The 144,179-nt window shown below is 45.4% G+C and overlaps 2 protein-coding genes across 2 annotated transcripts; both read left to right on the forward strand.

Annotated features, from left to right (window-relative positions):
* Positions 1 to 456: 456 nt before the first annotated feature.
* Positions 457 to 93,094, forward strand: NID1 (nidogen 1). Its single transcript, XM_070471050.1, has 20 exons — positions 457 to 816; positions 28,304 to 28,603; positions 30,875 to 31,101; positions 33,624 to 33,997; positions 38,521 to 38,670; positions 43,101 to 43,352; positions 44,935 to 45,135; positions 47,571 to 47,816; positions 49,704 to 49,847; positions 57,081 to 57,206; positions 61,854 to 62,003; positions 63,139 to 63,261; positions 72,047 to 72,265; positions 74,647 to 74,819; positions 80,490 to 80,616; positions 85,857 to 86,028; positions 87,212 to 87,369; positions 88,562 to 88,685; positions 89,934 to 90,046; positions 91,014 to 93,094. The coding sequence occupies exons 1-20, from the start codon at positions 592 to 594 to the stop codon at positions 91,133 to 91,135; spliced, it is 3,726 nt and encodes a 1,241-aa protein (XP_070327151.1). The 5' UTR covers positions 457 to 591; the 3' UTR covers positions 91,136 to 93,094.
* A 41,423-nt stretch (positions 93,095 to 134,517) lies between these two features.
* LOC139035936 (large ribosomal subunit protein eL39-like) lies at positions 134,518 to 134,723 on the forward strand. Its single transcript, XM_070469865.1, has one exon. The coding sequence runs from the start codon at positions 134,553 to 134,555 to the stop codon at positions 134,706 to 134,708; it is 156 nt and encodes a 51-aa protein (XP_070325966.1). The 5' UTR covers positions 134,518 to 134,552; the 3' UTR covers positions 134,709 to 134,723.
* Positions 134,724 to 144,179: the final 9,456 nt, after the last annotated feature.

The following is a 144,179-nucleotide window of genomic DNA, read 5'->3' on the forward strand; positions in this document are numbered from 1 at the left end:
GATCCCACACTCAATGTTAAGTTGAAAGAATGGATGTTTGAGTAAATAGCCGTGGTCCTGGCCGGATCCCTTCTTGTTAATCCTCAGCATCTACCCCCTCTTCCTACCAGTCTGACCATGTGAGTCCGACCTCCGGACGCCACCAAACAGCTTTGGGGTGGACTGTGTCCGCCTGCGGGGCATTCCACGTCGCCGGATCTCCACGACTTAGCCCTGGGCCAAGGACGACGGTGCAGAGCCCGGCGTTCTATTCTCACCTCCCGCAGGGGCCGTTCCGGAGGAACTGGGTTGGTTTGGGGAATCGCGGCCTCTAGCGCCCACTACCCGGCGGGGAACGAGGGCGACCGGCCCCGGACGGCTGGGGGATGCGGTGTCGCCCCTCGCCCTCCCCCTCGCGGCCATTGGGCAGCCTCCGCGGACGGGGCGGGGCCCTCCCCATCTCCCCTCGGCTCCCCTCCCCTATTTCCCGGTGTGGGAACCGCGCGAGGAGGGAGGCGCGGAGGGGCTGCCGAGGGGCGTCCGGTTACATCTCCGCCTTCCTCAGCCTCCGGCCGCAGAGCCCCTCGGTTTGCGGGACGGCGCTCCGGGAACATGTTGGCCACAGTCCGCCGGAGCGGAGCTGCGTGGACGCGGGCGCTGCTGCTGCAGCTGCTGTTAGCGGGGCCTGGGGGCTGCCTGAGCCGCCAGGAGCTCTTTCCTTTCGGCCCCGAACATGGGGACCTGGAGCTGGAGGCCGGAGACGACCTCGTCTCTCCAGCCCTGAAGCTGAGCACCGCGCTCCACTTCTTCGACAGATCCGACATCCACTCGGTCTACGTGAGTGCGACCCGGGGCGGGAGGTGGGGGCACTTGGGCGGGAGGCCGCGAGGGGCTGAGGCGGCGTCTGAAGGAAGGCCCGGGCGGGCCGGGGGCGCCCGCGGAGCCGGACGGACCTGAGCGTCGTGGGCGGGCACCCGCACCCGGTGGCCGCCGGGGCGCGGGGTGCGGCGCTCCGTCTCCAAGCCCAAGTGGGCTCCCACCTCTGCCCCGCCAGCCGCCGCCTGCCCGCCGCCTGGTCACGGTCGCTCGAGGAGGGGCAGTGGGTTCTGGGGAGCTCGCCCCGTCTGCGCCGCCCCGCGCGCGCACTGCCAGACTCCAGGACTCTGTGACCCCGGACCCAGGGACCCGGGCGGAGTTTCCTCTCCCGCGGCAGTGGGCCGGGAAGTCTGTGCGCGTCTCGCCATTGTCCCCTGCTTTGGGGGGACAGGACCCGGTCCGCTTGGGACCAGGCGCCGGACGAAGGCCAGAGCTGGGTCGCTGCCGGCGCGCGGGCCCCGGGACTCCCGTAGGTGCCGGGGTTAGGAAAAAACCGCCAAGCCCAGCTCTCCTCCCCGGGAATGCAGTCGACAGCCCCTGCATTTGTGTGTGCGGACTCCGGATATGTCTTGGCAACGATTCTGCTCTGTGTCCAGAGTTCAGGGCTGGGAAAGCAGGGCGCCCCGGTGATCCAATTTCCTGTAGCTGACCATTGTCACCATGGGGGGGTGGGGGGCCAGATGGCGAGAGGGACAGGGAGGGACCTTTCGCTCTCTGGAGCTTCTCCGGACTGGCTGGGCGCGGGGACGCTGTCAACTTGGTAAAGTCCTTTCGTGCCGCCTCCTGTCGCTGCCGCGCACCATGTGGATTTCATATAAAGCTGTGTGCATTCCAGAAGAGGGGCGGGGGAACAGCTCCAACAGCGGCTGGAGCCTGTCCTGCCCCTGAAATGGCTCTGCTGGTCTGATCCTGGCAGACTGCGCCCGGGACAACACCCACGTGGAGCTTGTCGGCTTTGCAGAAAAAGAATGAGTCCTTGAAGTCTTCACCCACAGAGGGTGTCCCCTTGCTATCCCCACCGCCCTGACTTCCTTGGGCAGTCTGCTGTAGCCTAGAAAACTCCCTCTTAGGTTTTTAAATGTGCAAGATAAAATCCATAGGATTGCCAAGGAAATCAATTCTGTTGAAATACGAGTTAAAATATTTTTTAAAAGTTGTTTGAAGTCATACATGTCATTAAAAAAAAAAAGCATATTAAATAACAAGGTGAAGCAGTGGCTCCAGTGTATGGTCAGCTAATGACTGAACTTTCAAGGTCATGGGACTGTAAACAGTATTCAGGACACCTATTAAAATGACTATATAGTGACTATAATGTGATAGGAGCATATCTGTGACTTCTGGTAGTGGCAAAGTCATTAAGCTCTAATACAATTGCTGCCTACACTTACAATGGAAGGAAATGCTAAATTTGGGTTATGGGCTACTGAAAATTAAGATTAAGTTTATTTTTCTAAGTTAACAGACCCATGAATTCTATTGGGGAAGGGGTGGGAATCATTGGATTCTAAGCTCAGAACCTCTGTGTTAAATTAGGGCTCTCCTCCTCTCCTTTACTTGTAACATCAGACTAAACACATTACATTCTACAGACTTAGAAAATCTATTGTTGAAAAATGATTCCTGTCAATCCACACCTTCTGAGCCTATTTGTTTATAAAAATGTTTATATATTTGGCTGCACCGGGCCTTGATTGTGGCATGCAGAGTCTTTAGTTGCAGCCTGAAGTATCTTTTTTTTTTTTTTAAGTTGTGACTTTGGAACCCGTAGTTGTGGCATATGGGATATAGTTCTCTGACCAGGGATGGAACCCTAGCCCTCTGCATTGGGAGGGTGGAGTATTAGCCCCTGGACCACGAGGGAAGTCCCCTGAGCCTACTTGGGGTTTTAATCTACAAATCAAGGAGAAAGACTCCCAGAGCTCTCTTCACATTTTAACTTCTGTGCTACAGGATCAGTTCCCAGGAAGGACCCCGAGATAGAGATTGTAAGTGAAAGTGTTAGTCACTTAGTCATGTTGGACTCTTTGCATCCCCATGGACTGTATCTGGCCAGGCTCCTCTGTCCGTGGGACTCTCCAGGAAGAATATTAGAGTGGGTTGCCACTCCCTTCTCCAGGGGATCTTTCCAACCCCGGGATCAAACCCAGGTCTCCCAAATTGCACGCAGATTCTTTACTGTCTGAGCCACCATGGGAGCCCTGAGACAGAGATTAGCAGGCAGGACATTTCACCAGCGGGAGCGCCTCAGATCCACCCCTGTGGAAGGGAGGGCAGTGAAGAAGGATTGAGTGGAGGGGGTAGCTGAGCTGCAGTGCAAGTCAGCAGGATGCCTGCTGCCCTTCTGGGAGCTCTGGAGGGGGGATAAGCCCTTCAGAACTCTCTCAAGTCTCCTGAGAAGGTGATCAGTGATTAGATTAGGGCTGCCCTGGAAGGAGGCATGACCCTTGGGTGAGGCAGATATCAAAGAGGAGGGCTGAGTGCTGCATTCCCAGGAGCTGAAGGGGGATCTGGGGCCATGCCACAGCGTCCACCACTGTCTGTGGTGTAGATGCTCTTTTAGCTGGTAGAAACCCTTACAGGGCTCCGAATGAAAAAGTGAATTGACAGGGAGTGAGTATGAACTCGATGGTCTGTACTGTTCTGGGCACTAGGTTAGGAAAAAGAAAGGAAATCCATTGAAATGGAAAACAGTTACTGGGTGAGTATATCTACATGTGTCAGGGTCTGGCTAGTCTTACATTATTTAATCCTCACGGCAACTTGCCCCTCTTTTTTTAGATGAAGGAATAATAATTAGTAATTACTCAAGGCCATAGCATCAATTAAAAATGCCCAAGCTAGGATATCAGCCCAAGTCTGTGTCTGACTCATGATGCTTTCAACATCAACCCTAAAACATGTGATGGACCACAGGGATTGCTGTGAATTGGAGTAGTGAGGGAATATTTTACAGAGAAGATTACATATAAGATTTGAAAGACGGGTCCGATTTCAGTAGACAGAGGCAGAAATGGAGAGGCCAGAAATAGAAGATACTGCTGGGGCAAGTGCATGATGGTAGAACAAGCTTGGCAGGTGCTGGGAAAGTGAGGAATATGATCCCACTGGAACAGAGTGTTTTTATTGGAATAGGAGGATTCTTCCTGAGATAGGCAGATGGGAGTCAGAAAATAAATGTATCAGCTAGCTCTTGCTGTGTAACAAACAACCACAAAACCTCAGTGGCATGTAACAATAAGCATTTGTTGCTTATGTGTCTGGAATTAGTAGATGGTGGGTTAATATAGGGTGGCTTCAGCAGGAGCAACTGGGATGATCTGGTTCTACGCTAGGCAGGGAGGTGGGAAGTGTCTATCATGTATCATAGCTGTTTTGCCTAATATGGTAGCCATTTAGCTACATATAGCTATTTTAAATTAAATTAATTAAAATGAAATAATATTAAAATTTCAGCTTTTGAATCATAATAGCTGACATTGCTGCTATTGAATGTATGCATTACCACTAAAAATTCTATTAGATGGTGATGTTTCAGGGGGCCAGCTGAAGCATGTTCTTTTTTCATGGGGTTGTCAAAAATGTAAGAGTGTAAGTGGAAATGCATAGTGCTTTTTCAAGTCTTCTCTTTTGGGTCATGTTTCCTAACATCTCATGGACTGAAGCAAGTCTCATGACTGAGCCAAGGTGGGGCGAGGGGCCATCTTGGTTGCCCAACTTGCTCTTGTGGGCCGTTGCATGGTCTGTTTCCCCTTGTGGAATGACCTCTTATTTTTGAAGTGGCACAGTCCCAGTGATGAAGCCAGTCATTCTTTGGACCCTATCCTGGATAATGAGTGGGGACTGGGCCAGTCTATAAATCTGCTTAGCCAGCTCACTGAGCAAACGAGCATTTTCCATGAGTTCTCCTGCTTTGGCCAATGCTGTGAATTCCACCAGGCAAGAGTTCTTCAAAAACACGATGCAGTTGTACAGAACAATCAAGAAATTTACTTCTTTTGTTTGGAATCTTATTACCTTGATTTACTTAGGGTGGTTATCTCATGCTGATTGAAAACTCTAATTGCCTGTAGGCCAATAGAAGAAATTCTAGAACATGATTCAATTGCATATGATATTCTTTATGTCTTGATTCATACACATGGTGAAATGAATTAATTATTATTTAATACGTTCACTTGGTGTGGGGAACAAAATTCTTCCTGTGATGGGAAAACAGTAAAAGGATATCCTTGGAAGAAAAAAGATTGTATCCTGACTCTCCGGACTCATCTCCTCATCTTCCTTCCTTGTGTCTGTACGACTGTCTGTCTGTATCTGTCACACACACACCGCATCTTCCACAAATTGATTTTCATTGTACTACTTACAGATAGGAATCTTTCCTTAGGTAGGGTAAATTTAACTCTCCTTTTAAGATCTTCCAATATTCTTCCAACTTTTACCCTACCTTCTATGCCAATATAGGTTGCTCATTTTCTTCAAAACTTGCTTCATTCCCACCAAGGGATTACCAAGGGATTCTTGTGTGTTGTGTGGGACTGTGCTGGGCACTGGGGCTCTAAACCACGTGAAATGCAGCTTCTGAATATGACCAGGTCCGTGCCCTCAAGGAAGTCCCAGTGTCAGGAGGGAGCCACAGAGGAACTAGTGGTCCGAGTGCCCTGCACTGTGAATCATGATGGAGGAACAACACCCAACCCATGAGGAGCTCAGAGTCTCCAGACCAGCTCCACTCAACCGGGTTCAGTCCCTGAGCCCAGTAGGTTTGAGCTAAGTCTTTGAGCACATTGTACTGTGATCATTGCTGCTCTCATCCTCTATTCTGTCTGTCCACAAAGAGACGACAGCGCCCCTGAAGTTGTAGAGCATGGTGCATTTCCTTTGTTCAGTTTTTCCTTTCTTTGGGGATTGTAACCAAACTCTGTGGCTTCATCTGCACAGAGCTGCTCCATGGAAGCAGCTCTGGGCTGTCTTTAAACACTGTCCTGAGGCAATGTGCTCTAAAACTGGGCTTTCTTCTCCACTGAGAGCAGAGATCGCATCTTAAAAAAAAAAACCCAAACCTTTTCTTCTATACTTCACTCTTGGTATTAGAGTTTTTAATATTTATTTTTATTTATTCATTTGACTGAGCCGGATCTTAGTTTCTGCATGCAGGATCTTTAGTTGTGGCATGCAAATGCTTAGTTGCAGCATGTGGGATCTAGTTCCCTGACCAAGGGTCAAACTTGGGCCCCCTACGTTGGGAGTGAGGAGTCTTAGCCACTGGACCACCAGGGAAGTCTGTGATGTTCAATTTTTTGATGTAACTTTTGAGAAACATGTTTCATGCCCAACAAACTAATGCTACTCTTTCAAAGTCATCAACAAAAAGATGTCCCTCATGCACGTAATATACAGAACCATAAAATATGTCAAAGTGGAAACTCCCTGCAATTTCTTAATGTACTAGGAAGTATAGCAAAGCAAAAGAAAGCATTACAGACAAATAGTGTTTAGACATTCTGGCATATATAGTGTTCTTAGTGTAATTGGAGTGGAACTCTTCTGTGTATACATACAAAATATTTTAGAAGCCAGTAAAGTAAACAGAAGCAGCAGTTCTGTAAATTATTCTTGATCATGCAGGCAAGCAAGTCTCTTATATAGTTCATGGTGTTTCATCGAAGCAACACTTGTGCCCACAGAACCTACTGACTCTGTGGCAGTTGCATTTGAGATCAAGACCAGCTTCATCTGCCATTTCCTTTTTTTCTATTATTTATTTAAAATTTTTTTATTCGGGTCTAGTTCTTTTACAATGTGGTTTTCATTTCTACTGTACAGCAAAGTGAATTAGCTGTAAGTATACATATATCCCCTCTTTTGGATTCCCTGCATTTAGGTCACCACAGAACGTTGAGTGGCGTTCCCTGTGCCATGCAGTAGGTTCTCATTAGGTATCTGTTTCGTACCTAGTATCAGTAGTGTCATCTGCCGTTTCCTGCAGCAGCACACCCACTTGGCTTTGTGGTGGTGTTAGGGTGTGGGACTGCTCGTTGCGTCCTCCTTTTGTTCTGTTTGAACCTTCTGCATTTCCAGTTGGTGTTCTCATGGACCCATCAGGGCAGAATCTTTTCAAGGTTCATATTCCTCAGTGTAGCATCTGCGGACCCAACCAGCAGCTGTGAACCTTGTCAATTTGCTGGTAGTTTGAACTTCCCGCTACCACAGCAGGAAGCCCAGCGTTCATGCTCAGGAAATTAACTGCTTGCTTGTGTACCTATGGCTGATTCATGTTGCTGTATGGCAGAAACCAACATAGTACTGTAAAGCAATCCTTCAATTAAAAATAAATAAATTAAAAACAACAAAAAAGAAATTAATTGTTTGGCTCTTCTGGTAGATTGCATTTTCAACATGTGTTCTTGTAATGTCTGGATTGCGCTTCTGACTTGGCTTTTTAACCTTGGCCTTTCCAACCTTTTATAATTTCTCATATGTCTTGGCATTCCAATTAAATTCTTTTATAGCAGACTACAAGCTGAATAGATGTTTCTCCATATTCAACATGTTCCACTGACTTTTTTGGGGAGGCTAGAGTCTGGGCTTGTTGGGAGGTTGCATGCAACTCCATCCTAGTTTTGAGTGGCTTGCGGGCCAGCCTGGCTCCCTGAGATTGTCATCACTCATGGACCTGACGCACTTAACTGGCACAAAGGAAGTTTCTGGTTAATTCCAAGATCACCACCCATGGTTATGCAAGTGGTTTGCAGCACAGGGCTCTGACTGAGCGGACAGACTGGCTAAAGTCCAGCCCACAGGCCACTCACCAAGCCCTAAACCTCAGCATGGGCCTTTCCATTCAGAGAAAAGAGTACCTGCTTCTATTTTGCCTAAAGGCCTCCTATGGTCTAACAGTGGCCCTGGCTGAGTCACAGAATACTTAATAGAGTATTAATTTCCATCAGAAGTGAAAAGGAAATTGATGATTCATGTTGATTAACTGATTTATAATTGAGGTCCAGTCACTTCATATATCACCCTTTTACTATTCCAGACCTCTTTTATTATTAAATGAAGGAGTTTAACAAGATTATCTCTAAGGTTCATTTTATCGTGGATCTTTGATGTTCTCTGATCAAGTGACCAGATGTTGAATAGATACCTTCACTTGCTCAGTCGCATCTGACTCTTTCAGACCCCTTGGACTGTAGCCCGCCAGGCTCCTCTGTCCATGAAATTTTCCAGGCAAGAGTACTGGAGTGGGTTACTGTTTCCTACTCCAGGGGATCTTCTTGACCCAAGGATCAAACCCATGTCTCTTGAGTCTCCTGCACTGGCAGGCGGGTTCTTTCCCACTCTACCACCTGGGAAGCCCTATTTCAGGACACTGGTTATTTCTTATAAAATGCAGTGCAGTGTTGAAATACATCGTCTAGTCATTCAACAAATATTTAATTTGTTGCCTAACATGCCAGGACCAGTGCTAACCTTTGGAGCTAGAGATTGAACGAGACCAGTGTTGTTTTTGCCCTTCATAGTCTAGTGAGGAAGACAGACATTAAATCAGTAATGATACAGATCACTGACCAATTGCCGCTCTGATAAGTGCTATGTAGAAGATGTATTGTGGTGAAACTGAGGTAGATGGAAGGTCAGGAGGACCTTCTCAACCTGAAACTGAAGCCTGGAAAAAGGGGGTTAGCCATGTGAAAAAGGGGAAGGTCAGGATGGTGGCTCATCCTATAAGACCAGGAGCATGTAGAGAGGAAGAGCTTGGCATGTCTTTGGGATGGGATGAGAGCCAATGTGAGTGAGAGTGCTGGGGCAAGAACTGCAGGAGCTAAGTCAGACTTGGACACGCCGGCTCAAAGCCCTTTGCGCTTGACATCCAGCTTCTCACCACGTGCCTGCAACTTACATGGTGCGGCCGCGCTGGCTATCCGCCCTCATCCTATTACCCTGCTCTTCTCTCATGCCAGGCTACTGCCTCACCAGCCACTGTTTCTTCCTTGAGTACAGCCAGCTTGTCCCACCCTGGTGTAGGCTCTTCTCTCTGATCTCCATGTGTCTGCACCTTCCCGTCACGCAGGTCTCTGCTTAGACACAGACCCCCGTGTGTGATGTTTTGTTGCCTTGTCTTAATTTCATCCCAGCATGTATAGTCACCTAAAACTAGTTTGCTTATTTGTTCCCTTGTTGGTTACATGTCTTTTTCATTAGATTCTGAGCCCTTTGAGGGTGGGGTAGTCTGACCTGCCTTATTCACCGCTCTCTGCCTGGCACCGGGAGTAGCGCCTGGGGGACACAGTGGGTGCTCCGTTATGGTTTGTGGAATGAATGAAGGAAGGAATGACTCCTAGGTATTTCTTTATTCTATAAAGCAGTGGGATGCCATTAGAGATTCTGAGTCGATGAGTGACTTGAGTTTTAAAGATTTTTGTTTTATGTTGGAATGTGTGTGTGTGCTCATTGCTCAGTTGTGTCAGCCCTTGGCGACCCTGTGGACTGTAGCCTGCCAGGTTCCTCTGTCCATGGACTTCTCCAGGCAGGAATGCTGGAGCGGGCTGCCATTTCCGTCCCCAGCATTGGAGTGTAGTTGATTGACAGTGTTGCATTAGTTTCAGGCGTGCAGCAAAGTGATTCAGTTATACATACATTACTGCATATATTTATTTTTCAAACTTAGTTTCCCATTTAGGTTATTATAGAATATTGAGTAGACTTCCCTGTGTTATACGGTATCCTTGTTGGTTATCTGTTTTAAATATAGCAGTGTGTAATGTCAACCCCATGATCCTAATTTATCCCCATCCCCTCCTGACATGATTTATTTTTAAAAGATTTCCATTTCCTCAACAAAAAAATGGTGTTAGAGAAAAAGGAAGGAGAACTGCCTAGATTAAAAGGGTTTTAGAAACAGTCAAATGCAAAGTGAGGACTTTGTTGGATCCTGATGGAGACAAAGTGTTCAGAAAAAACATTTTTGAGACAAACTGCTTTTCTAGAAGAGCTACGTACGGAGTTACTGATAGGTGAAATAATTGGATGCCTTGGATTTCATTTAAAATCCTTCAAAAGAGGAAACCAAATAATGCACATGTGTGGAGAGAATAGATAAATGAGAACTGGAGCGTGTGGATGCTTTTGGTGGTTCTTCCCTGGTGTGTTTGAAATTTTTCCCTTATAAGTTATCTTATCATAAGAAGCTTTTAAAAAATTATGCTGCCTCTGGATAGAGGACTTTTGGGGGAAGTGTGGCGGAGGAAGAGTAAAGTCCACACCTGTTGCCAGCGTCCAGGGGAGGGTGTGACGGTGTCTGGATAGGGGTTGTGTGTGTAAGGAGGCTTGCTCGCGTGTTATCACATCTGAGACATGCAGCTGCCTTGTGAGGTCATTCGGGCAGGTGATAGGACCAGCCCCCTACTATAGACAAGAAAACGGACCCCTGCAGCTTGTCAAATACCTTGTCAAAATGCACTCAGCTGGTGCCGAGGTGGACCTTGAACTCAGATCTTACCATTCCTAGTTCCATGGTCTTTGTACTGTGCCGCCTTGGACACTGATTTCTCCCCTTCCTTCACTGATTTATTCGTTTCACAGTCTCTTACCAGCGCTGTAGTGTACAGAGTTGGGGCCAGGTGTGTGGGGCTACATCACATGATGAGTGGCACCCCATACGGTCCCTGCTGGCATGGAACCCGCTCCTTCACGCTGCGCCATGGCGTACACTGCCTCACGGCACTCGCCGTTGCATTGCTTGAGGAAAAAGTTGGCTCCTCGTCCTTGAGGAACAGGCTTATTAACTGCTTTTCCCTCAGGCAAATTTTTTCTTTCTTTTTTTTTTTTTTTTTCTGGCTGTGACATGGGGCATATGGGATCTTAGTTTCCCAACCAGGGGTTGAACCTATGCCCCCTGCAGTGGAAGTGCAGTCTTAACTGCTTGACTGCTAGAGAAGTCCCTTTAATTTTCACTTAGAAGTGTTTTCATACACATACAAAAAAGGAGAGAAATATTAATATCATGAACACCCATGGACACATTTCGTAAACGTAACCTTTGTTAAGATTTTCCCTATTTAATTAATTCTTCTTTACTCATGTATCCAAAGTAAATTAAAGTCAGTATGACATTTCCTCACTAAATATTTTATGTGCATTTCTAAAACAATAAGAGCATTTCCCCAACTAGCCAGCATACTGTTATCACACTAAACAAAACCAACGTGTGTGTGTGTTAGTCACGCAGTCGTGTCCGACTCTTTGTGATCCCATGGACTGCAGCCTGCCAGGCTTCTCTTTCCGTGGAATTCTCCAGGCAAGAATATTGGAGTGGGTTGCCATTTCCTCCTCCAGTGGATTTTCCCAATCCAGGGATCAAACCTGGGTCTCCTGCATTACAGGCAAATTCTTTACTGCCTGAGTTACCAGGGAAGCCCTAACAAAATCAATAACAACAAAAACCAATAATAATTTCATATATTCAGTTTATGCCTTGTCCGTATCAAATCTCTGATATCCCCAAAGCTGTCTTTATAAGCTAGAATTATTCGGACTGGGGACCAAAGAATGACAAGTGCTGCATTTGACTCTTTAGTCTCTTTTAATTTTACCGATCCTCTCCCCACTTTTAATTTATCAAGTTATTTAAGTGTCACTGCTTATTGTCGTATATAATGCCCTATTTTTTGCATTTGACTATTTTTTGTAATGTAGTCTAGGCTGTTATTGCATCTCTGTAATTTCTGAAAACTGGTAATTTTGGAAATATGCAGGTTCTTGTTTTTGTTAAAAAAGGTAGAATTTTATTTTTAAATTAACTTGGGGAATAGTAAGACAGTGCAAATGGTTAAAAAAAACTCGCAAAAACAGTGTTAAGTTTTCTTACTAGCCTGGCCTTCAGCCCCATTGTTCTCTCCCCAGAGACAATTATTATTCATAAATTTTTTATCTCCTCGCAGAGAGATTCTCAAATGTACAAACATATGTATGTACACATTCCCTCTTGTTTTGTACACTTCCTTGATTTTCTAAATAACAGCCTTGGGAGATATAATTTACGTACTATAAAATTCGCCCCTTTACAGTGTACAATTCAATGGTTTTGCATATCCCAGGGAATTGTGCAACCATCATCATGGTCTAACTCTGGAATATTTTGCTCACACCTCCACCCAAACAAGCCCAGTAACCTTTAGCAATCATTCCCATCTCTCCCCACCTCCCCCAGCCCCTGGGAACCACTATCTATTGTCCGTCTCTACGGACGTGTCTGCTCTGGACTTTTCACATAAATAGAATCATACAACATGTGATCTTTTGTGATAGGCTTCTCTTGCCCAGCATAACATTTTCAAGGCTTGTCCACTTGGCAGTACATATCAGTTCCCGGTTCTATGACTGAATAATATTCTGTTGTTTAATTTGTCCATCCATAGGCTCATGGATATTCAGCTTGTTTCTCCTTTCTGGCTGCTAGGAATAATGCTGCTATGAACGTCGTGTCCAGGTTTTGTGTGGACATCTGCTTTCAGGTCTCTTAGATAAACCTAGGAGTAGAATTGCTAGATCTTATGATAACTCTATGTTTAACATTTTGAGGAACTGTCAAACCAGTTTTAAAAGAAGCTGTAACATTTAACATTCCCATCAACAATGTATGAGGGTTCAGTTTCTCCATATCATCCTCAACACTTGTTGTTATCTGACTTTATGATTTTAGCCATTCTAGTGGGTATAATGTGGTATCTCATTGTGCTTTTGATTTGCATGTCCCTGATGCTAATGAGGAAAAGGAGTATGTCAAGGCTGTATATTGTCACCCTACTTATTTAACTTATATGCAGAGTACATCATGAGAAACGCTGGGCTGGAAGAAGCACATGCTGGAATCAAGGTTGCCAGGAGAAATACCAATAATCTCAGATATGCAGATGACACCATCCTTATGGCAGAGAGTGAAGAGGAACTAAAAAGCCTCTTGATGAAAGTGAAAGAGGAGAGTGAAAAAGTTGGCTTAAAGCTCAACATTAAGAAAACTAAGAACATGGCATCCGGTCCCATCACTTCATGGCAAATAGATGGGGAAACAGTGGAAACAGTATCAGACTTTATTTTTTTTGGGCTCCAAAGTCACTGCAAATGGTGATTGCAGCCATGAAATTAAAAGACACTTACTCCTTGGAAGGAAGGTTATGACCAACCTAGATACCATATTAAAAAGCAGAGACATTACTTTGCCAACAAAGATCCATCTAGTCAAGGCTATGGTTTTTCCAGTGGTCATGTATGGATGTGAGAGTTGGACTGTGAAGAAAGCTGAGCACTGAAGAATTGATGCTTTTGAACTGTGGTGTTGGAGAAGAGTCTTGAGAGTCCCTTGGACTGCAAGGAGATCCAACCAGTCCATCCTAAAGGAGATCAGTCCTGGGTGATCATTAGAAGGACTGATGCTGAAGCTAAAACTCCAATACTTTGGCCACCTTGTGCAAAGAGTTGACCCTTTGGAAAAGACCCTGATGCTGGGAGGGATTGGGGGCAGGAGGAGAAGGGGACAACAGAGGATGAGATGGTTGGATGGCATCACTGACTCGATGGACATGAGTTTGAGTAAACTCTGGGAGTTGGTGATGGACAGGGAGGCCTGGTGTGCTGCAGTTCATGGGGTTGCAAAGAGTTGGACATGACTGAGCGACTGAACTGAACTGAACCGAACCGATGCTAATAATGTTGAGCATCTTTTCATGTCCTTATTGGCTATTTGTATATCTGCTTTGGAGAAACATCTGTTCATATCCCTTGCTCATTTTTAATTGGGTTCGTATTTTCATTGGTAAGTTAAACATTTAACAAGAATATTTCATAAATGAAGCTGTGTATGTCACACTGTATAACATCAGGAGATAAGTGATGTCTGCTTACTCTGTTAGCTGCTTGTGTTAAGGTGATGACAGCTTAGATCATGTCTGTTGGGTTACATTTTCCCCCTTGTGAGCAGAGGGCCAGCAATGGGGTGATACTTTGACTTTACACAGCTGTCCTCTTGCCCACCAACTTTTCACTTAATGTCTTTAGCAACTATTGATAATCTTTGCCTATATCAATTACTAAATTAAGGGTTGCAAAATGGTGTTCTATTTTGTCTTGCTGTTGGCTTGTTGCCTTTGCTTGTTGGTTTCTAGCATTCTTTCAGTTAATACATTATTAGCTGACTTCATGTGTAAAGTGAGTGAAGTGAAAGTCCTTCATCAAATGGGGCTTTGGGGTTTTACTGACATGGTTCTGTTAGGTAGTTAGAATAGAAAATAGGAGTCCAAAATGGCAGTGGCTAAAAGACAAGGAAGGGAAAAGCCCATGAAAATAGAACAAAGAAAGGTCCGAGGACCAGAGTGAGGACTTCAGTTAGAACAAACAGCACTCCTGGCTAAGCCAATTTACATAGGGCAGGCCGGGGGTGGGGGTGGGGGTGGGAAGGGGAAACGTGTAAAAAGAGGAGCCAAAGGGCTGGGGGTCTCTCTCTCTCCCGAGCGCTGGGGCGCTCTTCTCTTTGTGTCTTTGGGTTGACATGCCCTCACGCCTCAAGGATGGAGTTTCCTGCTATTATCTAAATAAAATAGAGCTGTAACACGGAGCTGTAACACTGATTTGTCTAAGAGCTATAACACGGTCCATTCGAGACCTGAGAGCTATAACACGGTCTGTCCAAGACCCGAGAGCTGTGACCCGCCGAGGGGGCTTTAATGTCCGTCACTCCAAATCTTTGTTGTGACGAGACAGAACCAAGGAGAATACACTCACCTGACCGTTCATTCTGGAAAGGCAGATGAGTGCTTAATTCTTTCTTTGTAATATTTGATGTTCAAATTAGGGGTTGATATAATCCAAGTTCAGGGAGTCCTGGTGCCCTAGTCAGCACAGGTAAACTTCTGATTTCTCCATCGGAGGTGTTAGAGAGGCAGGCTTCTCCCCAGAGACTGCCGGTTTGGACAAGGTCCTTCTCTTCCCTTCCCTGATCACCTACTGTTCTGGAATGCTGAAGGACACTTCTACCTCTTCTGTGATAGACACATCAGAAGTTAAAATTTAAAGATTCCCAGCCACTTTGCAATGTCTCAATAGTAATTCCCTGCAGAAGAAATGGCTAACTGATCCAGAGCCTCTCATCAGGCATTAGCTGGATTAAGTTTAAAACATTGGCTCATCTTTTAACTATTACCCCTCGGTTGCCCCTTGTTTTTAATCTGCTAATCCTTTTGTTTCTGTTTGAATTCAAGCCAGAGTCGTTTCCCTGGCTCGGTGGGGTTAAGAGAAAACATTTGCAGTTTAGACTCAAGAGTTTTGTTCTGGCACTTCTAGTGTATGATCTTAGGCAAGTCTTATAAACGGAAATTCATTTTTTTCTCAAGTGAAAGATGAATATGATATTGAATCTGCCTGCCAATGCAGTGAGACACAAGAGACGCAGTTTTGATCCCTGGGTCGGGAAGATCCCCCGGAGTAGGAAATGACAACCCACTCTGGTATTCTTGCTGGGAAAATTCCATGGACAGAGGAGCCTGGCAGGCTACAGTCCATGCGGCTGCAGAGAGTTGGACACGACTGAGCAACTGAGCACTTATTAGATCCACTGTGATAGCTGGAGTTGAAATGCTTTGTAAACTGTCAGATACCACAAAAGTGGGTCAGGGGTTTCCTGGTGGCCCAGTGTCTAAGACTCCCACGTTACCACACGTTCTGGGAAACAAACTCACTCAGAAGGACAATGCAGCTAGTGGAGTGCAGTTTATTACACCGGAGGGCCCAAGGCAGCGTCTCCTCTTAGCCAAGGACCCTGACCAGTTTTTCTGAAAATCCTATATACCCTAAGTGTACATGCCCAAACCCACCTCCCCAGATTCCCTGAAACTAGTCTGAACAAAGGAAAAGAAACATACAATCAAAGTTAACCCATGATTCGTGTGCCTTAAGCCTAGGTAGTTAACAATGGACAGTTATCAATAGGCCTATGGTCATACCCCAATAAGCATAATAGAATTTATGATTCTATTTGGTTACACAGATAATTAGGGTATTCTTTTAGGCAACAGAGTCTAGGTACGCGCCCTAGGGCTCTTCCATCCGGGGGGCCTGGTTTTCCAGTAGGTATGTCGTTTCCATAGATACTGGGCATGTAGCTCAAAGGCCACAGTCCGGCCCAAGATGGAGTCCTGCTTTCAAGATGGAGCCTGTTCTGTCTGTTTCCTCCTTCATTCCCCCCTCCTGATGCTCTTACCTCATAGTATGAGCATCATTCATAGGGATATATTGCACCCTGACTCTTCGACCTTCAATTTGGGAGAACGACATCAACCTTTGGGTTACAGAGTTCACAATACATTGTGAAATGAAGGGTCCACAAAGCAGAACTATCAAGGCGACAAGTGAGTGAAGTTGCTCAGTCGTGTCCGACTCTTTGCGACCCCATGGACTAATGTGGCCTCCCAGGCTCCTCCGTCCATGGGATTCTCCAGGCAAGAATACTGGAGTGGGTTGCCATTGCCTTTTCCAGGGGATCTTCCCGACCCAGGAATCGAACCTAGGTCTCCTGCACTGCAGGCAGACGCTTTAACCTCTCAGCCACAGTGGTAAATACAGTTTTCCACCAATCACCCTTCACCCAAGATAGGACTGAAGTTCAAAAAGGAAGACCATCATCAGAGATAACTTTTACCTGACCTTTCATGTCGTTTAGGGAGGCTGATATATAGCCAGATAAATCAGGAATATATACACAACAGTCAACTTTAATTATAGCACAGGTCCTTCCTTGTGCTAAACTATGGTTAGTCTCAAGATGATACCAGCAGGTCCTTGCAGCAGCAGTTGATTGTAGCGCTTCATCTCTTTTTCTTCTTTAAGATGATCTTGGTTTCCCGGGGATCAGTGGGGTCCTTTGTGTAGTCCCCTCAGCGTCCTCCAGGTCTGCATGGTATGCACTCTTCACCCTCACATGGTGGATCCAGGGGGTGACACGTGCAGCTTTAACCGCAGTAGGGCTGCTTAGAACAACAGTACGTGGACCCTTCCAGTGTGGGGCCAAGGAGTCATGTGTCCAGTCCTTGACCACACCTGATCCCCGGGCACAAATTCGCGAGTCTGCTCCCCAAGGGGGAATGGCAGACTCTTTCTTGTACGAACTTAGTTACCTGATTTATTACCTTACCCAATTCCACCTGCAGTGAAATCTCATCTCCCCTTACCTGAGGCAAATTTGTTGACACCTGTTTTATTATGGGAGGGGGCCTCCCATACTCAACTTTTTATGGAGAAGAACTGTGGGGCTGGGGTCATCCTGAGTCTGAGCAGAGCCGTTGGCAGCAAGCCCACCCAGGAGCAGTCAGTCTCTAAGATCCACTTGGAGAGTGTCTCTTTAAGTGTCCGGTTGGTTCCTTCCACCATCCCAGAACTCTGGAGCCTATATCCTGTATGTAATTTCGACTTGATGTTTTAAGTTTTGCTTACTTGTTATATTAAATCAGTTACGAAAACCAGGCCATTGTCTGATCCAGTGCTGGTAGGAAATCCAAATCTGGGAACTATTTCCCTAAGCAGGCAACTGGCTACTTTTGATGCTCTTTCAGTCTGGGTAGGAAAGGCTTCTGCCCATCCCGAGAACATACATACTATGACCAGCAGGTAATGGTAGTGTTGGTGAGGTTTCATTTCAGTGAAGTCCACTTCCAGATGTTCAAAGGGCAGCGTACCTTTTACCTGAATCCCTGGAGGTTTCTATCTGTGCCAAGAGGCAGCACTGACCTGTGAGCAGGCAGTGCAGTTCTGAGATTTTATCCTGCAGAGGGAAGAGAGGCAGGGAACCAAGAAATATTTTCGAATTAGCTCTTCCAGTTTATCATGGCCTAGGTGGGATGCTTGGTGTGTTTGGCTTACCAGAGTGGGTGCCAGCTCCTCTGGTACCAATAATTTGCCACTTGGCAATTCCCACCATCCCTTTTCAGTCTTGATGGCCCCTTCTGCTTCGGCTAGTTGGTTTGGGGTTTCAGTGTATTTTGGAGACTCCAGCGTTAGCTCAGGCAGCTCCGCCAATATGAGAGGTTTAATAGGGGCTTCACTTATCACCCCCAAGCCCTCGGCTGCTTGTTTAGCGGTCTTATCTGCCAGTCTGTTCCCTGAGCCCAGGGGGCATCCTCTTTTTGATGTCCTCAGCAGTGTAAGACTGCAACCCTTTCTGGTTCCCAGGCAGCATCTAACAGGGTCTTAATTTCTTCCTTATTTTTAATATCTTTTCCACTAGCTGTCAAATGCCTCTTTCCTTATACAGAGCCCTGTAGTGTGGCAGAAGCATGCCTGGAGTCTGTGTAAATGTTTGTCTTCTTACCTTTTGGCAGCTGGAGGGCCTGGATTAGAGCATGTAGTTCGGCCCGTTGAGTGGACCAGTGTGATGGCAGAGAGCTAGCCTCAGCGATGGTTTCTTCCATGACTACTGCATATCCCGACAGTCATTGTCTTCATTTCACCAGCCTGGCACCACTGGTGTGCAGGACCAAATCTGGGTCCGGGGTTGTCTGGTCTCTCAAGTCAGGTCTGCTGGCATATTCCCTCACATGAGGGCCCACCTTCTCCCACAAGAAAGAGAGTGGCCAGATTCAGGGCCTGACAAGGCTCAGTAGTAACCTGGGGTTCTCACACAACAGTCCCTGGTATTGAGTGATCCGGGATGTTGACAGCCATTTATGGGGGTCCCCTCGCAGGAGAGTGTTGACCTCATGCGGGACTTTTACGATCAAATCTTGGCCCAAAGTCAGCTTGGTTGCCTCCCAGACCAGTAAGGCAGCTGCAGCGACTGCCCATAACCCTGTAAGCGTCCCAGCCACCCAGTGGAGTTTGCTTTTGCAACTCCTACCAATTTCATTGTCTTCCCAGTAAGGCTATTTGCATTTCTAAAAGGGGCCCATTTGTTTCTTATTTGTGCCCACCTCAAGGATTCTTAACCACATCTGTTCTAAAGAAGGCTTTCCCTCAGTGTTGCAGGCTGCTTTCTGCCCTGAGGTTCTGCTACTAGGCTCATTGAAGCCAAAAAAGATGGATGTTGTTTCACTGCCTCAGTGTGCACTTAAATGTGAGCAATCTAACACATAATTTTAATGTTTGGAGTATCTGCCTTTGACTTTCTCCTAGGCTTCACGTGTCTCTAAGCTCACTTTAAAGATGCATGGAGATTGGAAGTGCTTTTTAAAATGGGGACCACTGCTCCACTGTGAGTTTGTGCTCTGCCCCACGTCTTCTTACTGTCAACAGACTTGAAAGGATGGTAAGTGGATCCAGCTGTTAGCTGCATGGTGCTTGCATTTTCACCAGGGGCGTTTTGTGATGTAATTGACGGTGCAGCTGGATGAAGAGCCTAGTGTTTGGTGTGTCCTTGGGGTGAATGAATAGGCGTGTTCTATACAGGGGTGTTAAGTTGTGCTAGTAACACGTTAGGCTGAACATTGCCTTTGCTGAAGGAACTTCTTTTTTCGCAGTGTAAACTGTCAGCAAGATTCAGGGATGTATTTACATTGGTCAATGTGCTGGATGTGGCTGTTTTTCAATAAAGAAGCAATGTATTATTTACTCTGCCAAAAAACCTCAGCTAGGCAGTATTTGGTGAGAGTTACCCTAAGACAATAATATTATTACTACTTTAGCCGTCAGTGATCCAGACAGACTTTCTCAGGAATGCATTCAATTTACAATAGTTTTGACAATTCCCTGGCAGTGCACTGGTTAGGACTCTGAGCTTCCACTGCAAGGGGCATAGGTTCAATCCCTGGCCAGGGAACTAAGATTCCACAAGCCACATGGCACAGCCCCCCCCCCCCCCCCCAAATTCACAAGAGTTTTGCCATGTAACAGTTATCAAGTCCAAGCTCATACTGCTCACCTCATGACAAGCCAATAAATGAGAGTGGTTGGGGCAAGGAGTAGTGGCTTTTTCAGAAAGGCAGCAGACCAAGGAGATGGTGGACTTGTGTCCCAGAAAACCATCTTCCCCAAGTTACCAGTCAGGTTGTTTTTTATACCAAACAGGAAGGGGTGTTGGTTGCCACAAACTTTTTGGTGTGAGAATCCTTTGTTCTTAAAGTCCTCCATGTAGGTTTGGTGACAATGTCCCTATAAACTTCCAACAAGACAATTGTTATTCTCTGTCTTGCAACTTTTTATCTCTAGTGAATGGAAAATGTTATACCTTTAAAGGTCAGAGCCTTGAAAATGCCTGTATATTTCAGGCCATAGGCAACATGCTTGTAGCAAAAGCAATAGGATACAAAGGATAAAGGAAAAGAAAGATCCAATATGGAGTCAGATTTGCTCTCCCCTGTTACATAATCTACAGCAAGGAATGTGCTGGTGCCATTGCCACTCAGGGAGCCTGAGTCAGGATTCCAAGGTGCTAATTTGCAAACTGTTAAAAGATAAACTGAGGCATATATCTTAAAAAATTAAGAGTTTATTTGAGCAAAAATTGATTTGAATTGGGCAGCATCCAATCTAGCGAATAGAAAGAAGCTCTGAGGAGCTGTATGAAATGAAAGAATTTATTAGGCAGAAGGGAGTGGAAGAGGAAAGTTATCTGGCAGAAGGAAAAAGTAGGTTGTATTATTGCAAAGTTATTTTTCTTTAGGGTAGCAGGAGTCTACCCAGAAGATTACCTCACTGCTGCTAATCAGATGGTTCCTGATTTAACATTCCGTATAGTGGAAACTATAATTAAGCCTCAGTTTGGTAATGTGGGGCTTAGCATAAGTGACTCCACTTTGGACCTGTTGTCTTTTTCTTTGTTTGTTTTTTCCTTTTTTGTTTTTGTTGCTTGTTCCTTTTTTTTCTGTTTGTTTTTTTTTTTTTCTTTTTTCTGTTTTTTAACAAAAGAGAGAGAGGTGCGGATGTGCAGGAGCTGGTGGTAAACCCTACTTGGAGAGGGCAGGAGGGCTTCACAGGGAGAAATGAGACTTTGCCAAGGATGGAAGCTGAGCAAGGATCTTTGAGGCTGAGGGAACCATAGATGCAAAAACTTTTATGCAGCTAAGTAGGTGAAACACCATGGTGAGTTTGGAGAAGTGAAAGCAATTAAACAAATTTTTCTAGCACATGTATTTCTGCTTTAGCTTTCTCCTTACCGCCCGTTTCTCCTCACCCCCTCCACCCTGTCTGCCACCCTGCCCCTCTAGGCTGTCCCAGAGCACCAGGCTGGGCCCCCTGTGTTATATAGCCGCTCCCCACTGGTTATCTGTTTTACAGGTGGTAGTGTATGTATGTCAGTAGTACTTTCTCAATGTGTCACATCCTCTACATCCCCCGCTGTGTCCACAAGTCCATTCTCCACATCTCTCTCCATTCCTTCCCTGCAAACAGGCTCATCAGTATCATTTTTCTAGATTCCATATATATGCATTAACATACAATATTTGCTTTTCTCTTTCTGTCTTACTTCACTCTGTATTAATAGGCTCTAGGTTCATACACTTCACTGCAACTTATTCAAATTTGTTCTTTTTTATGGCTGAGTAATATTCCTTTGTATATATGTAAAATAACTTCTTATCCATTCATCTGTTAAAGGACATTCAGGTTGCTTTCATGTCCTGGCTATTGTAAATAGCGTTGCAATGAATATCGGGGCACTGCTGCTGCTGCTAAGTTGCTTCAGTCGTGTCCGACTCTTTGCAACCCCATGGACTGTAGTCCACCAGACTCCTCTGTCCACGGGATTCTCCAGGCAAGAATACTGGAGTGGGTTGCCGTTACCTTCTCCAGAGGATCTTCCCAACCTAGGGACCAAACCCAATTCTCTACATCTCCTGTATTGGCAGGCAGGTTCTTTCCCACTAGTGCCACCTGGGAAGCCTAAATGTACACAAGGGGTACCTGTGTCTTTTAGAATTGTGGTTTTCTCAGGGTATATGCCCAATAGTGGGATTGCTGGGTCATATGGTAGCTTTATTCCTAGTTTTTTGAAGAATCTCCATACTGTTCTCCATAGTGGTTGTATCAATTTACATACCCACCAACAGTGCAAGAAGGTTTCCTTTTCTCCACATCCTCTCTAGCATTTATAGTTCATACATTTTTTTTTAATTAGTTGGAGGCTAATTACTTTACAATTTTGTAGTGGTTTTTGTCATACATTGACATGAATTAGCCATGGATTTACATGTATTCCCCATCCCGATCCCCCCCCCACCTCCCTCTCCACCCGATTCCTCTGGGTCTTCCCAGTGCACCAGGCCCGAGCACTTGTCTCATGCATCCAACCTGGGCTGGTGATCTGTTTCACCATAGATAATGTACATGTTTCAATGCTTTTTCTTGAAACATCCCACCCTCGCCTTCTCCCACAGAGTCCAAAAGTCTGTTCTATACATCTGTGTCTCTTTTTCTGTTTTGCATATAGGGTTACCATTACCATCTTTCTAAATTCCATACATATGTGTTAGTATACTGTAATGGTCTTTATCTTTCTGGCTTACTTCACTCTGTATAATGGGCTCCATTTTCATCCATCTCATTAGAATTGATTCAAATGAATTCTTTTTAATGGCTGAGTAATATTCCATGGTGGTTCATAGATTTTTTGATGATAGCTATTCTGACTGGTGTGAGGTGGTACCTCATTGTAGTTTTGATTTGCATTTCTCTAATAATGAGCGGTATTGAGTATCTTTTCATGTGTTTATTGGCCATCTGTATGGCTTTGGAGAAGTGTCTGCTTAGGTCTTCTGCCCATTTTTTAAATTGGATTGCTTGTTTTTCTAGTATTGAATTGCATGAGCTGCTTATATATATTGGAAATTAATCCTTTGTTGATTGTTTAATTTGCAATTATTTTCTCCTGTTCTAAGGGTTGTCTTTTCATCTTGTTTATAGTTTCCTTTGCTGTGCAAAAGTTTGTAAATTTAATTAGATCCCATTTGTTTATTTTTGTTTTTATTTCCGTTAAACTAGGAGGTGGATCAAAGAGCATATTGCTTTGATTTATGTCAGAGTGTTCTACCTATGTTTTCCTCTAAGAGTTTTATAGTTTCTGGCCTTACATTTAAGTCTGTAATCCATTTTGAATTTATATTTGTGTATTGTGTTAGGAAGTGTTCTAATTCAGTCTTTTACATGTAGCTGTCCAGTTGTCCTAGCACCACTTATTGAAGGGGTTGTCTTTTCTCCATTGTATATTCTTTCCTCCTTTGTCAAAGATAAGGTACCCATTGGTGCATGGTTTATCCCTTGGCTTTCTATTTTGTTCCATTGGTCTATATTTCTGTTTTTTTGTGCCAGTACCATACTCTCTTGATGACTGTGACTTTGTAGTATAGTCTGAAGTCGAGGAGATTGATTCCACCAGTTCCATTTTTCTTTCCCAAGATTCCTTTGGCTACTCAGGGTCTTTTGTGTTTCCATACAAATTGTGAAATTTTTTGGCTTAGTTCTTTGGAAAAATACCCAGAAATAAACCTACCTAAAGGGATTAAAGACCTGTATGCAGAAAATTATTAGACACTGATGAAAGAAATCAAAGATGACACAAACAGATGGAGAGATATACCATGTTCTTGGAAGAATCAGTATTGTGAAAATGACTGTACTACCTAAAGAAATCTCAGAAGGTGTTATTTCAGTGGAGCCCTGGAGGATGTGAGAAACAGCCCATCATGTGGATGCAAGAGGTGGGGAACAGGGTGCTGGTGGTCTCAGGGATGGAGAAAGTGCTGCATACTTCGGAGACAGGACACACGGTACATGGGATGAGAGAGAGGAAGGAATCAGGCCGAATGCCAGGTTTCTTGGCTTTAGCAGCTGGGTCAGTGGCGGTGATGGGCACAGCCCTGGGCAGCTGGACAGGGGGACTGCATGACTCTCTGTGGTCTGCAGTCTAGTCCCCTTGGAGATGGTGTTACGCACCTGGTTCTTGGGACTCTAATCAATAGAAATTGATAAGAAGCCAGACAAGAAACTCAGGCAAGGCTCTACGGGGACTCACGCTGTAGCACGAGGGGGCAAAAACAAGAAACAGGTGCCCTTGCTCGCTCTCCTAGAGAGAAGTGAGCTGGTCCCCTAAATGTGGTGAGGGCGGAGGCAGATCGGTGAGCGTGGCCGGCCCGCCCCCTTGGTGGTGCTGTGTGCGGGGATCATGTGCCGTTACCTGCTTTTGCTCCAGGCTCCTCAGAAGTGGCGCTTGGTTTGTGGCCTTTTTGGATCTTATTGTTCACAATGTGTCTCAACTGCCCTTGCGTGTGGTTATTTTTGGTACTTTATAGTTCCCTTGTATTCTGTTGCTGGGGGAGGCATTTGTCCAGGTCCAAGTGCAGGCGCTCAAGTAGAGGGTCCCAGGTCCAGCCTGACTCAGTTGTACTCAGTCTCTCCTCCTGGTCCACTAGGGGCCTCTGAGGCCCTTCTTTTTGTGCGCCTGCCCTTCTATTGAATTGCTCAACTTTAAAAAGATTGAGAAAAGGAACCAGTCCAGTAGGAGCATTACAAGCCGGATGGATTTGTGAAATGAGACTGGCACCCAAATGTAAGAGAACGTTGTTCATCAAGTCTGCCATTAATTGTTACATCTGGAGAAAACAAAATCAAAAATGTTTACTGAGACGTTTAAGAATCGAAACTTCAGGATGTTCTGTATATGACATCTTTTTTTCATTATCACAGAGAAGTGAGTTGAAGGTGCCATAAAACTGGCTGAAAAGTAATTTTCCTAATAGTGCGAATATTAATGACGGTTATCTGGTCTTTGTCCAAAGTATTTGCAGGCAGGGATTCATGATACTTGTCTAAAACCTCAATTCCTAAAGCATTTCTTGTGAAAATAGGAACATTCCTGTGCCCAGATTCTCAACAATAAAAGACACCAGGAACGTTTTCAAAACTGTTGGCCTGATTTAAATTTCACTGGAAAACAGCTTTTTAAAACCAAGTTGTCTGTATGTGGTCTCCGTGTGATCACTTCCCACTGGCAGCTGGTAACTGCCAGCTTCTGGTGGCTTGAGAAAGTGAGCTGTTTCCCACGCTCCCACACGGCAACCCAATCAGGATGTTTGTGCTGGGAGATGTTTGGATGGGGTTGGGGCAAAAAGGGCGAGAGACCAGCTGGACGAGGCTCCTTCCCCAACTCCCGTCTCTACAGCCTGTCCATGCATTCCAGAAAATCATTGCTGGTGCCAGGTGGTGATGGAAATTATGTCACCTGAATACTTAACAGCCCATGAACTTTGGTAAAATGGGAGGGTTTTGCTAAGTCTACAGTAACTCCCAAACCTGTTGCTCTTCTCCCTTCCCGGGGCCCAGATTGGCTCCATCAACGCTGAACCTTTTACCTGGTTCTTGGCAGTTTGTAGAGTTTCTTGTCAGCCTCTGCCCCCTCCTCTAGGAATGAGGTCTGAAGTGACTGAATGATGAGGCCACAGGCAGAGGAGGGAGGGAAGTAAGTCAGCTGGAAAACTCACAGGACTTCTAATCAACTGAACAACTGCAACTCCCTTCGATGCATTCCTGTTCTTCCAGTCTGTAGCTTCTTGAAGTGCAAACTAGGGTGCCACATGCGAAGTTGCTCCCATTGAATTCAGGATTTTTTAAAAAATTCATGAACTCCAGAAGTAAAAAGACCACTTGTGTGGTGTTCTTTGCCCCCAGTGGACTGTGTGTTAAGAAGGATATGTGTGTGTTAATCACTCAGTCATGTTCGACTCATTGTGATCCCATGAACGGTAGCCTACCAGATTCCTCTGTCCTTGGAATTCTCCAGGCCAGAATACTGGAGTGGGTTGCCATTTTCTTCTCCAGGGGATCTTCCCAACCCAGGGATCAAACCTGGATCTCCTACATTGCGGGCAGATTCTTTACCACTGAGTCACCAGGGAAGCCCTGGAAAGATATGGGAGAGGCTCAAAGCCTCATCCTAAGCCCGGTTTTGCAAGGAGGCCCAAGCATGCCCACCACCAGGGGGGCTATGGTCCCTTCCCCATTTTCCCAGGGAATGTGGATTTTAGTTGGATAAGAACACAGCAGTATTTTCATAGGCTTTAGACTGGTTTCAAGAAGTGTTAACTGGACTTCCCCGGTGGTCCAGTGGTTAAGAATTTGCCTGCCAACGCAGGAGACATGGGTTTGATCCCTGGTCCTGGAGGACCCCACATGCCACGGGGAAACTGAGCCCATATGCCACAACTACTGAGCCTGCACTCTAGAGCCCATGCTCTGCAACGAGAAAAGCCACCACAGTGAGAAACCAGGCACTGCAACTAGAAAGTAGCCTTGCTTGCTACAACTAGAGAAAGCCCTCATGCAGCAACGAAGATCCAGTGCAGATTAAAAAAAAAAAAAAAACATGATAATTGACTTCAAGAAGTGGTAACTGATAACTGGTTTCAAGAAGGCTGAATTAAGTGACTAACTGAACACAGTGAACTAAGTGAATTAAGTGAACATAGTGATTAAGAAGGGTCGATTTGGAGTTGGTCTCCCTAGGTTCAAATCCTGGTGCTGCCACTTATTGGTAACTTTGGACAAATTGATTCACTTATTAATACCTTGTTTTCCACCTCAGAAAAATGTGGATAATAGTAACAGCTATTCTTGGGTCTGTCCTCCATGATAAATAGTGAAAGTTCTGTTTGACAACTTCATTGGCAAAAGACAGGGTTAATCTATGTTTGATTCATTATCATAGTCATTTTTCTTATTTTAAAAGAAATTCAATTGCAGACATCTTTGGGAGCCCAGACACTGTGCCTGCTATCTGCCTGGCGGGGCTGTTAAAAATACTCTCAGCTGAGAGTAGCACCTTATTGCTTTTCTTGGCACCTTTTGATACCTGGTGAGGTTGAAATGGAACATGTTCCTCTTATTGGTCTTTCTTCTTGAAAACTGTTTGAAATACCCTTTGGCCTGCTTCCCATTGGAATCTTGATATTCTTTTATTTACATATAAACTTTGTTTTCTGATCATGCACATAATACATTTATCTTGAAAATTTGGGGGAAAAAGCAAATTTATTAGAATAAAAATGACCCTCAGAATTAAAAAAAAATGGTAATAGCTATTCCTATGGGGTTCTTTTGAGGATTAGATATTAATAAGAGGTCTGGAACTTGGTAAGCATCCAGTAATGTTAGCTATTGATGTAGGTCATTAATCTGCTCAAAATAACAACACCCTTGCGGCCCATTCACATTTACTTCTTGACTCTCATTTGCTTATTGTCTCATCATCTGTTTGTGTTAATCCTCCACATCCTTCTGGATTGGGGGTGCCTTGAAAGCAGAGTCTGGGTTGTGCCCATTTGTGGACCCATAGCTCTAGCACAGCCCTGGTTTGTCATGATTAGTTCATCTGTTGAGTAAATTAAGGCAGGCTTTGATGATGACTTATGTTTGAATGGTGTTTTTTGTGCCACGAAGCACACACATGGGAAGCCTAAGACTCAAAGTTTAGGACCCTTGCTGAAGTCATATGACAGAGCCAGGTCCTGTGATTCTTTTATTTATGTATTTATTTAGTTGGGTCAGGTCTTTTTTTTTTTTTTCCTTTATTTTTGTTAGTTGGAGGCTAATTACTTTACATCATTGCAGTGGTTTTTGTCATACATTGAAATGAATTAGCCATGGATTTACATGTATTCCCCATCCCGGTCCCCCCTCCCACCTCCCTCTCCACCCGATCCCTCTGGGTCTTCCCAGTGCACCAGGCCCGAGCCTGGTATTATGTATTTATTTAGTTGGGTCAGGTCTTAGTTGCAGCTCCTGGGCTCTCTAGTTGCTGTGTTAGGGCTTAGTTGCTCCGAGGCATGTGGGATCTTAGCTCCCCCAGCTGAATCAAACCTGTGTTGCCTGCATTGCGAGCAGATTCTTAGCCACTGGATTACTATGGAAGGCCCAAGATCTGTGATTCTTGCCCTTGCTCCTTCCAGTAGGCTGTCCTCTCTAGGAAGAGAATGCCAACTTCTGTAAGTCCAGATCATGTCTTTTGCCAGTTCTATTGTATCCGAATCTCACATAAGTGAAATTTTATAGCATGTACTACAGTTGTGTTTGGATTCTTTTGCTCAGCTTAATACTTGCGAGATTCACTCATGTTGTTTTGTGTATTTTAAAAAATCACTGTATAGTATTCCACTGTATGCTAAGACCAACATTTATTTACCTGTTCTCTTGTTGATGGGTATCTGGGTGGTTCCCAATATTTGGTTGGGCTTCCCCGGTGGCTCAGTGGTAAAGAATCCCTCTGCCAGTGCAGGAGATGCAGGAGACGTGGGTTTGATCCCTGGGTCAGGAAATGGCAACCCACTCCAGTATTCTTGCCTGGAGAATCCCATGGACAGAGGAGCCTGGTGGGCTATAGTCCCATAGGGTCATAAAGAATTGGACATGACTGAGCATGCACAAAATTTGGTTCTAAGTCTCTGCACTCCTTTTAATGATGCTTGGTTTTTTACAGGTCACCACAAATGGCATCATTGCCATGAGTGAACCCCCAGCCAAAGAAACCCACCCTGGGCCCTTCCCACCAACCTTTGGAGCAGTCGCCCCTTTCCTGGCGGACTTGGATACAACAGATGGCCTGGGGAAGGTCTACTATCGGGAAGACTTGTCTCCCTCTGTCACTCAGCTGGCTGCGGAGTGTGTCCAGAGAGGGTTCCCAGAAGTCTCTTTCAAGCCCAGTAGTGCGGTGGTTGTCACTTGGGAATCCGTTGCTCCCTATCAAGGGCCTAGCAAGGACCCCGCCCTGGAAGGCAAGGTAAGCACCCGTCCAGGCACAGGGACAAATAGTCTAATACGTTGGCTTTGCACACTTTGGTCTTCTGGTTTGTGCTACTCTGATGTACACCACGTCCATGCGATTGATAAAGATAGGACATCCAAAGCAAAATCTAACAAGCTATTTATTGCAGGTCTGAAATGTCCAAAATCGTATCCACAGGGCTACCTAAATCTGTGTTGTAATGATGATCCAATGTAAAGAAAGCCAAGATCCCTGAGATAACTAGCCACATGGCAAGAAGAGTTGATAAATTACAGCCCTAGCTGCTCTTACTTTGGGTGGTAGATGATGGGAGGTGGTTTCTAGACAGAGAATTTATTACGAGTTTATGAATATGCAGTGATAAAATAATAACGCAGTCCCAAGGGGTGTGAAGAACTAAAGACAAGACCCAAGTTCTATTTGGGGGGACAAACCCCCCACCATCTATTTGTACCATGTGAATGGTTCAGGACACAGGTTTCTTTACAACCAGGGCTGCAGTTTCTGTAGATTCAGTGGTTGGGAAAGATGTTAGGCTGTGCAGAGCTTGGACCTGCACTTAGATGGGGAATATTTGAGCAGGTCAAGAAGCCCATCTCTAGATCTGAAGTGAGCCTTTAGGACATGCTTCAGTTTCTCCTTGGAAAAATAAATTCACTCCACCATTATTTAACTTTTATAGCATGACAGGGTAGAGTACAACTTGAAAGGTCCCAAAGCATCTTTAAATGGAGGAAATGTTCCAGGCTGGTGGTTCCCAAAGTGTGTACCACAGAATACTGGTCGTAGAGACAGTCCTTGAGGAAAAAGACTCCTTGGGCCAGATGAGTTTGGGAAATGCTAAAACTATAGGTCCCTCTTGGTGTCTCAGTCTGGAAAGCCCTACAGTATGGAAACCTGCTTACCTTGGTTTAATTTAGTCAGCCCTAAACCTCTTGGCTGTACCGTTTTCCCTCCCAAATAAGACATTGCATCCCATAGAGCACACTTTGGAGAAATCGGACACATTTTGCTTTGTCACCTGTATCCGCCTGAGTGGCATGCTTGAAAACAGTTTAAAATCTTCAGTTTCTTGGGACTTCCCTCATGGTCCAGTGGTTGAGACTCCATGCGTCCATGACAGGGGCATGGATTCCTTCCCTGGTGGGGGAACTAAGATCCCACATGCCACATGGCGTGGCAAAAAATAAATCACTAAAATAAAACCTTAAATTTCTCAAGTGTGCATCCTCTTCACTTGAGTAATAACTGCCCGACCCATTGTACAGAGCTCTTGCCTGCCTCAAGGGTCCGGCCTCCTCTCATCCTGACTTCTCCAGTCCCCCCTGTAGCAGCTGGACCAGACTATTTGCAGTTCCCTGATGAGGCTCTTTGCTTGTTTGTTTTAGCCACAGTCTCATGCACTGGCTGTGCTCTGCTTGTGATGGCCTCTCCCTGACCCTCGCTGCTCGTGTTGAGCGCCTGCTTGTTCACTCGGCCTCCTCTGCCCCCGCCCCTTCCAGCCCTGGGCACTCTGCCTGCACGCAGCTCGGTTACAGAATCCATGCTTTAGTTTGGGAATGTTTTGTTCAGATGTCAGTCTTCCCACCTAAACTGTTAAATTCTCAAGTGCCAGGATCATGTATTTTTATCCTTCGTCTTCACAGTGCTTGGGGCCATGTCTTGCACCCAGGAAAGGTATTAACATGAAGGAATACGTTCTCTGCCCGATTCTCATATGCTGGCTCACATAGTCCTCCTAACATTTCTGTGGAGTAGGTGATTTTCTCTCCATTTTACAGATTCAAAAATCAAGGTTCAGAGAGGTTAGGTAACATGCCCAAGGTCACTCAGCCAATGATGAGGGCAAGGAGTTGGATTCAGATCTGTTTTCTCCCAAAGCTCATGTTCTTTCTTACTGAACAGTGCTTGGGCTCAATAAACTAAATAATAAATGTGGTTGAATATGTTTAATGGCTGTGTAAACAATTTCTGGGGATAAGAATTTGCAAATTTGCTTGAGAGATAGAGGTACCATATCTATAATTTTTGGTTAACCCTAGGGTCACAGGTATGCAGAAGGTATTCATTGGCTAATTAGAAAATTTCATGTTGACATAGCCTTAGAGATATTTAAGTCTAATTATCCTGGAATACTGTCCTTGCTACAAAAATATTTCTTTAGAATAAGGTGCAAATAGTGCCATCTCTGTATTTTTTATATGTAGTCTGGTGAATAGCGCAGTTTAAGATCCTGAGTAACTGAATCTTAACTCATCTCTACAGAGAAACACATTCCAGTCCATTCTGGCCTCCTCTGATTCCAGCACCTATGCCATTTTCCTTTATCCTGAGGATGGTCTGCAGTTCTACACGACGTTCTCAAAGAAGGAGGAGAACCAGGTTCCTGCGGTGGTTGCTTTCAGCCAAGGTTTAGCAGGATTAATATGGAAGAGTGACGGAGCTTATAATATATTTGCTAATGACAGAGAATCAATTGGAAATCTGGCCAAGTATGCTTTTTTATTCTTCAGTAGATTCTTCCTTTAATAAGATTCTCAACTGACTGTTTTATAAGAATAATGTAATGGGCTTTATAGAGTATCACCTAAAAATGTGGATTTAAATTCTGTAGGGGACTTTGCTGGAAGTTCAGTGGTTAGGACTCTGCGTTCTCACTGCCAACAGCCCAGGTTCAATCCCTGGTTGGGGAATTAAAATCCTTTAAGCCATGCAGTGTGACCAAAAACAAACAAAAAGTTTAAATTTTGTATATAGTTTTTATATTATGTAGTACTTTTTTCCTGATGAATTCAGGGAATATACTCTTAGAATGAAAGGCATTCAAGTTTTTAGATATCATTTTCATTTGAAACAGTTTTATCATGTCTTCTATAAAGTTAGAAATACAAATTATTCAAAACTATCTCTTGCTATGAATCCATGGCTGAGAGGGTTTTTCCCTACACTGACTGGGGGTGGGAATGTTGTTATATAGAAACAGTGCTCTCTTGGCCTATTTTGTAGAATTTGGCAAAAGGAGGGAAAGCTCAGACTTCTTTTTCTAATAATTAAACTTAATTATTCTTTAAAAAAGGAAGCACCTCCGCCTCCCAATTTCATTTTGTCAGTGGAGTCTGAAACTCCTCTACCCTTTGATAGTGTACTGGTAAATATTTAACAACTGAGTTTATGCAGGTTGGGGAAGCCCTCACTCATTTTTAGCATTTGCCTATTTCCGTGGTATAAATATGTCTAGGATGGCCGGTTTTCAGCTGTTACATCATGTAAGTCACCCGGAGGTTGAGAAAAGGTGAACCATTGTATAGTATTCTCACCCTAGAGGTGCAGTAGATTCAGATAACTTCAAGAACATAGCTAATAGGAACATAATTCATATGGGATGACTTTTTAATATGGTTTATTTAATTGTAAGTTTATATAATTTTATTTTTTGTAAACTGGTTCAAGCACGCTCCTGTACATCACTGCCTTTACTCAAGTCCCAGGTAGACAGACTGGTTAGACATCCAATTTCTGCAAGACTTCCTTGATTTCTCATTCCCTGTCCCAGTCCAGTCTTTTGCTCAATGTTCTCCATTGAATAATGTATGTCCCTTCTATCTATCATATAATCTGGTCACTTTGTACAATTTCTGATAGTAAAACAGTATCAGAACAGTGAAAATGGTAGTGTAAGAAGTAGAGATTAGGGTTATTGTATTGTATTTTATAACTATAAAATGCCCTTAGATTCTGAATATCATTTGCATTTTACTATACCCTCTGAGCATAAAAAGGTTAACTGAGACCTGTCCAAGGTTCCACAGCTAACAGTGTTAGGATTTCTAATAAACCAAGTCCTGTTTTCACTCATAACTTTTGACACTAAATACATGTTTTTTCCCCTCTTATCAACTCTTCAGATACCAACTGGGTATCCTGTGACTTAATTCAGATCTGACACTAACTGCTTAGAATCAGCACAGACCTCACAGCTTAAGGGCTCACTCCTACAAGGCTGCCCCCCCTTCAGACATCCCTTGAAAGTCCCAAGTTGCTGCCTACACTTCCTATCAACCAGCTATAAATTGGGGTCTCCATGACTCCCTGCTCAGGTTTGATAATTTGCTAGAAAGGCTCACAGAATTCAGGGAAGTACTTCACTGACTATTACTAGTTTGTTATAAAGGATACAACTCACAACAGCCAAATAGAAGAGATACATAGGGCAAGGGGCAAGGTATGAGGGGAAGAGGAGGTGAGGGGCTTCCATGCCCTCGCTGGGCACACCGCCCTCCTAGCACACCTCAACTGTGTCCACCAGTCCAAGAGCTCTATCAACCTGATAACTTAGGAATTTTTATTGCATAGGCATGATTGATTAAATCATTGGCCCTTGGTGATTAACTAATCTCCAACCCCACTTCCCCACCCCCTTCCTGGAAGTCAGGGTGTGGGGCTGAAAATTCCAACCCTATAATCACGCCTTGGTCTTCCTAGTGAGCAACCGCCTTTCTGAAGCTACCCAGGGTCCCCAGCCACTAGTCATCTCATCAGCATACAAAAAGGCATTCTTATCACTCCAGAGATTACAAGGACCTTAGGGGTTATATGCCAGAACCAGAGACAAAGACCAAATACTCTCATATCACAGCATGTCCCCAGAAAGAGCATAATGGGAAAAAAATGCACACAAATCCAGTCAACAGGTTGCTCATGCCGACGAGCAATTTGTATAAACACATTTTAAGGTCTGAAAATATCCCTGAGCATGCCTCTGGAATGGCTGAGAAGAAGCCTTTGCTGGGGTTGGGCCCACTGGATACGGCTTCACCATATGCTGCTGGATGTTCTCAGCTCTGTGAGGACCAGACAGGACCACATCTGCTCACCTATCCTCCACCAAGGCTGTGGGCAGTAGCAGGCCATGGGGTTTGAATTGACATGGATCTCCGGGGCTCCTTCTGCTTGGTTGGTGGGGGCTGTTTGTAGGTTGCTGGCCTGTTTCCAAGAAGCCTGTCCTTCCTTCTAGGAGCAGCAACTCTGGGCAACAGGGCATCTGGGTGTTTGAGATTGGGAGTCCGGCCACGGCCAGTGGCGTGGTCCCCGCGGACGTGAACCTGGGACTGGATGATGGAGCAGAGTATGATGATGAGGATTATGACTCAGTGACGCGTCTGGGCCTGGAGGACGTGGTTGCTACATCCTTCCCTCATGAGGCCCCAAGAGGGGGAGACGGTGGCATATACAACACGCCCAGTGACCTCTCCCCCCGCCGCGTGGCTACCGAGAGACCCCTCACACCTCCCACGGAGAGGACCAGATCTTTCCAGCTGCCCGGGGAGAGGTTTCCCCAGCAGCAGCCACAAGTCATAGATGTGGATGAAGTCGAGGAAACAGGAATTGGTAAGGCCATTTGTGTGGCAGGTGGTATGTTGTTGGATACTTGGGTTTCCACACAGGGGAGCGTTGCTGGGGGTTGTCAGCTGTGTGCATTGTTTGGAGGTTTGTAAAGGATGAGAGCCTGGAAAGGGAGGGGTGGAGCTTACGGCTACAGAGCATGAGTGAAGTGAAAAGTGGAAGTGTTAGCTGCTCAGTCGTGTCCGACTCTTTGCGACCCCATGGACTGTGGCCTGCCAGGTTCCTCTGTCCATGGGATTCTCCAGGCAAGAATGCTGAAGTGGGTAGCCATACCCTTCTCTAGGGGATCCTCCTGACCCAGGGATTGAACCCAGGTCTCCCACGTTGAAGGCATATTCTTTACCCCTGGAGCCACCAGAACACGGGTGAAGGGACCCACAGGCTGCAAAGACCGAGGGATCCAGAGTCAGGGCCGGGGTCAGGGGTCCAGAGACAGGGCCGGGGTCAGGGGTCCAGAGTCAGGGCCGGGGTCAGGGGTCCAGAGTCAGGGCCGGGGTCAGGGGTCCAGAGTCAGGGCCGGGGTCAGGGGTCCAGAGTCAGGGCCGGGGCTAGGGGTCCAGAGTCAGGGCCGGGGTCAGGGGTCCAGAGTCAGGGCCGGGGCTAGGGGTCCAGAGTCAGGGCCGGGGTCAGGGGTCCAGAGTCAGGGCCGGGGTCAGGGGTCCAGAGTCAGGGCCGGGGCTAGGGGTCCAGAGTCAGGGATCCAGAGTTAGGGATCCAGAGTTAGGGCCGGGGTTAGGGGTCCAGAGTTAGGGATCCAGAGTTAGGGCCGGGGCTAGGGATCCAGAGTTAGGGCTGGGGTTAGGGGTCCAGAGTTAGGGCTGGGGTTAGGGATCCAGAGTTAGGGCTGGGGTTATGGAGACTGTAGAATGCGTCCTCTTTCAACTTTCCTATTGTTCTTTTTGTGTGTGTTTTAAAGAGAAAAGTGCTTTAGAATTATTTTGAAAGTCAGATTTCCTTCCTTATTTGTGATTTCTGAGATCAGCAATATACTCACCCACCTGAAAAAACATTTTAGAAGTTCCTCTGTTGACATGGTTTATCTTTGACATTTATTTCCTCTTGGTTTATGGAAGGAGGATGGTTGATTATTTTTCCTCCAGGCTCCAGTCAGTTTCAGAGTTAGTTTGTGAACATTAAAAATACAAAATAACCGGATCCATTTTTCGAGGATGGTTTTAAAGTATAATGTCTGTTTTTTTCCATAAGATGTTATGGAAAAACCCAAACAAACTTAACTTTTTGGCCAAATCAATATATCAGACCATCACTTCATGGCAAATAGATGGGGAAACAATGGAAACAGTGACAGACTTTATCTTCTTTGGCTCCAAAATCACTTCAGATGGTGATTGCAGCCTTGAAATTAAAAGATGCTTGCTCCTTGGAAGAAAAGCTATGACCAACCTAGACAGCATACTAAAAAGCAGAGACATTACTTTGCCAACAAAGGTCCGTCTAGTCAAAGCTATGGTTTTTCCAGTAGTCATGTACAAATGTGAGAGTTGGACTATAAAGAAAGCCGAGCACCAAAGAATTGATGCTTTTGAACTGTGGTGTTGGAGAAGAGTCTTGAGAGTCCTTTGGACAGCAAGCAGATCCAACCGGTCCATCCTAAAGGAGATCAGTCCTGAATATTCATTGGAAGGACTGATGCTAAAGCTGAAGCTCCAATACTTTGGCCACCTGATGTGAAGAAGTGACTCATTTGAAAAGACCCTGATGCTGGGAAAGATTAAAGGCAGGAGGAGAAGGGAACGACAGAGGATGAGATGGTTGGCATTGCTGACTCGATGGACATGAGTTTGAGCAAGCTCTGGGAGTTGTTGATAGACCAGGAAGCCTGGCGTGTTGCAGTCCATGGGGTTGCAAAGAGTCAGACAGAACTGAGATACTGAAGTGAACTGAACTGAATGTATCATATTTTTGCTAGTTTCAGAGGAAAATGTAGCATTTTCAAGTGTACCATTTGAATTCCAGCATACTTTGAATTGTCTTATAAAAGACATTGGAACTAGACTGTGTTCTTTTTTTATTTTTGCCCTTCAGGTTGACCAGTAATATTCCTATCAAGGGGCTGGCCCAAGCCTTTAAATGATACTTAACTATGATTGTTTCTACTATGAAGTTATCATAAGGCCCTCAAAAAACCTACTCTTAAAAAAAAAAAAGAAAAAAAAAACCTACTCTTCCCCCCCCCAAAAAGAATTTAAGATAAACAAAGTCAGATTTCAAGGTTTCTTGAAAACCTTGAAGAAATGTAGTAGAAGCTAATAATAAATAATCACACTCAAAAAAAGAAAAATCTACCCCATTCCACGTTATTCACCCATTTTTATTTCTCCTTACTTGTTGTGGTTTGTCTCATAGCAATAGCCATAAATGTTTATTCTTATTGAGTATCCCAAAGCATGGGCAGGATCTGGTGGCCAGAGAAGTGTGCTTACTTCCTTCTGAGGCACAGAGATGGAGAGGTGACGTTTAGTGACATGATGAGGACATGGGTTCATGTCTCAGGAGGGCTCCTCTTACACACATGGCACCCTGGATTTCCCGGGGTGATGCTGACATCTAGCATGTGGCACCCTGCTCTTACAGCTGGATCTCAGAGTGATCTCCCCAGGATAGGTCATGTGCATGTTTATTTGCATATGTTGAGTTTTGAGGGCTTCTCAGGTGGTGCCAGTGGTAAGGAAAGTGTTAATCGCTCAGTCGTGTCCAACTCTTTGCGACCCCCTGGACTATAGGCTGCCAGGCTCCTCTGTCCATGAAATTCTCCAGGCAAGAATACTGGAGTGGGTTGCCATGCCCTCCTCCAGGTGATCTTCCCGACTCAGGGATTGAACCCAGGTTTCCTGCATTGCAGACAGACTCTTTACTGTCAGATCCACCAGGGAAACTCCAGAGTGGTAAAGAACCCACCTGCCAATGCAGGAGATGTAAGAGAGGCAGGTTTGATCCCTGGGTTGGGAAGATCCCCTGGAAAAGGGCATGGCAACCCACTCCAGTATTCTTGTCTAGAGAATCCCATGGACAGAGCCTGGTGAGCTATAGTCAGAGTCAGCAAAAATTCAGACACAACTGAAGTGACTTAGCATGTGTGCATGCATGTTGAGTTTTGAGTCTCATCCTGCTTTCACACCACATAGGTGTCTCTGAAATTCTCATTTGTGAAGCCATCACTTTGAAATGAGAGCATAGCTAGTCCCAGCAACTCATGGTAATACATTACTTGGTACTGGTAACAGCAACAACAAAAAGCCTAGATCTGAACCCCAACTGTGTTTAAAAGAGACCTTTCTCTGCCCTTAATCCCAGTTATTTACTGTTTTTATTAGAAAGGTTGGTCTTCTGTAGCCAGCAGTGTGTTCCTGGTGTTATTTGAATAGTCATCCACGGATACATCAGCCGTAACAGACCCACTGGGAGCTGAGCTTAAGCAATCAGTAGCATCACATGCGTTCAGCTCAGTGCCCAAGTGTCCCTGACTCCAAATGCCATGTATACATCCAGGAAATTCCCTTCTGGGTGTGTAGCACTCCTGGAATCTACCTGGGGTCAAACTTTACTTTTATTTTCACTCATAACAATTATAAATTGGGTCATTATCCCCTCCAAAAGTTCATCCCTTCTTGTGCTTTTGAATTCATTCCAAATTAGTGTGCTTTGGATTTTTAAGTTTAATGAGCTCGCTCATCATTCTAATAAAATCAACCTGGGAGGGAGAGCCATTTGCACTAGGGAGAAATTCATGTTTCTTGGGCCAAAGGCTGTTAGAGCAGGTATGACTGAGGAATTATTTCTACCAGCTTTTAACTCTAAGAGCTTATTTACCCCCTGGTGAGAACAAAGGGGCCAAAAAGTTTAAAATACTTTAAGCTCATTAAAATGGCACATTTTGTGTTATATGTATTTTACCATGATAAAAAAAATTTTTTAATATTTTAACGTCTGCACCCAAATTTGATGCTGTTTTTATTAGAAAGGTCAGTCTGATGCATATCTGATGATGTTTGATGGATGCCATATTAAGATTGACATTGGACAGCTATCACCCAATATTGATTCATTGATACTAAGGACATTGGATTATAGCATTTAAAAAAAATTCACCCTTGCGACTTCCCTGGCAGTCCAGTGGTTAAGACTCCATGCATCCATCTCGAGGGGAGCAGGTTCAATCCCTAGTCAGGAAACTAAAATCCCACATCCCTCATGGCACAGCCAAAAGGTAAAAATTAAAATAGTAATAATTCACCCATGTGATTTCTCAAACTCGTTTTAGACCTACATGCCTCAGTGATTTGAGTGATGGAACCACTGTACTAGTTAAGTGGTTACAGGTAGAGAGCCCTGTGTCTGAAGGGCCTGAGCCGACGTCTCTGCAGGTAGAGAGCCCTGTGTCTGAAGGGCCTGTGCAGTCTTGCACACTCTCGGGTGCAGGGGTCTAAAGCCTCCTCGTCCAGAGCCCGGCGAAGCGCTCACTGGTGTGCTGTGTTCTCTCCGAGCAGTGTTCAGCTACAACACGGACTCCCGGCAGACGTGCACCAACAACAGACACCAGTGCTCTGTACACGCGCAGTGCAGGGACTTTGCCACCGGCTTCTGTTGCCACTGTGTTGCTGGCTACACGGGGAACGGCCGGCAGTGTGTTGCAGAAGGTACTGTGCCTTTCTCTGATCCTTTTTAAGGGGGAGAAAAGGGAGGAGTGGAGATTGTGTTTGGGTGCTTGTTTTGAAATCTTGCCTTTACCCAGATCTCTAAAGGTCGGTGGTGGTTTCAGCTGGGCAGTGATATTTCATCTCTCACTCCTCGTTCTTGCTCTGTTTCTCTATGGGGGTGGGGAGCGGTCCTGGGGAATGCCCTTTTTACTAATAAGGGGAGGTCTCTTTCCTTCCTGTGGTGTTTCTCCATCTCTGAAATGATGGCCGTTGAGAACCCATCTTCAGGCTGAAATGTTGAAATTATGCAACCTGGACCATGAATTGTCAGCCTCCCTCGTTTTCCTCCATTTCTTTCAAACCTCTTCTTTTGGCATCACTCAGACTTATGTTGATGGTGGTTCAACTCCAGCACGGCCATGGTGGGCTGGCCAACCCAAAATGTTGGGTTGGCCCAAAAGTTTGTTCAATAAGTACTTTATTCAGTAAAGGCCTTGGTGAAAATGAAGAATGGGTCTTTTATTTGTACTTTAAACCAAACTAACTTTCTGGCCAGTGCAATATGTAGGGGGTAAGGACTATTCCAGTCCCCCTTCTCTCTGGTATTCCTCTCCTTGTGTCCCTGGAACCCCAGCATGGTGATGGAGGAGCAGAAGGGGCGCCTCACAGCTAACTTTGGAGACCAGACCCATTGTGCTGTCAACTCCAAAACAGATTTGGCTGTGGGCTGGCTTTAGTCCTGAGCTCTGCACCCCCAAAAAAGGATCAACCAGTTTTGATGTTCTCAGATGTTCCGAAAAATCTCTGTAAAAGTCTAGAGGGTCCAAATAGCACTTTACTTAGAGAGGTAGACTTATGGGAACCCAAGACCATAAATTAGAATGAAAGCAAAAATAAAACAAACTCTACTGAACACCTGTCTCTGCAGATGCCAAATCACTCCACTTGTCACCCGTCATTTTCCTTGTGTGTTTAAGGAGGAACATCAGTTGCTTGGCAAAATATGGCTAAATAAAACTCAGTTGGAGGAATACTTTTCTGTTTTTCAGATTTCCTGCCATAGCTAAAGTTAAATCAGTTATTTTAATTTGCTTGAAAAAAAGAAAGGTTCCAAAAAAAAAAAAGTTCCTTCTAGGTCACAATCAGTCTTGTAAATACTGTCTTTAGCAAGGACAGAAAATTCTGTATGCTTTGCATGTTAATTTGGGGGGATGTTTTAAACATCTATATGTTTAAACATCTATGTGTTATCTCTTTTCTTTCCCATTGACCCAGGAATGACATGCTTTTGCTGCTTTGTTTTAGGCTTGGCTTTTATATTTCGCTTGCCCTGGGAAGAACTTCCACAATTTACAATGAACCCTTCTTCTCAAAGACCAATCTCATGAGCTCTTTCTATGCCAAATGTCAGAGCTGGAAATGCTGACAGGTTGCATTTGGCAGGAAGCTTGGATGTGAAAGATTGCTCAGCTGCATTTTTTGACATTCTAAACATGCCCTGTCATAGTTTTGTGGTTTAAATATTTGTTGGAATCTTACTACTTTTGAAATATTTTTCTAGCTCCAAGTTTGATGGAAAAAATTTGGTTTTCTTCCCTGGCTTTCCTGCTTGTTTCTGTAATTGTTTGGGGGAGGCATTTTTTCGATGTTAGTCTTCTAACTTTGTAGCATTCCCCCAGTGTAATGACACAGTTTATGTGCAGAAACACTCTGTGTGTCGAATCTGCCTTGGCTTGTCACTGACCTTGTTTTGGGGGGTTTCGTTGCTTTGGGGGCCATACCGTGTGGCGTGAGGGCCCAACCAGGGGTTGAACCCATGCCCCCTCAGTGAAAGTGTGGCATCTTAACTGCTGGACTGCCAGGGAGGGCCCTCAGAGACTGTTTAGCAGCTTTGCTGTACTTAGTCGCTCAGTCATGTCTGACTCTTTGCCACCCCATGGACTGTAACTCACCAGGCTCCTCTGTCCATGGGGATTCACCAGGCAAGAATACTGGAGTGGGTTGCCATGTCCTCCTCCAGGGGATCTCCCCAACCCAGGGATCGAACTCAGGTCTCTCACATTGCAGGTGGATTCCTTACCGTCTGAATCACCAGGGAAGCCCTGCTGCTGCTAAGTCGCTTCAGTCGTGTCCGACTCTGTGCGACCCCATAGACGGCAGCCCACCAGGCTCCCCCGTCCCTGGGATTCTCCAGGCAAGAACACTGGAGTGGGTTGCCATTTTCTTCTCCAATGCAGGAAAGAGAAAAGTTAAAGTGAAGTCGTTCAGTCTTGCCCGACTCTTAGCAACCCCATGGACTGCAGCCTACCAGGCTCCTCCGTCCATGGGATTTTCCAGGCAAGAGTACTGGAGTGGGCTGCCATTGCCTTCTCCGAGGGAAGCCCTCGGGTATATTAAATACAGCAGAAAGTCTTCAGAACACAGGCAGTGGTGCTCGGATGAGAGCTCGTTTGTCTAAGGTTAGTCTACAAACTTTACTGAGAACTTACCATGTACAGAAAGCTCTGCTATGATGGAACCAGGGAATTGGGTGTGAAGATCCTGTCTCTAGTCATTTACAATCTAGGAAGAGAAACATGATATGTACAATCAATAAGTGGTAGAATTTAATTCTACATCAAACCTGATGTACTTACCTCTTCCTTCAGCTTTTTATTTTTTTAAGATGTCAGTAACACAGTCAAAGTATACCATTTGGTGATTTTTAGTATATTCACTAAGTTTTTCAGCCGTTACCTCTAATTTTAGAGCATTTTCATCATACCAGAAGGAAACCTGGATCTTTTAGCTGCCATCTTCAATTCATCCTCATTCCTAGGCTCTGTCAACACCTAATCTGCTGTCTGTCCATGTGGGTTTTCCTGTTCTGGACATTCTATATAAATGGAATCATATATCATAGGACTTTTGTGTTTGGCTTCTTTTACTTAGCATAATGGTTTCAGGGTGTATCCATGTTTTAGGATATATCAGTACCTTATTCCTTTTTCCTAGCTAGATAATATTCTACTGTATGGATTTTCCACATTTCATTTATCTGTGCATCAGTTGATGGACATTTGAGTGCTTTCCCATTTTGGCTATTGATGAATAACGCTGCTAAGAACATTCATGTACAAGTTTTCAGGTGAACAAATGTTTTCTGTTTTCTTGGGTATATATATACTCAGGAGTTGGGATTGCTGGGTCATGTGCCAACCTTCCATTTTCTTATTCAAATATAAGAACAACTTAATTTCTTGAGATTTTTTTCTTTTCCTGATTAAGCAGTAATAAATACATGCAAGTTATTAATATCTCAACATTATAGAGATATATAGTATAGAAAATGAAAGTTCACCATATCACCCTGAATTAACCTCTGTTAGCAATTTTATATACCTCTCTTCAGACATTTTTCCTCTATGAGTATGCTAGCATTTATCATTAATGCAATTTTTAAAAATGGTGTCCTACATATACTATTTGGTAATATATGAAGAAAGCTTTTAAATATGCCATAGTAAGTATGCCACCTTTCCCAGTTATCTAAAAGAAATGATCAACAACAAACACACCCTAGCCCACAGGCTGGTTCTGGGTCAGAGGGCATATTTGTGTGACCTGCAGTACCCACTGTGGCTACTTCCATCTGGCTTGGTTGAGTGAGGGTCTGGGACTCAGACTGGCCAACTTATATTTGAGCCAGAGATGCTCTTTGAGAGAAGTCCCTGAGAGTCTAGGGCCTTCCCTGGTGGCCCAGTAGGTGAGAATCCACGTGCAGGGGACACGGGTTTGATCCCTGGTCCAAGAAGGTTCCACATGCTGTGGAGCAACTAAACCTGGGCACCACAACTACTGAAGCCCGGGCGCCTAGAGCCCGTGCTCCGAAACAAGAGAAGCCCCTGCAATGAGAATCCCGCACATCGCAATGAAGAGAAGCTCCTCCAGCCCCTGCTTACTGCATCTTAAGCCCATGCACAGCAACAAAGACCTAGCTCAGCCAAAAATATTAAAAAAAAAAAAAGATATGTTAAAAATCAGACAACCTAATGTCCCATCCAGTTTAGTCCCAATGAAATGACTAATTCTGTCCCTGATATTCTCAAAAGTAATCAGTTAGTTATATATCACCATAGTTCTGGATCACCCATGATGCTGTTCTCCTGAATTGTTTTATTTGCCTCTGATGTTCCTTCATCATACAATGGGTCCCACTTTTCTGCTATCCATTATCCATCAGTATGGAAGAGAGAAAGAAAGTTGGGATTTCTACAACTTACAGACACAGCTGCGGGGACTGCCTTCGTCTTGGGAAGAATGACTTCTTTCACTTTCCCCAAAAGCCCTTTATCCCAGCACTGTTGGGCTCTTTGCTTTACAGGTATAGAGTCCACCAGACACAATATTCTATTCTGAAGGGCTGGCTTCTTTCTTTGTTTCTCATTCAGGTTCCCCCCAGCGAGTTAACGGCAAGGTGAAAGGGAGGATCTTTGTGGGGGCCAGCCAGGTTCCCATTGTCTTTGAGAATACTGACCTCCATTCTTACGTGGTCATGAACCACGGGCGGTCCTACACGGCCATCAGCACCATTCCTGAGACTGTCGGGTACTCTCTGCTTCCTCTGGCCCCTATTGGAGGCATCATTGGATGGATGTTTGCAGTGGAGCAAGATGGATTCAAGAATGGCTTCAGCATCACAGGTAATTGACCTTAAAATTAATGGGCTGGGTTGAATGGAAAGGGAACTCTATGTGTCTGCAAATAAGTTACAGATAAGTATTTTGTGGCTCTGGAAATAAGGTGTTGGGGTAAAATCATCAAGTTTTTCATTAGTATACAAAGAGATCAGACCAGTCAATCTTAAAGGAAATCAACCCTGAATATTCATTGGGAGGACTGATGCTGAAGTTCCATTACTTTGGCCACTTAAAGCAAAGAACCGACTCATTGGAAAAGAATCTGATGCTGGGAAAGATTGAGGGCAAGAGGAGAAGGGGGCGAGAGATGATGAGATGGCTAGATGACATCAATGGACATAAGTCTGAGCAAACTCCAGGAGATAGTGAAGGACTGGGAAGCCAGGCATGCTGCAGTTCATGGGGTCGCAGAGGGTCGGACACGACTGAGCCACTGAACAACAACAACAATACGTTAACTCAGACTATCTAGAATTGCATTTTGATCGGGGAGCAATTTCATATTGGTGATGCTTTGTATATGGGTTGATTTAAATTGAAGATACTTTGTAACTTACATCAACATCAGGGAGGCAGAGGTAATCTTTACAAATTCCCTACAACAGCAAATATTTGTTTCTACAATGGTCCTTCTTAACTGCCCCAGAACATGTGTTGTCAGCAGGATATCTGCCTGGACCTGGGGACTGTAAAGCAGAAGTTGTCAGACTTTTTCTGCAAAGGGCCAGAGAATAAATATTTTAAGCTTTGCCTAAACATTTTAGGCTATTTGTTCTCTCTTGCAGCTATTCAGCTCTTGTTATCAGTTGAAAGTAGGCATAGATAATATATAAATGAATGAGCATGACTGTGTTCCAATGAAATTATTCATGGGCACTGAAATGTAAATTTCATATAATTTTCACATATCATGAAATAGCTGCCAGCCATGGTAACAGGGGAGACTGAAAACGTGGAGAAGGGAGGAAGCTGGAAGAAGGTAGAGTATTTTTTTCCTGCTTGTCTGGGGCTGCTGCCCGGCATAGACCAAGAGGAGGTCCTGAGCCAGCACCCATGATATGTACTCCTAGGATGGTATCTGGACTTGGTGATGGTTTGCCCTGAACAACTCACCCATTCTGGCAGGGGCTTAGCTGTGAACAATAGTCATCCCCCTAACTGATGTCTTAGAGCCCTTGATGTTTGGCAGAGCACTTTTTAACATACTTATCTAATTTCCGCAAGATAGATATTGTACACCTTTCATCATCAGGAAATGGAGGCTCAGTGGGTTTAAGTAACGCATTCAAGTTCACGCAACCAGTACTGAGCACAAACCCCGATACCCTGCTTTTTCCAGCACAAATCCTGAGCCCACCCATCTCAGATGCTGGTTTTCAGATGGGAAATGGCCTTTGTTTCTTGTGCGTGACTGAGTTGGGCTGCAAGTAAGGCCCAGCTCTTTCCTTGACATCACCGGCCCTGTTTCTACTCCCGAGACTAAAGCATCTGTAGAGGAGGTGTGAGCCTGTCCCCGCCGTGAGTCGGGGCAGGCGTGAGTGCGACTTCTCTGACAGCAAAGTGACAGACTGACCTTGCTTTGCAGGCGGGGAGTTCACCCGCCGGGCTGAGGTGGCTTTCGTGGGGCACCCGGACAAGCTGATCATCAAGCAGCAGTTCAGTGGCATCGATGAGCACGGACACCTGACCATCAGCACGGAGCTGGAGGGCCGCGTGCCGCAGGTTGCCTTCGGCTCCGTGGTGCACATCGAGCCCTACACAGAGCTCTACCACTACTCACGGCAGGGTGAGCTGCGCCCCGCGCCCCGCGCCCCGCGCCCCGCGCCCCGCGTCCCAGGGCAGTGCTACACGTGGGCTCCAGCCTGAGCTCATGCTGGCCCCGGTCCAGAAGGGGAAACGCAGGGCTTACCTTACTCAGACCCCCTTCCCTTAACGCAGACATTGAGCATGCTCACTGGAGAGGCTCTAGTGCGGAAAAGAAAATAAGCATAACTTACAGACCTGAAACCAGGACATGACTATTAAATTAAGTATTTCTTTTCAGCCTTTTCCTTATATACAAAATATATCTCAATGTATATATATCTCACATATAATAATTTATATATCAACATGTATTCTATCCTTATATATAAAAAATCATGTACTTCTCTTTATATACAAAAAATATCCAAACATATATATATATTACACATGTATTCACATATATATCAACATGTATACTAGCCTAACATAAATAGCTCATCATATTATATAATGTCAGAATAAAATAATTTTATTACATGTCTGTATGTAGTTTTTAAACTTTTTATTTCAAATTTACACAAAGTTGAAAATAGCATAATATCCACATATCATTTCCCCAGCTTCACCAGTTGTTAACATTTTGCTACATTCTCTTTATTGTTCTCTCCCTTCCTTATATATAAGAGAGAGTTAAGTTGTAGACTCTGTGATCCTGCATCTCCTAAATATTTTACAATATTTCACATGTTTTTTCTAATGACAAGAATATTCTCTCATGGTCCCAGTACAGTCATCAAAATCAGGAAGTTTAACATTGATGCAATACTTTTAAATTGCAATCATACCACATTATTGTACATTTACTTTTCCAGTTAGGTCAAATCACGACTGCTGGATAGTTCCATTAAATAGGCGTTGCAAACACTTTTTAATGACTCTATACCATTTTATTGTATGGCTGTCAATTTAAACCATTCTCTTTTCTAAAGCTTACATTATTTCCAATTTTTCCTTGTCTCCATGAGTTGCAATGATCATCTTCATCATAAACCTTGACCAAATTTCTGATTCTTTTCTGACCGAATTCCTAGAAACAGAAGCGATGAGTCAAAGGAAACTCTTTAAAGTCTCTTATTAAATTGCCATCTAGAAAGGTTGTACCAATTACCATGACTTCATGGCCTGCTCAGGCTCTCCTGGGGAAAATGAGAGGGTGGATAGGAGGTGGGAGGGGTAGCAGGACCCCACCTGCACGTCCGGCTGTGACCAGATGGTGTTTCTGGCAGCCCAGCACATGGCGGCTGGACAAGAGGCAGCTTACATCAATCTTTTATTTATCCTCTGGCTTTTATTACCAACTACAGCAGAGCACACAACATAAAGAGCCTTTTGTGCTTCTTTTTTTTAAATAGGAAGTCAAGATTTTTCACTGCATGGGCCAAAAGTAAACTAGCTCTCTTCTGAGTAGGGAAGACTGTCTCTCTTCTCTGTTGAGATTTGCTCACAGCTCTGTAGTAATTTATAGAAATTGGCTACTGAAACCTATTAGTATCTCATTTTTATATATCAGAGAACCATTTAATCAAGGGTTATTTATAGCAGCCACTATTTATTGAATCCTAAGTGAGATAACCCATAGAAAGCAGTTAGCACTCTGCTCGTCACGTGGTCAATGCCCCATAAATGGTAGTTTGTCTTATAGAGTATTAGCCTGCTTGATTCCAGAAATTTTATATACATTACCTCATCCTTACCCCAGTCCATGTTGTAAAGGAAACAGGGTAAAGAAGTTAGTAACTGGTCTGTGATCATGCTCCTTGTGAATGAAGGTGCAAGTTGTGAATTCTCTTTTCAAGCTGGTGCTCTTTCATCAGGCCTTATCCCTGGGTTGACTAAGGAACTTACAGAGAAACACTTGACGAGAAAAAGCAGTAAATATTCCTAATGCAAATAACAGCAGTAATAGAAAATCTACGTAGTGGAATGAATCTCAACACTGAAATAAATGGTTTTATTTATCCTGTTCCATCTGACCTCTCATCTGGTCGCATTATGAGCAGAGAATACTGCTGATGATTTTATTTATTTTGGGTCTTGGCTGGGTCTTCATTTCTCATCAGGCTTTTCCTCTAATTTCTGCTAGTGGGGGCTACTCTCTAGTTGTGGTGGGCAGGCTTCTCATCACAGTGGCTTCACTTGTTATAGAACACCAACCAGCTCTAGGGTCCCAGGGCTTCAGGAGTTGCAGCTCCTGGGCTCTAGAGCACCAGCTCAATAGTTTTGGCACAGGGGTTTAGTTGCTCCACAGCATGTGGTATCTTTCCGGACTAGGGATTGAACCCGTGTCCCCTGCATTGGCAGGCAGATTCTTTACCACTGAGCCACCAGGGAAGCCCTGCTGATGATTTTCATGTCCTAAGCCTCTTGCATCCTCAAACTCTCTCCTCTGTCTCCCTGCTTGCCGCCCGAATCCAGTGATCACATCATCTTCCACCCGGGAGTACACGGTGACGGAGCCCGAACGAGATGGCACTGCCCCTTCGCACGTCCACACTTACCAGTGGCGCCAGACCATCACCTTCCAGGAGTGTGTCCACGACGACTCCCGGCCGGTCCTGCCCAGCACCCAGCAGCTCTCCGTGGACAGCGTGTTTGTCCTGTACAACCAGGAGGAGAGGATCCTGCGCTACGCTCTCAGCAACTCCATTGGCCCCGTGAGGGGTAAGAGGCGGCTCGGACTCGGCATGTGTGTATGTATGTGTGTGTGCGCGCGCGTGTGTACGTGTGTGTGCATGTGCGTGTGTGTGCGTGCGCGTGTACGTGTGTGTGCGCATGTGTGTGTGTGCGTGCACATGCATGCGTGTGTGCATGTGCGCGTGTGCGTGTCCACCTGCATGGCCCCCTCTGTGCTTTTGACGTGTTGTTTTTCGTCTCTTGTTCTCGGTAAGAAGAAAGTCATGCTAAAATAGCTCCTGACAGAAATAAACAGCTTCTCACCTATGATTCTTAGAAAACTTAAGGTAAAGAGTAGACCATTCAAGGGCTGCACCTGCCTGCAGCTGGGCATTTATTTTTATTTATGTATTTATTTTCTCCTCTTTTCTGTTATGATTTATTACAGGATATTGAATATAGTTCCCTGTGCTATATAGTAGGACCTTGTTCTTTATCCAGTCAATACCATTTTATATGTAATAGTGTGTATCTGCTAATCCCAAACTCCCCAGTCCAACCCTCCCTTGCTCCCCAACTTGACAACACAGGTCTGTTGTCTATATCTGTGAGTCTGTTTCTGTTTTGTAAATAAGTTCATTTGTGTCATATTTTAGGTCACACATACAAATGATAACATTTATTTGTCTTTCTGACTTCTTTACTTAGTGTGGTAGTCTCTAGGTTCATCCATGTACCTGCAAAATGACATTATTTCATTCCTTTTTCCCTTTTATGGCTGAGTAATATTCTGTTGTATATATGTACCACATCTTTATCCATTCATCTGTCAATGGGCATTTAGGTTCTTCCCTGTCTTGGCTATTGTGAATAGTGCTGCTGTGAACATAGGGGCACATGTATCTTTTTGTAGTTTTGTCTGGATATATGCCCAGGAGTGGGATTGCTGGATCATATTGCAACACTGGTTTTAGCTTTTTGAGGAACCTCCATACTGTTTTCCATAGTAGCTACACAAATTTACATTCCCGCCACAGTGCAGGAGGTTCCATTTTCTCCACACCCTCCCCAACATTTGTTATGTGTAGACTTTTTAATGATGACCATTCTGACTGGTGAAAGGTAGTACCCCTTCTAGTTTTTATTTGCATTTACCTAATAATTAGTGATATTGAGCATCTTTTCGTGTGCCTATTGATGGCAGGTATTTAAAAAACTCTGACACTCACTGTGAAAGGAGTGTGTGCTCAGGGCTTGGGGAAATCCAAGTCAAATCTGCTAAGTCAGGCACAGAACCTACATTGAGCTCTCTGCCCTGGGACAGCACAGTGTGGAGCTGGGGTCTGGTCTGGGGTGCTTCTGGTTGTGGAAGAAGCTGGAACCAGTGTAACAGCCCAGCCTCAAGGTCTCACATAGTCCAAATCTTGAAGCCCTAGAGGTTCTCATATTTGGTGCCCGGGTGTGGCATTTCTCTATCTCAGTTGTTTTTGGTTCTCCCTCCAAACCCAGGCCACTTCTCCAGCTGGTCATATTGGCCCTTGGCTGTCCATAAACCAGAAGAGGGCGGGTGTTTCTCTCCCTCCTTTGACCGCTGTAGCTCCAGGCATCAGGGGCTGGCATATTTTTTCTTAAAAGGGCAAACAGTAGATACTTGAGGCTTTGCTAGTCATGCAGTCCCTGTCATGAGTGCAGTTCTACAACTGTAGCACAAAAACAGCCATAGACCACTTGCCTGTGAATGCATGTGGCCGGTTTCCAATAAAACTTTATGAAAATAGACATGAGTCCAAAGGGATGTAGTTTGCTGATCCCACTCCAAGTAAGCAGGAGTCCGCAGGTTTCCTGGTCGTCAGTCCTGTCCTACTTTCTGGGGGAGGAGGTGACCTGTAAGCGTTTCTGAATCCTCATGGGGTTTCAATGTCTCCGCCTTCACAGACGGCTCCCCTGACGCCCTTCAGAACCCTTGCTACATCGGCAGTCATGGGTGTGACGCCAACGCGGCCTGTCGCCCCGGCCCAGGGACCCAGTTCACCTGTGAGTGCTCCATCGGCTTCCGAGGAGACGGACGGACCTGCTACGGTACAGCCATTCACTCTGACGTGTGTGGGGAGGTTTGCAGGGGGCAAACAGATACTGTAAAGCAGAGAGCTGGGAGAGGCGAGGAAACACAGGGGAGATAAACACTGATGGGCATGCCGAGTTGTTTAAGCCCCACACTCGGTGTTTCCCCACGATATTAAGGGTCCTGGCCCTTTCATCTTCTGATCAGATGCCCCGACTCTAAGCAGCAGAGCAGAATTTATAAGGCCATACACCACTTCATCTTGAGAATACGCAGGTTTAAAGGAAAGAGAGAGTCAGGGCTGCTTGTAACACACATAATATGACCATATGGAGTAGGAAATGGCAACCCACTCCAATATGCTTGTCTGGAAAATTCCAGGGACAGAGGAGCCTGGTGGGCTACAGTCCATGGGGTCACAAAGAGTGACTGAAGTGACTTAGCATGTGACCATAACTGTTAGAAACATTGTTGTGTTAGGTGCTTCATAAACATCATCTCATCTAATTCAGCAACTCTGATGAAATAGATGTTTTCATTTCTGTCTTTTAAAAATTACTTTTTAAAAGACAATTATTTTTAATTGTGGTAAAGTGCACGTGATATAAAATTGATCCTTCTAACCATTTTTAAGTGTACAGTTCAGTGGCATTAAGTACTTTCACATTGTGTGACCATCACCACGGTCCATGTCCAGATCTTTCATTTGCAAAACTGAAAGTCTGTTGCCATTAAATAATGACTTTCCATAGCCCCTGGCCCCAGCCCCTGGCAACCACCATTCTACTTTCTGCAAATTCCAGGACTCTAGGTAACTCATGTAAGTGGAATCATGCACTATTTGTCCTTTTGTGACTGGCTTATTTCACATAGCATCATATCCTCAAGGTTCGTACATATTGTAGCCTGTGTCACAATTTCCTTACTTAAAAAAAAATTTTATTGGACTATAGTCAATTTACAATGTGGTAGTAGTTTCAGCTGTACAGCAAAGTGAACATGTTATACGTATGCATATATCTACAGTTTTTAGATTCTTTTCCCTTACAGGCCATTACAGAGTGTTGAGTAGAGTTCCGTGTGTGAAACAGTAGGTCCTTGTTAGTTATGCATTTTATATACAGTAGTGTGTTTGTGTTATCCCAATCTTCCCGTTTGTCCCTTCCCCCTTCCCTCCTTTTAGAAAATGAGAAATATTCCATGGTGTGCATATATTCCTTTTTTTTTTTACAAAAAAAAACCCATTCATTTGTCTATGGACAGTTGGGTTGCTTCATTGCTTGGGCTCTTGTGAATATTTCTGCTGTGAACGTGGGGGTACAAATATCTGTTTAAGACTCTGCTTTAGACTCTTTTGGGGATATACCCAGAAGTAGAATTGCTGGATCGCATCAATTCTGTGTTTGGCTTTTTTGAAGAACTGTCACGTTGTTTTCCACAGCAGCTGCATCATTTTATATCCCACCACCAGTACACAAGGGCTGCATTTCTCCACATCCTTGCCAACACTTGTTGTTTTTTTGATAGCGGCCACCCTAATGGGTGGGAAGTTTATTCCTGTTTTTACAGATGAGAAACGTGAACTAAGGGTATTAGAATGTTGGACCTTGAGTACCTGACTCAAGTGCCTATATTCCACTGTCCTCATTGTATAATACTTATTACTTATAATTTCACTTTGAATATTTTTGCATAAACAGCTTGATATTTATGTTTGTTACTAAATTTTAATTCACCACCGAAACACAGTTAGTTGACGCCTATCTCGATGGAAAATCCACACAGATGCAACTAGTGGAAGAACATCAAATGCTAGGAATGCCCTGGTGGTCCAGTGGTGAGGACTCTGAGCTCCTACTGCAAGGGGCACAGGTTTGATCCCTGACTGGGGGACTAAGATCCCACAAGCTGAGCTTTGTGGCCAAAAACCAAAACAAAAACCCACAATGTCGAATGCTTCCTTAACCTGCCACGGTAGGCTCACCAACAAATGTAAACGATGCTAGAGGTAAGCTTCCCTAGTGAAATGGGTAGTGTGCACGTGTCTGTTTAGTTAGAATGATGAGCAGCCCCCTTGAATGACTGCAGCCAAAATAATCTGGGGAGCCCAGCAGAATTTGGAGTATGGGAATGATGCCTCTGGTCTGGAATCCACTGAACTGAATCCAATGAATGCCTCCAATTAATGGCAGCTTTCATGTGCTGATTTAATGTGAGGGTTAACTGATCAGGCTGCATTGGCTTCAGAGGGAAATTTCTGAATGGTGCTCACTGGAACATCTGAAAGGATGAAGAACAGAAGCTAGGCTTATGGGAGCAGCTTGTACGATTGTTCAGCCAGCTTGCTGATAACTTTGTCCGTGTGATAGAATTCAGTCTGAGCCTTGTTTCCCTTGTGACATACCACTGCGTAGGGGACATAGTTCCTACTCATCTCTGATCTTCAGTTTCCCAGTGTTTCTCCGGAGAGCCCACCAGTCTTGAATGGCTGAATTGGCTCAGGCTGGTTTAGAGCAGCAGGATCCCGTGTGTATGTGAGCAGAGCCCTGCCAGACAACACACAGAGATGGGGTGACCCCATCTCTCCAGCAGAAGCCTCCAACTCTGTAGTCTTTATGCAGCCCAGCTTCAGCTTCCTAAGCAAACTGAACATTAATAAAACGTGGAGTCATCTTCTCCAACTGCTGAAGCCTCACGTGCATGAGTGCACAGTCGCTCCAGTCGTGTCCAGCTCTTTGCGACCCCACGGACTGTAGCCCACCAGGCTTCTCTGTCCAAGGGAGTCTCCAGGCAGGAGTACTGGAGTGGGTCGCCGTGCCTGCGTCACTGAAGCCATAACCTTTGGCTGATTCTGCTTTGGCTGGCTGCTTCATCTCCCGAGGCACAACCAGCCGTGCTTTATGGATTGATGTGTTGCTGCCCTGGAAACCCTTCTTACATCCTCGCCCATGAAGACACGTTCATGTGTCCTTGGTTTTGCCCTGTGATTAGCCCTCAACGTGGCAGATTTGCACCATGGAATGCGAGTCTGTTCCCAGTCCTGCCACTTTTTGTTCTGGGTCATGAGAATAAGCCTCATAGTATTAATGCATTGAGACACCAGGCTGTTGGTAGGAAATTGCATTAAGCAGATCACTTCACATGTTATTTTGACCCGGAAAGTGCCCCAGAAGAGAAGAATGAGGATAGACTTTTGTCATTCAGTGTGTGTAGCATTGACATAATGATAGATGACGTCCAGAACAAGGATGGGGTTGGTTGGACACTGCAGGGTGACCATCCAAGGTAATTTGGAGAAGATTTCCAGTTGCATCAGAGCTCTGATGCCTGGTAGGACGACTTCCCTGTATTTCTCAGTTGGGAGGCTGTAAGAGAGAGTTTTGGACAATCTCTCATTGAGTAATTTTGAGTGCACTCAAGGCATTTAACAAATCTGTCCTGAGACTGTTCTCCTCCCAGAGCCTGGCATTTATGAGGAGGACACACTGGAGAAACTTTTATTTGTTGGAGTTTTTGAAAATATGTGAAAAGTAGCCACTCAGAAAAAAAAGTCAAAACGGAAGCAGTGATTATAAGAATAATTCAGGATCTTCCTGTTGGGTTAGGGAATGATTTATTTGAGAGGAAATCTCCTTCTAGAGAAAATGTTGTCCAGATATTGACCAGTAAGAACAGTAATGGACTGCCCAGGTGGCTCAGTGGTGAGGAACCTGCCTGCCGATGCAGGAGACGGAAGAGACGCAGGTTCCAGTCGTGAGTCAGGAAGATCCCTGGAGGAGGAAATGGCAACCCACTCCAGTATTCTTGCCTGGAGAATTCCATGGACGGAGGAACCTGGAGGACTATAGTTCACAGGGTTGCAAAGAGTTGGACACAACTGAGAGCATATGCATGCACACACACACACACAAGAACAATCATCTTCAAGGAGATATTGTGATATATTCCACAAGGAACAGTTATCACTAGTTCATTGTTTCTGCTGAAGAATAGATTAGAGTCCTAGCCTCCACTTATAGGAGAGAGGGTTTCAATCAGGCATTCAAAGAGTTTCCAAACTGTAAAGACCGTGAGATATTAGCAGGGAGATTGCTAGGGTTTTGCTGTACCAAAAAAAAAAAAAGGCATCACCCAGCTTGGATTTTATGTGTAGACCTGCATGGAGGTGGGAGTGGTGCTCGTGGACCATCCCCTTCCTCATCCCAGGAGCCCCCAGATCCTATCTGCCAGTGGTTCTCCTGGTAGGACCTGCCAGAGACCATCCTTCAAATGGTCCTAAGAAACTTTCTTGAAACATGCAGTCTCCCTTTCCATAAACCTTCCAGCGGCAGACTTTCCTGGTGGTCCAGTGGATAAGACTCTGCACTCCCAGGGCAGGGAGGCTGAGTTCCGCCCCTGGTCAAGGAGCTAAGATTCCCACATACTGCAACTAAAGATCACACGTGCCACTGCTAAGACCCAGCACAGCCAAATAAATAAATAATTTTTAAAAAACCTTCCGGGGGGGGGGAATGAAACTTGGAAAATTTCCCCTGGTGATTGCGTTCTGTCCCTGTGATTGAACACTGCTGTTCTGTGCTCTGGCAGTTAAGTCTCGGCTGTGGAGCCCTGCAGTCTGCACGGGGTGTCCAGACATCTGGGCCCGGGGTGTCCTCTGAGAGCTGCAGTGCAGAGACAATAAAGTCAGAACGAGCTTTTCCCCCCATGTTGCTGAGGCAGCAGCTGGTGGATAGAGCTGGGAAGCCACACTTGCTGAATATCCCTCTACCCCAGCCCAGCTCCAGCTTCTTAAGAGGGGGCTTTGGAGGGGCTTTGTTTTGTAACCTTCCAGCGGTGCCTAGACTTGTCCCCTGGTCTGACATCTTGTAGATTTTTTTTTTTAATTGAAGTATAGTTGACTTACAGTGTTGTTCCAATCTCTGCTATACCATAAAGAACTCAGTTATACACATATATAGTTTGCTTTCTTAATATTCTTTCCCATTACGGTTTATCTCAGGATATTGAATATAGTTTCCCGTGCTATACAGTAGGACCTTAGTTTTTATCCATTCTAAATGTAATAGTTTGCATCTTCCAACCCCAGACTTCCAGTCTGTTCCTCACACCCTGCCTCTTGGCAACCACAAGTCTGTTCTCTGTGTCTGTGAGTCAGTTTCTGTTTTATTGCTGTTGTTCAGTTGTTAAGTCGTGTCCAGCTCTTTGTGATCCAATGGACTGCAGCATACCAGGTTTCCCTGTCCTTCACCGTCTCCTGGAGTTTGCTCAAACTCATGTGCATTGAGTCAGTGATGCCCTCCAACCATCTCATCCTCTGTCACCCCCTTTTCCTCCTGCCCTCAATCTTTCCCAGCATCAGAGTCTTTTTCAGTGAGTCGGCTCTTTACATCAGGTGGCCAGAGTATTGGAGCGTCATCTTTAGCGTCAGTCCTTTCAATGAATATTCAGGATTGATTTCCTTTAGGATTGACTGGTCTGATCTGTTTTGTGGCTAGGTTCATTTGTGCCATAGTTTAGACATATAAGTGATATGAGATCTTATATCTTAAGCATATCACAGAAATGTACGTTGCAGTATAGTTTCAAAAAGCTGAATGCCATCTGGTTTGTGTTTTTGTCTGAGTGTAGGTCCAACTGTGGGGCTGAAGTGGCAAAAATGCTTGTGTTGTGTGACACTGTCTAATAAGACAGCAGGACTTTTGCCTCATCAGGGAAGAGACTGGCTGGACAGGCCATTGGAGATGGATGCACAAGCAGGATTCATGTTATGGAATTGAGGAGGGGAGGCTGAGAGGGGAGGGGAGTTGTGTGGTCTCAGCCGTTGTGAAATCTTCCTCACATGCATCTCCAGGAGTTCAAAAAATGCCAGCAGTAACTACACCCTGAGAATGAGGTTGGCACAGAGGCATCTTGTGTGACGGTTTATTTCAGATCATCAGTGGGCAGGTAACCAAGGTGATGACAGACCAGCTTGATTTTTTGTCTGGGCCCACTGGCCTTACTGTAGTGGTAACTACAGACTGGCCTCCCAATGCCATGGCCATCCAGGCCTGTGTTCCTAGAAATAGAACATCCCCACGCTGGTGGTATAGGTATTACACTTAATAATAGGCACATTTCTTTTATTTTTATTTATTTTTTCTTTTTTTGGCCATACCACATGACATGAGACATCTTAGTTTTCCAACTGGGGATAAAACCCATGCCCCTGCACTGGAAGCATGAAGTCTTAACCACTGGACCACCAGGCAAGTCCAAATAGGTACATTTCTTGAGCGGGTTAGGCTTACATCTATTTTCTGTAATCTTCAGAAGGACTTCTTAAGATGAATAGTAGTGTATGTACTTACTAACAGGGAAACTGAGGCAGAGTAGTTTGGCAGCGTCTCCAGGACCACACAAGCTAATCACCAAAGGAGGAAGGATTTGAACCTAGCCGTGTTCAGCTCCAGTATTCTTGCCTGGAGAATTCCATGGACAGAGGAGCCTGGCGGGCTACAGTGCATGGGGTCACAAAGAGTCGGACACAACTGAGCAACTAACACATGTATATGTATGTATGTGTTCAGCTTTGAAATGTGCATTGTTTTGTTCCCGTCACACCACTTGATGACCTCAGAATTGTCCTATGAGAGAACATCACTTTTAATCTTATGAGTTAATGGTTTGCCTTTTAGTGCATTAAACTCAGGATGGTGGCACGTGCGTGATCAGTCATGTCTGACTCTTTGCAACCTCATGGACTGTAGCCCACCAGACTCCTCTGTCCATGGGATTCTCCAGGCAAAAATACATGCCTTCTTCCAGGGGATCTTCCCCACCCAAGGACTGAACCTGAATCTTTTATGTCTCCTGCATTGAAGCTGTTTCTTTACCACTAGCACCACCAGAGCATATTTAATTACAGTTTGTAGTTTAGGAACCTTATTCAGAGGCTGGAGACTTGTCTGCACATCTTTCTAACACAGATTTGCCCATCTGATACTAGTGGAGTCAACTAACTCCAGTAGATGGAAGGTGGGAAGGGTTGCGGGGAGGTGGGAGAAGCACAGTTGTATTTATGAGGAGGGCCTTGGGATCACTGTCTCCAGTTATACACAGAAGAAAATATTTAGTGATGCTTTTGGAATACTAAAAATGTGTTTTAAAATGGATCCATTTGCAGGCAAAAATACTTTATATTTTATTATAGTGATGTTGGGAGAGGTGTTTTTTTTAAAGTCTGCTTTTAAAACAAAATTTTGCTTTAGATATTGACGAATGTTCAGAGCAGCCCTCGGTGTGTGGCAATCACGCAATCTGCAATAACCACCCAGGAACCTTCCGCTGTGAGTGTGTGGAGGGCTACCGGTTTTCAGAGGCAGGAACATGTGTGGGTAAGTTCTGTGGGTGACTTTTTTTTACGTTCTTTTACCATATTCTTTTCTATTATAGTTTATCCCAGGATATGGAATATGGCTCCTTGCATTACCCAGTAGGACCTTGCTGTTTATTCTATACATAATAGTTTGGATCTGCTAATCCCAAACTCCCAATCCTTCCCTTTCCCACCTCCCTCCCCCAGGTAACCACAAGTCTGTTCTTTATGTCTGTGAGTAGGTGACTTTTCAGAACGAGTGTTCATAGGATGTATGTCAGCGCCTGTGTGAATGGTATAGCCTCAGTAATTATCCTGGCTGAGATAGAAGATTCCTGGTTTTGTTGTTGGGGAGGGCAGTTTACAAAGGTGAATCAGTCTCTGCTCCTTTCTTCTGACCACCTGGAGAGTCACAGGTACAAGGCATAAGCAGTGTTATTTGTCTACACTAGTAATACCATTCTCTTCTTATAAAACTCCTTTTAATTCTTTCCATTATTCTTTAAATAGCTATTCAAACAATTAGACATGCTTCTCCTTATAATCAGTGGCCTTGGGATTCATGTGGAGGGAATACCTTATAGGTATTTGTGTCATTATCTGCCTTTGATTAAATTCCTCTTGGTTTGCATCTAAAACTCATTTGGGGCCTTTTTGTTTATGGATTTCCATTTTACAAACCACAAGTACTAGCATAACTTCATAGCCTATCAAAGTTAGAAGGGTTAAGGGGACTTCCTTGACGGTCCGGTGGTTAAGACTGCATCTTCCATAGCAGAGGGCCTGGGTTCAATCCCTGACTGGGGAACTAAGGTCCCACATGCCATGCAATGTGGCCAAAAAAAATTTTTTTTTAACTTAGAAGTTAAGGCCATTAATTAGACTAATTATGCTTTACATTGATAATTTTGGTGGTGATGATGGGCCAACTACAAAGAGCCAGATTGTTTAAATTTCCTCCCCCCCTTCCCACTGCTGCATTTTGACCTGTAGTTTCCAAGACTTTCAAGTTCAAAGATTCTTGGCTATTTCCAGGTCTGGAAGGCAGCATGCTGAAGGGGGCATCTGAACTCAACATTTATTCCCAATTTAAAACATATTTCTCTTTCACTGCATCAATGAACCATCTCTTTGCCCCTTCCTTGCTGTTTACTAAACCCTAGCAGGCTTTGTGTTTGCTCTGTCTTGAAACACATATGAGGCTGCCAAGGTCCCAGGGTGAGGTGGTGTCTTGAGGGCGGAGGGAACAGGCCGTTCTCATATTTTGAGTATGACCCAAACATCTGTGAACTGAGACATGGCCAGGCCCCTTTGCACAGAGCTGAGATTTCAGCTCTGCTAAAGTTACCTCTATCTTTTTTTTTCCATTGAAAACAACAATTTCTGTGAATTTGGCCTGACTTCTTTCTCTGCTTTTTTAAATGAAGAAGATTCAAAGCTCCATATTTGTGGCAGTACCATTTATATTACATTTCGGCTCAAACTTGGGTAGCAGATCCTTTAAGCCTTGGGTGGTGACATGAACGAATGCTGGAACAGATATGTGTGAGGCATGATGTCCTGGGTTTCTGTTTCCAGCCGTTCCTGGTGTCTACCCTCATGGAAGGGCTAGAGTGGGGTATAACACAGGTGGTAAGCAAATGTCTACTCCTAGGCTTTTGATTTTGAGGAAGACACTTAACTGCTCTGGGCCTCAGTTCCTCACCTGTAAAATGAGGTGATTAGACTGAACCACGGGCTTCCTGTGTCCCAAGGAGCCCTTAGAGATGCCCCAGGATCTGCCAATAAGGACACAAGTAAGCCACGGACAGACTATTTCCCTATATATGAAATTCTGAGTAACATTTTGTTTAAGTAATGGATCCCATTGCTCAGAAACAAGTGTGAAAACCACTTGAAGATCATCGAGTTCAAGTGCTTCTCCCCCTGTCAGTAGCCTCTGTGCAATTCCATTTTACTTGGCCTTTTGTCTCTTTTAATTGGCTCCTTTGAGACTTAACCACAGAGAGTGATGGCTCACTGGATAAAACCAAGTCTGCCTGAAAGCAAAAAAAAAATACTTTTGCTCATCACTGGATAATTTAGTGGTCAGTTTCACTCTCCTGCAATTCCTTGTTAAAACTGGATCCTGGGAACTGGTGGTCCAGTGGTTAAGACTCCATGCTTCCACTGCAGGGAGCACAGTTTCAACCCCTGGTTGGAGGAGTAAGGTACCGCAAGCCTCGCAGCTTGGCTGCCCCCCAAATAATAATAAAATAAATAGAAGCATAGATGAAGGTGATGGCTGAGCAGGACCCATCCATCCAGGCTGTAGCAAGGTCCTTATCTGTTATGATGGGTGGGGCGAAATGAGGCGGGAGCAAACACAACATGTGAAGTGATCACTCACATACTTTAAATGACAAATATTTAATGGAGGAGGACTGAGACTCCTTTGCTGGTTATTCTGCCTGAATACATTTTTTCTACCTTTTTTTTGACCCCAATTCTCCATAAGTGTCCTTTTCACATTTTGTGAGCTGAAGGAATTGGTCAAGAGAGGTCCCTGGAGGAAAGAAGAATGTTAGATACGATGGGAAGTGAGAAGATGGGAGGGGTTCAAGGAAACAGAGTGTGTCCTTGGGTTGGTTCCGTGTAATCTGGTTTTCTGTTTTCCAGGCAGAAATTTGGACCGCTTATAGCAATTTAAAATCTAGTAACCCTCTGGCCCACAGGAGTTGCTTCAGTGATCCCTGTTCCATTCCTTGGGAGTTAGTTAACATTTAAACTTCAGGAGTTTAAGCTGCTAAACCCACAGGCTGGGCCTTCATCCACCAATACGGTACTTTGCTAACCTCTCATGGACCCAGACCTTTGAAGGGCTTCCTCCTCTTTACCTGTCCTCTGGCAGTGTTAAGAACTGTCTCTCCTAAAGCCCTTGAGGCAGGATAAACTGGAACTAATCTTGGGAAGGCTCACTGAGGAAAAAGATGAGGAGTTCTCTTGTATCCAGGATAATCTAAACATTGAGGGCCTCCTTGGAGGGAAGGAAAGGTTCTATTATGACATTGTGAAGGCTAGTACTCTGACCTGGGCCTTAGAACTGTAAAACCAGAAGTTAAAGTACCTTATGAACCCGGAGTATCTGAACCAGTCATCAGAAATCTCCTCCTAGACCTCATTCCTTGACTTTTTTTTAGGCTTAAATTGTTATTATGGAAAATTTCAAACATATACAAAAATAGAAAAATATAATGAATCCTGTATACCTATTATTCAATTTCCATATTATGAAGCATTTTGTTAGTCTTATTTTATTTCCCATCCCTATTACTACTATTTCTACTGCTGGGGAGGGTGGTAGTGTTTTGCTGGTATATTTCAGTCTTTAAAGAAAACCCCAAATATCCTGTCATCTAACTAGAGTTACTAGTTTTTTATGCACATTATATGCATAGTATATATCTGACATATAAGGGCGAATTTTTTTTTAACACAAATACAATGCTGTTACCATACCTAACAAAATGAACAATTTCTTAACATGATTGAATACCCAGTCCATATTCAAGTTTCCTTGATTATTTCAAGCATCTTTTAGAGTTAGTTCATCTCAACCCTTGCCTGTCATCTTGAGGCAAGAGTACAAGATGGAGTCTGATTGTCTAGCCTCTGTGTCACATGCCTACTTCCTGAGTCCTCATCCTAGGAGTCTTGTCATCAGGATCCTTTAGAAAATAATAGTCCCATCTCCTGGACCTGTCTGTGCTTGGAAAGCTGGAAGTTATTCCTATTCTACAGAGGAAGAAAGTGCAACTCTGGGAAGTTAATAGGATTTATCCAAAGCCACATAGTGGACTCATATGCACCTGGTGGAAACCCAGGGCTTCCCACCCCGGAACCCCACAGTCATTCCACTCTTCCTGTCTCACTTCCCTGGGAAAGTTTGTTTCTCCTTCCTTGGTGGGGAATGGATGACTTTGACTTTGGCATTCATAATAAATATTCCTCCCACCTAGTGAGCCAAGGGCTTCCCCGGGTGGCTCAGTGGTGAAGAACCCACCTGCCAATGCAGGAGACATAAGAGACACAGGTTCGATCCCTGGGTCAGGAAGATCCCCTGGAGGAGGGCATGGCTACCCACTCCAATATACTTGCCTGGAGAATCCCATGGACCGAGGAGCCTGGTGGGCTATAGTCTATAGGGTCACAAAGAATCAGGCGTGACTGAAGTGACTTCATGCACGCACCGTGAGCCAAAATAAAAAATACTGTGTGGAAGTCTCAGATCCTCAGGCCCAAATGCTCCACCAACAGAGTTACACAGGAAGCGTGTCTGCCTGCAGCGGTCCGCCTCCACATCCAGATGAAGGGGGAGCTGGGTTCCGGGCACTGGGTGTGGACAGTGGCCTGAGACAGAGCCCTGGGTTGATGTTGAGGTCGAAAGCCAGGCTGTGTGACCCAGTGTGGGGTCAGTCTGTGAACACTTAGCAGAGGCGGGATCCAGGGGGGAGGCAACAAAGGCGAGCAGGGGTAGAACCCTGCTGTGAGAGGGGATGCACCTGAAGAGACGTCTGGGAGTCTGGCCCCAGGTACAGTCTCCACTCGTTGGCCTACACTGCCCGGAAGGCCTGGGGACTGCTTAGGGGACTCGCCTAAACCCTGTGTGTTAACTTTCTGTCTGAAGCTGTCATGGACCAGCGCCCCGTCAACTACTGCGAGACTGGCCTCCATGACTGTGACATCTCCCAGCGGGCCCAGTGCATCTACACCGGCGGCTCCTCCTACACCTGCTCCTGCCTTCCAGGCTTCTCTGGGGACGGCCGAGCCTGCAAAGGTGCGTGGCTGCTCTGACCTTCCTCTCTGTGCCGCCTGAAAAAATGCCCCAGGTGATGCTCATCATGTGCTCGTTACTCACCCACCTCTGAATTCAAGAGAACTAGTCTCTAGGAAACAGCAACCCACTCCAGTATTCTTGCCTGGGAAATCCCATGGCCAGAGGAGCCTGGCAGGCTACAATCCGTGGGGTCACAAACAACTTAGCAACTAAACAACAAATTCTCTCAACTCTGTTGAGTAAACAGACTGCATTTTGTGTCTCTAGTAGTCTGAATTATGCATGTTGTTTGGGGCACTCTGTCTTGTTGGAGAAGACACCTGTTCTCCCCGTTTTGTTCCATGTCACTTGCTTGTTCGGGCATAATTAAATGCTTGCTGTCTGCTAGGGACTAAGGAGATTGTTTGTCTTTCATGAAAAGACTGACATTGTTTACACATGTAACTTAAAGTCCAGCCTTTAATTTGATAAGATATATACAGTTGTTCATCTGGCCTGCTCTAATTTTTTGCTTCCCCTAAAATTAAATCCCCTTTTTGACTGCAGAGGCAGAGAATAAATGACTCCACAAAATTCTCTCAGACCTCAGATCAGCCGATCGCTGGTGGCCAGGGTGCTCGAAATAAGATAACTCTGAACATAGTTTCCTGGTCCCTTGGTTTGCAAAATTACTTAACATTATACCCTAGAGTATTTCTGGAAAGTCTGAGCTTTTCTAAGAGATCATGGTTTCTGAAACACTTTCTCTTTGTTACTGAGAATATGAATATTCTCTGGTCTCTGAGATTTTTCTGTTTCTGTCAATCAGTTTCTGTCAATGTGTCTCCCAACTCTTAGACATTTTTGAAGCTCTCATTTATAAGAAGGAAATAATGAAAAAAAAAATCCTTTCATTTTTTTCCTTTTGTATGCTTGATTTTTCATGAGAACATTAAAGTGAAATGCATTTGTAAATGCACTAGATAGAAATTGAGGAATCAGTGTTTTTATAATTAATGTTTAGTGAGTTCTTAAATCATGGTTCCCAGATCAGAAATTGGGTCCCTAAAAGTGGAGCGAGTGGCTTATATTATTGTGTAAACTAGGAATTCTGGAAGAAATCTCACTCTCCCTGGGCTTGGTGGCTGTCTTGCAGATGTGGATGAATGCCAGCCAAGCCGATGCCACCCCGATGCTTTCTGCTACAACACGCCAGGGTCCTTCACGTGCCACTGCAAACCTGGTTACCAAGGAGACGGCTTCCATTGTGTGCCTGGAGGTGAGGTGCTGGGGTGTTTGGAATAGGTAGGTCATTGCTGTCTGTATCCATGAGTACTGAGTCCATAGCCCTGGGAGAGAAGACACGGTGGGTAGTGGGAGCTCGTGGAGAGCTGAGGTGGGTGATCAGAGCACAGCTGTGGTATTGAGCAGCACAGTTGTGTACAGCACAGTTCCGGGGGTACCACACCTAGATCAGAAGAATAAGAACTGGTCTGTATTATTCAGGGTTCTCCAGAGAAGTAGATCTAACAAATAAGTGTGTGTGGGGGGAGGGAGAGAGAGAGAAATGTGTTTATTTACATATAAAGATATTTATTAGAAGGAATTGACCCACACACAGTTATAGAGGTCTGTTAGTCTCAAGGACTGTAGTCAGCAGGCTAGAGACCCAGGAATAGCCAGTATTTCTGTTCAAGTCCAAAGGCAACAAAAAGCTCATGCTCCATTCATAGGTCATCAAGAAGGGAGAGTTCTTCTTTACTTGGAGAAGGGTCCACATCTGTGTCCAATTCTGGCCTTCAACTGGTTGGATGAGGCCCACCCACGTAAGGGAGGGCTATCTGCTTTACCTAGTTTGCAGAGTGAAAGCTTAGTCTCAGGCAAAAACACCCTCACAGAAACCCCCCAGGATAATGTTTGACCAAACATCTGGGCACTCTGTGGCCCAGTCGAGTTGACACCTAGTGTTAACCATCGCGTGTTCTGAAGAGTCATGGGAAATAGAGCTGGGGTGGGGGTGAGGGAGGTGAAGGGCCACCAGTTATGGGAAGAGGCAGGCTGAGGACTCTGCAGAATTGTCTGTATTACCTATTATACCTCGACTATGCAGCTTCTAAAGTTGCTTACTGACCTGAGACTTTTGTGATAGTCTCATTAGATCATAAGGATAATGATGGCCCTGGTTCTGTACCTGGAATGATCCTGGATCTCAACAAATGCTTTGGAATGAATACATAAAATTGGCTGCCTTTTCTGTGGCGCCTACTGTGTGCTGGGTGCTTTATCTACTGCTTCATATAATGTTCCTAATCTTCTCTTTAAAGTAAGTAGTATTATTACTTCTATTTATATAGAAGATGCTAAAACATAAAGAAGTAAAAGCACAGTGAAGATCCCAGAGGTAGTAAGTGCTAGAACTAAGACTCAAAGTAAGACCAAACTCTGCCCAATGGACTGTAACCCAAATTCAGTTCCCCAAACCACATGGTTACCTGTCATGAGATTAAGGATGCATTTGACACCTCTGACTGGAGTTAACCAGTTGTGTTGGTATTTACTTTAAGTGTTGCTGCTGTTGATGGTCAAATTTATTTATCAGTGTTTCAGTAAGAAATACATGGAACTTTCCACATAACCACTTTTTTGAGTGATTAAGAACTATTTCAATGTCTGTCTCCTCCACTAGCCTTGAATGCCTTGAGCATAGGTGCCTATGCATTTTGTTTTCATGTTTCCAGTGTCCAGTAGAATTACATGGTCCATAGGGGCTCATAGTTCTTTATAGTTATCAAGGAAATAAATGACTGCATTAGTTTCCATTCCTACTGTGGTATATACAAGTATTTATTTATTCATACTCTCAGCAGGACTGGTGTGGCTGGTTTTTAGGACAGTTGAGGATCTAAAATGAGGAAAATATTAAAGTAAGTTTAAATTTTGATACATAATACTCCATATTACTGGTCTATTAGGACAGAGGTCAGTAAACTATGACTTGCAGGTCAAATCTGGCCCACTGCCTGTGTTTTTGCAAATAAAGTTTTGTTGAAACACTCAGATTCTTTAGTTTATGAGTAGTCTACAACTGCTTTCATTCCACAAAGGCAGAGGTCAGTAGTTGTGGCAGAGCCTTTAAGGCCTGCAAAGCCTGAAATATTTACTACCTGGCCCTTGACAGAAAAAATTTACCAACCTCCAGCCTGGAGGAACCCAAGCAGCACCAACCTTTTGTGCCTGAAATTAATTAAGACATTCCAGCAACTATTAGAAATGACTAAGTCATTATTTCCTTAGGCTTCCTGCACATCTCCAGTTCAAAGGGAAGCAGATGTTTCATTTTTTCCTTTTTGTTTTTTTAACCCAACTCCTTGCCCCCCTTGGCTCTGTTGACTATGCAGAGACAAATCCAGACCTGTAGCCTGGGATCCAAAAGATCCCAGGGACAAGGATAAAACCAATCAGAGTTCTTGGCTAGGATTGTTTTGGTATTTAATCCTGTTTTCTTAAGAAATTCATCATCTATTTATATGCTTGAGAGAGAATGTGCTTTAGAAATATACATGTCTCCATCAAGTATTGTTTATAAGAGAAAAAAAAATCTAAGAGACTACCAACAGGAGAAATGGACAAATGACTTTGGGTGCAATTCATACCATGAAATAATATATAGCAGTAGTTGAAATGAGTGAACTAAATGGAATTCCCTAGTAGTCCAGTGGTTAGGAGTGTGCACTTTGACAGCCATGGGCCTGAGTTCAGTCCCTGGTCAGGGAACTAGGATCCCGCAAGTCATACAGTGTGGCCCCCAAAATTAATTAATTAAATGAATGAACTAGAGCTAATGAAAAAATCTCAACAGTCTGTTGGGCAAAAAATGTATTCATACAAAGCTCTCACTTTTCGAGATGGCCCACACTCATTGTGTGTGTGTCTCTCTCAATAAATTTACTTCTTACCTATTAAAAAAATAGTCACAAAAGGGTATAGGCAGTGTGATCACATTTATATAAAATATAAGTTTATATGAAAGGAAACCTGCATATGTGTATACATACACAATAAAAATGATAAACTGCACAGATGAGAATGGGAAACCAAAACTTCAGGATGAAGGTTACCTTCTATGACAGGAGAGGAAATTGGGGTTAGGGAGCCTTGCTGCACTCATATTTCTACTGTATTTCCAGTTGGAAGAGGAACACTGACATTTTATCATGTTTTTTTTTTAATTTTATATGACTAAATACCTAATGAAATATTGACAAAAAATTAAGTATAGTATCATTCAAACTTCTATTGCCAAACATAATGAAGTGTAGGGATTAGATATTCAGCATTTTTTGGTACCTACTCTATACAGAGGGGATTGATTTTTAAATAAAAACTAGCTTTAGAGGTTAGTCAGTTAAGGTCATGGCTATTGCAGTGTCAACCAACGATGAGCAAAACAGAAAAAAAGGATGACTTGTTCTCTGCTGTCCTTCTGCACTCTTTGCCCAAAATGCGTGTGTGGATTGTGAAATCAACTTAGTGGGCTGTTATTACCATTTTCATTTAAATGGAATGGAATGAAATAGAAAACAGTAATCAAGAAAATAGAGTATGCAGAGTATGTGCAGTAGGAATAAGTCTTGTCTTATGAAATGATAGTTGTATATCCTTGTCTAGCGCGTGACTGAATTGTGTGCACATGTGTGTGTGTGTGTGTGTGTGTGTGTGTGTGTGTGTGTGTATATGTCCTGAATTGCAGAGTGGAATGCATTTCTATGGATCATGGTCAGGAAGTTTGAAAACTGCCATATTAGTTATCTATTTCTCTGAAACAAATTATCCCCCAGAGTTAGCAGCTTAAAACAGTAAATGTATATTACCTCACAGTTTGTGTGGGTCAAAGATTTAGGAGCATAACTTGTGTTTCTGTCTGTAGTTCCCTCTGCCATCCCTTTCTTATCCTTTAAGTTTGTCTATGGAAGGACCTCCTGTCTTTCTCTTTGTCCTCAGTTTGAGAAAAGTCACCCCAGACTCCCTGCTGTTCCCCAGATAAATATATCCTAAATGCTTCCTCCCTCGAGCAAGTAAAGAGATGAGTAAAGAGAGTAGATGAGTAAGGAGTAAGGAGAATCTTGCCTCAGTTATCACTGTACCAACCAGAAGCCAGGACGGGATATGTGTCTTTACCATCCCACCCTTACCCCACCCATAGTGGGACCCTCCCCATGTGGCCTGGAGGGGCCGCTGTGGGCCAGGCTGAGAAGCCATTCCCAGGAACACAGTGGTATCGTAAACACAGCTCCCATAAACACACTTGAAGTTCCGTTTCCTGAGGCACCACTGAGGTCTCCCCCCACTGTTATGTCAGGTCAAGATACAGCACGTCAAAGTTCCACTGGAAATTCTAGATCACTGGAGAGTTAGTGTATTGGCTCACAGTCCTGTCAGCCACAGAAAAGAGAGGTACCTCTGCTCCCTTCAAAGTCTGGTTTTGTTGACAGTACACAGAACACCAGGCGTGATTTCTGATTGGAAAGGCGGCACCATATATAGATGGTGATGGAAGGGAAACAAGTCCGTAGGCCACAGATAATTTCAGTGAGTGTGTTAAGCTAGTGTGTGTGTGTGTGTGTGTGTGTGTGTGTGTGAGAGACCACGGATGTAACATGCTGAGTGTGCAGGGGCCGTCCTGGGCACTGGGGATGTGTGTGCAGAGGGCCCGCGGCCAAGCTGGGCATCCAGAGACCTGGATTCCAGCTTGAGCTAAAGCATGTGCTAGTGCTGTGGCCCGGGGGAGCCAATCCACACTTCAGTTCTCTCATTTGACCTGAAGCCATAGTTGCCTGTTGCACAGGGTTATAGTGAGAATTAAGTGAGCCCTGTGTGAACAGACAAAACCCTGTACAGATGTAAGATGCTGAGGAAGTAAGCAAGCCCTGCACCTCAGAGTGAGCAAGACCAGCATTATCAACCGGATGGCTTATTTGTATCTTTGTTCGGCTCTTCCTACATCAGATACTTTTTCTTTTTTTTAACTGAGGTATAGTGAAGGACAGGGAAGCCTGGTGTGCTGCAGTCCACGGGGTCCCAAAGAGTTGGACACGACTGAGTGACTGAACGAAAATAGTTGATGTACAGTGTTGGGCAAATCTCTGCTGTACCGTGAGGTGGCTCAGTTACACACAAGGAGACATTCTTTTTTTAATATTCTTTACCGTTCTGGTGTATCACAGAATATTGAATATAGCTCGCTGTGCTGTACGGTAGGACCTTGTTTTTGGTTTTTTTGGTTTTTCTGTTAGCCTCTGGGACAAACGAGCAGACCCAGTTGCCCCTTGCCAGGCTCAACACACACTTTTCTGGCGGGCTCGCTGCTGCTAATCAAGGGGCAGCCACATCCAGCAGGCTGGCGTGAGAACTGGCCGTGCAGACAGAGGCGACGTTCCCTGGCAGCACACACCGAGTGTCGGATGTCGCTGCGAAGGCCTGGTGAAAACGCAGTCACAGACGAACGCTGGAGCGTAGGACTCAAAGCTCCAGCCCTGCACATTGTCTCATCACACTCCTCTCGTCTCAGATCACACCAGCGGGCTAGTTACTCCTGACGTCACTGGTCGACCAGCGTCGCTGACAAGAGCAGAAGTGGGGGGACTGAGGAGCAGAAACACTTTCAGACGTGAGATTCTATGAAATATGTAACATATTATTATCTATTCTGTTGTTACTATATATATAGTATTAACACAGTAATATAGTAATACACGAGTATTTATATAAGATTTCTCCCTAATGGAACTAGCAGTGTCTTAGAGCCAGGGTTGAAAGCTACATCCCCCACAGGCCAAATGTGGCCGCCGTTTGTGTCTGTTAATAAAGTTTTATTGAAACACACATTCATTTATGTATTAAACTTGAATGCTTTCATGCCACATCCATAGAATTGAACTGTGACAGAAATCTTATGGCCCACAAAACCCAAATATTTGCTCTCTGCTCTGCAGCAGAAAAAGTCAGTACAGCCCTGCCCTGGATTGTATAACCACAGTCTTCCGATAAATATTAAAATAAAAAAGCACTCCTACCACACCTTTGCTCTCCAAGCCCTACAGAGAGGATGTTTTGGGAATTCCCTGACGGTACAATGGCTACGACTCCATAGTCTCACTGCCAAGGACCCAGGTTTGATCCCTGGTTGGGGAACTAAGATTCTGCAAGCATGTGGTGCAGCCAAGAAAAAGAAAGGATGTCTTCTGTGTATCTTTTGTGTCCCAGGCCCTCCTGTCAAGCAGTGCCTCACTGGATTGTCACTTTCTGTTTGCTCGTTTGCGCGTTCTTTGCTCATTGTTTGCTCGGTCTCTTCCCTCCGGACTAGGAGCTCCTTGAGGGCAGAGCCTGGGGGTTCCCATGTGCATCCTGACTCCAGCCCAGGAAGTGCTTCCGAAGTCAAGGCTAAGGGGATGCTCTCACTCGCTGTCTTCTCAGAGCCTAAAATCTGCTCAGGGAGACAGACAAGGAACAGCCTCTGAATCTCAGCATCAGAGTGACCAGAACCCAGAGCATCCTGGGAACTCTTGGAGGGCCTGAGAAGCCTTGCTGGAGGGAGCACGTGCCTGAGCGGATTCTTACAGGATTCACCGAGGAGAAGGAGGGGGAGTCACACAATGAATGAATGAATGGATGAGGGAATGGAAAGGCCTGCAAAAGAAGGGCAGCTGACATGGTTCAGTTTGGCTGAAGTGTAACTCTCAGCTGTGTCTGGGCATCTCTTTATATGGGGGATGCTGCACAGGCCATGGCGATGCTGACCTGTCTGGATGCTGTCGTGGCTAGGCTCTAGTCAGTATGGAAGCGGCTTTTGTTGTTGTTCGGTCACTTAGTCATGTCTGACTCTTTGTGACCCCGTGTACTGCAGCACACCGGGCTCCTCTGTCCTCCACTATCTCCCAGAGTTTGCTCAAATTCATGTCCATTGAGTCAGTGATGCCATCCAACCATCTCATTCTCTGGAGCCCACTTCTCCTTTTGCCTTCAGTCTTTCCCAGCATCAGGGTCTTTTTCAGTGAGCTGGCTCTTCATATCAGGTGGCCAAAGTATTGGAGCTTCAGCTCAGCATCATTCCTTCCAATGAATATTCAGGGTTGATTTCCTTTAGGATTGACTGCTTTGATCTCCTTGCTGTCCAGGGGATTATCAAGAGTCTTCTCCAACACCGCAGTTCAAAAGCATCAATTCTTTGGCACTCAGCCTTCTTTATGGTCCAACTCTCATATTCATATGTGACTTACTGGAAAAACTATAGCTTTGACTATGTGGATCTTTATTGGCAAAGTGATGTCTCTGCTTTTTAATATGCTCTCTGGGTTTGTCATAGCTTTCCTTCCAAGGAGCAAGCTTTTTTTAATTTCATGGCTGCAGTCACCATCTGCAGTGATTTTGGAGCTCCCCAAAATAAAATCTATCACTGCTTCCACTTTTTCCCCTTCTATTAGCCATGAAGTGATGGGGGTGATGCATACTTGAGAATTGTTTATTCTAGAATATAGCATCTCATCAGCAATTCCACACAAATGGAGTGGTATTTCCCAGCCTCGGGATATGAGTTGCACACTTGAAAGGCCATATTTCATGCCAAACACTAGCCCATAATTAAAAGGAAACACATATGCTGGTAAATGTGCCCGATCATCACCCATATCTTTGACCTGGACTCAGTGTGGGTAATCAAGAAACTGGTGATGACAAAAAGAACACATTTAAGAAACACTTAAAGTTTCTTGAAACAAATGTCAGTGCTGTCGATGAAGTGATGAGCAGTAAACAAAATGTGGTGTAGACATGCAGTAGAATATTATTCAGCTATGAGTAAAGAACTAAGTACTGTTACATGGCTACAATGTGGATGAACCTTGAAAGCATCCTGCTGAGTGAAAGCAGCTAGACACAAAAGGTCACTTATTGTAAGATTCCATTTATGAGAACGAACCAAAATAGGTAAATCCATAGAGACAGAAGCAGACTTGTGGTTGCCAGGGGCTGGAAGGAAGGAGGAAGTGGAGACAACTATTTAATAGATCTGGGATTTCCTTTTGAGGTAAGGAAAATGTGCTGCTACTACTAGAGGGAGGTGGTGGTCCCTCCGCGTTGTGACTGCACTAAATACCCCTGAATTGTTCATTGTAAAATGGTAGATTATATGTTATGTCAATTTTGCCTCAGTTTTTCAAAACTGAAAAAATAAAATGGCCTAGAAAGGAAAAGAAAATGTGGACATACTCTTCTTGACTGTTAAGTCCACTAACTAATAATGATGTTTAAAATTTTTAATTAATAAAACATCTGGGATTAACATATACACACTTCTATGTATAAGATAATCAGCACGGCCTATTGTAGAGCACCGGGAAGTCCGCTCAATACACTGTAATAACCTCCATGGGAAAAGAACCTGAAAAAGAATGCACATATGTGTATGTATATGTATAATCACTTAGCTGTATACCTGAAACCAGCACGACATTGTAAGTCAACTATACTCCAATATACAGTAAAAATTAAATTAAAAAAAATTTTTAAATAAGCTCTAAGGATATGTTGCACAGCATAGGGAGTATAGGGCTTCTGGGGTGGCTCAGTGGTAAAGAATCTGCCTGCCAAGAAGGATATTCAAGTTCGATCCCTGGGTCGGGAAGATCCCCTGGAGGAGGAAATGGCAACCCACTCCTGTATTCCTGCCTGGGAAACCCCATGGACAGAGGACCCTGGTGGGCCACGGTCCATGGTGTCGCAGTCAGACACGCCTGAGCGACTGAAAAACAACAGCAACAACAGAGAATAAAATCAACATTTTATAATAAGTTTAAAAGGAGTATAATCTATAAAAATTTTGAATTATTGTCATGTACCTGAAACTAATAGAATATTGTAAGTCAATAAACATCCTTCAATAAAGGTGAACAAAAAATTTTTAAAAATTAATAAAACAAAATGGGGCAATGACCAGGCAGCTCCCCAGGTTCCGAGTTGGATGCAGGGGCTTGAACTGACGACCCTCCTTTTGCCCCTCTCTCGGACAGAAGTGGAGAAAACCCGATGCCAGCGTGAGCGGGAACACATCCTTGGGGCGGTGGACTCCCAGCGGCCCCGGCCGCCTGGGCTCTTCGTCCCCGAGTGTGACGATCACGGACACTACGCGCCCATGCAGTGCCACGGCAGCACTGGCTACTGCTGGTGTGTGGACCGCGACGGCCGAGAGGTGCAGGGGACCCGGACGAGGCCCGGGATGAGGCCACCGTGTAAGTCGGAGAGCCGCGCTGGGGGCAGGGCGGCCGGGCGGCCGCAAGCAGTGCTGGGGACCCTTGCCTGGGGCACAGTTGGCGCTCTCTGCCTGCCCTGAATCCTGACCTGCTCCACTGACTTGAAGCCTGTCCCCTCCCTTCCTCTCTCCCCTCTGCCCCGCTTTCCATCTCCCTATCACTCACACCCCTTCACCATCTCTCTCCCCACTTCCCTCACCCTCCTCTCCCCCTTTATCTTTTCCTTTTTGGTGCAAACCTGTCTTGTGCAAATGATGGGCCGGGCCTGCTGGATAAGACTGCGATTGATAGCAGAGAGTGTCTGTGTGCTTGGGGCTCCTGCGGGCAAACCCTGCCCTGGGCAGCCTGGCCTTGCAGTGGTCTGTGCTGGGGCGTGGCAGGGATGGGAGAGACCAACCAGAGCCCCTCCTCAGCACCATGTCACTCAGGCGTGGAGCTCTTCTCCTTCTGTCACACCGGCCTCCTGCAAGGTTGTGCCTGGACCTTTAGGTACTTGATCCATTTGTAATGATGCCAGGAACCAACAGCCACAACGGTTTCTGCCAGCTGGGTCTGCGACAGCCCGTGATGGTAGGAAGGCCCCAGCTGGGACTGGGCCAGGTTGTGTGACACTGGACAGACACTTGCCTGAGGCTTGGCCTCCTTGGCTTCAACATCACACTTGAGCAAAATAATCTCTAGGATGCTTTTCAGCTCTAAAATTCAGTCCCAGATGTAGCAAATGCTAATTATCACAAGTTACCAAAATAGAATATAATCATTCCTGACATCTCCATTCACCAGATAGCCAATAATCATAAATTGATCCCCTACCAGATAGTTTCCCAGAGCTGCTAAGAAGGAATCACTCACAAACTTCATTATCCGCCCCCCGGCCAGCATTAACCTGGTGTGTCAGATGCCGTGGTCTTGCAGGGATCCTCAGAGGGAAAGGCCCCAGTGTGGGCCCTAGAACCTCAGGGGACAGGCAAACAGAGGCAGGGTAGGGAAAGGAACCCCTAGAGAGAGGCAGACCAAGGACCCCGGTGTCCCTGATTTGGGGGGGTAGTGGGTTGGCCAGAGAAGGCTTTGCAGGCAATACCGCCTGACCCAAGGTTTTGAAAGGACCAGAGTCACCCGCACTGGGGAAGTGGGATTGAGGAGATCTGTGCTCCAGGTGGCAGGACAGGTTGAGGGACAGGAAGGAAGCCATCAGGAGTTTGTGTCCCATGCTGGGGCAGCAGAGTGGAAGTGAAGACATCAGAGGCTCTGCTCAGGCATCTGGCTTGATTCTGAGGGCAGGGGGGAGCCCAGGAAGGGTTTTGAGCAGGTGCTGGTGTGACCAGGTTTCAGTTTTAGAAAAGCTGAGAGGAAGGAATGAGACCGTGGCCATGGGGAGGTGGGGGCTGCTGCAGTATTTACAGTTAATCCAGGTGAGAAATGGCGAGGGTTGACCTGAAGTACAGGCAGTGTGTTTGGAGGGATAGATTCGAGAGATATTAAAAAGTTCCACCAGATTGGTTTATGTCACTGAGTGGGTCTAACAGGCACGATGGGCCAGAGAAAAGAACTGAAAATGAGCTTGGCCATGACCTGGTTCTGCCCTCTCACTGCAGAGGTCTGTAATGTGTCCACATGGTGAGTGGCAGGACCGGGTCAGGGACCCAGGTTTCCCAGCACCCACCGCGTGTTCCTTACCCTCAGCACAGGGAGCCTATCCCCTCCTGGGACCTTCTCCCGTCAGGTGAACCAGAGCTTTGCTGGACACGCAGGTCAGCGGGGAGGAGGCAAGGCTGCATCTCAGGGAGGATGAGCCTCGCCCCTCGTTTTTTCCTGGAAACTCCAGAAGGACTGTGTTCCTGCTTGTGGGGCCTGAGACCCTCCTGCCCCCCGTGGGTGAGTGGGGCAAGTCCACTCTGATGGACTTGCCTAGACTTTCAAGTCCACTGGGCATGGAAATGCTCAGCAGCTTCCCATGGGGGTGCGAGTTCCCTGAGGCCAGGATTTCGCGGTTTCTTCTGTTGGCCTTGTTTTGGATCGCTGCTGCAGCCTGAATGCCCAGCGTCCAGGGCAGGGCATCCTTAGCCAGGTTAGTTCCATTAAGGGGGAGGCTGAGCCATTTTTTCCACTTGACGTTTAATGTTATACTCAAGCCCTGTGTCATCTTCATCACAAATGCCCTTTGATCGGCTGCAGTCTTTCTGCTCCTTGTGCTCTCAGATATTAATAGGCATATGTGACTGTGCAGTTTGTGGTGCCGAGAAGGTGACATGACCGGGTGTGTGGGTGCACGTGTGTGAGTCCCTGCATTGCCCACACACGTGTGTTTGTGCATTCCTGCTGCATATGGGCCTCGCTCAATGCCATCTCCTGCCACCCAGGTCTGAGTACAGTGGCTCCTCCAGTTCACCACGGACCCCCAGTTCCTACTGCTGTGATCCCCCTGCCTCCTGGGACCCACCTACTCTTCGCCCAGACAGGGAAGATAGAGCATCTTCCCCTGGAGGGAAGCACCATGACCAAGTCAGAAGCCAAGACACTGCTTCACACCCCGGTAAGTGTTGGCTGATGGCACTTTCGTGACGATTTCTGCTTCCGTGGCCTGGAGCCACAAGCCGGGTGTGATCTAGCCGGGACTAGATCCCTGGACCCAGGGCCTCTTCATTCTGTGTGACCCTGGGTGTCCACCTCTAAATAGGATCACTTTATTCCCAAGTCCCCTCCCCTCCCCCCAGGAGATTCAAGGTGGGAACAGAAAACGGAGTGCCTGCTAGAGACCACTTTGGAATCTGAGCCCTAGTGGAGGGCGTCACCTGCGCTTGCTATATCTTATCTGCACGCATCTGCCAGATTTGATCTCACCACCCCTGCTAAATCCACAAAGTGACTCATCTTTTGGCAGCCACTCAAACAAGATCCTCATGTCTGCCTGGAGGCAGTAACCAGAGCTTTTCAAAGCTTCAAAGATGCATTTTGTGAGCTGGGGAATTTTTGTCCATTAGATAGAGGTCGGACACTTCTGAGAACATACTGTTTTATCTGGGATCCTGACCTTCTGCCAGAAAACCAAACTTAAGTCCTGGTGGAGGCTTCTGACTGTGGACTTAAGGGGTGCCAGGACAGTGGTGGGCCGTCAGGGTCCTCTGAGGAGGGGAGAAGTAGCAGCAAGTGGTCCATCAGGCCTTGGAGATGAAAGTCCAGCAGAAATCCTCGTCGCCCCTCAGTGCTGGTTGTAGAGCCTTCTTGAAAATTCTGGATAGAAATGTTGCTTTCTTCTCATCTTCCTTCCCCACTTCCCTGTCTTTGCTGCCTGCATCAATCTCCATATCACAGATGCCACACACTGCCACACCCCCTCTTCTTTTTGGCCAAAGTCAAAGAAAGTCTGCAAAGTAAAAATGCTTCTTTTTTTAAATTTTATTTTATTGAAGTATAGTTGATTTACAATGTTGTGTTAATTTCTGCTGTATACCATAGTGTCTCAGTTACACACACACACACACACACTCACATATATATACATTCTTTTTCACATTCTTTTCCTTTATGGTTTATCACAGGATATTGAATGTCGTTCCCTATGCTATACAGTAGGACCTTGTTGTTTATCCATTCTCTACACAGTAGTTTGCATCTACTAATCCCGAACTCCCACTCCTACCCCTCCACACCCCACTGCCTTGATGACCACAAGTCTGTTCTCTGTCTCCGTCTGTCTCATAGATAAGCTCATTTGTGTCATATTTTAGATTCCACATGTGAGTAATGTCATATGGTATTTGTCTTTCTCTTTCTGGCTTACTAACTTACTAGAGATGGTAATCTTTAGGTCCATCCATGGTAAAAAATGCTTTTCAAAAGCCCCTTGCAAAGCAGCCTTGATTGTTCTTCCCCAGCACAAAGCCCTCTGATGGATTCCCCCTTCACCCAGAGGAAGAAAAAAAATCAGTTCTTTTCATGGCCTTTGGCTACCTGTCCCAACCCCATTTCCTCCAGCTACACCTCACTCACTGGCTGCAGCCCTCGCCTTCCGGCTGATCCCCAACTCACCACACCCACGTGCACCTCAGGGCATTTGCGTTTGCTGTCCCCTGCCTGGAGTTTTCTCACTCTAGACACTTGCACGGTTCACAGGTACATTGCACCGTTCACATGTGCATAGACACAGCCACATGTGCATTACACAAATTTCTGCTGCGTATCACTTCCGGGAGAAGCCTGTCCTGGCTGCCCTGTTCAGGCTGCAGCCTCCAGTCACCCGTCTCTGTCTTTCAGCAAGCACTCAGCACCACTCAATACATTGTATATCAGGGTACATGTTCTATATCTCATGTATCTCTTCCCACCAAGAATAGAGACCTGGATGAACCTAATGTCTGTCATATAGAGTGAAATAAGTCAGAGAAAAACAAGTATCATATACTAAAGCATGTGTGTGGAATGTAGAAAAATGGTACAGATGAACTTGTTTGCAACACAGGAATAGAGACGCACACATAGGGAACGGATGGGTGGACGGGGGTGGGGGTGGGGGTGTGGCAGGTAAGATGAACTGGGAGATTGGGATTGACATGTGCACTCCCATGTGTAAAACAGGTAGCTAATAGGAACTGTGCTGTCTTGCACTGGGAGCTCAGCTCAGTGCTGTGATGACCTAGAGGGGGTGGGTAGGGGGGAGGTCCAAGAGAGAGGAGATAGGTGTACGCATATGGCTGATTCACTTTGTTGTATAGCGGAAACTAACACAGCATTGTAAAGCAACTATACCCCAATTAAAAAAAAAAGAATGTAGGCACACCAAGACCAGAAATTGTCTGTCTCTTTCATGGAGGTATTTGTTTCACAATGGTGTTTCCAGACCCCAGTGTTGGGCAGTTTAAAAGTATTTACTGAAGGAATGCATAAGTGATCTTTATGATTTCCCCTTGCTTCACTGAAGCATAAATCCCTCAAGGGTCAATCATTGTTCTTCTTTTGTATCCACTAGCACATACTCCCAGGTGGTAGGAGTGGGTTCAATTCCATGGGAAAGCCATTTTCCCCCAACACCAAGGGGAGAGGCTTAAGTGTCAAATGAGGCTATGAAAAGCAGGAAACTGAGATGTGATCAGTGGAGGGGAAGGTGCTGAAACAACAATATTCACTGTGTCTTTCCTATCTATTATCTATCAGTCATTTATCTATCCACTTATGGATACCTCTATCTAGCTATCTGTTTTTAACCATCTAGGTATTTTCGTTTAGCTGTACCTAATGCCACCACTCAATGGCATTAAATACCACTGTCATCACCATCCATTGTCCCAAACTGAAATTCTGGATCCATTCTGCAACCTCATTCTAGTTTCTGTCTCTATGAATTAGCCTGTTCTAGGGAAACACCTCTTAGTGGAGTCATGCAGTGCTTGCTCTCTTGTAACTGGCTTACTTCACTTCACATGATATCTTCAGATTTCATCCATATTGTGACGTGTGTCAGAATTTCCTTCCTTTTTATGACTGAGTAATACTCCATCATATGGCTATTTCATATTTTGTTTATCTGTTCATCAGTGGAGAACTTGGGCTGCTTCTACTTTCTGGCTTTGTGAATAATGTTGCTATAAACATGGGTTTACAAGCATCTGTTCAAGTCCTTACTTTCACTTCTTTTAGAAATAAACCAGACATGGAATTACATGGTAATTCTATTTTTAATTTTTTGAGGAATTGCCATACTGTTTTCCTTAGCAACTGCACCATTTTGCATTCCACCACCAGAGCACAAAAATTCCAAATTTCCCTGCTACTTTGCTAACATTTATTATTTTCTGTCTTTTTCATTGTAGCCATACTAATATGTGTGAAGTGGTGTTTTGTGATTTTGATTTGCATTTCTCTAGTTGGTAAAGAATCGACCTGCAGTGCAGGAGACCCCAGTTCAATCCCTGGGTCAGGAAGATCCCTGGAGAAGGGACAGGCTGCCCACTCCAGTATTATTGGACTTCCCTTGTGGCTCAGCTGGTAAAGAATCCACCTGCAATGTGGGAGACCTGGGTTCAGTCCCTGGGTTGGGAAGATCCCCTGGAGAAGGGAGAGACTATCCACTCCAGTATTCTGGCCTGGAGAATTCCATGGACTATATATATAGTCCATGGGGTTGCAAAGAGTCGGACACAGCTGAGCGACTTTCACTTCACATTGACAATGATTAGGGATGTTCAGTTCAGTTCACTTCAGTTCAGTCACTCAGTCATGTCTGACTCTTTGCAACCCCATGGACTGTAGCACGCCAGGCTTCCCTGTCCTCACCAACTCCCAGAGCTTACTTAAACTCATGTCCATTGAGTCAGTGATGCCATCCAGCCATCTCATCCTCTGTCATCCCCTTCTCCTCCTGTCTTTCCCAGCATCAGGGTCTTTTCCAATGAGTCAGCTCTTTGCATCAGGTGGCCAAAGTTTTGGAGTTTCAGCTTCAGCATCAGTCCTTCCAATGAGTATTCAGGACTGATTTCCTTTAGGATGGACTGGTTGGATCTTGTTGAAGTCCAAGGGACTCTCAAGAGTCTTCTCCAACACCACAGTTCAAAAGCATCAATTCTTCAGGCACTCAGCTTTCATTATAATCCAACTCTCACATCCATACATGACTACTGAAAAAAACCATAGCTTTGACTAGATGGACCTTTGTTAGCATCTTTTCATATGCTTAAGGGCCACTTATATATCTTCTTTGGAAAAATATCTGTTCATATCCTTTGCCCATTTTGTGGTTGGGTTATTTTGTTGTTACTGAGCTATAGGAGTTCTTTATATATTTTATCAGCCCCTCATCAGATACATGATTTGCAAATATTTCCTCACCTTCCATGAGTTGGTTAACTTTTCACTTTGTTTACTGTATCTTTTACTGAACAAAAGTTTTCCATTTTGATAAGATCCAATTTATCTGTCTTTTGCTTTTGATGTCATAGCCAAGAAATTATTGTCAAATCCAACATTATGAGGCTTTTAACCATGTTTTCTTCTAAGAGATTTATAGTTTTAATTGTTACATTTGGGTTTCTGATTCATTTTGAGCTTATTTTTGTATATGGTGTAAGGTAAGGGTCTCTGTGTCCTTTATGACCTGACCTCTGAAGGGGAAGTGTTTGTTGATAACTCTAGATCTCCCCTAAAACATCTTCCTGGTCTTCCACTTCTATGGTGTCCAAGGTCTTTACTTTAAGTTTCCACATACATTTTGGAGTGAGCTTGTAAGTTTCTACTTTTAAAAAAGGAAGGGAAAAAAAAATTTTTTTCATTAATCAACCATATTAAATTTATAATAAAAAGTGCCCCTCAAAAGTTAAAAAAAAAAAAGGAAGGAAAGAAAAGCCTTCTCAGATTTTGATATAGATAGCATTGGATCTTTAATGCTTAATTAGAGAGAATTAACATGTTAGCAGTGTTAAACCTCTTGATCCACTAAACTAACATCTTTTCATTTATTTGCATCTTCTTTGACTTTGCTATGCAATGTTTTATAGTACTCAGTCTAAAACATTTTGGTTTGTTGCTACTGCAAACATTATTATCTTAAAATTCTACTTTTTGCTGATATGTGGAAATACAGTTTTCTGTTGATCTTGGATCCTGCAACCTTGCTAGATTCAATTATTAATTAAAATATTAGTATAGATTCCCTAGGAGTTTCTACATAAATAATCACATTGTCTTAAAATAGAGTGATTTTACTTCTTCCTTTCCAATATTTGCATGTTTTATTTCTTTTTTATGATCTTCAGTTAAGGTTTCTTAGATAATATACAAAAAGCATTATCCATAAAAGAATAATAAATTGGACTTTACAAAAATTTAAAACTTTTGCTCCCAAAAAACATTATTTAAGAGAATGAAACTGAAGAGAAACTGAGGCAGGTTCCCATGCCCTTCTCCAGGGGATCTTCCTGACCCAGGGATCAGACCCATGTCTCTTACGTCTCCTATATTGGCAGATGGGTTCTTTACCACTAGCGCCTCCTGGGAAGCCCCATAAATATACAGACTTACATATGACAACAGATTTTTATCTGAAGTTTGTAAAGAACTCCTGCCACTCAATAATTTAATTTTAAAAATGAACAAAAGACTTGAAGACACTTCATTTTGAAAGGTGTCCAAATGCCTGTAAGCACATGAAAGATTCCTACTATCATGAGGCACTAGTACATGGACCACTCTCACCACTGGTCTGCACTTCCAGGACAAAGTCATCATTGGACTGGCCTTCGACTGTGTGGACAAGATGGTTTACTGGACCGACATCAGTCAGCCTTCCATCGGGAGAGCCAGTCTGCATGGTGGAGAGCCAACCACCATCATTCGACAAGGTGAGCAAGCATCATTGTTGGTTTTGCTTTTAGTAGCCCACGTGGCTCCTGGGGGAGAGAGCAGAATTGTGCGGTGTTTAGTTGCTTGCAGGATATGTGATCGGAGATGGACTGGGTTCTCGGGCTCAAACATCACCCTTTCTAGCCTTCTCTGAACAGTCCTCCAAGGACTCATCACTAGATCATGAACATCTTAGCTGGGATGTGGTGCTAAATTACAGCAGGGTAAGTGTCCTTGCCTGTCCCCGAAAGCTTATGTAGCCCATTTTAAGGAATAATAAAGGCTAAACTCAACCATCCAGTTTGGATATATGCGTCTCCCTCTGGCTACTGAGCCTAGAGTTGATTCTCAGACTGTCTGCCCCATGGGGTGGTCCATTAGGCAAAAAACAGAAAAATCATAAAGATGGGAGGGTCACAAGCATATTGGCAAATACTGTCCTTGAGAGGTGAGTCTATTCCCAAGACAGTTTTCAAGTTGAAGGGTTATCATTTCAACCTGTGACCTTTTGGTGGGGTGGGTCTCCTCTCTTCCATCTCACCCTCACTGGACCTTGCTCAGATTGCCAGAGGAGTGCAGCATGTCAGGCTGAACTTTTACAGACATTTCTGCTTTTGTTGTATCACTAATGATAAACCACGTGACAGTTTGGCACAGCCTACCCCTCAACATTTAACCTCAATTCCTTAACTTATGGGTGCCAATTTAAGCCAAGGACTCTATTATTTTAATGCCTACCTTCAACAAATCAAGACTATTTTAAGTGGATATGTTTTATCAAGATTCAAGTCCATTATGACAAAACGTCCAAGGGCCTGTAAAAATTCTCCTTTACTGAAAAGGTCAAATATTGCACATTGCTAAGTCTGTGACTTAACCTGCTGCCTTGCAGATAGTTTCAATCAAAAGACATTGCCATGCCAGTGATATGTGCTGTGTAAAATCATCTTGTTTTCTCTGCAAAACACTCAAAGTTACATCTTTAAGGACTTCCTGGCTTGGGGGAAAAAGCAAGGCTCTTTAAAATATTTGAGCCTCTTTGGTATTTCTTTTTACTGATGCTTGGGGCTGAGTGTTATTGTTCAGTTGCCAAGTTGTGTCTGACTCTTTGCAACCCCATGGACTGCAGCATGCCAGGCCTCCCTGTCCCTCACCATCTCCTGGAGTTTACTCAAACTCATGTCCATTGAGTCAGTGATGCCATCCAACCATCTCATCCTCTGTCGTCCCTTTCTCCTCCTGCCTTCAGTCTTTCCCAGCATCAGGGTCTTTTCCAATGAGTCTGCTTTTAGCATCAAGTGGCTAAAGTTTTGGAGCTTCAGCTTCAGTATCAGTCCTTCCAATGAACATTCAGGTTGATTTCCTTTAGGATTGGCTGGTTTGATCTCCTTGCAGTCCAAAGGACTCTCAAGAGTCCTCTCCAGCACCACAGTTCAAAAGTGTCAGTTCTTTGGCACTCAGCCTTCTTTATAGTCCAACTCTCACATCTGAACATGACTACTGGAAAAACCAAAGCCTTGACTAGATGAACCTTTGTCGGCAAAGTGATGTCTCTGTTTTTTAATACGCTGTCTAGGTTTGTCATAGCTTTTCTTCCAAGGGCTAAGTGTAGCTTTTCTAATTTAATGTCTCCATAACCACTTTTGATAACGTCAGAAAGGCCCTTGTGCCTGTGGAACAGCCTCTGGGGTATATTTTTCCTTCCTTGGCTCCTTCATAAGAGATAGTATAGCAGGAATTAAGCTGAGGTTGAGTTAAACATGTCGACTATGGACACAGACCTCAAATCCTTTTCTGGAAGCCAATGTGCTATTTAAATAATGTCTGCTAGTTTTCATGGCTTGCTTTAATCAGTAGAATGAAGTTTCTAATGAATAGAAGTTTGAAGATGCCTTTTTGCATCTTAATGCTGTTGAAAATGTTGCTATTATCTGTAATTTGACTTCAAAACCCACAGGAAGTGGGGAGTAGGTCATGTTTGCTATTTCCTGTTGTTTTTGGAACTGATAATGATTCAAGAAAGCTTTAAGACCAGTAAGAAACATTCCAGACAAAAGCCCACTGGGAAAACACAGAATTAAATCAGAATGTGATCTTTGTAGAAGAAAGATCACTAGGAATACATTGTCTTTTTAATTTCAAAAAAGAGAAAGAAACTTCCACTTACATTTTCATCATGGTATATTCCTAGTGAGTGAAAATGGCAGTGGGTATCTTTTCTTTTTCTTCCTAATTTCATAATGTCTGAGTCCTGGGTTTCTCTGTTTTTCCTTGAGTTAAAGTCCTAACCAGATATCTTTAATAAATATCATCATCTGTTTCCTTTTGATATAATCAGTGTGGAATATATTGCCCTGCAATTTTCCCATCTTGCCCTGACTCACAGGAAAGGATGAGGTTTTCCAGGCCTTTCCTTTGGCTCCTTAGCCCATAAAGAAGTATTTTTCTGGTTGGGGGAGGAGTTCTGGTTGCTCATGGGTTTGACGTCAAGACCAGACTATTTCTAAAGAGACAATTGGCATGGAGTTCCTTCCAGGAACTTGTAAAGATACTCTTGTTAAACAGTCTTCCCTGGTCCCACCATGTCCGAATAGCCCATGCCTCTCAGACAGGATGTACTTGTTCTAAATATACCCCAGAATGATTTCTTCTGATTTTGTCTGAAGGTCGGAAGGAGTCTTTGGAGGTCAGTCTCACCGTCCCTTTCCCTCTAGGGATGTGGGAAATATTTTCAGTCGGTTCAATCGCTCAGTCGTGTCCAAATCTTTGTGACTCCACGGACTGCAGCACACCAGGCCTCCCTGTCCATCACCAACTCCCGGAGTTTACTCAAACTCATGTCCATTGAGTCAGTGATGCCATCCAACCATCTCATCCTCTGTCGTCCCCTTCTCCTCCCACCTTCAATCTTTCTCAGCATCTGGGTCTTTCAAATGAGTCAGTTGTTTGCATCAGGTGACCCAAGTATTAGAGCTTCAGCTTCAGCATCAGTCCTTCCAATGAGTATTCTGGACTGAGTTCCTTTAGGATGGACCGGTTGGATCTCCTTGCAGTCCAAGGGACTCTCAAGAGTCTTCTCCAACACCACAGTTCAAAAGCATCAATTCTTTGGCACTCAGCTTTCTTCATAGTCCAACTCTCACACCCATACATGACTACTGGAAAAATCATAGCTTTGACTAGACAGACCTTTGTTGGCAAAGTAATGTCTCTGCTTTTTAGTATGCTGTCTAGGTTGATAATAGCTTTTCTTCCAAGGAGCAAGCATCTTTTAATTTCATGGCTGCAGTCACCATCTGCAGTGATTTTGGAGCCCCCCAAAATAAAGTCTCACTGTTTCCATTGTTTCCCCATCTATTTGCCATGAAGTGATGGGACCGGATGCCATGATCTTCGTTTTCTGAATGTTGAGTTTTGCTGCTGCTAAGTCGCTTCAGTCATGTCTGACTCTGTGTGACCCCGTAGACGGCAGCCCACCAGGCTCCCTGGTACCTGGAATTATCCAGGCAAGAACACTGGAGTGGGTTGCCATTTCCTTCTCCAATGCGTAAAAGTGAAAAGTGAAAGTGAAGTCGCTCAGTCGTGTCTGACTCTTAGCGACCCCAGGGACTGCAGCCCACCAGGCTTCTCCATCCATGGGATTTTTCAGGCAAGAGTACTGGAGTGCGGTGCCATTGCCTTCTCTGTGTTGAGTTTTAAACCAGCTTTTTCACTCTCTTCTTTCACTTTCATTAAGAGGCTCTTTAGTTCTTCGCTTTCTGCCATAAGAGTGGCATCACCGGCATATCTGAGGTTATTGCTATTTCTCCCTGCAATCTTGATTCCAGCTTGTGCTTCATCCAGCCTGGCATTTCGCATGATGTACTCTGTATATAATGTAAATAAACAGGGTGACAATATACATCCTTGACATACTCCTTTCCAGATTTGGAACCAGTTTGTTGTACTTTATAAATCTTTGCTTTGGGTTGAAATAATGAAGACCTTGTTGAGAATTAGAAACGCTTGTTTCTAACTCTTAATAAGCTTTCTCTGGTGGAAGTCCTTCAAGGGGGCTTAGATGTTTCCATCATTCATAGTCATGATCTCTTAGGAGTTTAGTGAAAGCTGACGTGGAGGGGGCTGAGGGTCGGGCCTGCTTCTCTGTTGAAAGAACACAGAGCTGCAGGGATGGTTTCATACCAGGTCCCTGGGGCAGGGTAGCTCCATCCTTGCCTCTTCCCCTTCCTGTTTCCACTTCCAGCCGTACTAAATGACCTTCAGCTCTATAATCAGCAGAGGGGAGAGAGTCCAAGGTGACCCCAGTAAAACCCCGGTAGGGTTTTAGCTTTTAATTTGGTTGTATTTATAGTCAGGAAACCATTGAAATCTTGAACTCCTGGTTAGGTTTGGTGGGTGCTAAAGGCTCCCATTGCAATTAGCTTATACTGCAGCAACCCCTGGCTTGAAAATCAGTTGCTTAGAGCCTAGTAAAGAGTTCTGGGATGTTATTTGCAACACTGATACCCTTTCTTTGTACTCTTAACACTTGTATGAAAGTAATAACAGCTGTGATTTCTTGCATGTATTATTTCTTAGAAACGACCTTTTTCCCTGTTGATGAATAAGATAAGTCTGTCCATTCCCCATCTTTAGATCTTCCTATGCCTCCCCTTTACACAAGAGATAAGCTCTAAGCTTGTTAACACAGGCATCCTAACTTCATCTCTGCCACCCTCCACCCTCAGGGTCTCCAGCCACATAGAATAACATCGTATACTTCATGCCATATCCATTCTTCCTTTATATCAGTGTGCTAGTCTCACTACCTGGAAAACTTTTACCAGGATCTTTGCCTGAGAAACCCCTGTTGTTCCTGCAGTAGCCAGCCTTATGAGGTATTTCCCCCCCCACCCCAGGAAGTGTTCCTTGGTCTCCCCAGGCTAAGTCCAGCGTTCCTCCTCCATGCTCCCATAGAACCTGGAACTCGGTCTGAATTGTGATTGGTTGTGGGCTCCTTGAAGGCAGGGCCACAGCTTCAGCATCCTTATGGGTTGGATTCGCAGTATGGTACACAGAATGAGTAGCAGTGTAACATTTGTCACTAAGTGTTATTTATCTTAACAAGCATTTAACACTCCCATTGGTTTTCTCAAAGTGCAAGGGTTGGATGCCAAATGAAATAGCACTGAATAATCAGAAAAACTTCATCTTACTCGTTTAAAAAAAAAAAACAACAATGTTCGGTGTTTGCTTCTAGATCTTGGAAGCCCTGAAGGCATTGCTCTTGACCACCTTGGGCGCAACATCTTCTGGACCGATTCTCACCTGGATCGGATAGAAGTTGCGAAGCTAGATGGGACCCAGCGTCGCGTGCTGTTTGAGACTGATTTGGTGAATCCCAGAGGCATCGCGGCAGATTCTGTGAGAGGGTGCGTGCATGCTTAGTTGCTTCAGTCGTGTCCAACTCTGTGTGACCCTGTAGACTATAGCCCGCTGGGCTCCACTGTCCTTGGGATTCTTCAGGCAAGGATACTGGGTGGGTTGCCCTCCTGAGCGTCTTGCCACCAGGGAAGCCCCTGTGAAAGGGTATCTTTGTATAAATCTCTGTGTGTGTCTATTCTATTTGCATCTGCCCTTGTGCATATTCTCAGAGTTTGACTGTAACTCCAGCACTGCTCTCCTGAAGTGAATGAGTTTAGGATGAATGAGTCCACAGTTGGTGGCTTATAGATATCTGAGGTGAAGCCAGAACATTTATTACAGTCCACCGGAATCATGAACTCAGTACCATGTTCCACTTTCAGATCTTTTACCAAGAGCTTTGTAAGTTGACAGCTCAGAAATTGGATATTTCCACTTGGATTGAATGTTAATCAAATATTTGAGTTGTATCAACCGCAGAAGAATATCAAGGTAGCATCAATGTCCCCCTGGGGCTCCTTCCTGGGGCCCAACCCAGCATGAACACCTTGGAGGCCCTCCCCAGGGGTTTTGTGAGCACATTTTTTCCCTCACTGCAGGCTCTGAGTCTTACACCCTAGGCCCATGTCTCCTTGATGCTTTGACATGAGGCCACATCTCTTGTTCTGTGGCCATTTGGCTGCCTCTCTAATTTCAGGTGCCTTGACCACTTCTCCTGCCAGCATTGCTTCTGGGCTTCATCCTCTCGGTCTGCTGTGCCTTCCTGTGTGCTGACAGCATATGAGAATCCCCATGTGTTTATGTCAGTTATGGTGCTCTATTTTTTAAAAACAGTTTCATTGAGATATGTCAGTTATATTTCAGGGAAGTGAAGTTGTTAGTAACAGGATTCAAGTGAAAAACTAAATAGAAGGGTCTTTACAAAGGCAATGTGTCTTGGCACCTCCAGATCCTTTATAGCCATTAATTTTTATTTTATTTTTGAATTTCTTGGTCGCACTGCATGATCTGCAGGATCTTAATTCCCTGGTCAGGTATTGAACTCAAGCCCCCTGCAGTGGAAATGCAAAGTTCTAATCCCTGGACCACCAGGGAATTCCCTATCATAGGTTCTTTTTAAGTGCCTTTAACTGAACTTTTTCTTATGCATCTTCATTGTTTCTCTTCCCCTCTCACTTGCTTTTCCTCCAGGAATCTTTATTGGACAGATTGGAACAGAGATAACCCCAAAATTGAAACTTCCTACATGGATGGCACAAACCGGAGGATCCTGGTGCAGGATGACCTGGGCTTGCCCAACGGGCTGACCTTCGACGCCTACTCGTCTCAGCTCTGCTGGGTGGATGCAGGTGACAGAAAGCCCCGGGCCTGGCTCCTGGGTTGGAACAGGGCTTCGTTTTTTACCAAATAATCATTGTTACCCACTGTACTATCAAGAGTAGCTGTTGTGGGGAATAAGGAATAAGATAATTGCTTTTTTTCTGCACAAACACCAGCTGCATGTCTTTGCTCTGAAGCTGTTTCCCTCAGCTTGCTGTAGTCCAGGGAGTATTCTCAATCTTTCAGGTCAGGGGTCAGCAAACTACAGCCTTGTGCCAAATGGTTTGACCACCTGTTTCGGTATAACCTGGGAGCTGTAAAAGGTTTTTACATTTTTAAATGTTACATTTTAAAAGCTTATACAAATGCTTGTATAATATCCTTGATTTCATCTCTTGGCCCGCACAACCTAAAATAGTTACTATCTGGCCCTTTAAGAAAAAGTTTGCTGACCCCCAGAGCCTGTCCTTATCCTGGTACCTATTAAGCAATTCATGACTTACATTTTTTGTAGCTCCTGCTTGTCCCCAAGCAGGGCTAAGGCAGCACTTGAAGCCAAGGAAGATAAAGTAAGGCAGCCCCAATGTGTGCTCCTGCCTGGGCAGATTTGGGGTGCCCCTGATGTGGGCCAGATGCTCAGTTGGGAAAGAATGTCAATCATCCATCCAGTCTCTGTTGAGTTCCTCCTTTGTTCTAGACACTGTCAGGTACCACGGGAGATGCAGGAAGTAAGGCATGCACAGTTAAGTGAAAACTCAAGCCTTAACTTGGTCATAATGCAGGCATTGATGCGCGGCTGTGCATAGCTGCTAGCCCAGTGGGAGCAGCTTAGCAATTCTGAGGGCTCTGAAAATGGGGGCGGCGGGGAGGGTAGGTCTAGAGAGGCAGGAGGGATTTGAACAGGAGCTGGAAGATGGCATCCTTCTTACTGAGCCCCTGGCTGCTCCAGAAGTGGGTGAAACGGGGTGCTCTTCCTCTGCTCTGGCTCCCTTCTCCCCATCAGAACCTGGTATGGGTACCGGATGGAGGTGGGACTGACCAATGAGGGGGGCAAGGGAGGACGAACAGACAACTTCCCAGGTTAGAAGAGCACATCGTGTGTTCTCTCGGGTCTGAGCCTGTAACACTGACTCTCACCCTTGCCCTCCTTGCTTTTGGTTTTGGACACAAAGGGGCCATTTCTTGTGTGAACAATGGACGACTTGTTCTCACCCCACACAGGCACCCATCGGGCCGAGTGCCTGAAGCCTGGTCAGCCCAACAGACGCACGGTTCTTGAAGGGCTGCAGTATCCTTTTGGGGTTACGAGCTTCGGGAAGAATCTGTACTACACAGACTGGAAGACGTACGTCAGCTGCTGCAGCGCTGGGGCTGGGGGACCTGCCCTGCTGCCCTCTCTGAAGGCCACACCCTTTCCAAGAAGCCTCTTGGCTTGACCTTCCACCTCCAGAGATGCCCCCTCTGCCTCACCCTCTGGTTGTCAGAGAGGAGGGCGAGGAAGGAGAGGGCAGGGACCTTCGGGGAGCAGGGGGTGCCATGTGTCATCTGGATGCTCCAGGATGGGCAGCTTCAAGTCCACAAACGGGGACGTCCTGCGCATGTGCCTTCTCTCCCTAGGAGAGACCATGCCTACTCCATGCCACTATTTTATTATAACTCTTAAACTGCAGTATTCCCAAAGTTCCTTCTTGACCTTTCCTGCAGGAAAGTAGGCTTAAACCAAGCAAGCAGCTGTGGCAGGAGCATCAGTATAGAAAGTGGGTATCCCAGCTTGGGATTTAGAGCCAGAGGGCAGAGCTAGCTGACCTTTGTCCTTTCTTTAAGAAGCCAGAGAATTGCAGGCTTCAGGAAGAGGGAGGGATGGCTAGGAAATAAGGCCAGTGTATCTGTTTTTGGTGTCTGTCTGTGCTCAGTCGTGTCTGACTCTTTGCCACCCCATGGACTGTAGCCCTCCAGGCTTCTCTGTCTATGGGATTTCCCTGGCAAGAATACTGGGTGGGTTGCCATTTCCTCCTCCAGGGAATCTTCCCAACCCAGAGATCAAAGCCACATCTCCTGCATGGGCAGGCAGATTCTTGACTGTCTGAGCCACCTGGGAAACGGTTTATGGCCTCCAATTTATCCCCCAGGGGCTTTCCTGGGGGCTCAGATGGTAAAGAATCCACCTGCAATGCAGGAGACCCAGGTTCAACCCCAGGGTCGGGAAGATCCCCCGGAGAAGGGAATAGCTACCCATTCCAGTGTTCTTGCCTGGAGAATCCCATGGACAGAGGAGCCTGGCAGGCTACAGTCCATGGGGTCACAAAGAGTCAGACAGGACTGAGAGACTAATACTTTCACTTTATCCTCCAAGCGACAAAAGAGGTTGCCCTATAGAGAAAAGTTCAAGCCATTAGATGTGTTTTTTTCTTGTTAGTATATTTTTGGGTTTTGTTTGTTTGGTTATGCTGCATAGCGTGAGAGGGAATCTTAGTTCACCCACCAGGGATCAAACCACGCCCCTTGCATTGGAAGTGGAGTCCTATCCACTGAACCATCAGGGAAATCCTGCTGTTGGATGCGTTTTAACTTTCCATCCTTTGACACTCTGTAGGAATTCTGTGGCCGCTGTAGATCTCGCCATTTCCAAAGAGACGGATTCCTTCCACCCCCACAAGCAGACCCGGCTGTATGGCATCACCTCCGCCCTGTCTCAGTGTCCTGAAGGTAAGTCACCTGTGCTCTAAGTGGTCAGGGGCTGGGTTGGACCCTGGGGCTCAGAGCCCACACTCTGGCTGCCCCTTGTGTGGCCTCTGCTAGCCCTGATCACAGGGCAGGTGAGACCTAGTCCATTTCATTAAGGGTCTTCATTAATTAGTAGGTAAACCAGATGAATCAATAGAAAATGTTAGGGAATGAAGTGGATAGTAGATAAAGGTGAGGAAAAGTATTGACTCTTGGAGTGGTCTAAAAGTATAATGTCTTCAGGCCCCAAGGAGGAAAAGCAGTGTTAGGATCTCTCCTGCTTTAAAAGTTCATCCATTTGACCAGACAGCAGCAACAATAATTGATAGTAATAATAATCGCAAACATGGATGTGATACTTCCTGTGTGCTGGGTACATCCCATGTATTAGAAGTCCCTATGTGCTTTGTATCCACTGGTTCACTCAATCCTCAAGAAAGCCCTGAGGTAGGTGTTATTATTTTGCCCACTTTATAAATGAGGATACTGAAACCACTTGCCCAGAATCACACGGTCCCTTCCGGTGCTCATGGCAGCAGACATGGGGGTAAGTTAGGCACCTGGCTGCAAAGTCTATGCTATGCTGCCTCCTTCCTGACTTCCCTCCTGCCCCCTAGTCAAGTGGCCAAGCTGGATAGAAAGCACATTCTGCTTTAAAATTCCAGCTCCATGTTATGACCAGAGCTGAAAAACCTTCCCTGAGCTTTGCTAATAGCTTTGATGGTAAATCTGCATATCCCCCAGATCAGGAATCAAGGTTTTGGCACATTTGGCACATCCTCAATGATGAGGAAACAGCCAGGAGATAAGCTGAGTTAAATTTTCTATACAAATTCGTTGTTCTCCAGGACCCCCCGTAAGCTTGGCCTCCAGAGACCAAAGAGCGGGCCAGTGTGGCGGTCACTGTCTTACCTGATTGAACCGCTGAGCTCACCTCTGCCTTTTCCAGGTCACAACTACTGCTCAGTGAACAATGGCGGCTGCACGCACCTCTGCCTGGCCACCCCGGGAAGCAGGACCTGCCGTTGCCCTGACAACACCCTGGGAGTTGACTGTATCGAGCAGAAATGAAGAGTTCCTCGCATGCTCTCCAAAGTATTTCACAGCAGCACCCTTCTTGGAAGGGTCCAGACTGAAAACTGTCTGACCTGGTGGCTAAATGGCCACCAGGCCCAGGTCCAGCCCAGCCTGAGCCCCAACAGCATTGCCCTCACTGTTACCCAAAACACATGCCCTCTTGCTTCTGGAAGGCGAAAGCCTCTACTCCTACACAAAGAAAGCCTCCCTGGTCCCAGCCCTTGGACTAGCTTATACAGCCCTGAGTGAGGATTATAGGCCCCATCCTGGTGCTGGAAACTGGCCCCAACCTTCATACCCCCGTGGTGAGCAGAGCTTCCCCAGGCCTGAGCTGCCCCACTTCCTGTGGCCTTACGAGCTCAGCCTCACTTTGAGACACCCATCGTTCCTTCAGCTGCTGGACACAGCAAGGCTGTGAGCGAAAGAGGGAGTTTGCTCTCCCACAGTTTTCCTTGGTGTTCTGATTTCCCTCTTTATACTCCTAGCATTTAACCCCGAAGTTCTATATCACCTGCATCCTGCCAAGGCAGGAAGTGAGCAAGCCCTGCCTTTTGGCCAAAACTCACCCTGTCCAAAAGATATATGGGTATTTGGTGGATGATACTGAGCAGCCTCTCCCAGATAAGTTATTGGCATTTCTGCAGTAGTTGTTGGTAGTCAAAGGCTTAAATCAAGAGTGTCCAGAGAAATTCAAGTTGCAGAGTCAGATATTTGAGGATGGGGATTTTATTGATGTGCCTTAAATTATACCAAAGATTACCAAAGTATTCCTCTTTATCCAAAGCACTGGGATCGTAGCATCTGGTTCTTGGGGCAGCACAGCCCCACTGCTGCCACCTGTGTCCAGCCTCCACATGGAGACCCATCTGAGATACAGGCTGGGACTGGTACCGGGGACCCCTGTAGTCCCTCATGTCTGCCCTCCACCCATGAGCACCGATCTACAATCAGCCATGAGCTCTGTGGCCCTTTGTTGATCCTCCACCCATGGCCCTTGCTCACTGTATTCTCATCCCAAGACACAATCCAGGAAGGCCAAACTGAATATCAGTCCTCCAGACACTTTGTTGCTCCTTGGTGCAATTAAAAGGACCATCACCACATTTCACATTTATGTTTCTAGAGCTTGTGTAGAAAACATCTCCTCACCATATATAGCTAGTGTTACTTTTTTTTGGAGGGGTGGTCACTGCTTCCCAAAGTCCTAAAAGAATAGAAATTTTGAATTGAAAGCTAAGGATAAGGAATTTAAGTCGGTGAAGATCGGGTTAAGGGAACTGAGACGACTCAGTGAAAAGTATCACAAAGAGATTGATCAAGAGCAGGAATGAAAAAACCCAAGAGGAAGGATAAAGGAGAAGATTTAACAATAGCAATAAGAAAAGCTCTTAAATGATGCCAAGGAAAAAATGGTATGTTCTTTGCCAGAGGACACTTCTACACTAACAACATGTAACAATTTCCCTGTTTTTCTTCTTAAGGAAGATATCCCTCTTCTAATCTGCAAACCTCAGTACCCTGAACTCCCCGCTATACACACCTCTTTTCTGCAGCACATAGGAGCCTGAATGGAAAGAGCCTTTCCTTGAATAACTGAAGTTTGTTTTGAGAAGCAAGTATATTCCCAAGAATCACAAGGTTTGGGGAACACATGAGTCTTTTATATAGCCCAACCACATAAATTAGTTTAACTTTCCTTTTCTATTTATCATTCCATATCCAATCCTCTATATCAAATGTTTTTGTCATGATTTTTGTATAATGTTTATAACTATTTTATTCATTTTGCTGGATTCATTCTAAACTATTTTTAAATGGTAAATTTGTAAACTGTGGAAACCATTGAAGGTGCTTGTTAACTGTTCCCCAGATTTGTACAAGTATTGGATAACTCCTTGAGTTTACAGCTGTATAAATTTTAGTGCAGAAAATAAACTTTTTTTTGTTAAAAAAGTCTCTTTTTATCTTGTTTGAATGAAGATACTTAATCTCAGGAGGCAGATTCACAATGGAAAGACAGTCATTTAATAATCTGCAATACCTATTTAGCCCCTAGTGTTATAAGGGATGGTTTTTCTTCCCCCAAGTGAGTCTGCAAACTTAGGGGCTGATAATTGACTTTAAAATAATTCTATCATGGACTTCACCCTTTTAAACATTGTTTTCATATTTTATAAAAATTTTAGCTACAGGCAATAGCATTTCCTGGTTCAGTTCTGAAGATGAACTGTGTTTCCCTGTCCGCCCACCCCCCCCGCCCTTTTCATATCCAGAAAGAACAAAGATATCTTCCTGGCATTGGCCATGGAGTGAGACCCCCCCTGGTCTGTTCTCAACTGCCACCAAAGGGTAGTTCCACCTATGTTGACCCTGAGGGGGATGAGAATGGGCCTTTGACTTGGACAGAGTGAAAGGGGCTCAGAACTGGCAGGAATGAGGTTGCAATCATTGTTAAGAAGGGACCTGGTGCGTCAGGGCCTGCCTATAAAACGGCACCACCAATGGGATCAGTTATTAATACATCCTGCCGATGTGGACTTACTGATGGATAACTTATATTAGGGCTAAATATTAATACCAGTGTTTTATTCTGGTCATAAAATCTAGATACATTAAAGTGATGTCAGGGAAGATGGTGCAATAGGAAGCTTTAGGAATCCACCCCTCTATCAAAACAATGGCTGAACTGGCAGGAGCCATCTGAATAAACTACTTTAGAACTTTGTGTCTAGTAGCATGCTTGCAGCACCCAGGAGAGAGTTTGATGAAGAGACTGGTAAGTTTCAGCTTCCCCTTAATAGTGGCAGCCATCCCCTTTCCCCAGCCCCAAGACACTCAGCTATGGGGACAGTAGCCCATGTTCCTAGTGCAGTTCACTAGGACCAGGTTGAGTGATAAGAACCAGCATTGCTCTCCAAAAATCAAGATATGTGGGTTCTGACTACTGCTGCTCATTGTTTGGGGGCCAGCACAGAGGAAAAATCTTCGTGACATTGAATTTGGCAATAATTCCTTGTATATGACACCAAAAGTACAACCAACCAAAGAAAAAGACAGATACAAACTAATTGCTGGAGAGGGTGTGGAGAAAAGGGAGCGAGCCCTCCTGTTGGTGGGAATATAATTTGGTACAACCATTATGGAGAACACTGTAGAGGTTCCTTAAAAAAAAAAGTTACCATGTGATCCAACAAACCCTCTCCTGGGCATATGTCCAGAGAACACCGTAATTCAAAAAGATACATGCACCTCAGTGTTGACTGCAGCACTATTAACAATAGCCAAGACATGGAAACAACCAAAAGGTCCGTTCCCTGAGGCATGGGTACAGAAGATGTGGTACGTTGGACTATTACGTAGCCATAAAATGAATGAAATAAGGCCGTTTGCAGCATTATTTACTATCTAGGTCCATGGATGGACCTAGAAACTGTCACACTGAGTGAAGTAAATCAGAGACAAATACCATATGATATCACTTACATGTGCACTCCAAAAATGGTACAAATGAACTTATTTCCAGAACAGAAGTAGTTACAGATGTAAAAAACACAGAACAAATTTATGGTTATCAGGGAAAAGTGGAGGGATAAGTTGGAAGATTAGAATAAACATATACACACTACTATATACAAAATGGATAACTAATTAGCACCTACTGTATAGCACAGGGAACTCAACACCCTGTGATGACCTACATGGGAAAAGAATCTAAAGAAAGATTGGATACATGTATACATGTAACTGATTCACTTGGCTGTACAGCAGAAAGTGACACGACATTGGAAACCAACTACACTCCAATAAAAAAAATTTTTAAAGAAAAATTGGTCTTCATCAAAATTAAAAACTTTTGTGCATCAAAGGATACTCTCAAGAGAGTGAAATGACAACCAACCCATGAAAGAGTAGAACGTATATGTGAATCCTCTATCTGATAATGGTTAATATCCAGAATATATAAAGAACTACAACTCATCAATAACAATAGCAAAAACAACCTAATTAAAAAATGAACAAAGGGTTTGAATAAACATTTTTTCAAAGAGGGATTCCTTGGTGGCTCACAAGGTAAAGCATCTACCTGCAATGCGGGAGACCCAGGTTCAATCCCTGGGTCAGGAAGATCCCCTGGAGAAGGAAATGCAACCCACTCCAGTACTCTTGCCTAGAAAATTCCATGGATGGAGGAGTCTGGTGGGCTACAGTCCATGGGGTCACAAAGAGTCAGACACGACTGAGTGATTTCACTTTTTCAAAGATGATATGCAAATGGCCAATAAGCACATGAAAAGATGGTCAACATTATTATTCTTTAAGGAAATGCCAATCAAAATCACAATTAGATTCCACTTCATACCCATTAAGAGGGAGGATGGCTATCAGAAACAGAAAGGAACAAGTGTTGAGGATGTGGAGAATTGGAACCCTTGTGTATTTCTACTGGGAATGTAAAATGGTGCAGTCACCATGGAAGTCAGTTTTGTAGTTCCTTACAATGTTGAATATAGAATTACCACATGACCCAGCAATTCCACTTGGAGGAATATACCCAAAAAATTGAAAGCAGGGAGTCAGATGCTTTAAGTATACCACTGTTTACAGCAGCATTATTCACAAAAGCAGGAAAATGAAAATAACCTGAGTCCATCCACAGATGAAAGGAGAAACAAAATCTAAAGTACACATATAATGGAGTAATATCAAGCCATAAAAAGATATACAGTTCTTACATATGCCACAACATTGATAAACCTTGAAGTCATCATGCTAAATGAAATAATCCAGTCACAAAGGAATGAATATTATTATTCCACTTATGTTAACAGACATATTCGTCGAGACACAAAGTAGATTAGAGGCTACCAGATGCTAGGGGCAGGAGGAATGGGGACTTATTACTTTACGGTTTCAGAGTTTTTGCTTAGAGCAATTAAAAAGTTTTGAATATAAATAGTGGTGATGGTTACAGAGCACTATGGATGTACTTAATGGCACTGAATTTTACACTTAAAATGGCAAATTTTATGCAATATATAGTCTACCACAATTTTAAAAATTACTAATATGCCAAAGAACACTGAATGTACACTTTAAATGGGTGAATTGCATGGCGTGTAAATTGTTTCTCAATAAATCTGCTTTCTAAAAGATCACTGTAATTTTTTAAAAAGTGAGTAACATAAGCTTGGCAAAATTCTTATTTTTTGTTGTAGTTGTTTGTTGTAGTTGGCTGAGTTCTAACATTTCCAAGATTCTAATCTAGGTGCTTTGCAGATGGAATTAAGATTATTGGTTAACTGGACCCCAAGAGGCCAATCCATTCAAGGATGACATCAGTGTCTCCTTTGCCACCTGGCTTCCAGCAGGGAGGGGAGGGAGAGAGGAGCATGAATCCAAGTGTTTATTCCCCACTCCCTCCATGCTGAGTTGCTGAAGGCTGTCTGTACCTCTTGACCACTGAAGGTCACTGCCCACCTCCGGGTGTCCCCTCTGTCTGCTAGGGTCCCAGGAAGCACTCCCTTCCCTGGCCTCCGGGTCTCGGGGAGTTAGCAGGCCCCTGGCACTGTCTACTAGGACTGCTCTATTCTAAGGTTCCCCACAGGCCAGCCGTAACTTTAAGCTTCCCTCAAATTATCCAAATATGAGCACACCTGGCTTTTTTTGAGACTTCTTGCTCTTGTTCAGTCGCTAAGTCGTGTCCGACTCTTTGCGACTCCATGGACTGCAGCATGCCAAGCTTCCCTGTCCTTCACCATCTCCCGGAGTTTGCTCAAACTCATGTCTATTTAGTCAGTGATGCAATCCAACCATCTTGTACTCTCGTTCCCCTCTCCTCCTACCTTCAATCTGTTGAGACTGCTAACTGAAAAAAATTGCACAACCTGAAAGTTGAAAATTATGTTCTATTCTGCAGATTTATGAGGACTTGACCGTCTCAGGTTACTCTGAGGGACTGCTCCGAAGAGATAAGAGAGGAGCCAGGATACAAAGGAGTTTTGCAAAAGCAAAAAATACAGAACCAGAACATCAAAGTTATTGTTAACTAAAGAAAACAAGACATCTCAATGAATTTAGCACTTTTCTATGTATCCATGCATGCTAGGAAATGGCAACCCACTCCAGTATTCTTGCCTGGAGAATTCCATGGAGAGAGGAGCCTGGTGGGCTACAGTCAGACACACGAGAAACGTGTGCTCATGGGAGGTCACAAAGAGTCGGACATGACTGAGTGACTAACACACATGCATGCTAAGTTGCTTCAGTCATGTCTGACTCTGTGTGACCCTATGGACTATAGCCTGCCAGGCTCCTCTGTCCATGGGATTCTCCAGGCAAGAATACTGGAGTGGGTTGCCATGTCCTTCTCCAGGGGATCTTTGTAACCCAGGAATAGAACCCAGGTCTCTTTACTGCCTGAGCCACGAGGGCAAGGAAAGATGTATGGGAAGATGTCTATGTATGGGAAGATGCAAAAGTCTGGGTTTATCAACACTGTTCCTTTGGTGTGCACCTTATCTAGGTATGTAGGGCCAGTATTCCGTTTTCCTCCATCCTGAATTGCTCAGGGTGTGTGGTCCAAAGTGGCTGCAGTGACTAATGGCAGCAACATCCTTTGTTTACTGATAGTCCACAAACCCTGACTGATACATAAGATCATAGCTCTATGATCTGCTTTAAAGCTTTTTTTTTTTTTTTTGAGTTTGTTTTTAAATGTTTGTTCAGTTCAGTCACTCAGTCTTGTCCAACTCTTTGCAAACCCATGAATCACAGTACACCAGGCCTCTCTGTCCATCACCAACTTCTGGAGTCCACCCAAACTCATGTCCAACGAGTCGGTGATGCCTTCCAGCCATCTCATCCTCTGTCATCCCCTTCTCCTCCTACCCCCAATCCCTCCCAGCATCAGGTTCTTTTCCAATGCTTGTAGTTAAGTCTAAAAATATTAAAAATCTTTTTTTTATAACCACTCTTCACATGTATTAGTGTCCAGTTAGGATACATGTCAGTAACTAACAGATATGAATTATACAGGTGTACCAAAAAAATATACCAAAAGGCCCTATTTATTTTGTAGCTCATTTTGATTTTCAGATACAGAGCCTGCAACTGTGGAAAGAATCTGCTCACCCAGTTCAGTACAGTGATTGCTCAGTCACTCTGGGGTCATAACTCAGTTATATTAAGGAGCATCATTGCCCCAGTCTTCCTCAGGTTCTCCCCCAGACCCCCCAAACTTCATTTGAGACTGAGCAAGACCCTGTGAGGTTCTCCTGGGCACAAAAACCTTTGTGTCCCCAGTTTTTTGTTTGCAGGGTAAAGGCTTCAACCTCCTAGACCTTCCTGAGTACCAAAGAGCAGATTCAAACAATTACTAATCAGGGAAGGCAGAGAACGCAGAAACAAAAGAGGATCAACCAAGAAACTGGTGCAGCCACTAAAGCAGGATGCTGGTTCCTACTCAAGGGGAATACATGTCAACTTAAAAAATATTCACAACCTAAAAGTTGAGAGTTATGTTTTATTCGGTGGGAATTTTTAGGACTTCAAGCCAGGGAAGCAGCATCGCAAGTACCCCAAGAAAACTGCTCTGAGGAGGCGAGGGGAGGATCCAGGTTATGTAGAAGCTTTGCAGGTAGTCTGAACATCAAAAGATTATTGCTAATTAAAGAAAGTGGGCTTCCCTAGTGACTCAGATGATAAACTATTTGCCCACAATGCAGGAGACCGGGGTTCCATCCCTGGGTTGGGAAGATCTCCTGGAGAAGGGAATGGCTACCCACTCCAGTATTCTTGCCTGGAGAATTCCATGGACTGGCAGACTACAGTCCATGGGGTGGCAAAGGGTAGGGACACAGATGAGCGACATTTTTCACTTTCAAAGAAAACCAGGTATCTCAAGTTGAGGAATGTAGCGCTCTTCTATGTATGGGAAGATGCAAGAGTCTGGGCTCACTGGAACCTTTCAGAGCAGCTCAGCTATCTGGGGCCAGTGTCCTGTGTTTTCACATCCTGAGCTTCCTTTGCTCGGGGCTCTCCTTAGGGAGTGGCTGTCAACTGGTGGCTGCTGGACGGCAGGTCTTCTACCCCTTCCCAAGTTCCCCAAGGGCTTACCATCTCACGTTGGAAGGCTGCAATCCCCGATGCCTGTGACACCCTTGTTTACTGATATGGTAGGAAACATTTCACTTCTCATACATAGCAATGCCTTTGAGTTCTTCTTCAGGAACTAAAGCCCTCATCCAGGTGGAGGATGGTAACTTCAGGCTGAGCACAAGGTACCTCACCACAAACTAATCAGGAGAAAGACACACACTCTGCGGCCCTCACCCCACATTTTGCCTATAACAACTTCTCTGCCCCAAACAGTTTGGGGTTGTTGAACATGAACCATTCATTCTCCTTGCTTGGCCCTACAATAAACCTTTCTCTGCTCCAGACTCCTGAAACCACAAAACTCAGATGGGATTTGAACCCAGCCAAAACTCAGATTTGGGACTTGAGCCCATGGGCTGGGACTCAACCCCACTATCTTTTTTCAAAATTTCTTAATCTATTTTAATTTGAGGCTAATTACTTTACAATATTGTGGTGATTTTTGCCATACATTGACATGAATCAGCTGTGGGTGTATATGTGTCCCCCATCCCAAACCTCCCTCCTACCTCCCTCCCCATCCATGAAGCTCAAGTTCTTTATCTCTCAGGGCAGAAGGGATTCAGCAAGAGGCAAAGTGATAGGTAAAAAGTGGATTTATTTAGAGAGCTACATATTTCATTGACAGAATATGGACCATCTCAAAAGGCGAGCATGCACTAAAATATGAGGTGGCTATTTTGGGGGGCTCCAAAATCACTGCAGATGGTGACTGCAGCCATGAAATTAAAAGACGCTTACTCCTTGGAAGGAAAGTTATGACCAACCTAGATAGCATATTAAAAAGCAGAGACATTAGTTTGCCAATAAAGGTCCGTCTAGTCAAGGCTATGGTTTTTCCAGTGGTCATGTATGGATGTGAGAGTTGGACTATAAAGAAACCTGAGTGCCGAAGAATTGATGCTTTTGAACTGTGGTGTTGGAGAAGACTCTTGAGAGTTCCTTGGACTGCAAGGAGATCCAACCAGTCCATCCTGAAGGAGATCAGTCCTGGGTGTTCATTGGAAGGACTGATGCTGAAGCTGAAACTCCAATACTTTGGCCACCTGATGCGAAGGGCTGACTCATTGGAAAAGACCCTGATGCTGGGAAGGGACTGGGGGCAGGAGGAGAAGGGGACGACAGAGGATGAGATGGCTGGATGGCATCACTGACTCGATGGGCATGAGTTTGAGTAAACTCTGGGAGCTGGTGATGGACACGGAGGCCTGGCGTGCTGCGATTCACGGGGTCGCAAAGAGTCGGACATGACTGAGCGACTGAACTGAACTGATTTTCTATGGGTGGGGCAATTTCCCAGCTAATAAGTGGGAGAATTATTCCTACTGTTTTCAAGAAGAGGCGGGAATTTCCAGGACTTGGGCCACCCGCTCACTTTTTGGCTTTCTATGATTGGCCTCAGGAGTGGCATGGCGCCTGTGGGTGTGTCATTAGCATAGGCTAATACACTACAGTGAGTGCCCAGCGAGTCTCAAGGTCTGCTGGAAGTCGAACTTCCACCGTCTTGAGTCTAACAGTCCTAACCAGCTCTTGTCATAGCCTCAAAGACTGTCACCCTTTTGAAGGTTGTGCCCTGCCCCCTCCCCTCCTGTTTCACTGCCTCCGCCTCACTGTGTTTGGGGCACATGAACCTGTTTGGAAGCGCCTGGAGCTTGCGGACCTGCTGCTGAGGTTGTGTCCGGCCTCTCCCTCCGAGTGGCTCTCTAGGGGAGCTGCCTGCGCTCGGAAGCTCTCTCGCCCCAGCGCCTCCCTAGTGGGTCTCAGAATCTTCGATCGCCTGATCCTCACGGGTCACTCTGTAGCCTCCTGGTCCTAACCGCTTGCCCTGCCTGGACGGCAGCTCCCCAGTCCTACAGATGGGGTGAGTAAGCTGTCCTCCCCTCTCCCAGGGAGGCGGGACAGTGGGTGGGCTGCCCTCCGCCCTCGATGCCCTTTCCTGGGGGCTTCCCAGGGGAGGTCCCTGCGGGATATGAGAGGGGCCTCCACACCCCCACTCCCTCCCACCACCAGCACGCCCACCGCCGCCAGCACGCCCCCCTCCCCCAAGAGCGCTTGCCTCTGTCTCCTCCCCTCCCCCTCTCTCCTCTGCTCGGAGCTCTTCTAGGGGCGATGAGGGTGGAGACTCCTCTGCCCACAGGCATGGCCGTGGCAGTCTTCTCTGTCTCAAACCTTGTTCACCATCATTCCAACTACAGCCTTCCTGGGACCAATGTAGTCCCAGTGGTGTAGACCCAGAGGGTAGAGAGAAAGGGTAAGTTGATGCCTCATATGATCAATTTACCTACACATGCACACACAGAGTTTAAGAGGCCAGTAAAGATGGGGAGTTTCCTGTCTGTCCAGTGGTTAAGATTCCATGCTTCCACTGCAGGGGGGCATGGGTTCAATCCCTGATTGGGAAACAGATCCTTTATGTTGCATGATGTAGCCAAGAAAAAAAAAAAAATAAGAAGAAAGAAAGAAGGATATGTCCACCTAAAAAAATTGAGAGTTGCAAGTTAAGTTTTATTTAGGGCAAAATGAGGACTGCAGCCCCAGAGATAGCACCTCAGATAGCTCTGAGAACCTGCTCCAAAGAGTCAGCGACCTAGCTCAGTACATGTGCGATCTTGGTGAAAGGGGAGTTTATAGACTCAAGCACATATTTTTGCAGAAGGTTTAGTAGATGTCACCGTGAAGGAATTTAGTGCTTTCCTAGATATGAGGAGATAACAAGAATTGGGCTCATAATATCAGCTCCTGAAAATATCTAACTATCTAAAGACCTGGTCTGCCTGTTTTTCAGGGGACAGAGTGCTTCATTTCTGCTCTCCACCCTGAACTCCCTTCAGGGGGTATTGAAGGTCAGCAGCTGTAGCAGCATATGACTTAATCCTTGAAGAGGTAGATGGCTAGTGCCCATGGCGAGTGCCAATCTGTAGCCGACAGGTATAAGTAATTCAAAAAGGCTTCTCGGAAGAAATGAAGTGTTAGATCTTAAAAGACAGATATGCTGTGCAAATACAGTTGCTTTGATCAGCCATCCTCAAAGCCAAATGAATCCCCTCTATTACTTAAGCCATTTCATTTTAATACTTATAGCAACTAACTTTTCTTACTTGAGGAATAAAGGTTTAGGGATCTGATTACTAAGCCCAAGAGGGTTTCCACTGTTTTGTTTATCCACTCACAGATTTAGTTTAAAAACGACCACCTTGCATTGAGTATATGTCAGGTGCACACACGGCGCTGGGCTTAGACAACATAAATATTAACACTTAGAATTCCTGACAGTATAGGAGGCATGAAATTGTTGCAAGAATGGGGATCCCTTCCAGGGCCCGACAGCAGGCTCTTGTCTAACACTCAGAAATGAAATGTCCAAAGAGACACATGTGCTGACAAAGCAAGAGCCTTCACTGGGAAGGGGCACCCGATGGGCAAGCAGGAGGGCACAGGAACCTAGGAGAACTGCTCCACCACTTGGCTCCCAGTCTCAGGTTTTACGGCAATGGGGTGAGTTTCCAGGTTGCCTCTGGCCAATCACTCTGACTCAGGGGCTTTCCTGGTCACGCGTCACTCATTCAAGATGGATTCCAACTTGAAGGATTCTGGGAGGTTGGTGGGATATATGACTTGGCATCTCCTCTCTCCTTTGACCTTTCCTGAGTTCTGGTTGGTGGTAGCTTGTTAGTTCGGAGTTCCTTACCAGGACCTCCTGTTGTAGCTCATGTAAGTGGTTACTACTTGGCCGAGGCAGGCAGTATTGGACTGTGGTTCCCCTAACAAAAGGAAAAGTCTCATAACGGAAGTAGGTGAGGGGGGACTTCCCTGGGGCCCAGTGGTTAAGACACCATACTGTCAATGGGAAGACTCAGGTTCGCTCTCTGGTCAGGTTATTAAAATCTCACATTTCAATGATTAAAAAAAAAGAAGAAGAAGTGAGGGGAGTTCAGGCACATTCCCTCAGGAACCGAGCTCTTTGGGACCAGGCACAGTGTTGGGAGGGGGCAGCTGCCAGGACCTCTGGCATTTCTAGCTGGCATCCATCTGCGCCGAGTTGCCCTCCGGCTGCTGAGCCTGTGGGTCTGTGTTAGTCCCCGCTCCATGGGGGCCTCTGGGGTCTTTGGTGCTGACACCCACATGCCCCCTGCAGCCCCCCAAATCCACACTGCCATCTTCCTCCTCTAAGGTCTCCAAGGAGAAGCAGAGCAGGGGGCAGACCCTGCCTCCCCCCATCTCCTTCCACAGCAGTGCTCCAGGTACTGCACTGCGGGTGACAGAGCCTCCAGAAGCAAGCACAGGGACGGAGAATAATAGTGAGGAGTCCATGACGCAGCCCTACATAGCCCTCGGCCTCGCTCCTCAGAGCGAGCCGTCTGGAGCCCCGTCTGCTCCCTTCTCTGTGGGTCTGCAAGAAATTATAGGACGCTTGCTCCTTGGAAGAAAAGCTATGACAAACCTAAACGGCGTATTAAAAAGCAGAGACATTACTTTGCCAACAAATGCCCGTTTAGTCAAAGCTATAGTTTTTCCAGTGGTCATGTATGGATGTGAGAGTTGGGCCATAAAGAAAGCTGAGCACCAAAGAACTGATGCCTTCAGACTGTGGTGTTGGAGAAGACTCTTGACAGTCCCTTGGACCACAAGGAGATCAAACCAGTCAATTCAAAAGGAGATCAGTCCTGGGTGTTCATTGGAAGGACTGATGCTGAAGCTGAAACTCCAATACTTCGGCCACCTCATGCGAAAAGCTGACTCATTAGAAAAGACCCTGATGCTGGGGAAGATTGGGGGCAGGAGGAGAAGGGGACGACAGAGGATGAGATGGCTGGATGGCATCACCGACTCGATGGACATGGGTTTGTGTGGACTCCGGGAGTTGGTGATGGACAGGGAGGCCTGGCGTGCTGCGGTTCATGGCGTCACAAAGAGTCAGACACGACTGAACAGCCAGTTCAGGGTTTCCCCGCCCTTCCCCGTGGGGTGCCTCGCTCCAGCGTTCTTTCCTTTTCCTCAGATCCGGGTTATTCAGTTCCTTGTAGTCAATAAAAGACTTCGCAGGACAAAAACATATCCCCTAACAATAACATTTTAGGGAACGGGAATACAAGTACGAAGAGAGAAAGGATGTAAGGGATTTATTCACAGTTCTTTTCAGCCGCTGACACTAGATCTGAAATGCTCCTGTATTCGGGTTCGCTGAATAAATTAGCAGAGTGAAGTAACAGTTTAATTTTTAATACCAATATGGACAATACACCTTAAGTTGCATCTTTCTGTAGCTGAGCAAACCTCTGTTGAAAAATGTTTCAAATACAAATGCAAGAGGAAATCTGGTTTTGCAAAATTCTTTTAGCGGATCCTGGAGCAAGCAGGTTGAGGAGGACTGGAAAGACCCAGCCACTCTGGCAGGATGGTCACTGCCCATCTGCAGCTCAGAGATCCAGCCTTGGCTGCTCACCAAACTCTTGACCCAGGATGCCTAAAGGAGAGTCCCTTATTTTGGAGAAGAACGCTTACAAGGGGCTCTTGTCAAAACAACACACCATTATGGGGTGGAAGGGCCAAAAAGTCATGAAAAACAGGCTCTGAGATTGGCTGCTGGTGGTTTGAAGTGAAGTACAGATGAAGGACATGTGCATGCTCAGTTGCTTCCATCATGTCCAATTCTGTGATCCTATGCATGTAGCCTGCCAGGCTCCTCTGTCCATGGGATTGTCCAGGCAGAATACTGGACTGGGTTGTCATGCCCTCCTCTGGGGGATCTTCCTGACCCAGGGATCAAACCCACATCTCTTGTGCCTCTTGCATTGACAGGTGGATTCTTTACCCACTGAGCCACCTGGGGATAGATGGACCCAAACAGAGCATGAGAGCTCTCCTGCCCCAGGGAGTCAAGGTTTCTTCTAGGAGGCAATTCCAGAAGAGACCACTAGAGGGCAGGAAACACCGCTCAATATCTGCTTGGGTCGGTGATCAGACAACTTCCCCAGAAGAAGCTGGATTTCAGGCTTTCCCCACCATTCTACTGAAGAACTTTCTTGGCCCTACTGCTTGTGGAATCTTAGTTCCCAGACTAGGGATCAACCATGCCTGCTGAAATGAAAGCACAGAGTCTTAACCACTGGACCCTTGTTGTTCGGTCGATCAGCCGTGGCCAATTCTTTGAGACTCCGTGGACTGCAGCACTCCAGGCGTCCCTGACTTGCACCATCTCCCAGAGCTTGCTCAGATGCCTGACCAGTGAGTCGGTGATGCCACCCAATCATCTCATCTCTGTCGTTCCCTTCTCCTCCCGCCTTCAACCTTTCCCAGCATCCGGGTCTTTTCCAATGAGTCAGCTCTTCACATCAGGTGTCCAAAGTATTGGAGCTTCAGCTTCAATCAGTGCTTCCAATGAGTATTCAGGACTGATTTCCTTTAGGATGGACTGGTTGGATCTCCTTGCAGTCCAAGGGACTCTCAAGAGTCTTCTCCAGCACCACAGTTCAGAAGCATCAATTCTTTGGTGCTCAGCCTTCTTTATGGTCCAGCTTTCACATCTGTACATGACTGCTGAAAAAACAATTGTTTTGACTAGATGGACCTTTGTTGGCAATGTCTCTGCTTTTTAATAAACCTGCTGTCTAGGTTTATTATAGCTTTTCTTCCAAGGAGCAAGTGTCTTAATTTCATGGCTGCAGTCACCATCTGCAGTGATTTTGGAGCCCCCCAAAATAGCCTGTCACTGTTTCCATTGTTTCCCCATCTATTTGCCATGAAGTGATGGGACCTGATGCCATGATCTTCTTAGTTTTTTCAATGTTGAGTTCTAAACCAACTTTTCACTCTCGCCTTTCACCTTCATCAGGAGGCTCTTTAGTTCCTCTTTGCCTTCCGCCATAAGGGTGGTGTCATACTGGACCCTTAGGCAATTCTTTTTATCTATCATCTGATCTATTTAGCTTTAGTCTGGGCTGTGCCGGGTCTTTGTTGCCGCGCGGGCTTTCTCTAGTTGCAGCAAACGGGGGCTGCTCCCTAGTTGAGGGGCAGGGGTTTCTTGTTGAGGTGTCTTCCCTTGTCGCCGAGCATGGGCTCTAGGGTGCGTGGGCTTCAGTAGTTGAAGCGCGTGGACTCAGTAGCTGCGGCTCCCAGGCTCTCGAGCACAGGTTCAGTAGTTATGGCCCTCGGGCTTAGTTGCTCCGTGGGATGTGGGAACTTCCTAGATCAGGAATCCTCCTGGGTCTCCTGCATTGTCAGGCGGATTCTTTACCACTGAGCCAGCAGGGAAGCACTCCGTAGGGAATTCTTAAAGAACTTTCTTAAGGCCAGTTGCCTAACCGGCTACCGGAGGAAGTCTAAATTTTACTGTCCCAACTGTGTTCAAGCCTCTACATTTTAGTGCAGGCTTCCCCTAAACAGCCCAGTGTTGCCTCTCAGAGTCATTTTTTTAAATTGAACTTTTGTGCTTCCCCGGGTAGCTCAATAGTAAAGAATCCACCTGCCACTGCAGGAGACATGGGTTCGATCCCCGGGCTGGGAAGATCCCTGGAGAAGGAAATGACAACCTGCCTGGTTGTATTCTTGCCTGGGAAATTCCACGGACAGAGGAGCCCGGCAGGATATGGTCCACGAGGTTGGAACGACTGAGAAACTGAGCACACATGTTTGGTTTATAGCAGATGTTAGTTTCGGGAGTATGGCAAAGCGACTCAGGTAGGAGAGCTGGTCAGAGTTTATTATGCATTCATATAACAGACAAACAGTCATTAAAAATGATATTCATCAGACTTATAGTTACCCAAGAGGAAGTGGGGAGAAGGGAGACACCTTGCTCTGATATGAAAAGTCCTTATTTATTTCTCTAAATACTGGAGTGGTTTGCCATTTCCTTCTCCAGGGGATCTTCCCAAGCCAGGGTTTGAACCCAGGTCTCCAGCATTGCAGGCATCTTCTTTACCACTCAAGTCACCAGGGAAGCCCAGAATAAAGTCCAACTTGCTATTAAAATTTTTAAGGTTTTAATAAATATTGCCCAACTGCCCCCAGAAAGTTGTGCCAACTTATCCTCCCACCAGCAGGAGTGCTTGAGAGTGCCCATTTGCAATATTTTTGCCTTTGGAAAGTTCTTTTTTTACCTTGACAATCAGATTAGATACACATGGGAGGGGTGTTTATATTTCTAAATGCATACTTCTCATTTTACTTTCAATTGTCTCTTTGAGTGTTTATTTTTTTAAATATTGGGACAATCATTGATTTATAAGGGCTTTACATATTTTTAAAACATTTATTTATTTGGCTGCACCAGGTCTTAGTTGAAACAAGCAGAACCTTTAGTTGCAACAATGTGAACTCTCAGTTGTGGTGTGTGTGAATCTAGTTTCCTGACCAGGCATCAGACCAGGCCGTATGCATTGGGAGCACAGAGTCTTAGCCACTGGACAACCAGGGAAGTGCCAGAGCCCTATATATTTTAAAGTTAATTCACCTAGAGCCAGACAGACAGATTTCACCCAGCCTGTGAAATCAGGTGGGCCTTAAAAAGCATTACTATGAACAAAGCTAGTGGAGGTGATGAAATTCCAGCTGAGCTATTTCAGATCCTAAAAGTTGATGCTGTTAAAGTGCTGCACTCAATATGTCAGCAAATCTGGAAAACTCATCAGAGGCCACAGAACTGGAAAAGGTCAGTTTTCATTCCAATCCCAAAGAAACACTATTCCAATCCCAAAGAATGTTCAAACTACCACACAATTGTGGTCATTTTACATGCTAGCCAAGAGCATGCTCAAAATCCTTCAAGCTAGGTTTCAGCAGTATGTGAACCGAGAACTTCCAGATGTACACGCTTGATTTAGAAAAGGCAGAGAAACCAGAGATCAAAGTGAAATCATCTGCTGGATCATAGAAAAAGCAAGGGAATTCCAAAAAAAAACCCTTCCACTTCCACCTCATTGAATACATTAAAGCCTTTGACTGTGTGAATCACAGCAAACTGTGGAAAATTCTTAAAGAGATGGGAATACCAGACCGCCTCACCTGCCTCCTGAGAAATCTGTTTTCAGGTCAAGAACCAACAGTTAGAACCAGACAGGGAACAATGGACTGGTTCCAAATTGGAAAAGGAGTATGTCAAGGCTGTATATTGTCACCCTGTTTATTTAACTTATATGCAGAGTACATCATGGGAAATGCTGGGCTGGATGAACCACAAGCTGGAATTGAGATTGCTGGGAGAAATATCAACAACCTCGGATACGCAGATGATATCACCCTTATGGCAGAAAGTGAACAGGAACTAAAGAGCCTCTTGATGAAAGCAAAAGAGGAGAATGAAAAGCTGGCTTAATACTCAACATTCAAAAAATGAAGATCACGGCATATGGTTCCATCACTTCATGGCAAATAGATGGGGAAACAATGGAAATAGTGACAGATTTTATTTTCTTGGGCTCCAAAATCACTGCAGATAGTGACTGCAGCCATGAAATTAAAAGATGCTCACTCCTTGGAAGAAAAGCTATGACAAACCTAGACAGCATATTAAAAAACAGAGACATCACTTTGTTGACAAAGGTCTATATAATCAAATCTATGGTTTTTTTCAGTAGTTATGTATGGATATGAGAGCTGGGCCATAAAGAAGGCTTAGCGCTGTAGAATTGATACTTTCAAACTAATGGTGCTGGAGAAGACTCTTAAGAGTCCCTTTGACAGCAAGGAGATCAAACCAGTCAATCCTAAAGGAAATTAATCCTGAATACTCATTGGAAGGACTGATGCTGAAGCTGAAGCTCCAATACTTTGGACACACGATATGAAGAGCTGACTCATTGGAAAAGACCCTGATGCTGGGAAAAACTTAAGGCAGGAGGAGAAGGGGACGACAGAGGATGAGATGCTTGAATGGCATCACCCACTCAATGGACAGGAGTTTGAGCAAGCTCCGGGAGATGGTGAGGGTCAGGGAAGCCTGGTGTGCTGCAGTTCATGGGATCTCAAAGAGTCGGACATGACTTGGTAACTGAACAACAGCAACAGGCCTTTTGTCACAGATATTAGAAATAATATACCCCAGGGATTTTTTGTTTTGTTTTGAGGGTTTCTGTATCATATAGAAGGGTTTAATCTACAGGTGGTCAACTTTACTACCCCACATGCCTCGCAAAGCAGTGAACTGAAGTAAAACACCGAGCTAGAGATCATGAAGTCAAGCTCGTCCAGATCCACACCGCAGATAATGTTTCCCAAGATGGCCTTAGCACCATCTCCCATCACATGTTCTTAAAGAGTTGTGTCGATGTGATGCTGTGTGGATGTGTTGTTGTGTCGATGTGATGTTGACATTCCTCCCATTGAGAAGCAGGATCATGTTCCCTCTCTGACTCGGGAGAGGGGGAAAACTGACTTCAGAGGAGCCGCAGTGTGGGTTCCAAGGCCAGGCTATGCAGGGTGAAACAGCTTCCCCCGGTCCTCTTGGATTCTCTCTCTAGGAACCCAGCTTCCTTAATGTGAGGAAGTTCAGGCCACACAAGGAGGCCGTGGGTAGGCGTCTGGGAGGGCAGCCCAGACATAGTCAATGACAGGCATCAACTATCAGATGTGCTGGGAAGGAGACCACCCCCACCAGGCAAAGGGCAGCCCGAGCCAGTGTCTCACAGCAACCGCAAGAGCGCAGCTTAAGTGACCCCAGTTCACACCCAGGAATGTAGGAGACAATAATAAATGATCATTGCTTTCAGCTCAGTGTCAGGGAGAACTCATCACACGGCAATAAATAGCTGGCATTCACTGGGGCTGACTGATACTACAGGCCCTGAAGCAGGCACTGCCCTGGCCCTGACTCAGTTTTCTTATTTGGAAAATGTAGACAGACACAAAGCAAGCAGGGTCCTGCTCTCTGGGCAGGATACCACGGAACTTGAGTCCTTCGCCCTGCCACACGTGGCTGACACACGAGGATCTTCTACACAATCTATGAGCAAGTGGGTGGGCTGTCCTCCCTTGAGAAGCACCTCAACAGGAAAACCAGAAGAAGAGGAAAAGTGGTCCCCTGGTCTCTGCCTGTCCTGAAATACATCTTGGCAAGTGGTCAGATTTGCAACTGCTTTGTGTCCCGCTTCACTCGGTCCTACCAAATCAGGAAATAACCTGAACTGATGCAGAAACATCTTTCTAGCATTGAGGCAAGAGTAGAATCCTTCGGGAGGGGGGAAGCAAGAAACTGTGAATCTGAGATAAACAGTGACTTTTGGTGTGTTTAGAGGCTCACTGGGGTTTTGGTTTGAATAATTCATAAGTAAGCTGCTGTTTGCCAGCCCTTCAGCCATCGCCAATCAAAGTCGAGCTCTTTGGGGTCCTTGTTCTGGGATGTGCCTCTTCCTGCCACTTGGCAAGCAAACGTGCCTTCTGGGAGTGGCAGCATTAGTCACTCAGTTGTGTTGGACTCTTTGCGAGCCCACGCCCTTGGAATTCTCCAGACAAAAATACTGGAGTGGGTTGCCATTCCCTTCTTCAGGAGATCTTCCCGACCCAGGGATTGAACCCAGGTCTCCATCATTGCAGGTGGATTCTTCACCATCTGCGCCACCAGGCAGTGGGAGGGATGTGTGTAAAGCCTGGGTCTGCCACGTGTTGAGGCAAGCCCCTGCGCCTGCCTGAATCTTCATGTTCTTCTTTGTAAACTGAGGGTTTTACTATCCCTCTCCCCGTCACTGTGGGGCTCCCTGGGGCAGCAGGTGAGAGAGCCTGCACTCAGCAAGAACACAGGCGCGCTGGTTGTGAACGCTGTTATTTCTGGCATTGGCAGAAGCACTCGAAAATTCACATAATGCTTTCACCTTAACCAAGCTGTGGGTGATGCAGTGTAAAATACTTCTGTCCTGTTTCCTGTGTGATTACACCGAGGCACAAGTAGGTTAAGTCTCTTGTTCAAGGTCTCCCCGTTAGTACATTTCAGGTCTCAGATGCAAAAGGCCCTCTCTCCAGCGCCAAGAGCCCATGCTGTCTCCATAATCCACTCATCTTGCCTGAAAGTTCATTCACCCTATGCATTCAACATATGCATTCATGGAGCACCCATGTTGTGCCAGATGCTGGGGGTAGAAGCACGGGCAGAGATAAACAGGGTGGTGGGGAGGGCCATGCCTGAGCTGAATCTTGAAGGGAAAGAGGAGTTTACCAAGCAGATAAAGGAAGAGTGGGCCATCCAGGAAGTCCCTATTTTCAGTTTTCACAAAGGCTTTCTTGAGTTCCTATTTTCCTTTCCTGGTCCTGGGTGCAGGTGTATAGTTTGGCTCCTGCCTCAAAGGTCCAGGAAAAAACCCAACAACAGTGAAGCTGAAGTAACAGAGAGGTTCTGAAATATGTCATCTCCCCCATGACCATCAATGATGCCAGAGCCTTTGTGAAAACTGAAAAAGCAGGAAGAGAATGAACAGAGGTCTGGGACTCGGAAATGTCACGCAGAGCCACAGTGGTCCACTCTTCTGTTTATTCTTTTTAAAAATAATTTTATTTCTTTACTTCCGACTGGTCTGGGTCTCCACTGCCGCGCTTGGGCTTTCTCTGGCTGCAGTGAGCAGGGGCTCCTCTCCGCCGCAGTGCTCAGGCTTCTCACTGGGGGGGCTCCTCTGGGTGCAGAGCCCAGGCCCAGGGTGCGCGGGCTCAGAAGTTATAGCACACGGGCTGAGTTGCCCTGCAGCATGTGGAGTTTTCCTGGACCGGGGATCAAACCCGTGTCCCCTGCATTGGCAGATGGAGTCTTATCCACTGGACTACCAGGAAAGTCCAATGGGTCTCTTTAAGGGGAACAAGAAAGAGCAGGACTCCTAGAACTCGATCCCTGAGGCCTCTAATGAGTATTACTTATGAATGGTATCTCTGCCTATTTATAATAGCCAGGACATGGAAGCAACCTAGATGCCCATCAGCAGATGAATGGATAAGGAAGCTGTGGTACATATACACCATGGAATATTACTCAGCCATTAAAAAGAATTCATTTGAATCAGTTCTAATGAGATGGATGAAACTGGAGCCCATTATACAGAGTGAAGTAAGCCAGAAAGATAAAGACCATTACAGTATACTAACACATATATATGGAATTTAGAAAGATGTTAACGATAACCCTATATGCAAAACAGAAAAAGAGACACAAATGTATAGAATAGACTTTTGGACTCTGTGGGAGAAGGCGAGGGTGGGATGTTTCAAGAGAACAGCATCGAGACATGTATATTATCTAGGGTGAAACAGATCACCAGCCCAGGTTGGACGAATGAGACAAGTGCTCGGACCTGGTGCACTGGGAAGACCCAGAGGGATGGGGTGGAGAAGGAAGTGGGAGGGGGGATCGGGATGGGGAATACATGTAAATCCATGGCTGATTCACGTCAATGTATGACAAAAACCACTGCAATACTGTAAAGTAATTAGCCTCCAACTAATAAAAATAAATGAAAAAAAAAAAAGAAGAGCTACAGTTCTTCTTCTTCTTTTTTTTCTATATCAGCTTTGGAATTTTTTATTTTTTAAGTTTATTTATTTGTAACTGGAGGATAATTGCTTTACAATATTCTGCTGGTTTCTGCCATACATCAACGTGAATTAGCCATAGGCATACTTATGTCCCCTCCCTTTTGCACCTCCCTCCTACTTCCCACCCCATCCTATCCCTCTAGGTTGTCGCAGAGCGCCAGGTTTCCTGCGTCATGCAGCAAATCCCCACTGGCTATCTATTTTACATATGGTAATTTACATGTTTCAATGCCAGTCTCTCAATCCCTCCCACCCGCTTCTTCCACTGTGTCTACAAGTCTATTCTGTATGCCTGCGTCTCCACCGCTGCCCCGCAAATAGGTTCATCAGTACAGTTCTTGAGCAACTGTTACACTCCAACCCCTAACCTAAATCAAGAGTAATCTGCATTTGATGGATGTGGCATCTGAGCCCATGGAAGTGTAGAAATCTACAAAGGCAACAGAACAAGCCCACTGGAATTCTGGGCTCCATCTGTCAAATGCTGTTTCCACTTCATTCCGTGGCCTCTTCTACTACTAAGGTGGGCAATAGCCGCCAGCCAGTTCTAGTTTATGGTCTTTCACGAGCATTAGCCATTGCCTCCAAAAGCAGACAAGGGATTAATAAAAAGAAAAGGTTAAGTTGGGTTGTTTATAGTAACACGGAAAAAAATCCAAAATGTAGAGATAAGTGAATAAGGAGCTCACAGAACACTCTATCCCACTGCCTATTTCCCTCCAGCCAGAGATGTGTATGTTTTTCCCTTGGGGAAGGAGACACAAGAAGTGGTGATCGTGGTCCTCTCTGGGGAGAGTGATGTGGCGGTGGGTTAATGAGAAGGGTTTTAACTTTTCAGCCTAGACTACGCTGTACTGTCATTGAAGGTTTTACCAGAAGCGTGCATTGCCTTGACAACTAAAAGAACTTCCAGGAGCAAGAGATGGGGAAAGATTCCCCCGATATTGCCTATTGCAGAAACTTGAAAATGGGAAGTTGCTTGGTTCCCCTTCACAAGTGTGCGATAACCACCTTCCTGAGGGTCTCCTTGTGGGGAGGGGGGTGGCAAGATGATGGAAGGAACGCCGAAGGAACACACCTGGCACAGCCCGCCCCAGGGTCCTCGGCCAGGCTGACCGTGAGTGTAGCCACAGCTGGCGCGGAAATGAGCCGTCGGTTGCCCCCCTGGGGCGTGAGGGCCCCCTGACCCATCTCCAGAGCTGCTTCACCCACAGGTGCTCAGGGCTTTGCAGCAGTTCCTGTCTGGGGGCCACGCGAAAGTGACAAAGAGGAAGCTGTGGCCATGACAGTGAGAGTGCGGTAGGGTCCTGCCCTCTGGGGATGGAATGCCCCTGGCACGTCTGCAAAAGGCTCAGCCGTAGGGGGATGCTCCCTTGTGCTTCCCTGGGGACCCCTGAAGACCACGGAGTAGGTGAGACCTTCACCCTGATTCTCTTCCCCTCCAGTGGTCTTCCCCACCCCCACTGTACCTACTGGGCACTTCTCATCCTGCACTGAAATGACCTGTTTCTTTTTTCACTTCCCAGACCGGCTTGTGCGGTTTTTGAAGGCAAGCTGAGAACTCTGTTTTAGTCATCTTTATTTTCCTAATGCCTGGAATCTGGCAGGGTACGTAGCAGGCACACCTTATGTATCAGGTAGATAGACAGATGGATGGATAGAGCTAGTACAATGAAAGCTGACATACTTCCATACATTCCTCCAATCCAGTCCGTCTCCCACCACCTAGATGTGGCCCCATACATCAGCCTGCTGCCCTGTGAGTGTGGGCACACATTACATACACTGGAGACACTGGGTATCTGTCCTCATCGGCCCTTCTGAGCATCTGGAAGAACAGACTCACAAGAATGAGAAGACAAGGCATAGACTGGGAGAAGATATTTGCAAAATATGTATCTGATAAAAGATCGGTATCCGAAAAACACAGAGAACTCTCAAAACTCAACAGTAAGAAAGCAAATGGCCCAACTTAAAAATGGGCAAAATATCTAAAGAGATATCTCACCAAAGAAGATATACAGTGACAAATATCATATGAAAAGATGTTCAGCATCATATATAATTAGGGAATTTTTAATTTAAGCAATGATGAGATACCACTATATAGCTATTAGAATGGCCAAAATCCAGAACATTGAAACTGCCAGATGGTGACAAAGATGTCAAGCAACAGGGACTCTTGTTAACTTCTGTGGGAATTCACAATGGAACAGACACTTTGGAAGACAGCTTGATCACTTCATACACAAATAAATATACTCCTACCAGATGATCCAGCAATCATGCTTCTTGGTATTTATCAAAAGAAGTTGAAAACTTATGTCCATACAAAAGCCTGTACACAAATGCTTATTCATAATTGACAAAACTTGGAAACAATGAAAATGTCTTGCAGAAGGTGAATGGATCAATAAACTTTGGTATATCCAAACAGTAGAATATTAGTGCTAAAAATATATGAGCTATCAAGCCAGGAAAAGACATGGATGAGCCTTAATTGCAAGTTACTAAGTGAAAAAAGCCAATCTGAAAGTCTACATACTATGTAACTATATATATATATAGCCCAACTATGTAACATTCTGGAAAGGAAAAACTATAGTGACAGTATAAAAATCAATGGTTTCCAGGGAGATGGGAAGGATGAATAAATAGGTAGAGTGCAGAGGGGTTTTAGAGCTATGAAACTGTTGTGTTGATATTGTATTAGTGAATACATGTCATTATACTGGACAAAACCCGTAGAATGTACAGCACCAACAGTGAACTTTAATGTAAATTGGACTTTATTCAATAATAGTATGTCAATATTGGTTCATCTACTGTGATAAGTGTACCACGTTCACTAATGCAAGATGTTAATTGGGTAAATGTGTGTGTGTGTGTGTGTGTGTGTGTGTGTGTGTGTGAGAGAAGGGTATATGGTAACTATGTACTTTTAAAAATAGGACCTGTTATGTTCTATTTATTCTGGTCCACTGTGTCTTAGTTGCAGGATCTTCGATCTTCCTTGTAATAAGTGAACCCTTAGTTGCAGCATGTGGGTTCTAGTTTCCTGACCCAGGCCCCCTGTATTGGGAAAAGAGAGTCTTAGCCACTGGACCACCAGGGAAGTCCTCATTATGCACTTTCTTCCGCTCAATTTTTTTCTGTAAATAAATAACAGCTCAGAAAACAAAGTCCATAAAAAAAAAAAAACCCACCACCAACAAAAAAAACTTAAAAGCAGCCTCTGTCAACTAATTATTTGACACAAAGAAACATGGAAATGTCAGGGTAGCCATGATAATCTCTCCCTGCAACCATCATTAGCATCAGATATTTACAAATCAAGGGTCTTCTCTGTGCCATGAACTGCACTGGGAAGGAAGCACAGAGGTGTGGCAGGACAGTCTAGCCGTATGATCACTTCTGCCCCAAGGTCCAGGCTGGCCATCTCATCTGCTCTGGGTCCTGTCCTTGCTCTGTGACAGGAGCCACAGGAACACTGGGGACCGAGCATCCCATTCTGAAGTACCTGATTCCTTTTAGCAAGCCAGCTGGCTAATTATAGCACTCCTGCTTCCCCACAAAACTCCCTCGTGGCTCAGATTCTCAGGTAAAGAATCTGCCTGCAATGCAGGAGACTCAAGTTCTACCCCTGGGTTGGGAAGATCTCCTGGAGATGGGAATGACAACCCATACTCCAGAATACTCCAGTATTCTTGCCTGGAGAATCCTATGGACAGAGGAGCCTGGTAGACTATAGTCCATGGGGTCACAAAGAGTCAGACCCAACTGAGTGACTAATCCTTTCAATTTCACTTTCACTGCTTCCCCGGGAAGACATCTTTTTTTACCTTCTCTGGCATTTTCCAGGGATGCTCTTAGTGAGGGTGCTCCTGGAGAGCTGTCCGTAACAGCTAAACATGGGAAAAATTAGAACCCTTCACCTCTGGGCAGTGGAACTGGGCTGGGAAGACAAGAGGCTGGGAGCTGCTGCCTTTTAATAGAAACCTATTTATACAAACTGAGTTTTAAAACTGCATGTACAGTCATCCTGAAGTATTTAAAACAAAATAAAATAAAAGACAAAATCAAAAGTTTCGTTTTGGGACCAGAGATTAAAAGGCTGGAACTGAAGTGGTTGAAGATGTGCGATTGTGTTGGTCTGAGAGTTCCTGGGCTGGGCAGAGGGCCCCGCTGGCTGTGTCAGTGTCCTGGGGCTGCCACAGCAGAGCTCACAGAACAGTTGATGTAGAAAACAGACGTGTGTTGTCTCAGAGTTCTGGAGTCTGCAAGCCTGAGATGGAAGTGTGGGCCAGGCTGGCTCCTTCTGAAGGCTGTCGGGGAATGGTCCATTCCAGGCTTCCCTCCCTGGCCTGTAGATGGCCATCTTCATGTTCGTGTGGCATTTTTTCGGTGTGTGTGTCCAAATTCCCCCTTCTATACGGACACCAGTCAAACCGGGTTAGCATCCACCCTAATGAGCTCATTGTAACTTGATGGCCTCTATAATGATCACACCTCCAAATATGGTCCCATTCTGAAGTAGTGAGGGCTGGGACTTCAACAGATGAATTTAGGGGGACACAACTCAGCCTGTAACAACATCAGAGCATCTAATAGCCAGACAGGAGGTTTTTACAGTGATGAAAGAGGTTCTTACAGCAATCACATCCCAGGTCCCCAGTGTCCTGAGAGAAGCGAAGGACACAGAGATGCTTCAATCACCTCAGGAAAAAGGCTCAAGGAGTGAGAGGTGAGCAGGGCTCAGGGCACGAAGGCTCAAAAAGCCCTCGGCTGCCTGCCCAGCTGTCTCTGTCTTGGGCCGCACGACGCTCCCTTCTCCTCTCTCGCATTGGTGCTAAGGCTGCCGCCTGATTGCAGCCCCCATCCCTCCTTCTTACTCCCTCGGGCCAGCCGTCGCCCACCCCTGCTCTTACCAGAATGCTGGGGCCAGGAACGAAGCGGGAGGGTCAAGTGGTTTATGATCATCTCAGCTCTGAGCTTAGTCCTTTAATGTTTTGATTTCCTCAGCTCTCCCTGCCTTTGATAAACTCTGGTGTCACAATTAAATAATTCCTCTTTTGGAAAAGCTAGAGGTTGTTGGTCACTCACTTAATTTTTATAGAATTTACTTTCTCAGCTAGAGTTTCAGCAAAGAGGAAACTGGACTCCTGCCCTGGGGCAATGTATCATCAGCTCAATGTTAACAAGTCCTTGAAAAATGTAAGGGAATTAGCAATTTTAGCATGGGCTTTGTTAATGATTAGACTCCCTTTGCCGTATTATTTTCCTCATTACTGCTGAAATATCCACCCAGTGTTTATAGATTACTAACAAAACTTCACAGCTATTTTTTAAAATTTTGAGATGTAATTGACACATAACATTCTATTGGTTTCAGGCATACAACGTGGTTCAACATTTGTATATACTGTAAAATGATCACCACCGTAAGTCTAGCTAACATCTGTCACCACAGTCGGTACAAATTCTGTTTTCTCTTGTGATAACATCTTTAAGATCTATTCAGCAGCTCTCAAATACACAATACAGGGACTTCCCTGGTGGTCCAGTGGTTAAGACTCTGCACTTTCAAACCTGGGGCTTGGGTTCAATCCCTGGTCGAGGAGCTAAGATTCCACATGCCATGCGACTTGGCCAAAAATGGGAGGAAAAATACCCAAATACACAATACAGTATTATCAACCAGAGTCACTGTGCTATGTGTTACATTTCCAGGACTTACTTATCTTATAACTGGCAATCTGTGCCTCTTGACCCCTTTCACTGTAAATGCATTGTCACAGTAAGATGTACTGTTTATTTTACATCTGCCTGGCTGTGCTGAGTGGGAGAAAACACCTGTGATGTTACTCACCACGTGTTTGCGTGGGACCTCTGTGAGAACCTCAGCTGGCATCAGTCACCCCTAAGCCTGGAGTACGACACGGGAGAGGAGACTGCTCACGAGGCCAGGTCACGCAGGCCGCAGAGCTCCCTCCAGAACCGAGTAGACCCATCGCTGGGACCACATCTCTTCTCTGGGACTGAATCCCAGTGAGGCAGTTTGTCCAGGAACCATGCCCATCAGTTATAACTGGGGGCTTACAGAACATGAGAGGAACACAGATCTGGAGGCAGAAGCGGAGCCTGGAGCTCTGATTTCCCGCTTGGCTGGCTGTAACCCCTCCGCCATTCTGAGCCTCAGCTGCCTCCTGACGGCCCCGGTGAGCCTGTGTGCCCCGGTGATGCGCTGGCCTGTGTCCGACCCGTCGATCTCACACACGAGGTTATCACTGCAGGGACCTTCCTGACTTTGTCCGGAGGGCTCATCTGTCTGGGAGATGCTCTCTGTTTCCAGATCCTAGAGGGCAGCTGGGGCCCACCCATCCCAAATTCTGGACCCTCCTAGAGGAATACAGGGAAACAGATGAGCCAAGTCCATGCAGCTGATGGCTGGGCCTCGGCTCACGGAATTATCCAGGATTCCCAGAGAATCCATTGAGTCGGAGGGGCCAAGCCCAGGGGAAGAGAAGGAATTGGGGGGTCTTAATGTGGACACAGAAGGCATGGGGTCCCCAGTCTGGTCACGTGACAAGGACATCCTGGGAAAGAAACCTGGCTGTGACATTATGCAGAACCTTTCCCTGAGTGAAACAGCAGCAAAGGGAGGACTCGTCCACAAATAGTAAGTGAAACCAAGCCTTGTGTCACTTAGGGTGAAAGTTCAGCCCACAAAACCCCCCTTGGTGAGCCTCCAGATCCTGCCCAATTAGCCCTGCCCACAAGGAAACTGGCCGGTTGGGTCTGAGTCCAGATTCTCAGCCCAGTTTACGGGTGCGGAACCGTCTGTGGTCACATCAGTGACCTTTCTGTACTCAGCACAAGTGATCATTTTTGTAAGCAGACCTCATGCATGATCAGGTCTCAGGCCTGATTTCCAATTTGTGTTTCTTTCCCTTCAGCCTCAGCTCAGATGTGTCTCCATAGGCCTGCACTGTGTGACGATGCATTCTCACGCTCTATCCCGCTGTGGTTTCCTCCTGCCCCCCTACCAGCCTCCTTCTGCCCAGCTGTCATGTCCTGCCTTAAAAAAAAAAAAATTATTTATTTGGCTGCAGCTGGTCTTAGTTGTGATGGTGGTGCTATCTATGCTCAGTCGTGTCTGACTCTTTGCAACCCCATGGACTGCAGCCCGCAAGGCTCCTCTGTCCATGGAATTTTCCAGGCAAGAATCCTGGAGTGGGTTGTCATTTTCTTCTCCAGGGGATCTTCCCCACCCAGGGTGACACTGCGCCTCTTGTGTTTCCTGCACTGGTAGGCAGATTCTTCACCACTGCACCACCTGGGAACTCCCCTGAGTTGGGGCACACGGGATCTTTAGTTGCAGCATGCGGGGTCTAGCTCGCTGACCAGGGAGCGCCTGCACTGGGAGTGTGGAGTCTTAGCCACTGGACCACCAGGGGAGGGCCTGTCCTGTCTCTTTCTTCTCTCCTACCTTTGGCTCCGCCTCCAGCCCCAGAGCATGAGCACGTGTGTGTGTCTGTGCGTACATGTATACAAAGCTGCCCCTGATGAGAAATCTAGTAGCTGGAACAAGAGCTCATTCATTCAGTCAATAAATTTGGCACTTCCTGTATGTGAAAACTAAGGATAGGGCAGACAGACAGAACTCCTGTTGTCCTGGTGGGGCCCGGCCCGGCGGTGCCCTGCTAGGGATACCGGGGTGAGGGGGCTAGGGGACCAGGAGGGGCAGCCTCAGGGGGACCTGGCTTCTCTGCTCACACCAGTCCTGTGGTGGGCCCTCATTCTGCTCCGTGCCCACATGCCCCAGGCCTCAGCTATGGAAACGCTAGGGAAGCCTTGTTCTCCCACAGCATTTTGCATTGCATGAGGATCAAGACTCAACATCACCTGCAGGAGGCTTTTGTGTTAGAGGAAGTTGGGAGGGAAGAGGCTGTGTTTTTTCAGGCCATCGCAGGCTTGAACTTAGGCCTGGTCTCTTTCCTCTGGGAGCCAAATTGGCTCCAACAGTGGCGCCAACCTGTGGACTGGTTGTGATGATTCGCTGTCCATCACCATGGAAGTCGGAGGAAGGCAGGACTTGGCGTTGAACTGAGGGTGGGAGGAGGGGCCGAGCTGGAAGGTCCTGTAACAGGGAGGGCGGGGAGGGAGGCTGGCAAGTAGTTACGGTGGGAAGAGCAGGTCGCCGGACCTCCAGAAAGTGAGGGACCTCTTCGGAACGCTGACAGGGGGCCAGGCCCTCATCACTGTGGTGGCCCAGGTGGAGTGGTGGGGAACCACGCAATGAGGGGCCTGGGTGCAAAGCTTTCTCCTGCTTCTCTCCAGCTGTGTGTCCTTTCATGAGTTACTTAACCCCTCTGGGCCTCATTTCCTTCATATGGAAAATACATTTAATGACACCTACTTCAGAGGGTTGTTATAGAGAAAATGTTTGCAAAGAGCTGGGCACATTGAAGTTATTTCATAAATAATGCCCACCATAATGACCACATGTCTGGGAGGTTTATCTTCCCTACCAGGAATTTTAGAGATGCTCCAGTTGAGCGGTTCTCAAACCTTAGCCTGCACCAGAACTGCCCAAAGAACGTGTTAAAAACTGACTTCTGGCCTCCTCTCCCCTGCCCCCCTGAGGTTCTGATGAGTAGGTCTGGGTGGGGCCTGAGTATCTGTTCCTATAACAAGTTCCAGGTGGTCCTGACGCCGCTGTCTGGGGTCCACACTTTGAGAACTGCTGTGCTAGTGTAAACCCTGACTTTGGAGATGAGGATCTTGAGGTTCTGAGTGTTTGCTCCTTGCCATGGTCAGCAGAGTCTAGGCCTCCCAGCTCCTGGTCCAGGCCAAGGTCAGGACAGAGAGCTTGTTGCCAGGGTCAGAATGCAGGAAGTCAAGAGTGCAGGCAAAGGGCTCAGGATGCATCTGAGGTGAGATGAGTGAGCTTGACAGAGAGCAAAGCCCACCATTCAAAGAAGGGAACTGGCCTCGGTGTGGGCCTGAGCCAAAGTCAAACCCACAGCCGGAGTCTCTGGCCTTAGGAAGTGTGTGTGAGTGTGTGAGAAAGTGTGTGAATGGAGTAAGTGTTGTGTAGATGGCATGTGGATGGAGGATAAGTGTGTGGCGGCGGGGCAGGGGTACGTGTTTGAGTGTGAGAGTCTGTGTGAGCCTCATGTGGGTGAGTGATTTTTGTGTGAGAGAGTGTGTCTGTGTGGGTTTGCATGTGAGTTTGTGGGAAGGCTATTTGTCTGTTCAGTCTGCCATAACAAAGTACCATAGTTTGAGCACGTTAAACAGATGGCATTTATTGCCTCACACATTTGGGGGCTGGAAGTTTGAGATCTAGGTGTCTGCTGGCTTGGCTTCTCCTGAGGCGTCTCTGCTTGGCTTGTAGACGGCCGTCTTCTCCCCGTGTCCACATGGTTTTCCTCTGCGTATGTCTGTGTCCTGATCACCTCTTCTCATAATGACACCAGTCATATTGGATTAGGGCCCAGCCTAGTGATCTTATTTTATGTCTATTATCTCTTTAAAGGCCCCGTCTCCAAATACAGCCACGTTCTGAGGTTCTGGGGGTGAAGACTTCAACATGTGGGTATTAGGGAGACTCAACTCAGCCCATGACTGTGTGTGTGTGTGTGTGTGTGTGTGTGTGTGTGCACACGTGTGCATGCGCACGCACACAAACGCACATGCCTGTGGAAAGTCCACAGTTCTGAAGGATGCACTGCTCAGCCGTCTGCCCCATCAGAGTGCCGGTATGTGAGAAATTCAACTTTCTTTCCTGCCTCATCCTGAGTTCGTGAGCTTATGGGGAGGCTAAGGCACCACCCCTTCCCCGCCCCAGTCCCAGGGGCCTATAGGTCTCAGGATTGGAGATGAATTCCTTCCAGGCTGGTGTAGAATTTTGCCTCCATCCAAGCAATCCCTTCCTCCGAGCCCCATCCTTCGGCAACGTGACCTTTCTGAGCCCACCCTCCTGGACATTTCCTGAAGCAGAAACTTGGGAAAGGTGACTTCTTGCCCAAGGGGGCCCCACTGCCTCAACCCCACTCCCTGGAGCTCCCCTCAAGCAGCTCACCCCTCATCACCTTGAGGTCAGAGTCCCTGTTCTCTTTAAAGCTAGAAATGACATTTGGGGCTCTCTGTAGTTAGTTGAGCCTCGTTGTTTCAGAGTGGAAGGGACTGTTTGTGGGCTCAGGGGGATGTGGCAAGAGTTTATTTCAGGCTTTACAAAAGGCATGTTTTCCATTTGGAATGGATTATTACCTAACAGCCCAGCCTTCATAGCAACGGAACAAGGGCTCACTGACGCAATCTCAACCGTGGGCTTTCTTAGTGCAGCTGGACAATTATTCTGCTTCTGAGTGTAGCTCACACAAAAGAAGGGTCCTAGAGGCACATAGACTCCTAGTTGGAACTGGAAGAGTCTCGAGCAACACAGGGTCCTGGGAGCAGTGGGACTGCCCGAGTGCTGGTGGGGGCAGTATACAGGCTGCAGGCAGCCCACGCCCCAGAGAAGTGAGCACAAGGCCCAGTCTGGGGCCCACTCTGTGATCAGCACTTGCATTTGTGGACTAGATGTTGTTGACTGAATGAATAAAAAGGAATAAAAATAAGATCCAAAGGGAAGGAATTCCCTAGCTGTCTACTGGTTAGAACTCTGTGCTTTCACTGCCAAGGCCTGGGTTGGATCCTTGGTTGGGGAACTGAGATCCCACAAGTTGGGGAGGGGAAAGATTTAAAGGGAAAAAGTAGGCTTGGGGTAGAAAAGCAAGGACCCGAAGTGACGGAGAGATATGATCACAGCCTTCCTTCTGCAAGAATCACGGCCAGGGTGACAGTGCCTTTGAGAAAAGCTTCTAGTCAGGTTACATGCCAGTCTGCCTCAAATGACTTCTTAAGCACCCATTGTATGTAGAACACTGGGAAGCTAACAAAAGATGTCTTTGATAGAATTTTGATTTCCCACTTACATATTATATTTAAAAAGCCAGAATTGCAACAGTAGATATATATTAGTAGAGGTCTCCTGAGAAACAGAACCAGTAGGATATGTATGCTAAGTCACTTCAGTCGTGTCCGACTCTGTGTGACCCCATCCCTGGGATTCTCCAGGCAAGAACACTGGAGTGGGTTGCCATTTCCTTCTCCAATGCATAAAGGTGAAAAGTGAAAGTGAATTCGCTCAGTCGTGTCTGACTCTTCGCGACCCCATGGACTGCAGCCTACGAGGCGCCTCCGTCCATGTGATTTTCCAGGCAAGAGTACTGGAGTGGGGTGCCATTGCCTTCTCCAGTATATGTATAGGTATATGGAAAAAGATTTCACCCCTTCCCCCAGCTTTATTGAGATATAGCTGACATATGACATGTCAGTAAGGGTAAGGTATACAATGTATTGATTTGAGGAAGAGATTTATTATGAGGGATGGGCTCCTGTGTTGATAGATGTTGAGAAGTCCCACAGTCTGCCATCTGCTAGCTGGAAGCCTGCGAAGGCTGGTGGTGTGGTTCAGTCCAAATCTGAAGGCCTGGGAACCAGTGGTACGTCTGAGTCCAAGTCTGAAAGGCTGATGTCCAAGGGTAGAAGATGGTGTCCCAGCTCAAGGAGAAGGAAAGAATTCACTCTTCCTCTGCCTTCTTGTTCTATCAAGGCCCTCAGTGGATTACCCTCCCACGAGGGTGAGAAAGATTTTTTTTTGAATAATTATTCATCTGGCTGCATCAGGTCTCAGCTGCAGCATGCAGGCTCAGCAGCGTGTGGGATCTTGGTTCACTAACCAGGGATGGCAACTGAGCTCCCTGCCTTGGAAGGCACATTCTTAGCCACAGGACCACCAGGGAAGACCAGGTCTTTACTCCAATCTACTGCCTTAAATGCTAATCTCCTTCGAATCACCCTTGAAGACACATACAGCGTATTTTGCCAGTTCATCCCTTAGCCCTGTCATGATGACACATAAAAGTATCACAAGACATAAGGGAAAACACTGGAAGGGAATTTAAAAAGTAATAGTACTTGATTGTATTGAGGGATTATGGCTAAATTCATTTTTTCTTTCTGAATTACTGTGTTATGTTTGGACTTCTAACATCAAAACAATCCTTGAAGTCAGCTTTGATCTAGGGGTGCCCCTCCTGGAAGACTAATCCCAGCATGAGAGACTGCGGGTGTCAGTAACACAGCGGGTGACCCCGGCAAGGCAAACCTGAGCAATCCGTGGGGCCACCTCTGTCCAAATCGTCTTCTATTCATTTACTCCAAACAGCCTGAAAACCTGGAGAAAGCAATGGCAACCCACTCTAGTACTCTCGCCTGGAAAATCTCATGGATGGAGGAGCCTGGTAGGCTGCAATCCATGGAGTAGCGAAGAGTCGGACATGACTGAGCGACTTCACTTTCACTTTTCACTTTCATGCATTGGAGGAGGAAATGGCAACCCACTGCAGTGTTCTTGCCTGGAGAATCCCCGGGACGGGGGAGCCTGGTGGGCTGCCGTCTATGGGGTCGCACAGAGTCGGACAAGACTGAAACGACTTAGTGGCAGCAGCAGCAGCAGCCTGAAAACCTGGCTTCAGTTTTTATTCCTTTCTCATACTCTACCGCTTGTTCATTCATCATTTATTAAGCCACTTTCTATGAATCGTGATCCACATCAGGCCCTGAGCAGAACAGAATAAGAAGCAGCCGTGGGTTCCCAGCTCTGGCTCCTAGAGGTAGATATTTGAATAAATGGGGACAGAGATTCCCTGGTGGTCCAGTGGTTAAGACTCCAGACTTCCACTGCAGAGGGTACAGGTTTGTTCCCTGGTCAGGGAACAAGATCTTGCATGCTGCATGGCATGCCCCCCAAAAGAAAACAACAAAACAAATGGAGACAGAACAGGCTCAATGATGTGCTATTGAAACTCAGGGTCAGCAAACTGAGCATCAAGGAAGGAGGGCTTCCTGGAGAAGGTGATGCGTTTGAGGTGAGTTTCAAAGAGAAGTTAGAAGACAGCCAAAGACTGGCTGCAAAAGAATGTACTCTGCCAGAAAGGCATGGAGGATTCAGAGAGCCGTAGAGGGAATGCTCGTGGCTTATAGGAAGCGGAACAGGGCCATAAAGTAGGTGTGGACAGATTTTGGAGGGCCCGGTCTGCCCTGCGTAGGAGTGTGGACTTACCTACAGACAACAGGGTCCTTGGGTCTTAAAGCAGTGTGAGGGCATGGTGGTATTGGCTTTTGAGCAAGAGAATTCTGGTGGCCATTAGAAGGGTAGGGAAGGCAGGTCAGGGGCCGGAGGAGCAGAGAGAGGGCCAGGAGGAGGTGGGGTGATACAAGTCTGATCTAAGGACCCAGTAGTGGGTGTCGAAGGGATGCCGCTTCACCGTGACTCTCAGATCAGTGGGTGGGAGGGGGAGGATGCAGAAGCTGATGGGTGCAGGCAACTCTGAGCAGCGTCTCCTTTCATCTTCCCTCTGTCTGTTGACACTGAGTTTTGGGTACTCATCACCCCCTGGCTCCCACCTGTTTGCCATCTCTCAGTATTTCCTGGTGTGAACAAACCCCATGCCAGGAGACTCCGTTATGTCCTCAGGACCCCTCTGTTTCTGCAGCTGATGCTGTCCTCTCGGGACCCACAGGGTTGTGTCAGGCTCACCTCCTCCAGGAAGCCCCCCCACTGACTCCCTCAGAGAGTCCTCTCCCTCTTCATAAGCCCCCGCATTGATTTCTGCGCTCTGCCATGCTGGATTTGCACTGTTATTTACACGCTTTGAATGTTTGTCAGGTCTCTGCAAGTATAGGGTAAGCTCTTTGTGGGAAAGATGACACGACTTAAACCCTTCCTGTGCCTCTCAGAAGCTGGCACAATGCTGCCTGCACTTGCATGTGCTAAGTCGCTTCAGTCCCGTGTCTGACTCTCTGTGACCCCATGGACTGTAGCCCGCCAGGCTCCTCTGTCCATGGGATTCTCCAGGCAGGAATACTGGAGTGGGTTGCTGAGCTCGCCTCCGGGATCTTCCCAACCCAGGGATCGAACCCGCGTCTTCTGCATTGGCGGGCCGGCTCTTTACCACTAGCGCCACCTGCTGCCTGCATAGTAGGGATCTACAGGTAATTGATCAATTGATCCCCTTCCCAGGGGATCTGTCAGTCTGCCCTTCCCGGGCTTTTCCACAGCCCCCGTCCTCCGTGTTACTGGCTGGTGAAGGGGCCCGGGACGTGACATCTCAGCTTTGGCCACTTCCTGTAACTCACAAACTGGTGCCACTCGCTTAACCTCTCTGGACTTTCATTTCCTCATCAGTGAAATGGCAAAAACTGCTCCATGGTTGTTAACTGCTTCTTAAAGGAACCCCTTTAAAATCTGGACCTGCTTACCTGCGACAGATGGAAGTGATCCTACTGTGAGCCAAGGTCTCATCTTTCTCCTCCTCCCCCTCCTCCTCTCCTCTCTCCCCTTCCATCCACAGTAGACTTACAAAAATTTTCTTTTCTTTTCTTTTTTAAATTGAAGTTTAGTTGATTTATAATGTGTTAATTTCTGCTGTACAGATTCAGTTATACACATACATTTATTTTTTCATATTCTTCTCCATTATGATTTATCACAGGATATTGAATATAGTTCCATGTGCTGTCTAGTAATAACTTGTTGTCTATCCATTCTTTACATATAACAGCTTGTATCTGCTAACCCCTGACTCCCGATCCATCCCCCGAAACCCTGACTTAGAACAAAAATTTGAAAGCCCCCCAGACTGGGTGGTTCCTTCCAAGACTCAGACCACCCATGGCTCCAGGATGCGATGACCCTGGCCTGGGCACCCACTCATGTCTGCATGTGCTAGGTGGGGTCTAGGTGACGACTTTGGTCAGGCCCATGCTCACTAATTATAGAGAAGCAGTTACTGCAAAATTTCCCAAGGAAACCAAAGTGAAGGTTTGGTTTCCACTTAGATTAAGCAACTTCCTTCCAGGGCACTCAACCCCTCAACAAAATATTCTTTCATCACAGGCAGGCCGATAACACACAAGGGTTGTGATTGTTCGTTTGACATATAAACGCACCTTTGGGAGGAAGCTGGGCCCATGGATACTCACTCCAGTGGGGATGTTTACTTGAATTTTGACTGTCCACCTTAATGACCTTAAGAACTTGTGCTGGGCTGAGGTTCATGGGCAATGTGGAGAGAGAGGGCAGCTAAGGATATAATGTGATATTGAAACTAAAGAGTGTGACATCAAGTCCCAGAGGACATTTCACATTTTACTGGCAGCCACCTAAAAATAATTTGTTTTTTTTTCTAAGACTTTTTTTTTTTTTTTTTTGACGTGGACCATTTTTAAAATCTTTACTGAATTTGTTATGCTATTAGTTCTGTTTTATGTTTTGGGTTTTGGGCTGTGAAGCATATGGGATCTTAGCTCGCTGATCAGGGATCAAATCTGTAACCCCTGCTTCGGAAGGTGAAGTCTTAACCACTGGACCACCAAGGAAGTCCCTAAAAATAATATAAACCTGCTAACTATGGATTGGGAGTTTGGGGTTAATAGATGCAAATAATTACATATAGAGTGAATAAACAATAAGGTCCTGCTATATAGCACAGGGAACTATATTCAATTTCTTGGGAAAAGAATAGAACGTATATATGTGTGTAACTGAGTCACTTTGCTGTATAGCAATTAACACAACATTGCAAATCGACTGTGTGCGTGTCAGTCACTCAGTCATGTCTGACTCTTTGTGACCTCATGGACCATAGCCCGCCAGCTTCCTCTGTCCTTGGAATTCTCCAGGAAAGAATACTGGAGTGGGTCACCATGCCATTCTCCAGGGGATCTGCCTGACCCAGGGATTGAATCCACATCTGCTGCATTACAGGCAGATTCTTTATCATCTGAGCAACCAGGAACTATACTTCAGTTAAAGAAAAAGGGAGAGAAATTTAAACCTGCATTCACATGATTCAAAGATTTCATTACCTGGAGCCTACCTTCCAAAGTTTTGCTGTATCTGCAGGGTATCTGAGCCCCTTGGCTCCCTCCAGCCAGGCCCATTCAGCTTGCCCACCACACCCTCCAGCAGGCTTGGTGGGAAATTCACTGTCTTCAGCTTTTCCAAGGGGAAACAGGAACCGGTTCCAGTTAGTTAAGTCAGTTGCCTCCAAAATGCCCAGATTCCTGAGTTCATTTTCTCTTGACCTGTTCCTTGTCATTTTCAGACTAGTTTTTCCTGATGGGCTACAAGATACTGTCTTCAGGTTTTTCAACTCTTTCCTCTTTCTGTGGACATCTCCATCTAGTTTTCCCAACCACAACCTATCCATCATCATTTTCACCAGACTTTGACCTCCAGATTGCGAATTCACTTTTAGGTTGCTAATATTCTTTCTCTATAAATAACCTTCAACTTCAGCTTGTTCTACCCCACAAGGAACAACTGTGGTCCAAGATAGCCCTTTGAGCCTATCTGCCTTGAAACAGCAGAGTTCCTATTCTTGCCTTGGGGAGGTTGTCAAAGGGACTTGAGGGAACTGTGTCATCCCCAGCAGAAGAGCTTCTCAGAGCAGCGGGTGTTTAGCATGTCAGACAGAGCGTTGTGCTGTTATATAGACGCCGGTGGAGATTCAGACCAAGAGAGCTCTGGATGGTGTGATGCTGTGACTGTGTGTGTGTGTGTGTGACTCTGTGTGTGTGTGTGTGTGTGTGTGTGTGTGTGTGTGTGACTGTGTGTGTGTATAGACAGAAAAGGACAGACAGACAGACAGAGTCAAGCCCTCCTACCTCTTACTCAGAGGATTTTGTCAGTATAAACAGGACCCAAAAGTGAATGAGTCGTCTATCTTGCTTTTTAAGAACCTGTTTGGGATTCCATGTCGGTGATGGTTCCAGATGTGATATTTACCATGCAATACAGGAAAGGGCCTAGAAATGGAAGGAGGTTAGAACTCCAGAACGTTCTGTTGTGGTTTCTAGTCTTCCTGTGGAATGTGCATTTCCTGCTCTCTGCGGGTTTTGCATCTAATGACTTCCCTGTCCCAAACGTGCTCTCACTTCTGTAGTCATTAATTTCCATTTCATTACTCTCAGCCACTGATACGGTAAGTGGAGTTTAAGAGAAACCACATTTTGGGCCCCAGGTTCCAGGATGTTCTATATGATGATATGTTTCTTTTTCTATTATAAATTTTTTATTCTTTATTCTTATTGGTTTTTAGCACTGATAGAAAGAACAAAAGACGGAAACATAAGCCAATTTTGCCCTTAATATTTTGGGGTATTTTTCCTTTTTTTTTTTTTCAGTGATGACAAAATAATGGCTATATTTCCCTGTGCTGTGCAATATACCCTTGTGGCTTATCTACTTTATACATAGTAGTTTATATCTCTTAATCCCCTACCACTGTCTTGCCCCTCACTCCCCCTCTCCCCACTGGTAACCACTAGTTTGTTTTCTACATCTATAAGTCTGTTTTTGTTATATCCATTCATTTTATTTTTTAGGTTCCTCATATAAGTGATAACATAGAGTATTTGTCTTTCTCTGTCTGACTTAATCATAACACCCTCTAGGTTCATTCATCTTTGTTCCAAATAGCACAGATCCACTGATTTTTAACATTTTGCCACAGCTGTTTCATCCTTTTGTTTCTCTGTATACATACATGCTATCGTTGTTGTTATTTTTCCTAAACTATCCAAGAGTTAAATTGCATTATTTTTCCTTTTGCCTCTGAGAACAAGGATATTCTCTAATATAACCAGAATACAATTGTCATGGTTAGGAAATTTATCATTAACACAATATAGGATCTAATATACATGCCATATTTAAATTTCACCAACTGATCCAGTAATGAATGTCCTTTAGAGACACTGGTCTTCCCGTTCCAGAATTGAACAATGCGTACTGTGACCGAGTCACCTTAATCTCCATTTATGGAGGACAACCCCTTGGCCTGGCTCGGTCTCTCCTGTCATTTTCTGAAGAGTTTGTAGAGAGCCCCTCATTCGGGTCTGTCTCATTTATTCTCCATGATTAGGTTGAGATGAGGCCCTTTTGGCAGAGATGCCACACAACAATGTCTTCTTACTGTATCACCCCAGGAGGCACATGATGTTAGCTTTCATCTGTGGGGAGGTGCTACGAAACTGTAAATATCCTGTTCCTCTCAAACTTGCACCCAGTGGTTTCTAGAACAGACCGGAAGGCCACACCTCCTCGCCTGCACCTGGGTGCCCCCCCAAGTTGCATGTTCCTGCCTGTGTGCCCTCTCCCCTTTGGGGGCTCCGTCTGCTCCTGAAACCCCCTCCCCCCTTCCTTGCCTATCACAGACATAGGCCAGGGACTCCATAAATACTTGTCAAATAGAAATACATTAAAAATAGATAATCAGAGGTTCTGGATATCTGCTCAGGAGTACGAGCTTCAGCAGAGATGCCTTTCAGAAAGATTTCATTCATGGTTAATTGAGGTGGGGCCTCCAAGAACCTAAATATCCTGCTTTTCCTCCACCTGTGGGGTATATTACATATACCCTGAATGGTACATATGTAAAAAAGTACGGAAGGAGAGGCAGAGAGAGGGAGGGAGAGAGAGAGAAGGGAGGAAGTACAAGCGGTCGTGCAGGGGGAGTTTAACATGAACGCACCTTCCAGCCCAGCAGCTCCCCTCTGTGTGCTGTTTATGGTAGCAGGGAATAAAAGGCCCCCTCAGGGTTCCTCGTCAGAGGACGAAATAAGTGAACCATGATGTATTTGTACTCATTTATTCATTCAACAAACATTTATTTAAGAACATTTTGTTCAGATGGCACCAGGGGTGAATAACCTACCTGCCAATGCTAGGAGACTTAAGAGACATGGGTTTGATCCCTGGATTGGGAAGATCCCCTGGAAAAGGAAATGGAAACCCACTTCCAGTATTATTGCCTGGAGAATCCCATGAACAGAGAAGCCTGATGTGCTACAGACCATAGTGTTAAAAAGAGTTGGACATGACGAAAGTGAGTTCGCAAAATGTTGGCACTGTTAGCCTGGCACCATTCTAATTGCTGAGGATACTGTCGTGGTTAAAACACATTTCCTGCTTTCATGAACATGCACTTCAGCATGTGCTAACGCACAATAAACAAGCATTACCCACATGCCCACAATGCACACACATGAGCTCACACCAATGGTACTGTGAGAGGGGCAGGGATGGAATACTTTGCACTGTCAGAAATCATAAGCTAGGTTTACAAGCAGTAGGGTGAACAGAACTCAAAAACATAGCCCATTGAAAGAAGGAATAGAATAAAATTGATGGCACTTACAGAATGTAAAAACACGTTTATAGAACAATGTCATATCTCTGTGTGTGTTCATATGTACGGGTGTATATGTGAGTGTACATTGGAGCATGTATGTGTGCTCAGTCACTCGGCCATCTCTGACTCTTTACAGACCTCATAGGCTGTAGCTTGCCTTGGCTCCTCTGTTTATGGAATTTTCCAGGCAAGAATACTGGAGTGGCTTACCATTTCTTCCTCCAAGGGATCTTCCCAACCCAGGGGACTGAATCCACGTCTCTGAGTCTCCTGCGTTGGCAGGCAGACTCTTTACCATTGTGCCACCTGGGAAGCCCCACATTCAGGTGTACTCTTGCAGCCAAGGACATGTGCATAAATATGTTAGTGTGCAAACCTAGTGGGGATAAGAATTAATGTTTGGAAGGGGAATGAAGGGGGAAAATATAAAACAAGAGATAATCTTTGCTTGGATGGATGACAGAGTGTCAGGAATGAGGTGTAGGGTTATCTCAAACAAATGTACCTGAGGTCCAAAAAGAACTGGGAAGGGAGATTTTGTTGTCAAGTACAAAGAAATGAATGCACTTTGCCCTCATCCTTGCATTCCAGATCCAAGACCCTCTGGGTGGGGCTAGGGCCCTCTGGGCAGGTACAGGGCCCCCTGGGCTGGACCAGGGTCCTCGGGCAGTCTTTGTGCTTGTTCCTCTGCCATGCACGGGAACATCAGGGGCGATCCTGCTTGCAGGAGGAGGTGGGTGAGCATGAGGCAGGGATCCGTGACATTTAGGCAAAGGGATAATCTCACTAAGGCTCGGTTTTCCCGTCTGTGAAATGGACATGGTAGCAGGCGATCACTTCAGAAGGTAGTGGTGAGAATTCTATGAGCCAGTGCGATGAGGAAAGGCCTCATCACGAGGCCTGGACCACCAGGCATTCTGGGAAATTCTTAGTTATTAGCATCCTTTTCTTTTTTGTTACCTGAAAAAGATTGCCGAACTAGCTCAGTTTCAGAATATCTCTGCCTGCTTGGAACGTGGCTGATATATGACGGGCTGGGTACCAGTAACTTCTGTCAAGTGAGGCCTGCACCTTTCACTTTCTAAACACAGGAAACCTGACCCTTCCTGATCAACTCCTGGGACCGGCGATCACTCTGGTTCAAACTCCCCTTGGGCGTGTTCTTGTACAAGAACCAGAGGAAAGCCTGCACTGCCCCATTGGTCTCTGCAGAGCTGTTGAATTGCTCATGTTTATTTTTCAAAGCACTGTGCTTGAGACCACTTCCTCTTTCTCTTCTAGAAACTGGGGATGGAGTCACATAAATACTTGAGCCAAAAGTATGGGGAGAGGGCGTGTGGGTGTGAGTGAGTGAGTGTGTGTCTTGTTCTAGGTGGTGGCTGAGTTCTCACCTCCACTCTATGGCACCTGCACTCAACACTCAGCCCAGGTCAGGCCAGTCAACGTTCATGCCTGATGCTGGCATCAATCATGAGCATTATTTTGAAATCTGTCCTTATCAGATGGCACCAGGTTGCAGTGTGGCCATCATTACAGGACAACCTGGAGTTTCACCAGGACAAAGGGTGGGGCTGCTCTTTGTGGCTGAGATTACAGACCCATCCAAGCCACTCCACCCCCTTTGGGTGGGTGGTGGGGAGCAGAGAGGCAGAGAGGGGGGGCCCTGGAATCGTGGGCCTGCTGTCCCAGCCTGCTGTGCTTCTCCCATCAAAGCACAAGTCAGCAAGTATGACTCTCTGGGTATGACTCTCAGGGTCTAGCCCTCAGAGGTCTGTAGGAGATGCTAGATTTGAACTCCTTATGGTCAGGGCCTGTGCTCAATTCATCCTGTTCTCCTAGAAGCTGGCACAGGACTTGGTTCAAATTAGCTGTTCAGTAAGTGTTCACAAAATCAAAACAAGGAGGGAGGGAATATGATGGAAGTTTGAAACAAAAAGTAGCTCTCACATCCTTTTGTGTTAATAGCACATGCTAAGTCACTTGAGACTCTTTTGTTGACTATGATGGCCACTCCATTTCTTCTAAGGGATTCCTGCCCACAGTAGTATATATAATGGTCATCTGAGTTAAATTCACCCATTCCAGTCCATCTTACAATCTCAAAAATGACAGAATGATCTCTGTTCATTTCCAAGGCAAACCATTCAATATCACGGTAATCCAAGTCTATGCCCTGACCAGTAACACTGAAGAAGCTGAAGTTGAATGGTTCTATGAAGACCTACAAGACCTTCTAGAACTAACACCCAAAAAAGATGTCCTTTTCATTATAGGGGACTGGAATGCAAAAGTAGGAAGTCAAGAGACACCTGGAGTGATAGGCAAATTTGGCCTTGGAGTACAGAATGAAGCAGGGCAAAGGCTAATAGAGTTCTTCCAAAAGAATGCACTGGTCATCTTCTCCGCCATCCTATGTGCGGTTGAGGTCTGTCCTCACCATGTCTTCTCACAGGACTTTCAGGATCAAGCGATTCCTGGCCAAGAAGCAAAAGCAGAATCGTCCCATTCCTCAATGGATTCGAATGAAAACTGGCAATAAAATTAGGTACAACTCCAAGAGAAGACACTGGAGAAGAACCAAGCTGGGTCTATAAGAAGCCTCACATAAAAAGTGGCACAGATGTTAAGACCACTAATTTAAGCAGCCAAATCACAGTGAGAACATCACTACTGTAATGCTTGGCTCCTGATGTTTCTTATTTCCTCACTATCAGTCTGAGACCAGTAATAAATATGTTTTGTTACATTGGAAAAAAAAAAAAAAAGAATGCACTGGTCATAGCAAACACCCTCTTTCAACAACGCAGGAGAAGACTCTACACATGGACATCACCAGATGGTTGACATCACCAGATGGTTGACACCAAAATCAGATTGATTATATTCTTTGCAGCCAAAGATGGAGAAGCTCTATACAGTCAGTAAAAACAAGACCAGGAGCTGACTGTGGCTCAGATCATGAGCTCCTTATTGCCAAATTCAGACTGAAATTGAAGAAAGTGGAGAAAACCACTAGACCATTCATGTATGACCTAAATCAAATCCCTTATGACTATACAGTGGAAGTGAGAAATAGATTTAAGGGACTAGATCTGATAGACAGACTGCCTGATGAACAGGAGGTTCATGACATTGTACAGGAGACAGGAATCAAGACCATCCCCAAGAAAAAGAAATGCAAAAAAGCAAAATGGCTGTCTGAGGAGGCCTTACAAATAGCTGTGAAAAGAAGGGAAGCAAAAAGCAAAGGAGAAAAGGAAAGATATTCCCATTTGAATGCAGAGCTCCAAAGAATAGCAAGGAGAGATAAGAAAGCCTTCCTCAGTGATCAATGCAAAGAAATAGAGGAAAACAATAGAATGGGAAAGACTAGAGACCTCTTCAAGAAAATTAGAGATACCAAGGGAACATTTCATGCAAAACTGGGCTCAATAAAGGACAGAATGGTAGGGAACTAACAGAAGCAGAAGATATTAAGAAGAGGTGACAAGAATACACAGAAGAGCTGTACAGAAAAGATCTTCATGACCCAGATAATCATGATAGTGTGATCACTCACCTAGAGCCAGACATCCTGGAATGTGAAGTCAAGTGGGCCTTAGGAAGCATCATTATGAACAAAGCTAGTGAAGGTGATGGAATTCCAGTTGAGCTACTTCAAATCCTGAAAGATGATGCTGCGAAAGTGCTGCTCTCAATATGCCAGCAAATTTGGAAAACTCAGCAGTGGCCACAGGACTGGAAAAGGTCAGTTTTCATTCCAATTCAAAAGAAAGGCAATGCCAAAGAACATTCAAACTACCACACAATTGCACTCATCTCACGCGCTAGCAAAGTAATGTTTAAAATTCTCCAAGCCAGGCTTCAGCAATATGTGAACCGTGAACTTCCAGATGTTCAAGCTGGTTTTAGAAAATGCAGAGGAGCCAGAGATCAAATTGCCAACATCCACTGGATCATCAAAAAAATAAGAGAGTTCCAGAAAAACATTTATTTCTGCTTTATTGACTATGCCAAAGCCTTTGACTGTGTGGATCACAATAAACTGTGAGAAATTCTGAAAGAGATGGGCATACCAGACCACCTGACCTGCCTCTTGAGAAACCTGTATGCAGGTCAGGAAGCAGCAGTTAGAACTGGACATGGAACAACAGACTGGTTCCAAATAGGAAAAGGAGTACATCAAGGCTGTATATTGTCACCCTGCTTATTTAACTTATATGCAGAGTACATCATGAGAAACGCTGGGCTGGAAGAAGCACACGCTGGAATCAAGATTGCCGGGAGAAACATCAATAACCTCAGATATGCAGATGACACCACCCTTATGGCAGAAAGTGAAGAAGAACTAAAGAGTCCCTTGATAAAAGTGAAAGAGGAGAGTGAAAAAGTTGGCGTAAAGCTCAACATTCAGAAAACTAAAATCTTGGCATCTGGTCCCATCACTTCATGGCAAATAGATGGGGAAACAGTGATTGACTTTATTTTTCTGGGTTCCCAAATCACTGCAGATGATGACTGTAGCCATGAAATTAAAAGATGCTTATTCCTTAGGAGGAAAGTTATGACCAACCTAGACAGCATATTAAAAAGCAGAGACATTACTTTGCCGACAAAGGTCCTTCTAGTCAAGGCTTTGGTCTTTCCAGTGGTCATGTACGGATGTGAGAGTTGGACTATAAAGAAAGCTGAGTGCCGAAGAATTGATGCTTTTGAACTGTGGTGTTGGAGAAGACTCTTGAGAGTCCCTTGGACTGCAAGGAGATCCAACCAGTCTATCCTAAAGGAGATTAGTCCTGGGTGTTCACTGGAAGGATTGATGTTGAAGCTGAAACTCCAATACTTTGGCCATGTGATGCAAAGAGCTGGCTCATTTGAAAAGACCCTGATGCTGGGAGGGATTGAGGGCAGGAGGAGAAGGGAACGACAGAGGATGAGATGGTTGGATGGCATCACCGCCTCAATGGACATGGGTTTGGGTGGACTCCGGGAGTTGATGATGGACAGGAGGCCTGGCATGCTGCGATTCATCAGACACGACTGAGCGACTGAACTGAACTGAAGTCACTTCAGTTATGTCCAACTCTTTGTGACCCCTCAGGCTCCTCTGTCCATGGGATTCTCCAGGCAAGAATACCGGATTGGGTTGCCATTTCCTCCTCCAGGGAGCTTCCTAACCCAGGGATGGACCTCAGGTCTCCTATGTCTTCTGCATTGGCAGGCAGGTTATTTTTTTCTTTTTTACCACTAGCAACACCTGGGAAGCCCTTATACCTGGCTAAAATGAATACCAGTTCTTATACACATAATAGGATCTCACTGCCACCTTATTGGCTTCTGATCTTTTCTTCCCCTCCACTTTAGAAATGCAAACTGCATGGTCCCCCTTGATGTTATTCACTCAAACATTCTTGCCAGCTTGGTCCTATATTCCTTTTACATCCAGGTAGCATTTACATACCTGCAAAACACCTCTGATGATTCACCCTCTGCCTCACTGTCCCAAGCAAGGCCCTAGGGCGTCTGCAGTCCTGCTGCAGACTCCAGGCGGGAGCAGGGTGGGAGGGGAGGAGGAGGAGTTGGTGAAGGAGGAGACACTTGGGGATCCAGTCTGTCCTTTACCTGCTGAGTCAGACCCCCAGATGCTTCCAGAAACAAGAAAGAGGGGTTCCTTCTGCTCACGGGCAGTTTGCATCTGGCCTTCCGTATCATTCCAAGGCTTCTGGTTCTTCCAAGGAGCTCTTGACAAGTTGCAACTGATTTTAGGCAGATATGAGTTCCAGGAACCCAGAGTGCAGAACTGGTGTCCCCAGCAAAGTTTTCAAATGGAGTCTGTTGCTGACTCCCTTACACTGCTTCCTGTGAATGCCTCTTTTTCTTTTTCTTTTTTTTTTTTTTTAGAAAAAGCACTTGTCTTTGCTACCTGAGTCACATATGGACACATGGACTGTTCCCTTCAATCATTCCCTCAGCATTCTTAGCCTGTTTGGAGCCAAAGAAATTCTCATGTCTGGATAAACTTCATGTATCAGAGAAAGCTGACCCTCTTAGTCATTGTCCTATGTTCAGCAATAACAGTTGATATTCTTCTTTCTCTTCTTCAACAAATCAGTAACATTTCTGAAAATATCTGGTTGAAAAACCATTATTCAAACAGATCAGGAGGGTCAGTCTGATCAGAAAAAGGACAGGTTTTCACTTTGTTACCAGTCAAGTTCTGCTTAAAGAAGGGGACCATGACAGCTGGCCCCATTGTTATCGTCAGAAGAGAAGATTTAGAATTGCAATAGGTAGTGGTCCCTTGACTAATAAAGGCTATTATCCTGAGATAAGATGGGTTAAGGAGTGGTGGAAAGAAGGTGGGATTTGAAATAAGATAGGTTGGTTTGAAATGCCAACCACTCTGTGGTTACCACCTGGGTTTCCTTAGCAAAATCAAGAACCTTTTGGCACTTTTGTAGTGGGAGCTGGCCTACTAGCTGAGCGATTCAAGTCCTGGTTCCATGCCGAGACACCTGGGTCCAAATTCTGGTCTTGTGTTTCCTTTTTGAGTGACTTTGGACAAATTACTTAATATACCTTGACCTCAGTGACCTCAATTGCAAAATGAGTATAACTGTACTTATTTGTAGACTTGTTCTGAAGACGAAACTATTTATGCACAGCTCATAGAATAATGCTAGGGCAATCACTAGGGAAAATCACTAGTGGCAATCACTGAGGAAGAAAGGGAAGGAGAAGTAGCTAATATTATTTACAAAATGGGGCTAATAAAGCCTACTTTCTGGGATAGTTGTGGGGATGATTCAAAGAGCTAATATTTAAATACTGGGCACCGACTATGTCCTCAGCTGTACTTCCATCCCTCCCCTTCCTAAGGCTGGTATACTTGGGACATGGACTATCATGCATATATGAAAGCTTCGAAAGGGGAGAAAGCAGGAAGCAGATAATGCAGGTGAGGGTGTAGGGTTCCCTGGCAGTCCAGTGGTTAGGACTGGGTGCATTCACTGCCGTGACCCAGGGTTCAGTCAGGGACCTAAGATCCCACAAGCCTCATAATTTGCCCCCCCCCCCAAGAAAGAAATGAGTATAGCAAAATGGATACAACTGGAGATTATGATACTAAGTGAAGTAAGTCAGAGAAAGACATAAGAGTGATATCACTTATATCTACAATCTAAAATATGTCACAAATGAACTTATCTAGGAAACAGAAATAGACTCACAAACATAGAGAACAGATGTGGCTGCCAAGGGGAATGGGGGGAGGGAAGGACTGGGAGTTTGGGATTAGCAAATGCAAACTATTATATAAAGAGTAAACAGCAAAGTCCTACTGAATAACACAGGGAACTATATTTGATATCCTGTGATAAATTGTAATGGAAAATAATATGAAAAAGAATGTATATATGTGTATAAGTAAGTCAATTTGTTGTACAGCGGAGATTGGCACAATGCTGGAAATCAACTATACTTCAAAAAAAATCTAAAAAAACCAATGTGAGTGAGGGTATGTTGGAGCAAGGGCAGGCGGGGGTGTTGTTACCACAGCAATCCCATGGACCAGGCCCTTCTAGGGCACTGAACTGGATTCTTTCTCTCTGATGAACTTTTCTCTGTAGGGAGGCTTTTCCAAGAAGGTGGCCTCCAGCCTGGACACTGAAGTGGGTCTCCCCCTGGGAGGGCCCAGTTTCTTCTAGCAGTAGTGTCCACTCTCCAGAGCTAGGGCCAGCAAACAGCTTAAATGAGGAGTCACATAGGAAATATTTTTGGCTTTACAGGCCATATGGTCTCCATTGCTGTTACTGAAACCTGCCATTATGGTTCTAAAGCACCATAGACAATACCTAAAGGAATGGGGAGGAGGTGTGTTCCAGTCAAGGTTTACTTAGAGGCACTGAAAAGTTATTTCCTGTCATGATCATGTGTCACAAAACAGTATTCTCCTGCTGATTTGTTTTCTCAACCATTGGAAAATAATGAAAACCATTATTAGCTCCCACAAGACGCAGAAACAGGCAATGGGGCTGGATTCAACATGGGAACCGCAATCCACCAACCCCTACAGACCCTTTTGCCAGTCTAGGAGATTTCCTTTGACAGTGGCTAGTTGTTGTTTTTTTATTCCAATGTGATGTCAGACATAATGTCAGTCTGACAGGCTCACCATGATATGTGTGGGGTTCCTTCTCCTTGAGTAGATGTGACTTGGCTCATGACATTTTTCTGTTTGAACTATGGTATGGTATCTGGACTATGATATGGACTCATTTGACAATGGACTAGGGAAGCTTTGAGCTTTTTATTCATTTTCATTTTGAATTTTAAATACATAAACTACCACTATAACCATTTGAAAGCATAAAATTCAGTGGCATTAAATACCTTCACGATGTGCAATTATCAGCACTCCATTGCTCCAACATTTGTTCACCACCCTATCATTAATTTATTCTTCTGTCCCTTTGGAGGTCTTCTGTTACACACTCTTAGAGAACCATTTTGCAAGCAACAGTCAGCACTTCACAGACACGGCAACCACCCTGCCTTCATAGGGTTTAGAGTCGAAGAGAGAAATGAAAACATTAGACTAGTTTTCAGGAAAAATAAAAATTCAGTTTAAAATATTTTCATATTTTTTGCTATCTTGATTTTCTCTTACTGTGCCAACATTTTAGGCATGTAGTTACACATGCCATGACTTTGTAAGCTTTGTTTTTCAAGACTTACCCAAAACACAAATTTTCTCCTAAAGTAGCTGTAACCTCAGCCCCTCTTTCTTGGTAAAGAGTAACACCTGTGGACCTGTATTTGGTCTACAGCAGACCTGGATTTAGTAGCACCTGTATTTGGTCGCAAAGACCAAATACAAATGATGTCCAATTGGTATGAAAAAGTAAAATAAATATGTGTGCAATTTTCCCTCTCTTTCTCTATACACATTGACATCTTTGACAAATCGTTAAAGTAAAATAATAAATGACCTGAAATAGTGATGCTATATCAACGTGAATCATTAATGCTACTGCCTGTGGAGTAACCTTCTGTTTAATCTGAGGAAACACCTGAATGATCCCTTTCACATTCTCCACCTGTTTGTCTCAGTGTCTGACTTCTCTAAACCTCAGGCATCATCAGATGGCGCAGAAAGTAGACTGTGAACACCCAACCCTTATTCTGGAGTCAAAATACCACTGGAGAATATACAAAACTAAGTCGCAGCTCTGTCAGTGTGGGGCTTCAAGACAGCTAGGACTCGAAAATCTTTTGAGGTGGTTTTATCCTTTCTTTTTCTTTTTAACCGATTGGTGGTCTTCTATCTAACCTGAGTTCCTGGTTCTGAGTTCCTGGTTCCTTGCATGAGGAAGAAACATGCTTTGCAAACCACGTGGCTTGGCAAGGCTAGGTGGGAAGGAGAGAGCTTGACACTTGCACTTACGTAATTTCAACCCCAGCCACTGGCAGACATGGAAGAAGTCAATTTTTCCCATATAGGTGATGGCTTTCTCAGAACTGGATTTACAGCATCTTTGCATGCATGCCAAGTCACTTCAGTCATGTCCAACTGTGACCCCATGGACTGTAGCCCACCAGGTTCCTCTGTTCATGGGATTCTCCAGGCAAGGATACCGGAATGGGTTGCTTTGTCCTCCTCCAGGGGATCTTCCTGATCCAGGAATTGAACCCACATCTCTTATGTCTCTCGAACCCGGGTCTCCCGCATTGTAGGCAGACACTTTACCGTCTGAGCCACAGGGAAGCCCACCTGGATTGGCAGGCAGGTTCTTTTACCACCAGCGCCCCTGGGAAGCCCTCAACATGTTATATGTATATATTTATAAATATGGGCTTTGCTGGTGGCTCAGAATCTGCCTGCAATGCGAGAGGCCCAGGTTTGATCCCGGGGTCAGGAAAATTCCCTGGGGAAGGGAATGGCAACCCACTCTGGTATTCTTGCCTGGAGAATGTGTGTGTATACTTACATGGGTAAAAGATTGACTTCTAAGTGTGACCTCTAAGTTATATCTGCAGGCTGCTACCTCAACATTGCAGATCATCTTTTTTCTTCCAGGAGAAGAAGAGACCGCAATTTGCTTAGATTCTTGAGTTTGATTGAAGATTGACTGTACTTTTCGCCATTATCTATTCTCAGGCAAGAGTGTTACATCAGAGCGTGAATCCAATTACCATGCCTGTCACCCTTCCTCTTCCTACCTTTCAGCACCACTGTGCACGACATAAAGGAAATAGACCCTTCAAAAGAGATGAAGGGCCTGTGATCTCTGGTACCAAGAATGTATTGGAAACCTTGAAGTTCATGAATGTGGTCAGCTGAACCCTACCTGCCCAAGACTATCTGTACCACTGCTACTGTTCTTGCTCTCCTGTTTCAATTATGGCCAATGTAGTCTTTGGCTGGGATAGGCTGCAGAATATGACATAGGGGAGAGCCTGTGATTGGATCATTAGACATGAGGCTTGAGGGACCCTGGCTTTGTCTTTTTGACTGACTATTCTGGGCCATGTGACATGGTCTACCAACTCCCAGGGTGCTTTTAGCTGCTAGAATGAATGACTCTTAGCATCAGGATGGCTTTAGTTGGCGCTCTCTGGGCTATTTCATCCAGCACAGGCATGACCACTGAGGGCCTACCAGATTCTGCTGTAACACACACAGCCAGGAGCTCACTGCCTTCCTTCGCCACCAAACCCCCGTCCCCAGGATCAGCTTCACAGGTGAGCAACCTGTAGAGTTGCGCGGGACCCACACTCGGAAGGGCCCTGCAGGGGCCCAGTGGTTAAGACTTCGCCTTCCAATGCAGGGGGTGCGGGTTTGATCCCTGGTTGGGGAACTAGGATCCCACATGCCTCATGGACAAAAAACAAAGACATAAAACAGAAGCAATATTGTGACAAATTCAATAAAGATTTAAAAAATGGTGCACATTAAAAAAAAAAAAAAATCTTGAGAAAAAAGAAAAAAGGTCTCTGCTCTTGCTGTCTTGAAATTCTCAGTTTTTCACCAAGGAGACCCTGAATTCTTATTTCACACTAGTCACAAAGTATGTAGCCATTCTGCCAGGACATGTAAGCTTCTCTCACCCACCAGCCACGCATGGCACATTCGTACACAGCAATTACCTGGGACCTTCTGCCTTGGATCCTGCTCTGCTCCGGGCTTGAACTGGCTTCCAGCTCTGGGCTTTCCTACTTGGTTTCAGGGCTGCTTTGACTTGACCTGCCTTGACCCCTGGGACTTGAAATTTGAACCTGACTTCCTCTGTCTGACACTTCAAGGTCAAACACTCCAGAGGTTTCAGCCTCTGTTCACCTCTTAGATTTTTTCACTTGAATGAAAAATGAAAGGGAAAGTCGCTCAGTTGTTTCTGACTCTGCAACCCCAATGAACACCATCCATGGAATTCTCCAGGCCAGAATACTGGAGTGGGTAGACTTTCCCTTCTCCAGGGGATATTCCCAACCCAGGGATCGAACCCAGGTCTCCCACATTGCAGCGGATTCTTTACCAGCTGAGCCACAAGGGAAGTTCAAGAATACTGGAGTGGGTAGCCTGTCCCTTCTCCAGCAGATCTTCCTGATCCAGGAATCAAACAGGGGTCTCCTGCATTGCAGGTGGGTTCTTTACCAACTGAGCTATGAGGGAAGCCCATCTTAAGTCACTTGAATGACTTAGGATAAATGCACTACCCAACTCAGCTCTGCTCCCCCAGATATCACTCAGCTATTTCTATTTATAGAGAAATGTTTTGGACTTTAGTTTAATATCCTTTTTATTGAGCCCCAAGTCTACTTTCTTGTAACTCCGACATGTCAGTAGAGTGTTCATTTCCTTATAAGGAACTAGCCTTGGGACATCACCATGCACTTGACATTTGTGTTCTGATGTCACATGTTAGTACACATGATAGATTGCTAGTGATTGAGTCAGCAAGTCAATTAATACCAAAACAAGCTTATTTAAATTAAGCATGTCCGTTGTATCTGACAATATTAAACACCCCTTCCCCGTGATTAAAATTTCAGAATGTGTCTTCCAG

The sequence above is a fragment of the Odocoileus virginianus genome, chromosome 7, assembly GCF_023699985.2.
Source record: "Odocoileus virginianus isolate 20LAN1187 ecotype Illinois chromosome 7, Ovbor_1.2, whole genome shotgun sequence".
In the NCBI taxonomy this organism is placed as follows: domain Eukaryota; kingdom Metazoa; phylum Chordata; class Mammalia; order Artiodactyla; family Cervidae; genus Odocoileus; species Odocoileus virginianus.

What these genes read in the sequence shown, in the direction of transcription:
- NID1 (XM_070471050.1), top strand. Translation starts at nt 592, where the DNA reads ATGTTGGCCACAGTCCGCCGGAGCGGAGCTGCGTGGACGCGGGCGCTG. An exon ending in GCCCGGGATGAGGCCACCGT is followed by an intron (nt 72,266 to 74,646) that starts GTAAGTCGGAGA and finishes CCTGCCACCCAG; the next exon opens with GTCTGAGTACAGTGGCTCCT. An exon ending in TACTACACAGACTGGAAGAC is followed by an intron (nt 88,686 to 89,933) that starts GTACGTCAGCTG and finishes GACACTCTGTAG; the next exon opens with GAATTCTGTGGCCGCTGTAG.
- LOC139035936 (XM_070469865.1), top strand. Translation starts at nt 134,553, where the DNA reads ATGTCTTCTCACAGGACTTTCAGGATCAAGCGATTCCTGGCCAAGAAG.